Genomic DNA, 144,179 nt, shown 5'->3' with positions numbered 1-144,179 from the left:
TGGCGAGCTTGTTTTCTACCTAATTAAGCCCAAAGTAGAGGGAAAGAGCCGTCTTCCTCCGTCGGCAGTTTTTTGGGGGCCAGTTGTTTTTGGCCAAAATAAATTATTTATGCCAGAATAGATCGACAAGATAAAATGCAAAATATTAGCATTGAATCGAGGGGGCAGAGTTTTTTTGTGTGAATTTTTCCAAAAGCATTACTTTTGTATTGCCTGGACAGAGGAGCTGCAGTTCCAAGCCAAGTCAAAGTGTTCAATCGCACCCTTTAAAGTAAAATGTTATGGGGATATTAAAGTTATGCGTTTTTATGTGTCAAGATAGTCTCAGATTGATCAGTGTAACGTGTAATAGTGATACTTGATAGCTTGCGGATGGAGAGGTTTATCTTCTACGTTTGTGTGTGTGTCTGTGTGCGGCTTCCCAAGGAAGACATGTCTGTTTTCCTTGTTGAGACGGGTTGAACCAAGGTGAGGTGAGGGAGATTTAGTCTTGTTTATGCTGATGAGCACACCAGAGGCAAAGTTTGGAACATGTTAGCCCTCTCTCTCTCCCTTTCACCGTTCTTCCCCTCTGCATGTCTTTCTCTCTTCTTCCTCTCCTCTCCTCTCCTCTCCTCTCCTCTCCTCTCCTCTCCTCTCCTCTCCTCTCCTCTCCTCTCCTCTCCTCTCTTCTACTCTCTGTCACCTTGTAAAGAACTCTTGTAAGAGAAGAGCTGACCAACAGGCCGGGTCTTGTATCCCAGCAGCTCTTTAAACAGAAGAAGACCCGTATTGCTCAAGGTGCGTTCGGACGGAAGGCGCATACCATAACAGCACATAAAAGGCCGGGGGGACGGGGACTCTCTCTGGGTGGCGTGTTGTCGTTGGTACGCAGCGGGTGCCAGGCAGATTTTTGGGAAGTGATGAAAGGGCAGAGTGGGTATCACACAAAAACAGGCACCAGCGTAGCACCTAAGAGACCGGACAAATGGAGGCTTTTCTTCCCTATCAACACACACACACACACATATGCACACACACATCTTTGCCAGGCAGTGTCAGGTCCGTAAACCTGGAGGTGACAGTAGCAGGGTAGCCCAATTGAGCAGAAGGAATCCCAGATCTGGAGTGTGAATGATAGAGGAAATAGACTAAAGGAACACTCAGTCCTGTTGCATCTGGAATACAGTTGGATACTTCAATGGCAGTTGATGATTAACTAGGATGTGTTGTGCTACAGAGCCTATTCATAAGAGGGTTCAAAATGCCATCTGATTTGAGTCGAGTCACAAATAAACCTTGAAAGTGACATTGAATATGTGTGACGAACCGTAGGCGACTTAAATGTTTCTCAATTGGCCACATCTAACCATCTCCTCTCTCTCTCTCTCTCTCTCTCTCTCTCTCTCTCTCTCTCTCTCTCTCTCTCTCTCTTTCTGTCTGTCTCGCTTTCTCTCTCTCTCTCTGTCTGTCTCTGTCTGTCTTCTCTGTCTGTCTCTGTCTGTCTCTGTCTGTCTCTGTCTGTCTCTTTCTCTGTCTGTCTCTGCACTCTGTCTGTCTCTGTCTGTCTCTGTCTGTCTCTGTCTGTCTCTGTCTGTCTCTCTGTCTGTCTGTCACTGTCTGTCTGTCTGTCTGTCTGTCTGTCTGTCTGTCTGTCTGTCTGTCTGTCCCTCGCTCTCACTCCCGCTCTCTCTATCGCTCTCTCTGTCTCTCTCTCTATCGCTCTCTCTGTCTCTCTCTCTGTCTTTGTCTGTCTTTCTCTGTTTCTCTCTCTCTGTCCCTCGCCCTCTCTCTCACTCTCTGTCTCACTCTCTGTCTCTCTCTGTCCCTCTCCCTCTCTCACCTCCTCCCCCTCTCCCTCCCTCCCTCTCTCCAGCCTGTGACTGCCACCCGGTGGGTGCGGCAGGTAAGACGTGTAACCAGACGACGGGCCAGTGCCCATGTAAGGACGGCGTGACGGGCATCACCTGCAACCGCTGTGCAAAGGGCTACCAACAGAGCCGCTCACCTGTGGCCCCCTGCATCAGTAAGTAGATCACAGATACACACACACAGGGCCGCTCAACTCACCCTTGCATCAGTGAGAATAACACACACACACGCACACACACACACACACACACACACACACACACACACACACACACACACACACACACACACACACACACATTGACATGCATTTAACAGAAGCACATATTTACTTGTCACGAGGGGAAGGCAGTGTACTGTTTTTGCTATCAGTAGCCACATCGAGCCTGTGGGAATCGAGCCTGCACACACACATACATATGCACATACACACGCACACACACACACACACACACACACACACACACACACACACACACACACACACACACACACACACACACACACACACACACACACACACACACACACTGTGTGTTGCTGTGGTCCTGGCCAGTAATCTATCCACCAGCACTGACGTCTGTGGGTGCACCAGAGCGTGACCAAGGCAAGGCCTCCTTTGTGCTGAAGGCCCCAGTGGTGGCACACACACACACACTCAACCTCCTTGTCCACCTCAACTCCGGGCTCTGTTTGTATCTGTGTTGTCATTCCCACTCCAAGGACAAGGGGTTGGTTTCATTCCCCCCCCCCCCCCCATCAGGGTTTTACCAGAATGCCCACGCTAGTCTCTGCCACCACATCAAGGCTTTACACTAAACCAACCACACAGGGAAACCATAACATACCCATGTAACATAATGGATACCATTACCATGTAACCTACTGGATACCATTACCATGTAACATAATGGATACCATTACCATGTAACATACTGGATACCATTACCATGTAACATACTGGATACCATTACCATGTAACATACTGGATACCATTGCCATGTAACATACTGGATACCATTGCCATGTAACATACTGGATACCATTACCATGTAACATACTGGATACCATTACCATGTAACATACTGGATACCATTACCATGTTACATACTGGATACCATTACCATGTTACATACTGGATACCATTACCATGTAACATACTGAATACCATTACCATGTAACATACTGGATACCATTACCATGTAACATACTGGATACCATTACCATGTAACATACTGGATACCATTACCATGTTACATACTGGATACCATTACCATGTAACATACTGGATACCATTACCATGTAACATACTGGATACCATTACCATGTAACATAATGGATACCATTACCATGTAACATACTGGATACCATTACCATGTTACATACTGGATACCATTACCATGTTACATAATGGAATACAATTACCATGTTACATAATGGAATACCATTACCATGTAACATACTGGATACCATTACCATGTAACATAATGGATACCATTACCATGTAACATACTGGATACCATTACCATGTAACATAATGGATACCATTACCATGTAACATACTGGATACCATTACCATGTTACATACTGGATACCATTGCATTGTAACATACTGCAATACCATTACCATGTTACATAATGGAATACCATTACCATGTTACATACTGGATACCATTACCATGCTACATAATGGAATACCATTACCATGTAACATACTGGATACCATTACCATGTAACATACTAGATACCATTACCATGTAACATAATGGATACCATTACCATGTAACATACTGGATACCATTACCATGTAACATACTGGATACCATTACCATGCTACATAATGGAATACCATTACCATGTAACATACTGGATACCATTACCATGTAACATACTGGATACCATTACCATGTAACATAATGGATACCATTACCATGTTACATACTGGATACCATTACCATGTAACATACTGGAATACCATTACCATGTTACATACTGGATACCATTGCATTGTAACATACTGCAATACCATTACCATGTTACATAATGGAATACCATTACCATGTTACATACTGGAATACCATTACCATGTAACATAATGGATACCATTACCATGTTACAAACTGGAATACCATTACCATGTTACAAACTGGAATACCATTACCATGTAACCTAATGGATACCATTACCATGTTACATACTGGAATACCATTACCATGTAACCTAATGGATACCATTACCATGTTACAAACTGGAATACCATTACCATGTAACCTAATGGATACCATTACCATGTTACAAACTGGAATACCATTACCATGTAACCTAATGGATACAATTACCATGTAACATACTGGATACCATTACCATGTTACATACTGGATACCATTACCATGTAACATAATGGATACCATTACCATGTAACATACTGGATACCATTACCATGTAACCTAATGGATACGATTACCATGTTACAAACTGGAATAACATTACCGTGTTACATAATGGATAATTACCATGTAACATACTGGATACCATTACCAGAACATACAGGTACCATTACCATGTAACATAATGGATACATCCTGTAACATACTGGATACCATTACCATGTAACATACTGGATACCATTACCATGTAACATAATGGATACCATTACCATGTAACATACTGGATACCATTACCATGTAACATAATACCATTACTGTAACATAATGGATACTATTACCATAACATACTGGATACCATTACCATGTAACATACTGTTCATAACATTACCATGTAACATAATGGATACTATTACCATGTAACATACTGTTACCATTAACATGTAACATACTGTTCATTACCATGTAACCTAATGGATAACATTACACATGTTACATAATGGAATACCATTACCATGTAACATACTGGATACCATTACCGTGTTCATAACACAAACTGTTCATACACGCACTGTTCATAACACACACTGTCCATAACAACATCCTGTTCATATTTCTATTTCTATGGACACAAGCACTGTTCATAACACACACTGTTCATAACACGCACTGTTCATAACACGCACTGTTCATAACACGCACTGTTCATAACACGCACTGTTCATAACTGTTCATAACACACACTGTTCATAACACGCACTGTTCATAACACGCACTGTTCATAACACACACTGTTCATAACACGCACTGTTCATAACACGCACTGTTCATAACACGCACTGTTCATAACACACACTGTTCATAACACGCACTGTTCATAACACGCACTGTTCATAACACACACTGTTCATAACACACACTGTTCATAACACACACTGTTCATAACACGCACTGTTCATAACACGCACTGTTCATAACACGCACTGTTCATAACACGCACTGTTCATAACAAGCACTGTTCATAACACGCACTGTTCATAACACGCACTGTTCATAACACGCACTGTTCATAACACGCACTGTTCATAACACGCACTGTTCATAACAGAAACTGTTCACACCCCTCTTGTTGGCGGAGATACAATTTAGCAGTTTTAGAGCTTATTTCTTGCAATTCTACACATTTCGTCATGGGGTGTAGAGAACATTTTACAGTTTTTAAGCTCCTTTCTGTGCAATTCTATACATTTTGCCATGTCTAATGTGCATTCATGTGATATTTGACTGACTCAAACATTACAACAGAATGTATGGTCTAAAAAACGTTAGCTGACATGGGCTAGTTGATCTGGACATTTCTGACACATTATAGCTCTCTAAGGTATGCAAAGACTGGTTTGACAAGAGGAAAACTGTTGATGCATTACCCAATTTCAAAATTACACCTTGTGCATTCTACTATTACACCTTTCAAGAGTAAGTTGAATGCCGGACTGAGTTCCCCCGCTGCCGACTCCTAGCCCCCACAGTTTGGGAACCACTGCATACGAGAGAAACCAGCTCCAACAAGGGGTTTACAACCACACATGTAACATGGCAGGTACAGCTGCTTCATTCCTGGTCTCATTTCTATAGCCAGGTAATGTTCAGTCATGTTCCCTGGGATGTCACAAGCTAGCTATCCCATTAGTGGGTTTACATTAGTTTGAAAGCTAATTATGATAGATAACTCAGGTACACACTGCAGCACTCGGTTAGCATGAGGTAAGCTAGCCCATTCATAAATCCACCATTGCCTGTGTTCGATTAGAAAGTCTGAGTTTTCAATGCCTTCAGCCGCCATTGTTTAAAAAAAAAAATGAAGAAAAATTAGACAGTAACCCCAGCAACATTTGCTCACGATTTGGGCAGGTTGTAAAAGAGAATATGTTCTCAGGTAACCTGCCCTGGTAAAACAAAAGTAGGGACAGAAGTTCCTAGCTGGCACCAGTCCCGCAGATGAAGGCAGGTCATGGTGGTCTGGTCTGGGGTAGATTAGTGCCACCCTGAGACCCCAGTACCTGATTACCGTTCAGGATTTAGCACCGTCACATGCCAGTACAGTGTGTGTGTGTGTGTGTGTGTGTGCGTGCTCTGTGAGTGTGTGTGTGTATGAATTAGATCACTGGTCCACCGCCTGTGGGCAGGAGGAATAGAGGGCAGCTTGCCATCGTGCTGTGCCATGTGGTTTGGCACAACTCTCTCACACACACACCAGGCTTGTGTAACCCTGAACCAACCACACCAAACTATGGTGTACCACGCCAAGCCATGCCGTACCCTACCCCGCTATGCCACGTCGTGCCACATGGTGCCATGTTGTTGGTCTCACATTGGTGTTACAGAGCAGATGGCGGAGGGCAAAAAGGAGAAAACAATAGCGGTCGCGGCCGACACAACCAATCAGATACTTTCTGAAAGACACCCAGTGATGAGAAAGAGAGTTTCTTGGCCTCAGTGTGTGTGTCAGCGCGTGTGTGTATGCATATGCATGCCATCTGAGGTTTCCCCTGTGAGCCAGAGAGCATCTCTTCCCAAAATGCCCTCCATTTGATTGGTACTATCATTCCTCCCCGGTCAAGCCCTTCTGCCCTCTAACACAGTACGACACAAAGACCAGGCGTGCTAACAGCCAATTAGTATGATAACACTGCCCCTCATCTGAATATCCCTTTATCATCTCAATATCCACTCTCAACCCTCCACCTTCAGAGGAGTGGCCCACAGCTTGGCGTGCCTTTCACCAGCTGCTCTCCTTTCCTCTCGGCCTTTACCAAGCAGTCCAAAGCTCAATGCCCTATTTGTTGTTCTTGGTAGGGGTGTCCATAATTTCGAAGCAAGCCAACTGTCACTTGCCTCTCAAAAACGCTCTTTCCAGGAAGCTCCTTGTCTGTTTGTTTGACTCCAACCCGGTCCTCCTCCCTCTAACTCCCCAGTCGAAAGGCAAATCCCTCTGGGTGCACGCTAACGATGCTAAGCCAGCATCCCAATCATCCTGTTGTTGTTACCATTGAGGCAGTGGATTTGTTGTTAGCATTCAAATTTCATCGCTTTGCATTAGCATTTGTATTGAAAAGGGGGCCTTCGTTGTGGGGGGAATTCTTTAAGAATTTAATTATTTTGGCTTTGGTGGAGACTGGCGAGGGGTTCTGGTTGAGCTAACCAGGCGTATTGAGGGAGTTTGCATCTGTTGGAAGGTGGCTCTCCCCATGTCCCTGTTTGAATGCATTGATCTCTTACACCATGGTGGTGCTGTTTTCAGAGGAAGAGAGTTTGGCTCAGACAAAGTATGCTTCTAGTGTGTGTGTGTGTGTGTGTGTGTGTGTGTGTGTGTGTGTGTGCCAATATCAGTATCTTTATCACTGTGTTTAGGTTGATGTTTCCACCCTACACCCTTCCTCTCATTCTACCTACGTCAAATAACTGTGATTTAATTCAGGCATACTTTATTGGCTTGACCACAGTTGCAAAGAGTAGGCATATGGCCAGCAATTACACCATGTCTACATAAAATGTATAAATTGTTTCCATAAAACTCTAGTTAAAACTCTGTGTGTGTGTGTGTGTTTTCAGAGATCCCAGTGGTGAACCCTACAGCCATGGTCAGCAGCAGCACAGAGGAACCGGCAGGTTAGTCACTCCCCCACCCTACATCCCACACCTGACACCTGTGTAACATTTAAAAAAACACAACCTTTTTTATATTTCTGGCCTCCATTTCTAAACTGGGTTAATAAATATTCATGGAGGGGGTGGGCCTCTCTTTTGATATTCCGTGAAGAAACGACTGCTCTGGATCCAAGTGAGATTTTCCATTGTCTTAAAACCTGCATTCTTGGCACAACGTCTGCCTGCTAGCCTTTAGCGAGTTAGCTTTGCTCCGCTGTGCTTGAAGTCCGACTCCAGCCGAACACAAAGCCAACGGAAAGGCTGCAACAGAAGTGATTAGTTGCAGTTTGCTACCCCGGGGAAACTTCGACGGGGAACTTTCAGGCGTGAAAAGAGTGTTGGCGACCGTCGTTTTGGGGGAGAACGTTTTCCGCCTCTGACTCCTGGCAGTCCTCACTCCATCCAGGCTCTCTCCAGTCAATTATTCCCCTCCCGTTATTTAACGCCTTCGCCTCCCCGGGGGAATTGTGGCCCGGTGTTGATTTGGAAACGGTGATTCATCACAGGCTTTAACTCAACGCCGTGGCGACCACAGACGTACCTCCCACAACGTCAGGACCCCCTCCTTAGCTTTCACAGTTGATTCGGCTGAGACACGGCCCTCTCTGGAAGGCCCAGGCCAGAAGAGATGTTCTGTAAGGCCTGGGACTTCTCACACTGCAGGGGATGCATGCACACTAGCCAAAGGGGGACAAATGAGTTGAGCGGGAGTGCTTGATGTAGAATTTGCTATATATCTAAAGATCTAGGATCAGATCCTATCCCCAATCCTAACCTTAACCATTAGGCGGATGGATTTAAAAAAAAATCCTGTATCAGTACTAAGGAGTAACATGTACCTACTGCAAAGGGAGAGTTTGTGGGAGGAAGGAATTTAGACTGGTGACCTTTGATAGCTAGCCAAAGACCGACTGGGTCTCAACTTGAAGGAATTGCAATATGTCTAGTTCGGATGTGAAAGTTGTGGTGTCACCTTATTAGTTTTTCTAGCGGCTCACACTACCATCAACTGCCAGACCACGGCTAACCTAGCCCACTGATAGGTCTAACAGCTCCGCCTTGCCCTCTGATAGGCTAGGTGGAATTTTCCCCACATTGCTTACACCAACTTAGTCTCTGCTTGGGCTTGTAACCCTCACATACACAGTACACTCCTTTGTGTGTTTCTGCATCCCTGGGAAAGGGCTTTTCCACTGTGAAAAACAAATAAGAGCAGTTCTTTATCGTTAATTCATCCCCACACAAGTGTACAACATACAGGATCATTTTCTCATCCATCTCTCCTTTAACCCACACCACATATACCAACCAACCTCTCCTCCTCCTTAGGGCACTCAGGTACCCAAAAACCTGAAAATGTGTGTGTGTGTGTGCGTGCGTGCGGGCAGGGGGCGGTGGACGCAATTTGTCATTGTCACGGCACTGTGAAAAGGGACGGGGGAACAAGGGTAACCGGAGCCTCAGAGTCGATTGTGTGTGTTTTCAGCCGTGGCTCTTCTGGGTCAATGGGCGATTCATGGGGTCTTTTCCAGGTGAATGCCCATCAGTAAGTGACTCTTCATGGGGAAACACACACCACTGATACCAAGGGCTGCACGGCTTGCCACTGTACCAGGGTACCATGCAGACACACACACACGCAACACACACACACACACACACAGACACATATACATACACACAAATACTGTATATACACACACACATACTAATGTACAAATATATAAACATATAAACATACACACACGTACACTCACACACAAACACATGCATTTATACACACACACACACACACACACACACACACAAACACATGTATATGTACACAATAAAAAACAAACACTTTGGAGCCCAAGATCCTATGGGCAAAAGCTAGGGAGCAGGATTAACTCTCCTTTTCTACTTGACTGTCTGGTTGAACTGCTCTAGCATATCACTCAGTCTGTTTTCTCTTCACTCCTGTAGATGGACATTCAACAGATTTATTCAGCTCTCCCCATGACTGATTCAGTGTGGCCTACTTCATCAATTCATTCATTGCGCCCTCTCCCTAACCCACACACATTCACACACCCACGCACGTACACCAAATCCTCTCTCTCTCTCTCTCTCTCTCTCTCTCTCTCTCTCTCTCTCTCTCTCTCTCTCTCTCTCTCTCTCACCACAGAGAAACATGCACAAACACACACGTTAACCCAGGTATGTTTAACTGAGGTTTATTGAAAGCTGCTGTGAGTGAGAGGTAAAGGAACTAGGCAGCTGCTCTGGCCTCTCTCTCCGCTTGTCGCTAATAAAAGCTCCATCACTCTAATATACGGGCCAAGCCTCCCTGACATTTTTACTGGTTCCTCGGCCCCCTCTCTCTCTTTCTCCTCTTCCTGCCCTCGCCTGCTCCGGCTCTCTCCTCTCTCCTCGCAACACGGCTCCCTCCTCGCATGCGACCGACCCTGAAACCGTTTTTTGGGGGGCCATATTCCTGTGAGCGATCACTTTTATTTTGTTTGTTTTGGAGGACTTCTGAATGACTTTACTTTGAAGGAAACTAGAGAGACTGAGTCCAGGGAGACCGCATATTCCAGGACTCACGTCTTTGTGATTTCACGCTAGCGGCAAATGAAACCCGGTGTCTTCGGGACCTTTGCGCGTGTCCCCTTCAAAAGCCAGAGTAAAATTCAATCGGATACCAGGCTCTCTGGCATGTTAACTAGAAAACAAGACTGGTCAGCAACTCTGTCCCTCAGTGACCTTTTAAACCAGCGCTATATGGAAGTATCCAACCCAAAAAGGTTTTATAAACCCAAAATAAGTACAGTAAAGAAGTGGTTTAATGAACATGTTTGATCCTTTGTCCCATCCTCACAACTCCCACTGCAGTGACATTAAAGCCAATTGGCCATTTTAATAGTGAGTGCCCTGTCATAGCTTAGGGAGAGGTTCTACCACAGAAGCTTACATTGGGTTGTCCCACAGCACCACTGGGTGTTACGTTGTGGTTTGGCTGGCCCACATTATTGACTACTTTGTGTCCAGTCATGTGTGTTTTCTCATGTCCTATATGGATCTGTAAGGGATCAATTCAACCAGACCTGTATTGCGGTATGTACAGTCGGTTGTTTACTGCAAATGTTTTTTTCAACCGCTCTAGTTCACGCACCTATGACCTAACACCCACCAGTCAAAAAAGCACATCGACCACATGGCAGCTTCATCCTCCTCCATACGTACAGCAGTCAGCTGTGTGGTCTCTCTCTGGCCGTAGTCTCGCAGCCATGAGGCTGCTGTGGGCTACTCACAGCCATCCAGCCATGACCACTTCCACTGCGCTCTGTCTTTTCTCAGAGTCCCCCAAAACGCAGGCAGACATGTCAAATGGAACACTTTTCCCCCTCTGTAATATTCCACCCACCCACGACTCCCCCAGCGGTTATTGCAGGGGCTTACGTGTGATTTGTATAAGGTCGTATATTACTCCAGCAAATCCGACCAAACCTAACATTTCCTCTATCCAGCCGCCTGTCTCAGAGTCCTGGCACTCGTGCTGTGTGTGTGTATATATATATATATATATATATATATATATATATATATATATATGTGTGTGTGTGTGTGTGCATACCTGTGTGTTTGCATGTAGGTGTGTGCATGCATGCGTGTGTGTATGCGTGCATGCATGTTTGTGTCTATTTTGTGTGTGTGTGTGTAACACAGTGTGTAAACGTCTCAAGTGTGTAATTATTCCTAGAATGTAACCATGTCATCATGTTCACTTTATCATCTCAAATGTGTAGCTGCTGTGTGCGGTTACGTGTGTAATTCTCCTAAGTGTGGATCTGTCCTGTTATGTGTGTAATTGTCCCAAGTGTGTAATTCCCAGCAAGTTGGACTCCAAATGTAAGACTGCCTAGTGTGCAGGTAGCCAGTGTTTTGGAAAAGGGAAAACCCCGCACACATGTAATTGTGGTGCATCAACTAAAAATGTATCCGGTGTTTAAAATGTGTTTTTCTTTTTCAGCAGATTGTGAATCCTATTGCAAACCAGTAAAAGGGAATCTGAAGATCAACATGAAGAAATACTGCAAGAAAGACTATGGTGAGCGATTGAACAACTGAATGTATCCAATTTATTTATCACGCATGAAAAAAGTAGTACCCGTACTAGAACAGTGAATTATAACAGTAAATTGCCAGCCCATCAGCCCGAAACATGATTGTTAGTAGCTATAAGGTATTATATGTTATTATACTATATGTTACTGGCTTTTTTTGCTAAATAGTATTTTCAGTTAGTTTACAGTTGTGTTAGGACTGTACCTGCATAAATTGTAATGGTTGGTTTGTCTGTGTGCCATATCAGCGGTGCAAGTCAACGTGCTAGACATGGAGACGGTGGGCGACTGGGCCAAGTTCTCGGTCAACGTGGTCTCGGTCTACAAGAGCCGCGGCGAGCCACTCAAACGGGGCGACAACGTGCTATGGATCCATATGAAGGACCTGGCCTGCAAGTGTCCCAAAATCCAGATGAGCAAGCGCTTCCTGGTGATGGGCACCAGCGAGACTGGGCCGGGGGGCCCTGGGGCCGGGGGGCCCGGGGCTGGACCAGGGGCTGCTGGGGCTGCTGCAGGAGCAGAGCGCGTAGGGCTCCTGGCCGATAAGAACAGCCTGGTCATCCAGTGGAGAGACGTTTGGACGCGGCGCCTCCGGAAGTTCCAGCGCAAAGAGAAGAAGGGCAAGTGCAGCAAAGCATGATGGGGGAGAGAGCAGCGCATCCTCAGCCAACCCTCCCATGACCCCACCCCTACTTCTACCTCCCCACGACCCCTTCCTAGCTCTCGGCTAGTTCGCAGGATAGAACACGACCCCCCTAACCCCCTAAAAACCCTGACCCCCCCCAAAAAAAAAAAAACGGGGTACACTGCACATTACAGAGACTGCATGTATACTGCCTGTTTAAGGACCACTTTGTGTATATTGTATAATTATTTCCTTTTTATTTTCTGTTTTAATCATGGGACTGTGACTGTCTTTTTTCTATTGGTCTGCCTTAAAAAGGGACCATTAAAAAGGGTACGAAGTGTAGACGAGCGGATACCATTCCCTTTCTCGACAACGACAGCGAAAATGTCCACACTCCCCCACACCCCTGCCCTCTCCCATTCCCCCTCCCCATTCAGACTGCTTCAGTCCCTCCCTCCTGCCACCATGTTTAGTGTTTTGAAGCTATCAAAGCTCACATTTCCCATTCTATTACCAGGAGTATCCATGGAGCTCAGATAATCAGAGAGAGAAACAGATTTTTTAGTGTTGTAGCAAAGTGCCCCATGCAGGGGAGAAGACAAACTGCACAACCTCAGTTCGTCTGCCTCCTCCACCCACTGTTTCACTGTCTCTAAACCCCCACCTTTCTCTACGCAACTGAGATTACTGGCCTAGAGCGGCCATTTTGTCTTGTACTCCTATTCCGTAGGTAAGATATCTGTAGACATGAACTCTCTGCAGTAGTATCTCTGGACCAGAACCCACAACGGCTGCATCCTCATCCTCAGAGGATCCTTCTAACCACAACAAAGGATGTCCCCACAGGGGCCTTCTCCAATGCAAAACCTCACTTCTACCACCACTGCCATTACAATATATATACAACTTCAGACTGTGGCATCTGCTACTCTAGTCTAGACTATACAGCTGTTGACAGTGACCCCACCGCTCACTCACTGGTTCTACTGCTCCAGTCATAGACAGACCGTGGCACTGTTTGGACACTGGCAAACACTAAACCCGAATAATGTTTCTCTTTTATTCTATGTTCATGTACTTCTGCTCTCAGATTCCTATACTTCTACAGACCCCACTGTCTCACTATCTAAGTGAAGACCCCCCCACACAAGCCTTCTCACCACGAGCAGGAAATGGAATCATGCATTACTATCTGACTCATGTGAAGAAAAAGAATATTGAGCGGGACTCCAGCAGAGTGGACAGTAGCCAGCTTCAGAACAGAACAATGCCCTTGATACTAGGGAAACTTTTGGGGGGATATTTTGCGTCATGTCTTCCACTGTTTGTTGATAGAAGGTCCTGCGGGTGTCATTGTGTGACCGAAATCGTTTGTTGGTTCTATTATTTCTCTTGTCTTTTAAATGTTTGCCACTTTCGACAAAGTGTCCAATGACGGGCTAGTGATCGCTTGCCGAAAGAAGAGCTCAAAATAAAGAGTGCCATTTCACGAAGAACAGACAAAGGTTGGATTAAGCTCTACCTTTTCAACTGTAGTTTATTGACAAACTGAAAGAGTCCGGAACGTTCTAGGCTACATACACACTGCCTGATTGTATTATGATGCGATAGTCTACTTCAATCCTCATGTCTTTGTATGTTTGCATGTTTGTGGTTTGGCTGGTCCGTCCGATGCGAAGCGAAAAATTTACAGTAAGCAGAGCATGGAATTAACAAATGTTAACATCACAAATCCAGAGGAAACCTCCTTAGTCATCTCCCCTCGTTGGCCTTGCCGACATTTCCCTCTCTTCGTTGGCCAATAATGCATCAGCCTGTTTCTAAATTGAATCAAGAAAATGAGAAAATCAGGACAAAAACGAAACCACAAGGGAGCGTATGTTTGCTCTCAAAGTTACTGTTTTGTCTTTGTCCTTAGTTCATTTTAGAAGCGTATTACGATTGATTTCAAAAATAGAACAATGTAAACACATTGTGAAGGGGTAATGCTAGCTAACTGTTAGCATGCTGACAGTAATGTCACGCTAGCGGTTGGTTGGCTGCAGTGCTATGTTTGATTTGTCACATTTCCAAGCCCCTCAGAAGAGTGTCTCTCCCTCTCTTGTCAGGCCCCAGTTCTTTTCTGTTCTGCAACATGTGTGTTTCTGTTCTGCAACATGTGTGTTTCTGTGTATTAGATACACTGCATGTCCAAAAGTATGTGGACACTAATTTGAAGGGGCGACCACATACTTTTGTATATGTAGTGTACGTGACAGTAGTGGGACAAAGGCAGCCAGCCACAGTCCTTCAGTGGTGAAGGTCTTGTTTTCATTTGCTGAAAGAATGTATATAAATGAGAAAATGTCAAATGTAAAAACCGCTTAAAGACACATGGTATGATTGTACTTACTTATGAGATTATGTCGTTAAAGCTGAGAATGTATACCGAGCGTTGTCATTCTAAAAAAAAGAAACGCTGAATGGATTTAGAAGTTGTTCACAATGAAGGTCTGTCTGGTTAGATTGTAGGTTTTATGTGTAACAGTTGTGGGTCCTCCCTCATATGCGTCAATGTTTGCATCATACAGTATTCATTCAACATGTCGCGTAGCACAGTGCTCTGAAAACCAATCCAAAACCAATCCATGACCAAAGTGAACTAGGTTGTTTTCCATACATTTTGGTGTAATATGTAACGTTATTTCTTAGAACAGCAAAGAGGTCAGACGGAACCACTAACATTTCCGAGTAAAAGTAGCGTTTCCTTAGAGGAATTCCCAGAGATGGAATTTCACAAAAATGCAGAACCAAATCGTCTGATTATTTATGTATTTGCGTCCATGACGAGCTGTCAAACAGGTGGTCTTACAGTAGCCACCATTTCTTGGCCTGGTATGTGGGGAAAGCATGGGCAGGTTTGATGGATGTCCAAGTTCCGTGTCCAGAACCAACCCGCTTCCACACAGGGTTATACTGCACTGTCTACAGTGCCGAGTAGCTCAAGTGTGAACCTCAACACTTCATAATACTGTATAGCCTGGTCCCAGATCTGTTTGTGCTGTCTTGGCAACTCCTACAACTCCTATGGTAATTTTCCAGAGGAGTTGGCCAGACACCACAAACAGATCTGGGACCAGGCTATGAATAATATCCAGCAAGACAAAAAAATCACTATAATTTTTCTCCCTTTACCTCAGTCTCTATTTTCTTCCTCTTTTATCTGTGCCACCCTGAATATTGGACTACAGATAACAAGCTTTACTAAACCCTGCAGATGTTATTTAGAAATTTAAACGTACCCCTCGAAAGCATTTTGTAGTCTTCCTAGGGCGAGCCACCCTGTTGCTTTACTTAACAAGCCCCACAGCTTGGCAGTGGAACCAGGATCGTAACTTGCTCTCTTTGTTCCCCTCCTGCAGTATTTATAACGTCCACAGGTGAGAGAGAGAGAGAGAGTGTGAGTGAGAGTGAGAGACAGAGTGAGAGAGAGAGTGAGAGAGAGTGTGAGAGAGAGTGTGAGAGAGAGAGTGAGAGAGAGTGAGAGAGTGAGAGAGAGAGAGAGAGTGAGAGAGAGTGAGAGAGAGTGAGAGAGAGTGAGAGAGAGTGAGAGAGAGAGTGAGAGAGAGAGTGTGAGAGAGAGTGAGAGAGAGTGTGAGAGAGAGTGAGAGAGAGTGAGAGAGAGTGAGAGAGAGAGAGAGAGAGAGAGAGAGAGAGAGAGAGAGAGAGAGAGAGAGAGAATAAACAAACATAATGAGATATACACAAATGGACGGTGAGGAAAAGTGAGCTAAGGTTAAGGGAGTTGAAGGAGAGAGTCTGCCCATTGGGTATAATATGGACTGAAGTGCCAATACTTTTTCTGTCATTGTCTTTGTAAAGCCAGTAAGTAACAAGCCAAGGAGACAAGCTAAATTATTATACGTAGAACATTTTAAATATATCAAAGCCCAAAATGATTGTAACAATGACTGTAGACTTACTGCTGCCAGGTGTTATGAAATCTTGCTCAAGAAAGCATTGAAAGAGCAAAATTCTATGAAATGTCTCCCCATTTGCCAGAAGCCCCCTCCTGTCCTCATGACATTCTGGTCACAGAGTTACACTCCACTCACACACACCACTCACACAGACGATGTCAACCTTTCTTCTGAGGGCCGATGGGGTGTTGCCTTCCGCTCCATGCACCCCCCCCCCCCCTTCCTTCATCACTCATGTTATTATGAAGTCTTCCCTGTATATTTTCCTCTGATGCAATGACCACTGACTTTTTAATCGTAAAATGACAAATAAATTATTAGTTAATGAAATGTGTGTATCGTTTGTCATTTTGAGGATCATGCAGCAGATCTAGATCAACGGCTGCTTATGCTGCCATCGGGGCCCAGACCCAACTGTCCGTGTGTGTGCGTTTCCATGTGTTTGGTGCATGTGCTCTTATACTGATGACTACATGGCTAGTCAAGTGGCCTGTATTGTAACCTTTCTGATTTTGGGGGCTGCACTGGGCTGAGAGTCTGATCCTGCTCTGGTGTTTTTACTCAAACTGAAGACGGGTCAGACTACAGTAGGTGGGGAGAGTAGGAGGGAAGTAGGGCGGGGAGGCTGGGTGGTTCCCCACCCAGGGCAGAGCAGGAGCTGAAGCTCTGAAAATAAACAGTGGGGCAGCACCCGCTCCCCGCCAACCCTCACCTCCATCTCAGTCCCCCCACCTCCACCACACCTCAGAGGAAACCCAACACCATTGCCTGGGACATGGCAGGAAGCTCCTCTCTCCTCCCCCTCCTCTCTCCTCTTCCCCCAGCCTCCTCTCCTCTCTCCACCCTCTAACCAAACAGGCCACAGCCATCCTTGTAGTTAATTACAGGAAAGCAGTAATTTATCATTACTCTCTCTCTCACTGGACCAGAAATAGGGCCAGAGCTGAGATGAAGACAGACTGACGCTGTGACGGTCCGGATGGGACAGACTATTTTTCACGCCATTTCGATACAGCTATGACTGGAAGTGATTTTCGCAGGAGGTTAGGAAACCATTTTCCTAAACTTAACCCAAATGATTTTAACCTGTTACGTTAATACTCCTAACCTGCTGCGTAAGTTCTAACCTGCTACGGAAAAGTGACTTCCAGTCATAGCTGTATCGTAGCGTGGAAAGAGTGGTTCTAGGTCCAGCCACACTGCGGCATGTCTCCATCTGTGACGGATGGTCATCCCACCTTATCCTGCGGCCGCCCCATCAGTCTCCAGCTCCTGTTACTCGCAGAAGGCACGGCCCTCTGGGAAAGGGCTGAGATCAGACAGTCCTTCATGAGGTGAAGAAGGGAGTAGGGAATGCAGGAGGTATTGCTTGGAGGTATATTTGGTCCGCTCTCCTCTCCTGTCTTCTTGTCTATCTTCTCCTTTCCTCCCCTGCTCTCCCCTCTCTTTTCAACTCACCTCCCCTGTGCTTTCCCACTCCAAGACAAGTTGGACTTGTGGTGTTCCAAAAAGAAGTTACCTGTAACTCCTTCTCTTCAAGGGTATAGGATCCCCACTCCCCTCTGTTGCTGCTTTCCCAACGGCTGGTAGACTGGCTAGACTTGGACTCATGCTCAGTCCTTCTCCACCTCCATAGGGGTGACAAATGAAGTGCTGAAACCTCGCTCAGCCATAGGGGAAGTACTTGCCTGACATGACATCTCAGACACGCGCCAGTGGACCCTGGTTGGCCTCTCTGGCTACCAGCGGGCCAGCCGGCCAATCCCCTGACTGAAAACAGAGCCAGAGGCTGGGCTGTAGGCGTGGGCCCAGGGAGCACTGCTCTCACTCTCACAAGGGAGACTGGGGGTCCATCAAAAACATCCCCATAAAGTACAGTAGGATCATGAACAAAAATACAAACTCAACATGTAAAGTGTTGGTCCCATTTTTCATGAGCTGAAATAAAAGATCCCAGAAATGTTTCATATGCATAAAAAGCTTATTTCTCTCAAATGTTTTGCACAAATTTGTTTACATCACTGTTAGTGAGAATTTAACCTTTGCCAAGATAATCCATCCACCTGGACAGGTGTGGCATGTCACGAAGCTGATTTAATCAGCATAATCATTGCACAGGTGCACCTTGTGCTGGGGACAATAAAAGACCACTCTAAACTATGCAGTTTTGTCACACAACACAATGCCACAGATGGCTCAAGTTTTGAGGGAGCGTGCAATTGGCATGCTGACTGCAGGAATGTCCACCAGAGCTTTTGCCAGATAATGTAATGTTAAATTTCTTTACCATAAACTGCCTCCAACATCGTTTTAGAGACTGACAACCGCAGACCAAGTGTAACCACACCTGTCCAGAACCTCCACATCCGGCTTCTTCACCTGCGGGATCATCTAAGGAGGGGGAGGGGTGGCTCTGAGGAGTATTTCGGTCTGTAAAAAGCCCTTTTGTGGGGAGAAACACATGATTGGCTGGGCCTGGCTCCCCAGTGGGTGGGCCTACTGTATGCCATTCCAGGCCCACCTATGGATGCGCACCTGCCCAGTCATTTGAAATCTATAGATTAGGATCCAAGGAATTTATTTCAATTGACTTCCTTCTATGAAGTGTAACTATGAAGTGTAACATTTGAAATGGCTGCATGTTGCGTTTATATTTTTGTTCAGTGTATTGATTGATTTTTTGTTTCTTTCCAGAAACTTTTTTCTATTTAGACATTCAACAGACGCAACCCTTATTAATAGAAATGGTAATATATGCTTAGTCTATGGCTTATTAACTGTTAAGTACTAGTGAATAAGCATTGAATAACAGGTTATCCTATATCCATCACTAATATCATTACAGACTCCAGCCATTTCAATCCTACATCATCTCTCAGCTCTGACATGACTTCTTGAGGCCGGACCTTTGGGATACTTAATCGCAGCCCATGATTGGTCGAGGGCTAAAACCCCCAATAGCCCCCAATAGCTCCCGGAGTCCATAGCCGCTGCCCTCGACAGCGATGTGTTGACAAGACCCCCATCAGGGCCATTCACCTGGCTTACTTTGGCAAACACTCCCGCAACATGATTAAAAATAGGGCCGTTACTCTTTTCCCCTCAATTTAATAATGTTAAGAATAGGGGAGTCATTATGATTTGGGGAGCTCAACCCTGTGTGGGGGTTGGTTAAATGGAGAGTTATGGAGGTGCTAGAAAAACATGGGATTTTTTATTTTCCTTTCCGTTAATGATGTCATGTTGGTTGGGAGAATGTATGTGCGTTCGAACATTTCCCAGGTTTACCTTGGCTGTTTGATTCTGTTCAGAGATTGAACCCAGGGTCATATTCAGTCGGCACGAAAAATTAGAAAGCAGTCCAAAAGCGAGTGAAACTGGGATGTACTATCTGAACTTGTCCAATAATAAATGTTTGTTTTAGTTTTCCATTGCAAAGCATTTTTAAACAGTGTGACATTATGAACACGACCCAGGAAATGTTTGTTTTGTTTTCACTGACAACCTGGCACTAACACTTTGGCTACTACTTCATTGACAGGTAGAACCTTTGCTTGATTCTTCTTAAAATGTATCTTTGGCGATCTTGGGCTGTAAAGCATTTAAAGAGACACCGAACATTGGCACGTGTGTTTTTCTGTTGCTCATTAAAAAACAAGATTTCGGTCTGGAGGTGTGTTTCCCGACCAATTCCGCATTTGGTTACTGTTTGTCCCCCATGAGCACTGTAGACACCTATTTCACTTCCTCAAAATCCCTAGAATGAATCTGATAAATCTGTAATAAATGTTGATGTTCTGGCCGAGGATGTTTTTTTCTTTGTGCAATTTTACATCAAACTAAGGTGTTTGGTGAGGTATTTCTCAAGTATTTTTTTTATAAAGTGTTGTGTTATGTAAACAGTCAAAAACTGTAATATCCTATGTTTCACTGAATCGTGGCTGAATGAAGGCATGGATTTTCAGCTAGCGGGATATACGCTGCACCGGCAGGATAGAACAGCACACTCCGGTAAGACGAGGGGGGGCGGTCTGTGCATATTTGTAAACAACAGCTGGTGCACGAAATCTAAGGAAGTCTCTAGATTTTGCTCGCCTGAAGTATATCGTGATAAACTGCAGGCCACACTACTTGCCTAGATAGTTCTAAGCTATACTTTTCGTGGCTGTTTATTTACCACCACAAACAGATGCTGGCACTAAGACCGCACTCAGTCAGCTGTATAAGGAAATAAGCAAACAGGATACCACTCACCCAGAGGCGGCGCTCCTAGTGGCCGGAGACTTTAATGCAGGAAACTTAAATCAGTTCTTCCAAATCTCTATCAACATGTTAAATGTGCAACCAGAGGGAAAAAAATTCTAGATCACCTGTACTCCACACACAGAGATGCGTACAAAGCTCTCCCTCACCCTCCATTTAGTAAATCCAACCACAACTCTATCCTCTTGATTCCTGCTTACAAGCGAAAATTAAAGCAGGAAGCACCAGTGACTCGGTCTATAAAAAAGTGATCAGATGAAGCAGATGCTAAACTACAGGATTGTTTTGCTAGCACAGACTGGAACATGTTCCGGGATTCTTCCGATGACATTGAGGAATACACAACATCAGTCACTGGCATTATCAATAAGTGCATCGAGGACGTCGTCCCCACAGTGACTGTACGTACATACCCTAACCAGAAGCAATGGATTACAGGCAACATTCGCACTGAGCTAAAGAGTAGAGCTGCCGCTGGTGCGGGACTCTAACCTGGAAGGTTACAAGAAATCCCACTATGCCCTGCGACGAACCATCAAACAGGCAAAGCGTCAATACAGGGCTAAGATTGAATTATACTACACTGGCGCCGACGCTCGTCGGATGTGTCAGGGCTTGCAAACTATTACAGACTACAAAGGGAAGCACAGCCGACTCCAACACCATCATTAAGTTTGCAGACGACACAACAGTGGTAGGCCTGATCACCGACAACGACGAGACAGCCTATAGGGAGGAGGTGAGAGACCTGGCCGGGTGGTGCCAGAATAGCAACCTATCCCTCAAAGTAACCAAGACTAAGGATATTATTGTGGACTACAGGAAAAGGAGCACCGAGCACACCCCTATTCTCATCGACAGGGATGTAGTGGAGCAGGTTGAGAGCTTCAAGTTCCTTGGTGTCCACATCAACAACAAACTAGAATGGTCCAAACACACCAAGACAGTCGTGAAGAGGGCACGACAAAGCCTATTCCCCTTCAGGAAACTAAAAAGATTTGGCATGGGTCCTGACAGCTGCAACATCAAGAGCATCCAGGTTCCGTTTTAGGACCACTATTGTTTTCACTATATATTTTACCTCTTGGGGATGTCATTCGAAAACATAATGTTAACTTTCACTGCTATGCGGATGACACACAGCTGTACATTTCAATGAAACATGGTGAAGCCCCAAAATTGCCCTTGCTAGAAGCATGTGTTTCAGACATAATGAAGTGGGTTGCTGCAAACTTTCTACTTTTAAACTCGGACAAAACAGAGATGCTTGTTCTAGGTCCCAAGAAACAAAGAGACCTTCTGTTGAATCTGACAATTAATCTTAATTGTTGTACAGTCGTCTCAAATAAAACTGTGAAGGACCTCGGCGTTACTCTGGACCCTGATCTCTCTTTTGAAGAACATATCAAGACTGTTTCAAGGACAGCTTTTTTCCATCTACGTAACATTGCAAAAATCTGAAACCTTCTGTCCAAATATGATGCAGAAAAATTAATCCATGCTTTTGTCACTTCTAGGTTAGACTACTGCAATGCTCTACTTTCCGGCTACCCGGATAAAGCACTAAATAAACTTCAGTTAGTGCTAAATACGGCTGCTAGAATCCTGACTAGAACCAAAAATTTGATCATATTACTCCAGTGCTCGCCTCCCTACACTGGCTTCCTGTCAAGGCAAGGGCTGATTTCAAGGTTTTACTGCTAACCTACAAAGCATTACATAGGCTTGCTCCTACCTATCTCTCTGATTTGGTCTTGCCGTACATACCTACATGTACGCTACGGTCACAAGACGCAGGCCTTCTAATTGTCCCTAGAATTTCTAAGCAAACAGCTGGAGGCAGGGCTTTCTCCTATAGAGCTCCATTTTTATGGAATGGTCTGCTTACCCATGTGAGAGACGCAAACTCGGTCTCAACCTTTAAGTCTTTACTGAAGACTCATCTCTTCAGTGGGTCATATGATTGAGTGTAGTCTGGCCCAGGAGTGTGAAAGTGAACGGAAAGGCTCTGGAGCAACAAACCGCCCTTGCTGTCTCTGCCTGGCCGGTTCCCCTCTTTCCACTGGGATTCTCTGCCTCTAACCCTATAACAGAGGCTGAGTCACTGGCTTACTAGGGCTCTTTCATACCGTCCCTAGGAGGGGTGTGTCACTTGAGTGGGTTGAGTCACTGATGTGATCTTCCTGTCTGGGTTGACGCCCCCCCTTGGGTTGTGCCGTGGCGGAGATCTTTGTGGGCTATACTCGGCCTTGTCTCAGGATGGTAAGTTGGTGGTTGAAGATATCCCTCTAGTGGTGGGGCTGTGCTTTGGCAAAGTGGGTGGGGTTATATCCTTCCTGTTTGGCCCTGTCCGGAGGTGTCATCGGATGGGGCCACAGTGTCTCCTGACCCCTCCTGACTCAGCCTCCAGTATTTATGCTGCAGTAGTTTGTGTCGGGGGGCTAGGATCTGGAGTACTTCTCCTGTCCTATCCGGTGTACTGTGTGAATTTAAGTATGCTCTCTCTAATTCTCTATTTCTCTCTTTCTTTCTTTCTCTCGGAGGACCTGAGCCCTAGGACCATGCCCCAGGACTACCTGACATGATGACTCCTTGCTGTCCCCAGTCCACCTGGCCGTGCTGCTGCTCCAGTTTCAAATGTTCTGCCTGTGATTATTATTATTTGACCATGCTGGTCATTTATGAACATTTGAACATCTTGGCCATGTTCTGTTATAATCTCCACCCGGCACAGCCAGAAGAGGACTGGCCACCCCACATAGCCTGGTTCCTCTCTAGGTTTCTTCCTAGGTTTTGGCCTTTCTAGGGAGTTTTTCCTAGCCACCGTGCTTCTACACCTGCATTGCTTGCTGTTTGGGGTTTTAGGCTGGGTTTCTGTACAGCACTTTGAGATATCAGCTGATGTACGAAGGGCTATATAAGTACATTTAATTTGATTTGATTTGATCCTGACTTGTTGCATCACTGCCTGGTACGGCAATTGCCTGGCCTCTGACCGCAAGGCACTACAGAGGGTAGTGCGTACGGCCCAGTACATCACTGGGGCAAAGTTCTCTCTACTACCGCATGGCAAGCGGTACCGGAGTGCCAAGTCTAGGACAAAAAGGCTTCTCAACCGTTCTTACCCCAAGCCATAAGACTCCTGAACAGGTAACCAAATGGCGACCCGGAGTATTTGCATTCTGTGCCCCCCCAACCCCTCTTTTACGCTGCTGTTACTCTCTGTTTATCATATATGCATAGTCACTTTAACTATACATTCATGTCCATACTACCTCAATTGGCCCGACCAACCAGTGCTCCCGCACATTGGCTAACCGGGCTATCTGCATTGTGTCCCGCCACACACCACCCGCCAACCCCTCTTTTTACGCTACTGCTACTCTCTGTTCATCATATATGCATAGTCACTTTAGCCATATCTAAATGCACATACTACCTCAATAAGCCTGACTAACCGGTGTCTGTATATAGCCTTGCTACTGTTATTTTCAAATGTCTTTTTACTGTTGTTTTATTTCTTTACTTACCTACACACACACACACACACATACCTTTTATTTGCACTATTGATTAGAGCCTGTAAGTAAGTATTTCACTGTAAGGTCTACCTACACCTGTTGTAGTCGGCGCACGTGACAAATAAACTTTGATTTGATTTGATTTGAGCTGCTGTCCACTGTCTCTGCTATTGGATAGAGCACGATCACCGCAGTTGTTCACCCCATGTTAATGGGCAAATGGACGTTGTCAAATCAAAACCCCAACCTTCATTTACCTGGTGTGATGCACAGATGTTGCAAACTCTGTTTTAGATGAGAAAAAACTATTCTATTTACACTTTGTAGTCAATTTTGACACTAGAATAACTGTTTCTGTTTCTGTTTCAATGCCACATAGACCGTTTTCAAAGGGATCCGTTGCTTTTTAAAGGCAGTCCCCCTTTAAGTGAGAAACAGTGAACACACTCTTACGCCATGTTGGAAGACCACCTTAGTGTTCCATGTTGAAAGACCACCTTGGTGTTCCATGTTGGAAGACCACCTTGGTGTTCCATGTTGGAAGACCACCTTAGTGTTCCATGTTGGAAGACCACCTTAGTGTTCCATGTTGGAAGACCACCTTAGTGTTTCATGTTGGAAGACCACCTTGGTGTTCTATGTTGGAAGACCACCTTGGTGTTCTGTGTTGGAAGACCACCTTGGTGTTCTATGTTGGAAGACCACCTTAGTGTTCCATGTTGGAAGACCACCTTAGTGTTCCATGTTGGAAGACCACCTTGGTGTTCTATGTTGGAAGACCACCTTAGTGTTCCATGTTGGAAGACCACCTTAGTGTTCCATGTTGGAAGACCACCTTAGTGTTCCATGTTGGAAGACCACCTTAGTGTTTCATGTTGGAAGACCACCTTGGTGTTCTATGTTGGAAGACCACCTTGGTGTTCCATGTTGTAAGACCACCTATCTGTTCGCCAGGTTAGGAGGTGGACTGGAGGAGAGAGGGGTTTCCTGGGAAAAACCCACGTTAAGTGGGTGACTGCATGGTGAGGCCAGACACTCTGGTGAGGGAGAGGGTTGCTGCTTCTTAGAGGGGGGAACGGTGCTAGGCGGATTCATGCCAAATCTCCCCCTGCTCTCTCTCTCTCTCTCTCTCTCACACACACACACACACACACACACACACACACACACACACACACACACACACACACACACACACACACACACACACACACACACACACACACACACTTGGGGGCCATAGAGGGGGGTTAACCGATCACGCTTTCATAACCTGCCAAACCAGCTTCATTGGGCTTAAATGGGACCTCATTACCACTCGGCTTCAAAGCCAAACAATGGTCTTTTTCAGCATGGTGCCTGTGTGTGTTTCACTTATACCTTCACTCTTTTTCAGCATGGTGCCTGTGTGTGTTTCACTTATACCTTCACTCTTTTTCATTCTATTTTTCAGTCTCCCACTTTCTCTTCCCCTTTTCCCCTACCCCCTCGCTCTCTCACCTTTTTTCTTCTCCCTATCTTCCTTCTCCTTCTCTCAGTGTCCTTGGGGTGCGTGTGTGTGTCCAAGTGTGCGTGCGTCCTTGCACTCGTGTATTTGTGTGCGTTATCAGCATACATACATGCATGTATGTATTCAAGTGTATTTGTGGGTCATGTAATATTATAGACCCCTGGAAACCGCAAAAAATGTGGTGAGAAGTCCGTACGGACCCAAGTCATAAATATGCAGTGTCTCCTCCCTCTCTATCACTCTCTCTTTCTCTCTCATGGTCCACATCTATTCCTTTCTTCCCTGAGTAAAAGCAGCTGCTGTCCACTCAAGACACCCTTGTTCTCTCTGCAACTGACAAGATGCATGACGATGACCACACCTCTGTTCACACATCTGTCCTCCTTCAATTTTCCATCTTTCCCATTTCAGAAACCTTGAAAAACATTCTATGCATTTTTTTTCTCTCTCAGAGGCATCCCTACAAACCCTGTCATTCCACCCAGCGAACCAACGCAATCCTCACGGGCCTGCGAGCCATGCTAATAATGCCATCGCTCTTCGACAGTTTTCCCTACACAACCGAACAATGTCTGTCGCATTAAGGTGACTCTGGGTACATAACTCGAGTCTGTGTTCCTTTGTTGGGCCTCTTTTAATAGTGAAACAAATGTTATTGAGCTATTGAGTGAGTGAAAGTGAGGAGAAATGTGAGTAATTTAAAACCGGTGTGGTCCTATGAGGGTTTTGATAAGCGCATTGTATACCAGAGGCCTAATCCTGTCCTCAGCTTTGTGTTTGATTGGGTACTGTTGAAAATGGGGATGAGTCTGCCTCTTCAAAGCCTGTAACATTAGAGGTTTGTGTGTGTGTGTGTGTGTGTGTGTGTGTGTGTGTGTGTGTGTGTGTGTGTGTGTGTGTGTGTGTGTGTGTGTGTGTGTGTGTGTGTCTGTGTGTGTGTGTGTGTGTGTGTGTGTGTGTGTGTGTGTGTGTGTGTGTGTCCGTGTGTCTGTGTGTGTGTGTGTGTGTGTGTGTGTGTGTGTGTGTGTGTGTGTGTGTGTGTCTGTGTGTGTGTGTGTGTGTGTGTGTGTGTCTGTGTGTGTGTGTGTGTGTGTGTGTGTGTGTGTGTGTGTGTGTGTGTGTGTGTGCGTGCGTGCGTGCGTGCCTGTGTGTGTGTGTGTGTGTGTGTGTGTGTGTGTGTGTGTGTGTGTCTGTGTGTGTGTGTGTGTGTGTGTGTGTGTGTGTGTGTGTGTGTGTGTGTGTGTGTGTGTACTTGCATGCCTGTGGTTTTTCAGACTGGTTGACTTGTGATGGTCATGTTTCTATTACTTGACCCATTACAGCCTATCCAGAACTGTGATCCACAAATTGCTCTAGTTAGAGAATTGTCAACTTGGCTTGGAGAAAATGTGCAATTACTGATCTTCCATGTTTGGTACGTGCGGGCACACTTCTACCTCTCCTGATATTAATCCCTCTAACACTTTTGGGTGTTTGCTTTGGCAGAGAGCAGTCATCCAGGGTTGAGAGCTTAAGCGACCATCTTGTTTTGGGTAAAGATTTGGGTCCGGATCAGAGAGTGGACCTGGCTTCGTTTCTACCAGCCTCTGGATAGAGAGAGGCACAAACAAAGCCAAACAGACTGCACTCACTCACACTCTCTAAAAACATAAGGTGGTTTGGACCAGAAGAGAGAAGGAGAGAGAAAAAGAGAAATAATCGATCTGTGACTTTTTCCGCTGTGAAGCTGACCGTCAGATGAGTTGCCAAGGGTTAAAAGTGACTTGGAACTTCAGAAAATGAAATACGGAGGAAACCCAAAAACAAAGGATGGAAAAACCGTCTCGTAACACAGCTTTAGATAATATGTTAGTTTCAACTCCGGAATCCATGTTTTATTCAAATACTTGAAATATCATGAAAGACAAAATGGTGGACTACAAGAATAAACAATACCATTTGGAGGAGGTTCATTTTGTGTTGGATGGATTGGAAGTGTTGCTAGTTGGCCTTCTTTGGGAGCCAGGACATTTAGATGCGTATGTGTAATTTAACGGTGAATATCTAGACGTGGTCATCTCACAGACATTTCTAACTAAATCTGGCTCACTTTAGAACTGATAGTAGGAGTGAATAATTTATTCTCTCATCTGGGGGACGTCTTCTATCTGACCAACATCTTGGCAACATCTAGAGCGATGTTCAAGTGCGTGCGTGTTTCTCTGCTCTTAAGGACAGCATGGTGTTCCATAAAGAAGAGCCAGAGATGAATTGTGTTGACAATATCTCTTTTGCCCGATGACTGCACGGGAAAGGAATCCAACTCTAAAGTGGTGCCTCATCTCATCTTAGATCAGAACCATGCAGTTGAGTTAGGCTAAAAACATTTCTGTCCAATTCCCAACATTGTGCCGAACATCTCCTTCAGTGCTCAAATGCACTATATCTCTGTCATCTAAAGTTTCTAATCAATTCGTCGTGTCTGACTTGACTCTTTGACTCTTTGGGTTCCAAGTCAAACAAAATCACTCTAAGCAACTCACTTTCCATCTCTCTCTCTCTCTGTCTGTCTGTCTGTCTGTCTGTCTGTCTGTCTGTCTGTCTGTCTGTCTGTCTTTCTTTCCCTCTCTCTCTCTCTCTCTCTCTCTCCCCATCTCTCTGTCTGTCTGTCTGTCTGTCTCTCTCTCTCTCTCTCTCTCTCTCTCTCCCCATCCCTCTCTCTGTCTGGCTGTCTTTATTTATCTCTCTCTCTCTCTCTCTCCCCATCCCTCTCTCTGTCTGGCTGTCTCTCTCTCTCTCTCTCTCCCCATCTCTCTCTCTGTTTGGCTGTCTTTCTTTTTCTCTCTCTCTTTCCCCCTCTCTCCCTCTCTCTCTATTTCTGTCTGTCTTTCTTTCTCTCTCTTTCCCCCTCTCTCTGTTTCTCTGTCTTTCTTTCTCTCCCCCCCCTCTCTCTCTCTCTCTCTCTCTCTCTCTCTCTCTCTCTCTCGCTCTCTCTTAAACTATTCACCCCCTACTTATAATAAAAACATTGACTTAAGTGCTTCCTCTGTTTTTATCCCTCCTTGACTGTTCTATGCTATTGTAAAGAACATCACATCGCTTGCTTAGCGAGTACCACTTTCTCCTGATTCAGTTCATATTGAGGCTCGAACCTAGGAACATTTCATGCTGAGGAATGAGTGACCCAGATTTCCAACCGCTACATTCAACCCCCCCCCCCCAGATCTGGGTCAGGGCACCATTGATAAGGACATCACACGACTTCCTACTAATTCAGCTCATACAGAGGTTCAAACCCACAACCTCTGCCTCACAAACACACATGATCGCAGCTGCTGAAGCATCTTACCCAGTCGCGCCCCTGAAAAGCTAGCTATTCAGCAGCGCAAGTGTAGACACTTCAGGCTGAGGAGTGAGTTTCACAGATCTCCATCTGCTACACTATGCTATGCTATTCTATGCTATGCTTTGCTATGCTGGTCCATGCATCAGGCCCATCTGTTGGCGTTTACCGGCAGCTCTCCCGCCCCCGAACTGATCTCCGGTCCACATTAACCAGGCTAATTTGTCTGCCAAAGCCCACTCTGATTGCTACCATGTGATGTCCTGTGAAAGGTGAGGGATGCCTACATATCTGTAGAGTGAAAGAGGGCTAGAAAGAAAGGTGGAGAGAATAAGAAAAAAGACAGATGACATGAAAGAAAAAGGAGAAAGAGATAGAGGCAGAGAGAGACAGAGACTCATAAAAGAGAGTAGAACATGACCTGTGCCGTTTCAGGTTCCTTGTTTAAGGGACTGAGCTTAATCTCCCAGATACAGCTGAGACAGAGAGATGAGAGCAGACTGATATCTCATCTGGCGCTCCTCTGAGACCATCTCGGTCACGTGTCTGTCTGTCTGAGAGTCTAGAAGCAGGCTGGGATCATGGACGACCACACAGATGGGAACAATACACTATCTCTGACTCTGAGATACCCAAATCCCCAGACTCCCAGTCCCTCTATCCTTTAACGAGTCAAAGACCAGGAGACTCTCCCATACAGTGCGCACCACAGGGGAGGATCCGGATGATGAGCTTTGTCCATGCGACATGCGGGCGGGGGGAGGGGGGGGGGGGGGCCCGCATGGATAAAGAAGCTCAGGGGGGTAGTTCCTTCTTCGTGGAGGAGTCCTATGGTGTGTGCTGCACTCTACTCAGTAGAGCCTCTCTTCCTGTGAAACACTGTACAGACTCGCCCAGAAAACAAAACAGGAAGATGCGGAAGATACCCTTAGGCACACAGACCTAGGATCAGCTTACCCTCCCTAAATCTTAACCTAAACCATTAGGGTTAGAAAATGGCTGAACTGTCCTGAGATCAGTGGCTTAAGGGCAACTTCTCTCGTCCTTTCACCACCATAGGAAGACCACTGCATTCAGTCAGAGCTCCACGTCCAAGCAGTGAGACCCTTCTCAGCTAACCCACCCCAACCCAAACCGCTTGGGGCTGAACAGCAGACATGGCTTGGGGGCTGTTGCTCCAGGCCTGTCCGTTTATCCAGCCCTATACCACTATAGTATACCCAGGGTCCCATCATTACTAATGAGAGCTGCCGCCCCATTACTCGTCCACCGATGCCAAGATCGGACATGGGACTGTGGTACACAAATATGCCGATGTACTGTTTAAAACAGCCAGTTCGCATGTCCAGGTAGTGAGAATACTGTAAGTCAACCGAAAGTGAGTCAAAACAGAAGTACTAGGGAAGAGGAAGTCAAAATCGACATCAAATATATCTCGCACTGACAGTGACAACAAACACATTCAGTCCTGGATTTATAAATGCAATAATTAATCCAAATAATCAATGGTGGACCAGATGCAGGCCTGATGAGAGTGAGAGAGGAACATTTTTAAAGGGAATAATTCCCTGGGGGACCAGAAGCATGCCCCCTTTCAACAGAGGAAGTCCTGGACAACTGTGGGCCTTGTGTGTGCCAGGGAAAGCAGGAGTCAGGCTCTAGGTTCAACAACATGGGCACCTGTGAAAATACAGACGGCGCACCAACGTATCAAACCAAATAAACCCACCTTGGCGCGGAGCGAGGGGGCGCACTTTGATGACAGATGCCACTCGCTGGTCGCGCCCGAGGCCAGTAAACCAGGATATACAGCGCTGGCAGGATGGGAGGTGGCGAGTGCTAGCAATGCTAATGCTAGTTTTTTTTCACACTGTAGCGTCCGAGCATTCCGTCTCTCCACACACAGATGCTAAATTTAGGCTAATGCTAGTTGTAGCTTAGCTGATTCACGTGTCACCATTAACAAAGCTCTTCTCACACCGCTAACACGACCGTTCAGTCATTCGTCATTTAACCACAACTTAGTGTGAATGATAGCATTGATTTAAGCTAACATTGACTTCATGACATAATAGCTCATTTGTTTAAGGGTGGTTTGCAGACTGTTGTAACTTGTGTACAGTATGTAATTTCCAGCAGCTGGAGCATGGTGGACACACTGTCCGACACGCTGCAGTGGAATAGCGGAAAGCCTGTTTCCTCCTCCTCCCCTTCCCTTTTCCTCCCTGTTTGGCTTGTGTCTCCTTCAGGCCAGGCCACATTAAGGGCCGCGGCTTTAGATTCTACAACCCTTAGGCCCAGAGCACGGAGGAAGGAAGGCCTCAGGTTTAGCTTGGCACCCCAAGCCTCCAACCGCCACACCAAGACGTCGCCAGCTGTGCCAGCTGCGACCGCCAGCTGCTCGAAACCAGAGACCAAGCCAGACTGGCAGCCTGAACGTCCTTGGCGCGGCCCGTGCCCTTTTCCCTCTCTCCCATTGAGTGGCCATAATGAGAAATTCCTGCAGGCTAAAAGGTTGATGAGTTTTGGACCGGTGTGCTGTGCCGGTAAATCGTTACTTTTGAGGACCTAAAGCGCAGGGAAAACAGGTACCTCATTGTGAAAACACGCGCGACTGGTCGAACGATCAATACCCAGAGACCTCGGCGCGGCCAGCCCTCGTAACCAGACTTTTAAAGCTTTTCCTCTTTTTAATGCTGAGGTTTGGGCCCAGTGCTCGGGAAGTTTGATCCTACTTTGTTCCACACCAGCACATTGTTTCCATAATAACTTAATGAATCTGCTAAGGTTTCTTTTGCACGTCGGAAGCAAAGCTCGACTTAGGCAATGAATGGGGGTTGTTTGAGTTTTGTTACGGCGTACTGGGGATCGATGACACTAGCTTCACTAATCATTGCTAGTTATTCTCATTACACGAAGCGATTAGCTAGATTGGGGTGCTTTCATTCGGCTTGGGTTCTGTTGGAGTCTGCTGAGCCGGTGAACAAGAGGGCAGTTCCCCCGAGTCACTTACGACCGCAATGGATTCTTCAGCCTAAACTATTTGCTTTGATGTGTCTGGCCAGATGACCCGTGGACTTCACACATTGGAGGAAAGAAAACCCAGAAATGATAAAAATGCAGGCACAAAAAAAAAAAATCCACACAATACAACACAAATAATATTCCTATCTGAGCCATGGGACTGTCAGTAAGAAGCAATCAAGTGAATCTGTGAATGGCCGCCCCAGCAGAGCACAGCACACCTGTACCGGCTATTCCAGGCTCAGGGATGGGGTGGGGGGTGGGGGCTCTTCTCGCCCAGGTGCCTGAGGGAGAGGGTGTGAGGAGAAGTCTTTGTATCATCAAAGAGGGAAAAAGAGAGAGAGAAGGACAGAAATCAGGAAAGAAAAAAGAAAGAAAGAAAGACAGAAAGAGAGAAAGAAAGAGAGAAAGAAAGAGAGAGAGAGAGAGAGAGAGAGAGAGAGAGAGAGAGAGAGAGAGAAAGAAAGAAAGAAAGTAAGAAAGACAAAGAGAGAAAGAAAGAAAGAGAGAAGGACAGAAATAGAGAAAGAAAGAGAGAGAGAGAGAGAGAGAGAGAGAGAAAGAAAGAAAGAAAGAAAGCACAACAGATTATTCTTCAGAATAAGGAGAATTTGATGGCTTGGGAGTGTTTACATGTGCTACTTCAGAATGCCAGCAGGGTTATGGGCTGGTACCTTAAGGTGCTCGGTGACACTTGCCTTGAGGTTAGGACACCTACTTCATGGTAACATACTCATACCCCGTCGCAGATGTTTTTAATATCCCATTGACGCAAGAAAGTCACTTGTCACAGAGATGAGGCAGTCTTATAGGTCATCAAAATCACTCCAACCTTCACCGGTATACTATACCAATATGAAGAAACACTTAACTTTGCCATTCAATCTCTATCCAGCCGCCATCTTGCCAAAAGACCTCTACAAATGATGGTTACCTTAGGAGGTCAATCTCCCAATCACCCCCAGCCCTCCTGGCCTGGCTCAGGCATTAGGAATGTGTGCCATGGTGCCGTGAAGAAGTTATGTTTATTGTTTCAGGAGAGAGGTGAAGAGAGGGAGTGTGTGTGCCTGTGTGTGTGTGTGTGTGTGTGTGTGTGTGTGTGTGTGTGTGTGTGTGTGTGTGTGTGTGTGTGTGTGTGTGTGTGTGTGTGTGTGTGTGTGTGTGTGTGTGTGTGTGTGTGTGTGTGTGTGTGTGTGTGTGTGTGTGTGTAATAACAACCAGGTGAGAAGAGCTTCGTAAGCCCCGTGGAATGTGACCGATTCTTAAAAACAAGGGTTTAGAAAGGTGGAAAAGAGAGAGAGAGAGGAGAAAGAGATTGAAATGCATTGTTGTTTACTCGCTTTTTTTAAAGGTCACAACTGTACTTCACCTCTTGAGAATGATCGTTGCACGCAAAAACAGATCTACTGAACCGAGGGCCGTGCTCAGGTTCGCTCTCAGCCTATCAGATCTGTCCTCTGCCTCTGTGAACAGACTGTAGTTTCTCTGGCCTTTCATCTAAATGAGGACCTCTTCTACCCTCCTTATCTGTCTTGCACAGGGGTCAGGTGAGTCTGCCGAACTAAAATCAGGGAAAGGACACATTTCAGACTTCCCCAAAGACCTATTAGTTTGCGGTGCGGACACAGGAGTATACAGTAGTATTACACTGGGGGGGGGGGGTAGCACAGGCCAATGGTAAGGGGAAGGTGTTGAGCTACAACGCAGCTAACGCCAGGGCTACAATAACCCCGGTGGTTAGCACCTTTCATCAGTTGCTAGGAAAACCTACATCGTGTCGGGTGGGAGGCGGAGGCACGTGGGATTTAATTCAATAATTATTTAGCAACAGCATTTGAATAGACTTCTGATTCAACTGCTATGATTACCTAGCAGCCTTGTATTTCGCATTCAAAAAATTGTGTTTTTATCTCAAATTCTGCTGCTTCTTGTATTGTAAATTTGCAGTTCTCAAAGAATGAACGGTATGACTATTACATGCAGGCATTTATCATTCACAGTAGGCCCTTTGGCTACATTATTAGTAAGCAGTCGTTTATCTCTTACCTTATCTACTAGCAATGAGTGTGCATTTATTGCAAATCAAGAAAAGAATCACTTTCCTCCACCCTTATTCCTGTCTTTTAATGACCCGTTATTATTTTACTCCATTACATCCCGTTGCCAATAACACAAATCAGTGTGACATCTCAGGGGCCCAAAACAAACGTGGATTCCGACCATTTCCCCATCAACTGTTCCTGCTAGTGTATACTCTTGCCATTATAGATGTGTACTGCTAATGTCTCGAAAACAAGAGATTAGCCAAGTATAATCACATGCCTTTGTCGGCAGACTATTTTTGACATTTCTTCTCGGCGTAATGCATGCGTTCTCTCATTTTTCTCATCGTCTTTAACTGCCGACACATGCTTTCAATTACGGGGCCATCTGGTTCTCCGCCGACGGACCCAAAAAGATGGAAAGTTACAAGAGCGTGCACACCCACGGTTTTATACCTGAGAGGTAACCTCTCCCTGAGGAGGACAGACATTTGATGGAGCCTGGGACTCCAGAGTGAGAGCGCGAGAGACCTGAAGGGAAGGAGAGAGAGAGACAGAGAGAGAGAGGTGGAGAGAAGGAGTGGGAGAGAAATAGAGGGATAGTGAGAGAGAGATGGAAAGTGATTCGCTTGGAGTGATTTTGTTTGACTTGGAACGGTTAGACACCATTACGAAACTTTAGATGACAGAGACGATGAATTTGAGTACTAAAAAAGTTATATGTTCAGAACAGGAACTTACTTCTTGTGCCTCATGCAACAGAAACAGTTTCGTAAAAAAAGCATCACCTCAAATGTAACATTACCATTGATTACAGTATTATTGGTCTGTGATATCTTCAATCAATTAACGTTTGAGTTGGACACCTAACGACGCCATTATAAATCCTCAGTACCTAGCTCAACAACCTTCTCACCTCACCCTTTGTACAGTCCCTTCCCGGCTAACAATAAACATTCCCACATCTTTAGAGAACGCTCCCTTAAGTCTCCTTAGGTCATTGCCTAATGTCTTCATAGGAATGTTCTAGAGATGTGGAAGGACTGTTTCCAAGAGACCATTCCCTTAATGTCGAACAAACTTACCCAGAACGTGGTTAACACGTTCTCAGAATATTCAATGTTAATGTTCTAGGCACATTTCATTGGAACGTAGCAAGAATGTTCAGGTGTCCCTTTTTTCTGAGGGTGAGTAGTATATTTCATCGACGTCACCGACTCACACCAAACACACATGGTTGCCATTTTCTAAACGTATACAGTAAGATATTAACTTTATAGACCCATTTCATGGGACTTTGCAAGAATGTTCATGTGTCCAGTTTACTGAGGGTTAGGAGAATTCTTGCCATCAACGTTACGCCAAACACACACAGAACATGGTTGCCTTGTTCTCAGAATATAAAATATGGAATGTTAACCTTTTTGCTGCAGTGGGCTAAATTATGGTCACACAGAGGGTTTTTTTCGGTCGCCTTTAACAAATCTACTTTGAAACAAAAGCATCTCACACACATCTTTATGGGCTTATAAAACAGAAGACAGCTGTGAAAGAAGACACTTTGCATCCCAATATGACACTCTATATACATCACAGAAGACGGACAAATAACAAAGCTGTTTGACAATAGAAACACAGGATTTTATCCATTTTTTTTTGCACCAATGTGGCCACTAGGTAATTTGACTGCAGGAAAAGGCTACTAGGTATAAGACTTTAAGATCGCTAAAAAGTTTATCATATATGTCAGATGTCAATACTGGCTGATGTCAAAACACAGTAAGTTGTCTTCTCTCGAATGAGTCTTTTTTCTTTTTTTTTACCCAATTTTGTGGTATCCAATTATTAGTAGTTACTGTCTTGTCTCATCGCTACAATTCCCGTACGGGCTCGGGAGAGACAAAGTTTGAGAGCCATGCGTCCTCCGAAACACAACACAACCAAGCCGCACTGCTTCTTAACACAGCGCGCATCCAACCCAGAAGCCAGCCGCACCAATGTGTCGGAGGAAACACCGTACACCTAACAACCTGGTCAGCGTGCACTGCGCCCAGCCCGCCACAGGAGTCGCTAGTACGCAATGAGAAAGGATATCCCTACTAACCAAACCCTCCCTAACCCGGACAACACTAGGCCAATTGTGCATCGCCCCGTGGACCGCTTAGACCACTGCTCCACCCGGGAGGTTCTCGAATGAGTCTTTGATCATATTTTTGCGATATTCCTCCCTCAATAAGTTTTTCATTTAACATAGGGTCTAACACATTTCTCCTATTTGTCTGACTCTTCAGTCCAGGGTGCATTGCATGGTGCCATTGAGAATGTCATACTCCGCTCTGCGAGGCACATCGATCTGCAGGTTGAACATGGTGAGATTGTAGACTCCTAAATTGATTGTGCAGTTTGTTTAGGCGATTGTACAGCTAACTAGCCACTTCAAGTGCTGATATTGACCTTGGTGTTATTGTGAGTAGCTAGCTACCTAGCTACAGTTGTTAGGAAGACAGCCAGCCCATATGGGGAGCATTGCATTGTGGGGTTTGTAGTCAACTTGAGCTGCAAGAGATTTCCACAATTTTCACATTTTGCTACCAACCTTATTATAATGACAAAATTGGACATTTTTTCCAAAAACATATTGTTCTCACACACTAGTGTTATGTAACACTGTAAATAATAGGAATGAGTGGTTTTGGGTGGATTTTTCCTTTAACGGAATGTTCAACAAAACATTCTAACATACACTACATAATCAAAAGTATGTGGACACCTGCTCGTCGAACATCTCATTCCAAAATCATGGGAATTAATATGGAGTTGATACCCTTGTGCTGCTATAACAGCCTCCACTCTTCTGGAAAGGCTTTCCACTAGATGTTGGAACATTGCTGAGGGGACTTGCTTCAGTCAGCCAAAAGAGCATTAGTGAGGTCGGCAAGTGATGTCAGGCGATTAGGCCTGACTCGCAGTCAGCGTTCCAATACAACCCAAGGTTGTTTGATTGGGTTGAGGTCAGGGCTCTGTGCAGGTCATTCAAGTTCTTCCCCCCCGATTTTGACAAACCATTTCTGTATGGACCTCGCTTTGTGCATGGGTACATTGTCATGCTGAAACATGAAAGGACCTTCCCCAAACTGTTGCCACAAAGTTGGAAGCACAGAATTGTCTAGAATGTCATTGTATGCTGTAGCGCTAAGATTTTCCTTCACTGGAACTAAGGGGCCTAACCCAAACCATGAAAAACAGCCACAGACCATTATTCCTCCTCCACCAAACTTTACAGCTGGCACTATGCATTGGAGCAGGAAGCGTTCTCCCGGCATCCGCCAAACCCAGATTCATCCGTTGGACTGCCAGATGGTGAAGTGTGATTCATCACTCAAGAGAACATGTTTCCACTGCTCCAGAGTCCAATGGTGGTGAGCTTTACATCACTCCAGCCGATGCTTGGCAATGCGTATGGTGATCTTAGGCTGCTCGGCCATGGAAACCCATTTCATGAAACAACTTCGCGGCTGAGCCGTTGTTGCTTTTAGACGTTTCCACTTCACAATAACAGCACCAGTGGACCAGGGCAGCTCTAGCAGGGCAGAGATTTGCCAAACTGACTTGTTGGAAATTCTACGACGGTGCCATGTTGTAAGTCACTGAGCTCTTCAGTAAAGGCCATTCTCCTGCCAATGTTTGTCTATGGAGGTTGCATGGCTGTGTGCTCAATTTTATACACCTGTCAGCAACAGGTGTGACTGCAATAGCTGAAGCCACTCATTTGAATTGGTGTCCACATACTTTTGTATATATAGTGTACATACAATGTTTCCCTCACTAACAGAAAACTGGACGCTCAAACACCCGGGGAACATTATGGGTAACATTACCTCTCCCTATAATTGTTAGATGGGTTCCGTCTTGCCCCCGTTTATTTGTCTGTAATATCATGTACCACAAGGGTTGCTGCTGTCTCTGTCTCAGAACCTTTCTCCCACGATAGTGGGAGGGGGATATCAGCCCCACAGCCGCACACATACCTGTGGGCTACCTAGCACCGGGATCACAAATACAGAGATAGAGACTACATTCCTTCTTCTCCTGCTGCTGTTGCCACCACCACCTGCCTGCCTTTCCTCACCCGTCGAATGCAGGAACGCGATCGCGGAACACAACGCTACCACAACGTTGCACCAGCCCCCGGACAGCTGCAGCCCAGGTGGCAACTCAGAGAGGCAGTGAAAGTCACCCAGGGTCCCTCACCCACTGCTCTATACTCTATGACATTCCCAGATGGTCTACACACATGCATGAGCTCACACAACCTCCCCATTCATCCCTATACTTCCCACTAGTAACAGATGAATATGAATCAAATTGATATCTCCATTTGGACAATCTTCTCTAAGTATATATTCAGATGAAAGTCCTGGGTAAATTGGCCACAGTAGCATGATAATATTATATTCATTACTTTATTAAACAGGAAGGCAGAAGATTTCTCATCCATGTAGTAAGTCAATGACTTGTGGAGCTATGCTCTGTTTAGTACAGAGGCAATGACCACATCTAGTGAAGGAGACAGTTTAACATCTGTCGTTTACTTTCCTGTTGATCTTTAGATATTTCTGGCCCTTCTTGCAATGATACTGCTCTCTTTATCTCCCAGAACTTCTACCTCCCCACCTCCTCACCCCCAAATGGAGGGAGGGAGGGGGGGGGCAGCCGGACTCATTTAATGCATCTTCAGGCCTGTAAAGACCCTTAAGAGAGGCACACCTGAGCCGGTTCGTAAAAAACCCCGGTTGGAAAGGGCTCGTGCAGCTGCCTTTCTGTCTGCAGCCGCTTCAGTCCTTATTACAGGCTGGCTTTTCTCCTTCCTCTCCTAGTTACCCTCCTGCCCCTCCAAGATCCCCCCCCCACCTCACTCCCCATCTTCCCAAGTCCACCTCAATTTCTCTCACTGTCTCTCTCTCTATCTATGACCCCGTGTCTATGACCCTGTGTCTATGACCCTGTGCCTATGACACTGTGTCTGTCATGTACATACATCCTACTATCCACCGCGCCACTCCGTTATGTGTCCCCCCCTTCGTGACCTTTGACTTTGGTTGTCTGTCGGTCACCCGCCCCCTTCCCAAACCATACACACACCACTCTGTCTCTCTCTCTTCCCAACCCTTCATTATCTACTCCTTCCCCTTTCCCTGAATTTCTGTCTAAATATTCCTCTCTGCCCACCTAAATGTATATAAACAATCACACACACACACACACACACACACACACACACACACACACACACACACACACACACACACACACACACACACACACACACACACACACACACACACACACACAAACAAGCATAACCATAACCCTTAACCTAACCTTTACCCTAAACCTAACTGTAACCCCAAACCACTAACCCTAACCCTAATTCTAACCCTAACCCTAATTCTAACCCTAACTCTAAATCTAACCCTTAAACTTGTATAGTGCACTAGCCCTATGGGCCCTGGACAAATGTAGTACACTATAAAGGGAGTAGGGTGCCACGTGGGACATAGCCTGTGTTAGTCAGTGGTAATGAACTCTGGGTGGTTGGTGGGAGGTGAGCCTGTCCTTTGGGAACCCCTCCAGTTTTCTTTTAATTATTCCTACCTGAGACCACCAGGCCAATCTCCCACTATCACAATTAAGCTCTCTTTTTCAGCGTATTCAGGAGGAAGCGGCATTCCAGGGAATTAGAGTCGATTTCACTTGGCCTCCAGTACTTTTTGGGAATACTTGGACAGAAAATGTACTCTCCTATCTATCGGAATCTACTTTCCCCCCAACATGGAACCAGTCTAGCATTCAGTTATTTCCCCAACATTTTTAGATCCTTTTCAACTCAATTAAATACAACTTTATTGGTCCCCTCAGGGCAATTCAGATGACATGGTCAGAGCACTTAAGATTAGATACCAGGCCTGTATTCATAAAGCATCTCAGAGGCTATGTTTAGACAGGCAGACCAATTCAGATATTTTTTTCAATAAATGCTCTTTTGACCAATCCGATCAGCTCTGAAAAATGTGACTGGTCAAAAGACCAATTAGTGGAAAGAATATCAGAATTGGGCTGCCTGTCAGAGTAGGAGTGCTAGTCTAGAATCAGATCTCCCCTCTTATTCATCATCACTTGAAAGGCAAACATCCTTGATCACTCCTACTCTCAGACACTGTGAATAAGGGTGTGGTATGACTGTGATTTTGGGTGGCGAGAGAAATGTCCACAGATAGTAATATACCCAACCACATCCCAGTACCTAAAACGTGTGTTACGTTAGAATCGTGGTTTTATGAAAGATGATCCCAGTTGTTCCAACCGCAGGGACAATCGTACACCACTGTCCTCAGTAAATCATCTCTGAGATACAGGGCTGAGCCTGTCTGGTGTGAGAGCACATTCACCAGCTTGTCAACACTACACACATTCACCACACACACACTATATATGTCTCTCTCTCTTTCACACACATACACACACATACACATAACATAACCTTGTGGACACAAACAATTCAGTCCCATTCAAAATCCTATTTTTCCTAAACCGGAAGCCTAACCCGTACAATTACCCTAATCCCAACCCTAAACTTAACCCTAAACCTAACCCTATCTCCAAACCCTAACCTAAAACTAAGCCTAAACCTAATTCTAACCCTAAAACTAATTCTAACCTTAACCCTAAACGCCCTAGAAATAGCATTTGACCTTGTGGGGATCAACTTTTTGTTTGTTTACTGGTCCCCACAAGAATAGTTAAACACGTCCACACACACACACACACACACACACACACACACACACACACACACACACACACACACACACACACACACACACACACACACACACACACACACACACACACACACACACACACACACACACACACACACACACACACACACAGCTGCCCTACATAAAGTCTCACAACTCATACCTCCTTGCTTGACACCTGCCACAAGTGTCACAGCCAACCCAGACCCTTACCATGTGTGACACACCGTGACCCCCTCTTCAGCTACAGATGTTTCCCCCTCTGCCCACACACCAACCCCCCTGTAAATGGCTTGTGCACCGGAAACCCCTCACACCAGCCTGTGTACCATAGCTACATACCTCAATACCTGTACCCATTGTCCCAGCCCCCTCAGTCCTATACCCCTCCTCTGCACCTGTGCATATGGAATTACAATTCACCCTCTATAGTTTCTAGGGAGTGGGGGATGTGTTTGTGTTTGTGTTTGTGTGGGTGTGTGTGTGTGTGTGTGTGTGTGTGTGTGTGTGTGTGTGTGTGTGTGTGTGTGTGTGTGTGTGTGTGTGTGTGTGTGTGTGTGTGTGTGTGTGTGTGTGTGTGTGTGTGTGGTTGTATTGTCACAGGAGGCTGATGGCACCTTAATTGAGGACGGGCTCAAAGCAATGGATGGAAATGGTATAAATTGCATGGTTTCAAACACATCACATGTTTGAATCCATTCCATTCACTCCATTCCAGCCATCATTATAAGTCGTCCTTCCCTCACCAGCCTCCTGTGTTGTGTGTGTGTGTGTGTGTGTGTGTGTGTGTATGCGTGCGTGCGCGTGTTGTGCATGCGTTTGTGTGTGTGTATGCGTGCGTGTGTTGTGCATGCGTTCGTGTGTGTGTGTGTGTGTGTGTGTGTGTGTGTGTGTGTAAGATGGGGGGTGTTTCCTCTCCTATTATGTTACTGTGTGGTATGGTGGGGAACTTCCCTTTCTCACCACAACTGAGAAATGCACGGTGTGTTGATCACAAAGGAGGAGTGGGCCTGACCATATAAACATGTCTAGTCTGAAAAGTACAGGGAGAAACACTATTAATGGCAAAATGAGTGAAACCACCAACTGGAGGGACATTAGCATAAAATCAAATCATAGACTGGCGTAACACGCAGGATACGTACTCTGGTCTCCCAGTGGAGCATCTAGCGTCTTAGGCCATTAGGAAATTCCCTATTGGGCAGATGGCTCGGGACGGGTGTTGACGTTTGCAGGCAGGGCTACTTCATCACGTGACCATGAGCAACTCAAATCCGCTACATTCACCCCCCCCTTTGACCTCCTCCCCCCATTAGAGACCACCCCACGTTGGGCGCCATTGTAACACACCAGATACGAACCTGGGTCTCGCACGGGAGCAACCAATGTCTTAGGCCATTAGGAAATTCCCTATTGGCCCGATGGCAGACGCTGGTTTTAAGGTTCTCAGGCGGGTCTACCTCGTCACGTGACCATGACCGACTCAAGTCAGCTACGCTGGGATTGAAAACATCAACCCGAAAAAACCAAACCATCAACTAAAAATGCTAAATCTATCCTTTGAGGAGGTAGGCTAGATGATAAATCAGTCAAACATGAGCATTTTAACATTTGAACTTTAATCTGAATGTGGGCTCAGTCTCTACTTAGCTAGCCTGTTAGCTAGCTCTAGCATGCATTAGCTAGACATAAGATGTGTTAGCCAGCCATAGCAAGAGTCAGCTAGCCATATCGTAGCGTGTTAGCTTATCTCTCCCAGCGGGGAGGGTAAATGCACCTTTCTTTGGCACAAGCACTTACCCACCTATTGCGGGAAAATGCATTGAAATTAGAAGGAGCATTACTTTAATCAGCATGAATGGCTGTCAGCGTTTACCCACCTATTTTCTTTTACCGCTACATCACTGCTCTCGCCAATTAGCATTTCACCGTGCGTCCTTTGAGGAGGGGCGAGGCTGGGTTTAGGGTCCTCCCCCTCAGTCTGAGTCTCTGTACCCAGCACCCCACCTGTAATTACCTAGGGATTACCCTTTTATATGAGCAGCCTTTATAGCATCCACAGGGACTTCCTGCTTCCCCTCAAAAACCCTCCAATAAAAAGCCCTCTCTGCAGGATCGCAGCAGGGCACCGGCCAATCAAACCCATTCCCTTGCTCTCACGGAATCCCAAAGCCAACAATGTGACCATATGGAATTGGGAGCACCATTCAATATGTATGTGGTGTCCTTTTATATCTAGAAGATGAATAGATGGATGTACCAGCAGTGAGTTCCTAATGATCGTTACAGTGAAATGGTTGGTGAGGGATGAGAGGGGACTTGACAGACTGATCCATACCCCTCTGTTCTTTAAAACATCCACACTCTCTTGCCATCTGCTGTTTACCTAAAGTTTGGGTGGCTTTCTGTTTATACGCCTTTTTCGATGATATACGCTAAGTATGGGGGTATTACAGGATTTCCATTAGTCCTTGTGCTAAATGTACTTCAAAGAAATGGACCGATTCTGATAGAATGACTGGCGTGCGGCATCCATATTAGGAAGTCATGCTGGGCCAGGGTTCTTCTTGTTGTGCTTTCCAGATCAGTATCAGCCAGTCATAACGGAGTAGGGGCGCATTCCACTTTTCAGCCCAGATCCCAAATATCCTTACCCCCCCTCCTTATCCAAATTCTGTTGAGGAACGCCGAGAGAAGGAAAGAACTGTAAAATCAGGCAGGAATTCTGTTTATAGGCCGTCAGGACAAAGCTGCTGCTGGAGCCATATCGCCAACAGCAACGTTGAAGCTGCTGGGTAAAGTGGCACTGCCAGATGGTGAAGTGCTTTAAGCCACATTAAAGTATACACACAATCAGTCACACACACGCAAACGCACAACCACTAACATAAAATAACCCACACACACACGCATGCATGCACAATCTCACACACCAACGCGCACGCACACACACACACACACACACACACGCACACGCACACGCACACACGCACACACGCACGCACGCACACACACACACACACACACACACACACACACACACACACACACACACACTAACATTGAAAGACAGACACGCTCACACACACACTCTAACATGCAATGACACACACGGAGCCAGCCATGTAATTGCTATTGGACTGCTTCGTAGCCTGTAGCACCATGGTCGCACGCAATGTTTCGATCGGGAGCTCCCCAAGTCACAGAGAAAGAGAGGACGCCAACAAAGGGGGGGGAGAAAGGGAATGAGGGATAGAAAGAGAGTGGTGGTGAGTGGGAAAAGCCCAACATAAAAGGTTCTGGCTCTGTCAAGCAAGGTCACACCCAACCCAATGGAGCATAGGATCAACACCTGCCATCAATGGTCCTATGATAGATTTGTGTTGAAAACAAACCAAGGAACCAATTTCAGGACCAAGTTGAAGTCCTAATTTAACCTTTAACTTTATTGCCATCATTGGTCAGTTAGAAATAAGAATATGGACATTTGGCAGATACTTCTATACTAAATAAATACGAGTAATATGAACACTCATATTGATGTGATTCGCATCATGCTCAAACTTAACGATCCATTTGGCACCACAATAATACCATCAGCTGAATAATATATTGAACAAAGTCAGACTGGAACAAAAAGCACTAGGCACAGGTGGTACAGTACCCAGGACCACATTTTTACAAGCCACAAAAACGGCAAAGTGTACGCTACACCCCATCCTGGCTTGTATAAAGTACCACATTCTTACACTATATAAATAGGCATAGATTGAAAAATAATGACGAGGGCAGCAAGTGTTCTCAAAGAGCTCTCGACCAGGCTCTCTCCAAAAAGAGACCCCTGGAAACATGTGGTCTCTCCTCAATACCTCGTGGGAACCATTTTGGGCTTTCCTCTTTATTTCTGCCTTCTTTACAGAGTGATGTGGTGTGTGTGTGTGTGTGTGTGTGTGTGTGTGTGTGTGTGTGTGTGTGTGTGTGTGTGTGTGTGTGTGTCTGTCTGTCTGTCTGTCTGTCTGTCTGTCTGTCTGTCTGTCTGTCTGTCTGTCTGTCTGTCTGTCTGTCTGTCTGTCTGTCTGTCTGTCTGTCTGTCTGTCTGTCTGTCTGTCTGCCTGCCTGCCTGCCTGCCTGCCTGCCTGTCTGTCTGTCTGTCTGTCTGTCTGTCTGTCTGTGTCTGTCTTTGGGAGCAGTCTGAGATACGCTCATCAGTGTGAATAAAAAACATTTGACTACATTTTTGTCCATGAGAGTACTATGAATCAATATTACAACTGACCCATTGACAACAATATGCCAAGCAAACATTCCACTCTTCAAACACACATCCATCTTTATGAATGCTGTTATCAGTTTGAAACGTTGGGTTGTAAATCTAACACGGTTAAAGGGTTTTATGGACATTACTTGGGATTTGTTTTTGGGAGAATAAAACTTCCAGGCTGCCAATAATACTCCTCGAGCTTCACAGTAAAATGCCATTTATTTGCTCCATATGTTTGTTACAATGTGCAAAATCATCATGCATGGCACTGAAAGATGTTAAATGCTCTGTTTATAGTATTAGATCACAACACTGGGGAATGGGAATCAAACAACCTACTCGTATGAGTAGAATATCACTATGCACACTTGAGTAGGAGGGGGATGTTGATTGAAAAAGTCAGCATTACTATGTACCGGGTGTGAGTTTTACGTTTGGGAAGTTTTGTTTTGTAATATATGTCCTGTCCTTTACTGCCTGTAGTGTGTTTTCGTTGTATGAACAACTACACACAAGACGTTACCTCTCGAGACAAAAAAAACATTTGATTTGGAATGTAAAGTTTTTGGGGATTTGAAACTCCATCTCTCCTTGGCCACATAACCACCGTTATGACATCACCAGCATGGTTCTAGTGCGTCACAAGGAAATCAGCTTGGTTTGCCATGGAATCCATCTATGCCATTGTACAACCCAACATTCTACAGACATATTCAAGAGTCTCCTCATAAACAACCACGCCTTCTGAGAAGACACGTTGTTTTGAGACACTGAATAACTTTGCATTGCTAAAATGTCACGTCACTAAGACTTTGGCTACGAGTCTGACTCTCAGTCAAGGAAGAGTCTGACTCCATCTCTGACTTGGTCGACTATGAATATGTGTCTGAAAGTGACTTAGAGTCAGATGAGCAGTCAGAAGTTTTCCGGAGAGGTGATGTAACGGCTTTCTTCCTGGGAAGGAGAAGACCAAAGCACAGCGTGGTAAGTGTCCATGGTTCTTTAATGACCGAAACTCAACATGAACACACTACAAAACAATAAGCGTGGCAAAAACCCGAAAACAGTCCTATCTGATGCAGAGAACAGAGACAGGAAACAATCACCCACAAATCCCAACACTGGGTGGGCATCTGTCCACGGTGGCGGCTCTGGCGCTGGACGTGGACCCCACTCCATCATTGTCTTAGACCACCTCCTTAGCTTCCTTTGAGTGGCGACCCTCGCCGCCGACCTGGGCCTAGGAACCCTAACAAAGGACTCCACTGGACTGAGGGGCAGCTCCGGACTAAGGGGCAGCTCGGGACTGAGGTAGCTCAGGACTGAGGGGTAGCTCAGGACTGAGGGGTAGCTCAGGACCGAGGGGTAGCTCAGGACTGAGGGATAGCTCAGGACTGAGAGGTAGCTCAGGACTGAAGGGTAGCTTAGGACTGAAGAGTAGCTCAGGACTGAGGGGTAGCTCAGGACTGAGGGATTGCTCAGGACCGAGAGGTAGCTCAGGACCGAGAGGTAGCTCAGGACCGAGGAGTAGCTCAGGACCGAGGAGTAGCTCAGGACTGAGGGGTAGCTCAGGCCTGAGGGGTAGCTTAGGACTGAGAGGTAGCTCAGGACTGAGGAGTAGCTCAGGACTGAGGAGTAGCTCAGGACCGAGGGGTAGCTCAGGCTGGTTGACGGCTCTGGCAGCTTCTGGCTGACAAGGCTCTGGCAGCTCCTGGCTGACCGACGGCTCTGGCAGACCCTGGCTGACTGGCGGCTCTGGCAGATCCTGGCTGACTGGCGGCTCTGGCGGATCCTGGCTGACTGGCGGCTCTGGCGGCTCCACGCTGACTGCCGGCTCTGGCGGCTCCACGCTGACTGGCGGCTCTGTCGGCTCTATGCTGACTGGCGGCTCTACGCTAACTGGCGGCTCTGGTGGCTCCACACTGACTGGCGGCTCTGGCGGATCCTGGCTGAATGGCGGCTCTGGCGACTCCATGCTGACTGGCGGCTCTGGCGGCTCCATGCTGACTGGCGGAACTGGCGGCTCATGACAGACTGGCGGCTCTGGCGGCTCATGACAGACGGGAGACTCTAGCAGCTCTGGACAGACGGGAGACTCTAGCAGCTCAGGACAGACCCTGATGGCGCTGGGCAGATGGGCAGCTCAGGCGGCGCTGGCAGATAGGCAGCTCAGGTGGCGCTGGGAAGACAGGCAGCTCAGGCGGCGCTGGGCAGACGGCAAGCTCAGGCGGCGCTGGGCAGACTGGAGACTCCGGCAGCGCTGGAGAGGAGGAAGGCTCTGGCAGTGCAGGAGAGGAGGAAGGCTCTGGCCGCGCTGGACAGAGGAGCTCTGGCACCTCTGGACTGAGGGGCTCTGGCGCCTCTGGACTGAGGGGCGGAAGCTCTGGTAGTGCCGGACAGGCGGGAGCACCCGTATTTATGGGATGGAGAGACAGCCTGGTGCGGGGTGCCGGCACTGGTGTTACCGGGCTGGGGGCACGCACCTCAGGGCGAATGCCTTGCATACTATGCCAAATCAACTGCTCTCTCTCTTCACTCTCCCCCAATTCTATTAACACCTCCTCGAGTGTCTCCTCATCTCCCATCCGTTCACTCTCCTCCATTCTGTCCAATAACTCCTCGATCCTCTCAGACTCAGCCCTCAGCTTCGCCGACAGCTCCAATTCCATCCATGGCTCCTTACGGTAAACAGGGGGAGTTGGCTCAGGTCTGACTCCTGACTCTGCCACACTCTCTCTGTGCCTCCCCAATAAATGTTTGGGGCTGTCTCTCGGGCTTCCAGCCGCTCTGCGTGCCAGCTCCTCATAATGCCGCCTCTCTGCTTTCGCTGCCTCCAGCTCTGCTTTGGGGCGGCAATATTCCCCTGGCTCTGCCCAGGGTCCTTTCCCGTTTAGGATCTCCTCCCAGGTCCATTTTTCCAAATAGTGCTGCCTCTCCCACTGCTTCTGCTGCTGCTGCTGCTGCTTCTTCTGCTCTCCTGCTGCACTTTTGCTGCTGCTGCTGTTGCTCCTGCATCAGTACTGAAAAGACTGAGTACTATCAGTCTGAAAAGGAAGACAATGATTCTAACTTTGACTCGGACTACAAGTGTGGCTTCGTCTCTGACTGTAACGTTGAGTCAGAAGACAAGTCAGAGGAGTCCAGAGAGGTGAGCCTCGTCATAGAACCCACGTCCTCCCAGCCATCCTCGCCAAAGACCCAGGGCCGTGGAGCCCCAGTGACAAGGAATGATGTCCTGAACTGGGCTGAGCTGGAACAGCCAGTGGACCAGACTATGGCCCATGTGGGCCTGAAGGTCATGGGGGTCATGGTGAGCAAGCACCATGTGGAGCCCCAGAACTCCAGCCATGAGCACCAGAGGGCCTGTGCCTGTGTTGGTGCCATCATGGGTTGCCTGGATAAGAAGCAGGAAAGCATTGACTTGCGGTTTCCAGCCAGAGGACAGAACATTCAAGTGAGAGGTCGGCTGAAGATGCCACAATGGTGTGGAGAGTTTCCCATGAGAGGGCCAGAGAATAAGCCTTGTCTAGTTGTCCAGGAGACTTTCAGCCAGAGGGCCAGAGAATAAGCCTTGTCTAGTTGTCCAGGAGACTTTCAGCCAGAGGGCCAGAGAATCAGCCTCGTCTAGTTGTCCAGGTGACATTCAGCCAGAGGGCCAGAGAATCAGCCTTGTCTAGTTGTCCAGAAGACTTTCAGCCAGAGGGCCAAAGAATCAGCCTTGTCTAGTTGTCCAGAAGACTTTCAGCCAGAGGGCCAAAGAATCAGCCTTGTCTAGTTGTCCAGGAGACTTTCATCCAGAAGACCAGAGAATCAGCCTTGTCTAGTTGTCCAGGAGACTTTCAGCCAGAGGACCAGAGAATCAGTCTCTTCTAGTTGTCGAGGAGACTTTCAGCCAGAGGACCAGAGATCTAGTTGTCCGGATTTCAGCCTTGTCTAGTTGTCCAGGAGACTTTCAGCCAGAGGACAGTCTCTTCTAGTTGTCGAGGAGACTTTCAGCCAGAGGACCAGAGAATCAGTCTCTTCTAGTTGTCGAGGAGACTTTCAGCCAGAGGACCAGCGAATCAGTCTCTTCTAGATGTCCAGGAGACTTTCAGCCAGAGGACCAGGCCTCCAAGAGGAAGAGGACTCAAACAGTTTCTTTAGCATAGTGGTGCCACCATGGGTCCCCCGCCAGATGAAATAAGGAGTGTGACCCTAGCAGCACATCCTGGTTGAAAGGGAAGAGGTATTCTGTCTTTTGCCTTGTTTTTTTTGTTGTTGTTTTTTTTACCCCCTTTTCTCCCCAATTTCATGGTATCCAATTGTTATTGGTTACTATCTTGTCTCATCGCTACAACTCCTGTACGGACTCGGGAGAGACGAATGTCGAAAGCCATGCATCCTCTGAAACAGAACCCAACCAAGCCGCCCTGCTTCTTAACACAGCGCGCATCCAACCTGGAAGCCAGCCACACCAATGTGTCGGCGGAAACACCGTGCACCTGGCGCCCTGGTTAGCGTGCACTGTTCCCGGCCCGCCACAGGAGTCGCTAGTGAGCAATGAGACAAGGATATCCCTACCAGCCAAGCCCTCCCTAACCCGAACGACGCTAGGCCAATTGTGCGTTGCCCCAAGGACCTCCCAGTCACGGCTAGCTGCGACGGAGCCTGGCTGCGAACCCAGAGTCTCTGGTGGCACTGCGATGCATTTTTTTTTTTTTGCTTTGTGCTTTTATGTTTTCCTTGGAAGACTTGAAAATCATTGAAAATTACATATATTCTAATTACCAGGTCACACAGGAGAGGACAAGGTAATCAGCCCTTGACCCAGGAAGTTCCCTCAGACTCTGAGGGAACCAATGGGAAGAGAGGGAGTTCCGTCTGCTGAGGATAGCAACTCGACTCAACCAATCTTAAATAAAGTTTCATGTGCTGTAAGTGGACGAGCACCATTTCATTGCATGTTGTTATTTATTAATATATATATTGTTATTTTTTCTGACTGCATGAAACTCCATTTACTAAATATGTTAATATCATTTTTGTAGGCTATATTATTATATTGATTTAATATTGTCTCATTGTCCTTGTGTTCTTTAATGGTTACCCTTACTTGTGATTGAGTTTGAATACAGCTCAATAAAAGTGCATCTGACTGACTTACTAAGTTAAGATTGTTTTAAATCTTCTTCATCATCTACAAAAATAAGATATACTTCAAACAGGATTTGAATCTCCATCTCTTCTGGGTCATATAACCACCATTATGTCATCACCTGCATGGATCTAGTGCATCAGGGGAAAAAAGTACATTTCTATTCTACATGACTGGGAATACAGATGTGCATGCAGGGGCGTAGGGACGTGGATCAGAAAACCAGTCAGTATCTGCTTCATGCAGCGCGACATCTCCTTCGCATAGAGTTGGTCAGGCTGTTGATTGTGGCCTGTGGAATATTGTCCCACTCCTCTTCAATGGCTGTGTTGAAGTTGCTGGATATTGGCGGGAACTGGAACACGCCGTCGTAAATGTCGATCCAGAGCATCCCAAACATGCTCAACGGGTGACATGTCTGGTGAGTGTGAAGGACATGAAAGAACTAGGACAATTGTGTACAGATCCTTGCGACATGGGGTCGTGCATTATCATGCTGAAACATGAGGTGATGGCAGTGGATGAATGGCACGACAACGGGCCTCAAGATCTCATCACAGTATCTCTGGGCATTCAAATTTCCATCGATAAAAGGCTATTGTGCTTGTTGTCTGTAGCTTATGCCTGCCCATACCATAACCCTACCGCCACCATGGGGCACTCTGTTCACAACATTGACATCATCAAATCGCTCACCAACAAAACACCACACTGCCCAGTACAGTTGAAATCGGGATTCATCCGTGAAGAGCACACATCCCCAGCGCTGGCGTGGTTACACATGGTCTGCGGTTGTGAGGCCGGTTGGACGTCCTGCCAAATTCTCTAAAACGACGTTGGAGGCGGCTTATGGTAGGGCAATTAACATTAAATTCTCTGGCAGCAGCTCTGGAGGACATTCCTGCGGTCAGCATGCCAATTGCACGCTCCTTCAAAACTTGAGACATCTGTGGTATTGTGTTGTGTGACAAAACTGCACATTTTAGAGAGGTATTTTATTGTCCCCAGCACAAGGTGCACCTGTGTAATGATCATGCTGTTTAATCAGCTTTTTGATATGCCACGCCTATCAATTGGATGGATTTTCTTGGCTTAAGGTGAAATGCTCACTAACAGGGATGTAAACAAGTTTGGGCACACAATTTGAGCGAAATAAGCTTTTTGTACGTATGGAACATTTCTGGAATCTTTTATTTCATCTCATGAAACATGGAACCAACACTTTACATACTGTGTTTATATTTTCGTTCAGTGTACATGTGTGTATCTATTAAGCAGGGAGAAAAGGTGTGAAGAGGTACTGGTCCACTTGTTCCCATCATGGCATGGGCTTCTGTTAGCACTGAGGGAAACCATGGCGAGAGATCAGCATGCGTCTCTCTCTCCAGCCTTGGCAAGGTGCTACACGCCACAACCACATCCAGATGCAGGGAGTGGTTCAGAGGGGGTCAGTCTCTTATTAAAGAGGCTTTATTAAAAAGAGTAGGGGGTAGCAAATCATACTCCATCTTTCTTTTTGTTTCACTGGCAGCCAATGGACCCTTAGCAGGTGCTGACACCATCACAGTCTATCTCTCTCTCTCTCTCTCTCTCTCTCTCTCTCTCTCTCTCTCTTCTCTCTCTCTTCTCTCTCTCTCTCTCTCTCTCTCTCTCTTCCTCTCTCTCTCTTTCTCTCTCATTCTCTCTCTCCAACTCTCTCTCTCTCTCTCTCTTCCTCTCTCTCTTTTGCTCAACATTTTCATTTTCTTCTTACCTCCTTTGTTTCTTTCTCTCTCTTTCTCTCTCACTCTCTCATTCTTCCTCTTCCTTATTGTTCTGTTTTAATTGCTGGTGTAACAAAAAAAAAGTGGCTGATTGCTGCATGAGCTTTGATGGGAGAGAGACATTCCTGGCATCTCTCAGATGTCTGAGCTTCTTTGGAGTAACCCTACGCCGGTTGAAAGCATTTTCGTGGGAAAAGAAAGGCGGCTCAGAATCACAGGGGGAACGAGGACACCTGCAGCAACGGTGATTACGGATGAACGCTGGATGTGACTCAACACCCTCAGACACACACACACGCACGCACGCACGCACACACACACACACACACACACACACACACACACACACACACACACACACACACACACACACACACACACACACACACTCTCTCTCTCTTCCTCTCTAACGTACAATGACCTGCACACACATGCACACACTCTGACATACTATGACACACTCACACACACATATCCCACATATCCCCCCCCCCCCACACACACACACACACACACACACATATCTCCATACTCTGACAGTGGCATCTTGTCTGATGAGGATCAATGAGATCAAAATGAGGACAGCTGCTAATATAAACCGAGTCATCAATTTGTTCAAGTCATTAAAATTGTCTGTAATTGTCCGAACTGCGGCCAATCATGCAAGCCAATGGTGCAGAAAAGTATAGGGTATCTCTTTCCAAGGAGAGTCCATGTCGGGCTTAAAGCACTCTGCGCTGCTTTCATATAATGACTGCTAAGTATGATCTAAACCTAATCCTAACCACAAATTACTTATTTGATCAAATCAGCATGAGTAATGGCCTAATGGCAGACAGGTTGAAGCAGTAAGCCAGGGGACATATGCAGCTTTTCTCTAAGGGTCACTTTGTCTGCTGAAATATAATCTGAATCTATTTCTATGGTCTGCTACCTCTCATCCTGGTCCTCTTAATCCATTGCTCATCAGTAAACCAGGTGTGTGGACTTCTAGCCAATTAAACTGGTAAGATTAAACTGGCAAATCAGTGGTCATCGAAACATCCCGCACAGTCTCTTTAATTAAGGCAGTTGAATAGCAGCGGTGGGACTTATGAGGAACAATCAAAACCAGAGGACCACAAAATAAATAAGTTACAAAACCTTTTTTTGTCATCCTCAATTATTTTAAATGCAATGTATCCACTTGCGTGTAATCCATCTAATTACATCGAGTTGAATAGCGCTGTGGCAAAACTCATACAGTATTTTAGTGCTTCAGGGAGGTACAGGCCACATCCACACTACAATTCAGTGGAACAATATTCTTGCGGAGGGGATGTTTGCTGTCATTCACAGTGGTGGGTTGATTGACTCCACGAATGTCTAAAAAAATCAAAACCCACATCTCTTATGTACACAGACCCTGGGCATCAACTGCTACAAGATTTTGATGGACAGCACTGATGGACAGCCGGGCATGCTGGGAGACTGGGTGGTGCTGTGTGGATTGGAGGGGCGGTGGTGTTGGAGGGTCGTGGGGGGAGGTATCAAGGGTCGGTGGGGCAGATGGCTGTGCTGGGAGGAATTTGTATTAAATTCGTTGTTCCAAATCGTTTCCAGCCCCCGGCCATCAAAACCACTGCTGTCAAATCCCCTACTCTCTCTCCCTTTCCCCCTTTCTCGCTCGCTCTCTCTCTTTCTCTCTCCACTTTATGTCTGAGCTTAAATAAACAGTGGGACGAAGAGGAAGAAAGAGGGGGGGGATCTGGGCAGTCGGGGCAGCAGGGCTCTGATGTCTCGGCGCAACTGCAGCCTCCAGGCTTGTTATTGCTCCCCCAGATACAGGCCAGGGAGACAGCGCTCTCGCCTGCATGGCTGCAACACAAAATATATTGTGATTTCACGCACGCTTGGGAGCGCTAATCAACGGTTTTAAAGTGGCAGCGTATCTCCTTCGGAAACCAAATAAATAAATGAAAAACAAAGCCGCTGATGCAGAGCTTTGATTGAAGATTTGTTTTGTAGTTTCCCCAATGATTCCAAATATTTTCCTCATTTAATGTAATCTTGTTTTCACAATTATTGACTGTCTGCACGCAACACAATGGTGACACTCTGAACTCTGATGGTGTCTCACGTTGCTTCTATCACCGAAATGTACCTTTCAAAGGGCTAAACCCTAACATCAGATGCGCACGCTTAAAAAAAGCCAAAAATGATTCCGGATGTGGGGCAGATAAGCCGAGTGCTGGTGTAGGTTTGTGGGAGATTTGTGTGAATTGTCATGTCCTCACTCCAGACACAGAGGAGTGTTCTGGCACAGACACTGAACACGAGTAAAAGCACGTTCGCTGAGAGGGAGATGTCTTCTTCCACCCGTCTGCCTTAAGAAACTTATGTGTTCGCGGGCTATTTCCACAACTCGTCAAGGCGCCACAGCGTGTGGTATCCAGCAGAATACCCCTTTGTTTGGAAGAATGGTTTGGATTAATGAGGAGAGGGAGGCAAATACAGTACAGCTGAGACACGGACACTCCCATCTTCATTCCCCCTGGGGGGGTGGGCGGAGGCCGAGTTTGGGTTTGACTCTGACAGAAAATCAACAATAGGACACTATATTAGGGCATAGGGTGCAGGCTGACAAAATAATCAAGGGGATGTGAGGAGTGGAACATGTTTCCCTCAATAGATCATAACAAGTATGCTGTGTACATTGAAATCCTCCGCACCCCAGTGTCCCACTGTCATAGCATCTCTACATCTCAGGTCTCACATTGGTGGATACACACTAGTCCCCTGTTCTCTCCACATTGGCTGTGCTCCCCTTTTGACCCCCAGTACACAGTACCTCTGACCCAGCAGCGAAGGGGAGAGGTTGTTATTGTGGACCAAATGAAGCCAATCATCAAACCCCTCACAGCTGGGACACAGAACTATGGCTGGGAACTAGAATCTGACAAGCTCCTCTTCTGCTCGCCGCTCCACTTCAGAAGGAATAGGACTGGGAGTGTGGCAGCGGATGTGATATTGTACCCTGTTTGGCCCAAATCCTAATCTAAGATCCAGACGCTTGATTTATTTTTTGTTTTTACATTTAACTATGTAACATTTATTTAGACAGTCGAAAATGTGCATCTAAGATCTATAGGATTGGATAGACAGCTTTAAAAGTGATGGACATGGGATTTGATTCCACGCATTCCAACTGCGTGGTCCGGATTCAGCTCTGTTTGTGACAAAGCGTTGAACCAACGTGGAATAGACGTTGAATTGATGTCTGTGCCCAGCGGTTGCTCAGAAAGGGTTGAGGAATCATTATGGAAAATGTCACTCCTGAATTAGATATGTTTTTGGCAAGGGGTTCTCAAAGTGGTGGGATGGCGGACCATGTTACTAAATACATCCTATATTGACAGCACACACATTTATGACGGTCTTGTGAAGAGAGAGCATTTCAGAGCTATTCTGGTTGCCGTCTCTGGTCAGCTATTACGTTCCACTCCTGTCATTTGCCAAAGAGACTGGCCTTTTTGGCAATCTTCAAATATCAACATTGCATCTGTAACGTAATATGCCGGGAGTCGGGAAGGAGGTGCAGAAGGTGAGTTTAATAATGAAACGATGCAGATGAACAAACCTGAGAAGCGTACAGAAACGTGAGAGAAAACAGTACTACCTAATGACGAATGTTAACTAAGGGCTTAATAAAGGATGTCCGACACCGAGACCCAATAGCGCCCCTCAGGACCGTACCCCTCCCAGTCCACCAGGTACTGGAACCGACCCCCACGACGTTGGGAGTCCAGGAGGATCTTAACAGCATAGGCGGGGGTCTCTTCGATGTCCAAGGGAAGAGGAGGGGTGTCACGCAGGATGGCATCATCCAGGGGGCCAGGAACCACCAGCTTGAGGAGGGAAACATGAAAGGCGGGTGAGATCTGGTCGTTGGTGGGGAGTTTTATACGATAGGTTACCTCATTGACCCTCCGGAGTACCTTGAAGGGCTCCACAAACCGGGGGCTCAGTTTCCGGCAAGGCAGGTAGAGCGGGAGGTTCCTGGTAGAGAGCCAGATGCGATCACCATGATGGAAGACGAGAACCTCACTGTGGTGGCGTTCCACACCTCCTCTGCTCACCGGAACCACTCATCCACTGCAGGAGCCTTGGTCTGGCTCGGAGGGCTGGCTGATATCCCAGGACGCACTGAAAGGGATTCAGCCCGGTCCTGGCAGTGACTCATTAGGAACCTCCCCAGCTCCTGGTTGGTCCTCTCCACCTGCCCATTAGACTGAGGTACTCGGATGTGAGGCTGAACGTGGCCCCCAGCTTTTCCATAAAGGCTTTCCAGACCCGCAACATGAATTGGGAACCACGGTTGGAAACGATGTCCGCTGAAAGACCTGCTGGAATAGTGCCTTAGTGAACAGGAGAGTGGTAGGTAGACCAGAGAGAAGGATAAAATGGCAGGATTTAGAGAACCTGTCTAAAACAACCCAACTAGTGGTAAATCCATCAGAAAGGGGGAGATCAGTTACAAAGTCCATGGACCAAGGCCACTGAGGCATGGGAAGGTGAAGTAGTTTCCCTGCTGGAACGTGCCGGGGAGATTTGGATTGGGTACATACGGAACATGAGTTGACAATGTCCTGCGCAAAGGTGGGCCACCAGTACTTATCGGAGAGGGATTAGATGGTGTGGATGATACCTGGGCGTCCAGCGGCGTGGGATGTGTGTGCCCAGATCAACAGCCGATCTCTCACCCCTGTGGGGACGTAGATGCGCTCTGGGGGAAAGGTAGCAGGAGCCTGGCGATGTCCAAATCTACATCCGTAAACACAGGGCCAACGATACGGGAGGACAGATTGATGGGCTGGAGGAACACTCACAGGACCCTCCACTGACATGGAACCACAGGGTGCGGGACAGCAGGTCCTCCGGCATCCGGTGATTCTCATCCTCAACCAGGAGGTGGTGGTGTTATGAAGTTGGAGCCACGGGAGGCTGAGGACGACCTTGTGTACGGTGATGATGAGAAAGGGAAGGCTTTCCTGGTGCATGGGTCCCACGGTGAGTGGTTCTCTGATGTGTGTAATTGTGCCAGATCCCAATGGTCGCGTATCCAGGACTTGGACAAGAAAGGAGACGAGAGCAGGTAGGAAGTTATGTTCAAGGAGGAGGCGAGGGCCTGGTTGATGAAATTCCCTGCGGCACCGGAGTCCACTAAAGCTGTAGAGACAACACCCGAGGGACAGCCGGCCAGTGAAATGGGAACCAGAAAGGGTTTGGCTGAAAACGATGATGGATACTCACACCTACCCTGGGAGACAGAAGATTGCCCCTCTGCTCTAGTGGACCCAGGTTGGGACGCACCAGACACTGCTGAAGCTGGTGCCCCTCCTGGCCACTATAGCGACAGAGCCCCAGCTGTCTCCGGCGACGCCGCTCTGCCGTGAAGAGGTGTGTGGCCCCTACCTCCATGGGTTCATGCTCTGCCTCAGGACAGCAAAAGGTGGGAGGCGAGTGGCGAGGTGGGCACCAGCGGTCCTGAAGAAGGTTATCTGGGAGGATGGCGTCCAAGGATAGGTTGTCACCTCGACATGCCAACTCTGTCTGGACCTCCTCATGTAGCCCTCTCTTAAATAGAGTGCGAAGCGCCGGCTCATTCCATCCATTGGAGGTTGCCACAGTCCGAAAGGTGAGGACGCACTTCTCAGCGGTTTGGGCACCCTGCTGGAGTTGGAAAAGTCGTTCACCTCCCTCTCTGCCCTCTGGGGGGAGGGTCAAAGACCGCCCTGAACAGAGCCATGAAGCTCTCATAGGAATCCAGCTCCTCCACTCCTCTCTCCCAGACGGCCGTAGCCCAATCCAACGCCTGCCTGGCCAGCAGGGAAATGACCGTGGCAGCCTTGGACCTCTCCGAGATGGGGGTCTCCCATCTAATAGGCGAAATAGAGGGAGCACTGAAGTAGGAAGCCACGGCATTTCGATGGAGTACCGCCATACTTCTCCGGAAGGGACAGACGGGCATTGCTGACATGGGCGGACGGCTGGGTAGGCTGGGGGACTGGGTCACTGTGATGACCTTTGATAGGAGGCCCTCTGTTAGGGGTATGGAGAGCCTCGCTGGTGGTGTCAAGGCGGTGGAGAACGCGAAGGACCTCATCCATGGCCGTACTCAGTTGTGTCAGCTTGTCGTGGTGTTGGTGGAGTAGATGACCCTGTTCCTTGAACATCTGGAGATGCTGTTTCCATTTTTCTGATGTGGTATTCTGTAAGGTAATACGCCTGGAGTCAGGAAGCAAGTGCGGAAGATGAGTTCAATAATGAATCAATACAGACAGACAATACTACCTAATGACTGATGTCAACTGAGGGCTAAATGAAGGGGGCGTAATCAAGGTGATGATGAAGTCCAGGTTTGCAAAATTATGGAGGGCAGGTGTGCGTAATCATAGTTGCCAGGACCGGTGGTTCATGGACCAGCGATGTTGAGCGCTGGAGGGATGGAGTATTGCTTGTCCATATATTTATATATTCTTAATTCCATTATATACATAGACTTGGAATTACTTGTCAATTTAATAATGTTTACATACTGCTTTACTCATTTCATATGTATATACTGTATTCTATTCTACTGTATCTTTAGTCTATGCTGCTCTGACATTGCTCGTCCCTATATTTTTATATTCTTAATTCCATTCCTTTACCTAGATTTGTGTGTATTGGGTATATGTTGTGAAATGGTTAGATATTACATGTTAGATATTACTGCACTGTTGGAGCTAGAAACACAAGCATTTCGCTACACCCGCAATAACATCTGCAAAACACGTGTACGTGACCAATAAAATGTGATGATTTTGAGTAGGCGTGACAGTATCATTAGTGAGCTTGAGGAGATCAGAGGGTTTGATCCTGATTCAATAACCCTCACAGATATCATCCAATCACAATGTTTATGCAAATTAGACTGATTAGAAAAAAGTCTTACTTAATTCATAAATTTGATTGACGTAATACATTTCATTGTAAACGTAAACATTGGGCGCGAGGAGAACAGACAATTCATTTTTTTACCACCATCCAATGTTTATTTTTAATTTTTATAATTTTTATTGCAGAATAACCAGTATGCGTACATACAAGAAGTATACAAACAGGCAATGATAACATATGCTAGGGGTTACAATAAATCACAGATTATACAAAAACCTTAAAGAAACACACACACTGATTGTTTTAACAGCTTTCTTATTAAAAGAATGTTGATTGGTCTTAACGTACTGCTCGAATTCCTTATAGAAAACACAGAAGAATGTTTTTTTTATTAGTGAATTTACATTTATGAATATTCAATTTTGCCATTAGCACAATTAGATTTCTGAGTTTTAAAAAAATGTAAGGAAACCAAGCAGCACATTCTCCCATAACAAAAACAAAAGTAATCAAGAATATTGACAATTATAAAACTATTAATATCTATCCATAATTTCTTTACATGCAGACAATGCTAAAATAAATGCAAAACTGTTTCTGGATGCTCACCACAAAAAGTACAGTTAATGTCTTTGTTGAGTTTCTTCAGGTAATGATTCGCTTGGTAATACTTATGGATCATTCTGAAAGAGACCTCTTTGACCTTGTTAACAAGCAGGTATTTTGTGTAGCAATAACCAGACTTGTTTCCAACAGATATTATTGACAAACATATTCCAGTAAATTGTGACATAAGGAACGGATACAATATCCCTTTGAAATACAACACGTATAGATCTGTTGTTCTGAGGGAGCAAGGAGAAATACACTTTTACTATTGGTGAGTCAACTGGATTAAGGAGGGTAGGTCAAGAAGGTGAGGTCTGTTTACACCTCTAAACAACATGAGAGTTCCAGATGGAATAGCATCAAAGATTATGGCGAACTCTCTAGGTGTAACAGGGATATTGTACCCAGATAAAAGCTCTCATAATTGAGTAACAATCCTTCTGCATTAGAAAGTTGACTCACCAGCAGGAAATGATTATTGAACCAGTTCTTAAAAAAGAAAGACTTGTTTCTATACAAAATATCCTTATTGTTCCAAATGAAATACCTATGCAGGATAAAATTATGTTTTTATACTCAAATCAATTTAAATTAAACTTTGTCACATGCTCCGAATACAACAAGTGTAGACTTTACCGTAAAATGCTTACTTACAAGCCCGTAACCAGCAGTGCAGTTCAAGAAGAGTTAAGAAAAAAGTAACACAATAAGAATAACAATAACGAGGCCATGTACAGGGGGCACCGGTACCGAGTCAGTGTGCGGGGGTACAGGTTAGTTGAGGTCATTTGTACATGTAGGTGGGGGCGAAGTGACTATGCATAGATAATAAACTGCAAGCAGCAGCAGTGTACAAAAGGGAGGGGGGGTCAATGTAATTTGTCCAGTGGTGATATTATTAATTGTTCAGCAGTCTTATGGCTTGGGGGTAGAAGCTGTTGAGGAGCCTTTTGGTCCTAGACTTGGCGCTCCAGTACTGCTTGCCGTGTGGTAGCAGATAAAAATTTACATTTAAGTCTATAACTTACAAATTGGTGAATTCACCTTCTGACATCAGTGGAACAGCCACTTTACAATAGTGACTGGAGTCTGACAATTTTATGGGCTTTCCTCTGACACCGTCTATTATTTAGGTCCTGGATGGCAGGAAGCTTGGCCCCAGTGATGTACTGGGCCATTCGCACTACCCTCTGTAGCGCATTACGGTCAGATGCCGAGCAATTGCCATACCAGGCGGTGATGCATAAGGTCAGGATGCTCTCGATGGTACAGCTGTAGAACCTTTTGAGGATCTGAGGACCCATGCAAATCTTTTCAGTCTCCTGAGGGGGAAAGGGTTTTGTCATGCCCCTTCACGACAGTCTTGGTATGTTTGGACCATGATAGTTCGTTGGTGATGTGGACACCAAGGAACTTGAAACTCTCAACCCGCTCCACTACAGCCCCGTCAACGTTAATGGGGCCTGTTTGGCCCGCCTTTTCCTGTAGTCCACAATCAGCTCCTTTGTCTTGCTCACATTGAGGGAGAGGTTGTTTTCCTGGCACCACACTGCCAGTTCTCTGACCTCCTTCCTATAGGCCGTCTCATTGTTGTCAGTGATCAGGCCTCCCACTGTTGTGTCATTAGCAAACATAATGATGGTGTTGGAGTCGTGTTTGGCCACGCAATCATAGGGAACAGGGAACACAGGAGGGGACTAAATACACACCCCAGAGAGGCCCCAGTGTTGAGATTATGATTATTAGAAAGCAAATTACGGACTCCTCTTTAAATCTGCGTATTCCTTCAAAGCTCAGTTGTCCTGAGTCTGCACAACTCTGCCAGGACCTAGGATCAAGAGAGACGCTAAAGTGTTTTAGTACTATATCTCTTGACACAATGATGAAAATAATCATGGCCTCTAAACCTTCAAGCTGCATACTGGACCCTATTCCAACTAAACTACTGAAAGAGCTGCTTCCTGTGCTTGGCCCTCCTATGTTGAACATAATAAACTGCTCTCTATCCACCGGATGTGTACCAAACTCACTAAAAGTGGCAGTAATAAAGCCTCTCTTGAAAAAAGCCAAACCTTGACCCAGAAAATATATAAAACTATCGGCCTATATCGAATCTTCCATTCCTCTCGAAAAATTTAGAAAAGGCTGTTGCGCAGCAACTCACTGCCTTCCTGAAGACAAACAATGTATACGAAATGCTTCAGTCTGGTTTTAGACCCCATCATAGCACTGAGACGGCACTTGTGAAGGTGGTAAATGACCTTTTAATGGCATCAGACCGAGTCTCTGCATCTGTCCTCGTGCTCCTAGACCTTAGTGCTGCTTTTGATACCATCGATCACCACATTCTTTTGGAGAGATTGGAAACCCAAATCGGTCTACACGGACAAGTTCTGGCCTGGTTTAGATCTTATCTGTCGGAAAGATATCAGTTTGTCTCTGTGAATGGTTTGTCCTCTGACTGACTAATCTGACTAATCAACTGTAAATTTCGGTGTGCCTCAAGGTTCCGTTTTAGGACCATTATTGTTTTCACTATATATTTTACCTCTTGGGGATGTCATTCGAAAACATAATGTTAACTTTCACTGCTATGCGGATGACACACAGCTGTACATTTCAATGAAACATGGTGAAGCCCCAAAATTGCCCTTGCGAGAAGCATGTGTTTCAGACATAAAGAAGTGGATGGCTGCAAACTTTCTACTTTTAAACTCGGACAAAACAGAGATGCTTGTTCTAGGTCCCAAGAAACAAAGAGATATTCTGTTGAATCTGACAATTAATCTTAATGGTTGTACAGTCGTCTCAAATAAAACTGTAAAGGACCTCTGCGTTACTCTGGACCCTGATCTCTCTTTTGAAGAACATATCAAGACCATTTCAAGGACATATTTTTTCCATCTACGTAAACATTGCAAAAATCAGAAACTTTCTGTCCAAAAATGATGCAGAAAAATTAATCCATGCTTTTGTCACTTCTAGGTTAGACTACTGCAATGCTCTACTTTCCGGCTACCCGGATAAAGCACTAAATAAACTTCAGTTAGTGCTAAATACGGCTGCTAGAATCCTGACTAGAACCAAATTTTTTATCATATTACTCCAGTGCTAGCCTCTCTATACTGGCTTCCTGTCAAAGCAAGGGCTGATTTCAAGGTTTTACTGCTAACCTACAAAGCATTGCATGGGCTTGCTCCTACCTATCTCTCTGATTTGGTCCTGCCGTACATACCTACACGTACGCTACGGTCACAAGACGCAGGCCTCCTAATTGTCCCTAGAATTTCTAAGCAAACAGCTGGAGGCAGGGCTTTCTCCTATGGAGCTCAATTTTTATGGAACAGTCTGCCTACCCATGTCAGAGACGCAAACTCGGTCTCAACCTTTAAGTCTTTACTGAAGACTCATCTCTTCAGTGGGTCATATGATTGAGTGTAGTCTGGCCCAGGAGTGGGAAGGTGATCGGAAAGGCTCTGGAGCAACAAACCGCCCTTGCTGTCTCTGCCTGGCCGGTTCCCCTCTTTCCACTGGGATTCTCTGCCTCTAACCCTATTACAGGGGCTGAGTCACTGGCTTACTGGGTCTCTCTCATGCCGTCCCTGGAAGGGGTGCGTCACCTGAGTGGGTTGATTCACTGATGTGGTCATCCTGTCTGGGTTGGCCGCTCCCCCTTGGGTTGTGCCGTGGCAGAGAACTTTGTGGGCTATACTCAGCCTTGTCTCAGGATGGTAAGTTGGTGGTTGAAGATATCCCTCTAGTGGTGTGGGGGCTGTGCTTTGGTAAAGTGGGTGGGGTTATATCCTTCCTGTTTGGCCCTGTCTGGGGGTGTCCTCGGATGGGGCACAGTTTCTCCTGACCCCTCCTGTCTCAGCCTCCAGTATTTATGCTGCAGTAGTTTATGTGTCGGGGGGCTAGGGTCAGTTTGTTATATCTGGAGTACTTCTCCTGTCCTATTCGGTGTCCTGTGTGAATCTAAGTGTGCGTTCTCTAATTCTCTCTTTCTTTCTCTCTCTCTCTGAGGACCTGAGCCCTTGGACCATGTCCCAGGACTACCTGACATGATGACTCCTTGCTGTCCCCAGTCCACCTGACCGTGATGCTGCTCCAGTTTCAACTGTTCTGCCTGATTATTACACGACCATGCTGGTCATTTGAACATCTTGGCCATGTTCTGTTACCCGGCACAGCCAGATGAGGACTGGCCACCCCACATAGCCTGGTTCCTCTCTAGGTTTCTTCCTAGGTTTTGGCCTTTCTAGGGAGTTTTTCCTAGCCACCGTGCTTCTACACCTGCATTGCTTGCTGTTTGGGGTTTTAGGCTGGGTTTCTGTACAGCACTTTGAGATATCAGCTGATGTACGAAGGGCTATATAAATACATTTGATTTGATTTGATTTGATGTGCTGTGTGGTCCTTCCATTACGACTCGGGGAAAGCATTTAGTTTATTAGGCTACAGATGAAATAACGTACGATGAACTTCACAGGGTGGTGAATGTGCAAGGTGATGAGCTTGATGCTTCTTTCCAATAAATACAGAGGGTTTTATTCTGGTGACATGATGATCAACTCTTGGCTGCCGTTTGACAAATGCAAATGATACCGTTCTTATCCATAGTAATCTATGTAGAGAACTACCCGCACTGTATCTGCAAGCTGTCGGTTAGAGCGCATGTACCAAGACCGGAGTAGGCACATTTGCTATATAACTCAACAGTTTTAGTGGCAAAAACATCAGTAGAGTTGAACATGCGATGGAAACACCATTTAACTTGTATTTTTCATATAGTACATGGGAATTTAACCGGAAATGTATTTTTCATATAGTACATGGGAATTTAACCGGAAAATGCATTTTTATGTGCAGTATGTCATGACACACAGCCTTTAATCCGCAAAAAGTCAGTTTGATGGAAACACATCTCTGGTGGGAAAATGGCATATTGTTTAATGCAGATTTTAGAATTATTGCATGAAAATCTGTCATAAATTGGAGTGAATGTCCATAGGAAGAGCAGCAGGGGGGGAAGTGAGAAGGTAATGAAACATGAATAAAAAAAATAATACATATTTACAGTTGTAACAATGATAAATGTCCATTGGGGGTGGGGGCAGGGTAACGTTCGTTGGGGTGTAGAATATTCATAGGGTATCAGCAAGGGGGGGAAGACAGGGGGGCAGAAGGAGGACAGGGGGAGCAGGTAGCTTGCTGACTAGTTGCTATGCAACAGCCTGATGGTCTGGGGGTCGAAGCTATTGGCCATTCTTACAGTTTTTGCAATGATGCTCCTATACCGCCCGGGTCTGAGTGTTGGAAGCAGAGAGAACAGGCTGTGGCTTGGGGAGCGAGGTACTTGATGATCTTCATGGCCTTCCTCCGACACCTGGTGTTGTAGATGTCCTGGGGGGTAGGAAGTGAGCACCCAATGGTGCGTTGGGTTGAGCGTATCGCCCTCTGTAGAGCCTTGCGGTCAGCGGCGGTGGAGTTGCAGTACCAGGCCATAATGCCTGGTCCGGCAGCCTTAACACGCTCTCCTCCGTGGAGACCGTAAGCACGTAGCCCTCGTTGACCTGTGGGGCTCTCCTCGGCAGCTTTTGAGTCGTCAAAGCAGGAGAAAAAGGTGTTTTGCTGGTGACTGGCTTTCGTTTTGTAATCCGTGAATCTCGTTATAAGCCTCGTGTCCGACCCGCTGAATTGCTCTTCCACTTTGTCCCTATGCTTGTGTCTCGCCGTCTTGATCTCCTTGTCATGTTTATAAGCAGCATCTCTCTCCTTCAGTTTCCCGGCAAGGCTGCCAACAATCCCAGTTTGTGATTTGGGTATGTTTTGAAAGACCATCTGTGTCACGTCATCTATGCATTGTTTTATGAATCCCCTCACTGAGTCGGCTTATTCATTGATGTTATCCCCAGAGGCAACTCGAAACATATTCCAGTTCATGTGATCAAAATATGGATTCTGATTGGTCAGACCAGTATTGTACAGACCTTACCACCGGAACTTCCCTCTTGAGTCTTTGTTTGTAGGCGGGGATGAGCAACAAGAAAAGATATGAGCCATGGGGAAAGGCGGAGAGAGAGAGGGAGAGAGAAAGAGAGAGAGAAAGAGTGTTGGAGGGAGAAGAGATGATGTGGTGATGGGCCAATGAGAGAGAGTGTTGGGAAAGAGACAGAAGAGGTGTAGGAGAAGAAAAAAAGAGGATTGATTGGATGAAGGTAAGGGGGGTAGTATTACTATAATAGGGGGATAATGAGAAGGGGAGAGAAATTGAGGGAAGAAAGAAAGAGAGCGAGAAAGCGAGAGAAGGAATCTGGCGAACGGGCAATTGGAACCACGTGTCCGCCCGAGGCGAGGACACGGCGGAATAAAGCTCACACACGCAAGGAACGAATTCCATCACTTACACACACCAGGGGCCCCCACATATTCATTCTCATTACTTGTTTCTTTGCACCGACTTATCACAGGTCGCAACACTTTGTGTGATCTCGGCTGTGTTCGCCCTCTCTCCCGGAGCTATGACCAACCCCTTCGTTCCTTTCCAACTCTTTTTTTCAAGGGTCGTTGTCCCTCACCTGTCTCACAGCCTAGGGGTTAGAGCATTGGACTAGTAACTGAAAGGTTGCAAGTTTGAATCCCCAAGCTGACAAGGTAAAAGAAAAATGTCATTCTGCCACTGAATAAGGCAGTTAACCCACTGTTCCTAGGCTGTCATTGAAAATAAGAGTTTGTTCTTAATTGACTTGCCTAGTTAAATAAAAACAGAAGGTTGATTTGGAAGACTGGAAGGTGTTGCCATGACAAGGGGCTCCCTATGTGTTCAGTGAAGTCATGGGAAGAGGTTGGAGGGAAACCTGATCCTCTGGACACACCAGAGAGCCCAGTCACTGTCATGGAGTTACGATTATATCGGCATAAAAATAAAAGGGCGCTTGAGTTTCAGTTTATTATGACACTAAACAGACACAGATACTTTGTGACTGTTCTGTCCAAATAAAAATAGGAATCTCTGAAGTGTTTGCGCAATATCATTTTTAAGGTAAATTCCAATTGAGCCGACAAATGCAACTTTTACCGTGAATGCAGTCTCTGCCAACACGGGAACGTGGATTATTTATTTTTCTAACCTTTATTTAACCAGGGGAACCTATTGAGACCAGGGTCTCATTTCCAATGGTGCCCTGAGAATAATAGTTCAAGCATCGTGAGCAACAATTTAAGAATGATCACTACAAAATTACAGTTGTAACATTTCAAATAAATTATGTTAGTGCTACAGGGCAATAGTCATTTAGATAAGTTACCTTGGTGTTCTTGGGCAAAGGGACTATGTTGGTCTGCTTGAAACATGTAAGTATTACAGACTGGGTCAGGGAGAGGTTGAAAATGTCAGTAAAGACACTTTACAACTGGTTAGCGTATGCTCGGAGTAAGCGCCCTGGTAATACATCTGGCCCTGCGGAATTGTGAATGTTAACCTGTTTAAAGGTCTTACTCACATCGGCTACGGAGATTGTGATCACACAGTCGTCCGGAACAGCGGGTGCTCTCATGTATGGTTCAGTGTTGCTTGCCTTGAAGCAAGCATAGAAGGTATTTAACTCGTCTGGTAGGCTTGCGTCACTGAGCAGATCGCGTTGGATTTCCTTGGGTTTCCCTTTGTAATCCATGATAGTTTGCAAGTCCTGCTATTTGAATAATAATAATGTTGGGCTCTTCTGGTAGTCAGAAAATCCAAGCCAACAGAACTATATAAGAGACGCCATGTACGGAAATGATCACCAGTGATAAAACGCAAGGCTAAGTGGTAGACTGAATCTAGAGGTTTTAACACAGAAGCTGGAAACCAGGAAACCAATCTTTACTGGCAACGTTTAGGTCAGCTCATCAATGTATGCTTTATCATATAATGGGGGACTAGCCCAATTTGGGTTCCTCTCAAGGTACAGATACGCAGATCTTTAGGATACATTTTACGAGACCTGGAGAAAAACATGAACTTGGTTAAATCGACATTTAGCACTAATTTAAGATCTGTGAACAATTCTTGAATTGAATCAAAGCCAAGCTGAAGGTCATGAATGGCTTGCTGCACTCAGGGGGCACGGGAATAAATAACTGTGTCATCCACATAAAGATGTAAGTTAAGGGACAAACCAACATTATTAATGTAAATAGTGAACAGTAAATGACCTAGTATTGAGCCTTCTGGCACTCCTTTGATTATGTTAAGAAAATTAGACAGAACTCCATCAACACATATACATTGATTTGTTTCAATTTAAATTGGGCTTTAGCGCTGACCTTCTGCCATATGGCGGAAGATTTATTAAGCACCAACTGTCAGAGCAGCTCACAGATTACTGCACCTGTACATAGCCCACCTATAATTTAGCCCAAACAACTACCTCTGTCCCTACTGTATTTCATTTATTTATTTATTTATTTTGCTCCTTTGCACCCCATTATTTTTATTTCTACTTTGCACATTCTTCCACTGCAAATCTACCATTCCAGTGTTTTACTTGCTATATTGTATTTACTTTGCCACCATGGCCTTTTTTGCCTTTACCTCCCTTATCTCACCTCATTTGCTCACATCGTATATAGACTTGTTTCTACTGTATTATTGACTGCATGTTTGTTTTACTCCATGTGTAACTCTGTGCCGTTGTATGTGTCGAACTGCTTTGCTTTATCTTGGCCAGGTCACAATTGTAAATGAGAACTTGTTCTCAACTTGCCTACCTGGTTAAATAAAGGTGAAATAAAATTAAAATAAATAAATATGGATTGTGTTATGACACCACACAGGTAACATGATATGTATCATTATGAGCTCATACACCAGCGCCCCACCTGATACTTGAAAGTCTGAGTTCTCACAATGTTTAGGTTTGTTTCCATAGCGTTCTCCCCGGAATAACTTATTAAGGACGGGCAGAGGAGTGAGAGAAAAGGGGTAGGTTGGAGAAAGGGGCGAGACAGCCATGCTATGGGAAAGTGTTTTGGGCTAACCAAATTAGTGAAAGAAAGGCAGGACACAAAGGCCTTTGAGAGAGGCAGACAGTTCTCTTGACATGTGCCTTAAAAGAGATGCTGCCACAGATGCCAAAAAGGGGGCCGAAAGAGAGTGAGCAAGAGGAGGGACGAAGGGAGAAAAGATGGAACGAAAGTGAGAGGGAGAAGGGAGAGCCATCGACTGAGGACAAAACACGAAAGAGGAGAGGGAGCGAGAGAGAGAGAGAGAGAGAGAGAGAGAGAGAGAGAGAGAGAGAGAGAGAGAGAGAGAGAGAGAGAGAGAGGGAAGGAAGGAAGGAAGGAAGGAAGGAAGGAAGGAAGGAGGGGAAGGAAGGAAGAAGGAAGGAAGGAAGGAAGGAAGGAAGGAAGGAAGGAAGGAAGGAAGGAAGGAAGGAAGGAAGGAAGGAAGGAAGGAGCGGAAGAGAGTGGTTGACCACAAGATGGATGGTAATGCGTGTGAATAAAGGAAACAATGAGATAGGTCTGAATATGGAGGAGACCAAACACACTCAAGATACTCTTAAAGGTTGTTAGTGTGTGTGTGAGTGTGCGTGCGTGAGCGTGCGTGAGCGTGCGTAAGCGTGTGTGTGGCAGAGAGAGAGTGCAGGTTGGTGGGTGTGGGTGTGCAAATGGGGTGAGCACTAAGAGGGGGAGTAGCCACACATGCAAATTGATGCTAAATAGTAAGACCTGCCACAAGATTTCTCTATGGAATTCCTCTTCATCACATTATAATGTGTGATTATTGGCTGATCGAAGTGAGCTTTAACCTTCTCGTTTGCTCGTCTTCACTCTCTGTTGCATAGGAAAAATCATGTAATGTTATCAATGAGATGGAATCATTTCTCTCATTCACCTGCTATTTTCACACCTCCACTTCAACTATTTACCAATTGGAAAATAAATGCATACATTTACTTCAGTCCTAGCCTATTTGTGGCCCAGAAAGACACTGGGCCACAATCAGGATCCTCCTGAATTGACATGGTAAACAACGAACAGCGACATGCTGTGAAAATACCCGCTTTTTGTCGTTTTCCTTGCTGCTAATGATGTCGAGACAGAAAAACAACATGGTTGAAGAGTGGTCTCTTGTTTTCACATGCAGATTGCAGACTCTTTGATACCATACCCGCCCCTCTCTCAACCTCTGCCATTGTGAAGCCCTCAAAACCTGCACGCACGCATACACACACACACACACACACACACACACACACACACACACACACACACACACACACACACACACACACACACACACACGTACACACGTACACACACACACACACACACACATATACACACTCGCTCATAGACACACACACACAGGCACACACTCACACACACTAACTATTCCTACCTCGGGGTCTGTCTGACTCGGGCCATGAAATTGATTTTTTTGCCCCCTCCCTCCTCCCCTCGGCTCCTATTTTCTTTTGCCATGAAGCGAGACCGATGTTGTGCCAGGCTAGGAAGAATACCCCCCATCCCTGTCCCAGAATCCTTCAGTGCCCTAGCAGCACCCAGCCACCCACAATTCCCCTCTTCTGTCTCCCTCTTTTTCCTCCTCCTTCCTTCCCTCCCACCCTCCCTCCCTCCCACAGAGTCAGAAACATCACATCATAAACTTGCCAATGTCAAAGTCAAGGTTCCTGTAGTATCAATGTATTTTACTTTTGTGGCAATAATTTTAAAGATTTTTGGGTTGCTTCATTGGTCAGCTCCAACGTGGATCCACCATTGCCAAGAGGATTTGAATAATAAAGAGTCTACTCTCCCTCCTCCCTCTCCTCCTGCTAACTCAGACACTCAGACCACACACGGAGACACTGTGATGCCACTGGTCTGAGCAGGCTTTCTTCTCTTGACTCAATATACTGCTGCTACCAGTGAACGTTTCTATTAAATCCCCTGTTGGACGCTGAACGGCAGGATCCTTCAACCAAACTTCAGTTTGATCACTGAAATCCCGACACCAAACAAAAAAGCCTCATAGAAGCTAAACGCTAACATGTTAAAACAGCATCAAAAACACACAAGGCCTTGCGATAGACAAAGGATTGAGAGGGAGAATCATCAACAGGCAGAAGTGACAAAAAGAGACTGAGGAAAAAGAAAAGATGAGACTGGCTTCTATCACTTCTATCACTTGTATTTCTTTAGACGCATGCCACTCCTTCCTATAATCCAGCCTGACAGGGTTTTCATCATCCAGGGAGTGGTGGAGTGGAGGAGGGTGGAGGTGGTGGAGGGGACCTTCCTCCCCACCCTCCCCAGCGGTACTGCATGCTGCCTGGGCTCGACTGGTCACCAAGGCCCCTTTGTGCCGGTTATCACCTGGTGGTGAGTGATGGGCGCTGTGGCCTCCCGCTCTCAGAGGAGCGAGGGGGAGGAAGGGGGGAGAGGGAGGGAGCGGGGGGAGACAGGCGGAGGAGGGGAAAAGGGGAGGAACGTAGGGAGCACCCAGGAGAAGGTGCAGGAGAGGAGTGGGCCGGAATGTTCCAAGCCAGGATGGAGATAGTGTGAGAGAGAGAGAGAAAGAGAGGTATAATTTGAAGCACTGGAGAAGGAGTCGTTTCCTCAGTTTCTCTCTCTCTCTCTCTCTCTCTCTCTCTCTCTCTCTCTCTCTCTCTCTCTCTCTCTCTCACACAGGTGCACAGAAGGAGGAATGTGCTTTGTTGTCATGACTCAATAGGACTCAAATCATCAATGAAATGAAGAGCGACAGCATCAAATGATGCCGTTTAGATTTATTTTATCACCATCATACGTTATATATGGACTTACATGTACACAGTTACATTGTAACCTAGAGTAGTAAATAAGTGATAATATCACATGGATCCATTGTGAGTCATAGTGCAGGTGGATTCCAGAGGCTGGTGAGATGACACAAGGTCAAAGGTCTCCATCCTGGTCTTCTCCCACGCTCTCCTCTCCTCCATCATTCACACACCTGTCTCTTCTCTCACGCCCTCGTCTCCTTTCCCTCCTATCTCTCTTTCTCTTTATCTCTCTGTCACACGCACGCACGCACACACACACACACACACACACACACACACACACACACACACACACACACACACACACACACACACACACACACACACACACACACACACACACACACACTCAGTATCTCAGTCACAGACACACACACCCTCACACCCTCACACACACATTCCTTGGCTTCCCAGCTGCCTGTGCACCTGGGCAGGGAGCTGTCATCACCATGGTAACCGGCATACAGCTGGGTGTGTCACTATCACCTGGCTCATCTGCCTCTCAGAGAGAGAGAGAGAGAGAGAGAGAAAAAGAAAGAGACAGGAGAGAGAGACATAAGGAAATAATCTCAAAAGAGAAAAATGTCCTCCTGTGTGCTACCTATACCTCTCCACTAGAATTCCCATACTTTAGTGAAGACAGCTTCTCCATCCTGGAGGGAGCGATCAATCATTTCCAGACCCAGGGACATGTAGTAGTCTGTGGCGAAATGGGGATAAACACCTACCTGGAGGTAACAGCATTCTCTCCCCAACATGCCCCCCTAGACACAATTAAGACAAAACAACCAACAAAAACAGGTCATAACTCCTGCAGCTCTGTTGCATGCTGGGTCTTTGCATAGTCAATGGTCGACTTTGAGGGGACTCCTACGGTAGGTACACCTACAGCTCATCTCTTGGCAGCAGTACTGTAGACTATTTTATCCCCAACCTCAACCCAGAGTCTCTCAGAGCATTCACAGTCAGCCCACTGACACCCCTATCAGATCACAGCAAAATCACAGCCTACTTGAACAGAGCAATACTGAATCATGAGGCATCAAAGGCAAAGGTCATGTAGAAATCTACCAGAAAACAATTAGCCGACAAGAAATTAAATCCCTTTTAGACCAGTTCCTGGACAAAACGTTTCACTGCAATAGCGAAGGTGTAAACTTGGCAGTAGAAAGCCAAAATAGTACATTTGACCTCTGAGCGCATTTCAACCTAAGAAAATGAACAAGGACAAATGCTTTGATGAAGACAGCAAAAACCTAAGAAAGAATTTGCTGAAACTATCCAACCAAAAACACAGAGACCCAGAAAACCTGACATTTCCTGAAACAGTACAGAAATACACAAAGAAAAAAGAAAGAACCGCACATCAGAAATCAGCTCAATGTGATGGAAGAATCAATAGAATCTAACCACTTCTGAGAAAATTGGAACACACAAAACAAACAACAACATGAAGAGCTATCTATCCAAAATGGAGATAAATGGATAAACCATTTCTCCAATCTTTTTGGCCTTATAACAAAGGACAAACAGCAAAAAAACGTATACCCGATCAATAAGAAATCTTAGTCAGCTGTTAAAGAATACCAGAACCCACTGGATTCTCCAATTACATCAAATGAACTACAATACAAAATACAAACCCTTCGACACAAAAAGGCCTTTGGTGTATCCAAAATGAAATTATAAAGCATACAGTCCACAAATTTATATTGGCTTCATGTAAACTCTTCAACATCATCCTCAGCTCTGGCATCTTCCCCAGTACTTGAAACCAAGAACTGATCACCCCAATCCACAAAAGTGGAGACAAATTCAACCCCAATAACTATCGAGGCAATAGCAACATTGGGAAAATCCTCTGCATTATCATTAACGGCAGACTCCTACATTTCCTCAGTGAAAACAGTGTCCTGAGCAAATGTCAAATTGGCTTTTTACCAAATTGCCATGACAGACCATATATTCACCTTGCACACCCTTGTTGAAAAACAAACAAAACAAAACAAACGCAAAGTCTTCTCATGGTTTATTGATTTAAAAAAGCTTTTGACTCACTTCGGCATGAGGGTCTGCTATATAAATTGATGGAAAGCGGTGTTGGGGGGAAAACATATGACATTATAAAATCCATGCAAACAAACAACAAGTGTGAGGTTAAAATTGTCAAAAAACACACTGATTTCTTTCCTCAGGGCCGGGGGGTGAGACAGAGATGCAGCTTGAGCCCCGCCCTCATCATATATATCAATGAATTGGCGAGGGCACTAGAACAGTCTGCAGCACCCGGCCTCACCCTACTGGACTCTGAAGTCAAATGTCTACTGTTTGCATATCATCTGGAGCTTCTGTCCCCAACCAAGGAAGGCACCTAGAGCACCTAGATCTTCTGCACAGATTCTGTCAGACAGTTCATCTCAGTAATACACAAATAATTGTGTTCCAAAAAAGGTCCAGATGCCAGGACCATAAATACAACATTCCACGTAGACACTGTTGCCCTAGAGCCCACAAAAAAACTATACCTACCTTGGCCAGACATCCACAAAGCTGTGAACGATCTGAGAGACAAGGCAAGAATGGCCTTCTAAGCCATTAAAAAGAACATACAAAAACGGGTTAAAAATACATGAATCAGTTATAGAACGCATTGCTCCCTGTGATTGTGAGGTCTGGAGTCCACTCACCAACTAAGATTTCACAAAATGGGACAAACATCAAATTGGGAAAATGCATGCAGAATTCTGTAAAAACATCCTCTGTGTCCAACATAAAAAACAAATAATGCATGCAGGGCAGATTAGGATGAGTCACGCTAATGATCAAAATCCAGAAAAGAGTCATTCAATTCTACAACCACCTATAAAAAGCGATTCTCAAACCTTCCATAACAAAGCCCTCACCTACAGAGAGGTGAACCTGGAGAAAAGTCCCCTCAGCCAGCTGGTATGGGTACTCTGTTCACAAACACAAACAGATCCCACAGAGCCCCGGGACAGCAACACAATTAGACTCAGCATGAGAAAACAAAAAGAGAATTACTTGAAACACTGGAAAGCATCAACAAAAAAACGACGCAAACTGGAAAGTTATTTGGCGCTAAACAGAGAGTACACAGTAGCAGAATACCTGACTACCGTGACTGACTCAAAATTAAGGAAAGCTTTGACTATGTACAGACGCAGTGAGCATAGCCTTGCTATTGAGAGAGGCCACCATCAGCAGACCTGGCTCTCAAGGCAAGACGGGCTATGTGCCAACTTCCTACAAAATGAGGTGGAAACCGAGTTGCACTTCCTAACCTCCTGCCAAATGTATGACCATATTAGAGACACATATTTCCCTCAGATTACACACACCCACAGCAGCAGCAACATGTGTGACCTGTTGGCACAAGAAAAGGGCTACCAGTGGAGCACAAACACCACTGTAAATACAACCTATATTCATCTCTCTATTTATTTTTCCTTTCATACTTCAACTACATATTTGCACATTGTTACAACACTGTACATAGCCAATAATATAACATTTGAAATGTCTACATTCTTTTAAAAATGTAGGTGTGTTGTATGTTTCATGTTAATTTCTGATTGTTTATTTCCCTTGTTTATTTCCCTTTTTGTTTATTGTCTATTCCCCTTGCTTTGGCAATGTAAACACGTTTCCCACGTCAATAAAGCCCTTTGAATTGAAAGAGAGGGAGAGGAAGAAAGGGACAGGAGAGGGGAGATAGAGAGAGGGAGGTGAGAGAAAGAGAGCGATAGGGGGGCACACTTCCCACGAAATGAGGTGGAAATCGAGCTGCACTTCCTAACCTCCTGCCAAATGTACGACCACATTAGAGACACATATTTCCCTCAGATTACACACACCCACAAATAATTCAAAAACAAATCCAATTTTGATAAACTCCCATACCAGTGTGCCATCACAGCAGCAAGATTTGTGACCTTGTGGCATGTTTAGTGAGAGAGAGAGAGAGAGAGAGAGAGAGAGAGAGAGAGAGAGAGAGGAGTGTGGGCCATGTATATGAATGAGAGGGCAAAGAAAGCATAGCTCTGTCCATGAGAATTTCTCCGTCCAGTATTTGTGCACTCATTTCTATAATGCGTGTATGAATGCAATTGATGACATCTCAATCTCTGGAGATACACTCTCAAAGTACATTTGAATCTACGCAGAAACTATTCTGCCCCCCAAAAGGGGCTTCTTACCATTATGGAACCAAAGGTCTTTCCAAAGGTCAGGATCAGGGGTTGCGACATAAACGGCACCCCCTCTTCCATTACACATAGTATTTTAATTACAGCCAGAGTATAGAGGAAGTGGGACAGCCTAACTGGAACCCGTCTCAACTCGAAGTTATTACTTTGCATGATTCTGAACGAAAGCAGAAACAAAGCTCAATATCTTTTAATGTGCCTGGATCGATTTGCACGCAAGGCAAGCACAGAGGACCTAGTATGCGTGGTGTATGGGCAACCTCGCCTGTGTTCCTTACTAAGCAGAGGGGACATCAAAAGGAGGGTTTTATTTCCCCCTCCACTATAAATCCCCCAAAAGGAGCCATTTATGGGACAATAAGAGGCCATTTATGAGCCCCAAGAAAATGAAGGAAACTCGGAGGTGTGGGATGAAAGATGACAAGGCTTCTCTGGCACTAGCAGACGTTAGCTAGCTGCTTTCTGTGTTCCTTTTCTCTGGCACTAGCAGACGTTAGCTAGCTGCTTTCTGTGTTCCTTTTCTCTGGCACTAGCAGACGTTAGCTAGCTGCTTTCTGTGTTCCTTTTCTCTGGCACTCGCAGACGTTAGCTAGCTGCTTTCTGTGTTCCTTTTCTCTGGCACTCGCAGACGTTAGCTAGCTGCTTTCTGTGTTCCTTTTCTCTGGCACTCGCAGACATTAGCTAGCTGCTTTCTGTCTTTTCTTCTCTGGTGCTAGCAGACATTACCAACAGAAGTTAGTCAGCAGAAGTTTGCTTCTTTATGACGTTCTCTCCTCTCTGTCTTATATGATGAGAGAACCGTGCTCTGGGACATAGGATAGGGCAGGGGGACTCTGGAACCAGAGTTTATAAATCTGACTACTCGGTGCAAAAAAACAACACATTTCACTGCACCTATCCGGTGTATGTGACAATAAAGCATAAATACTTTTTTAATATACGAGCATCAACTAAATATTTAATTGCAATGTGGAATCCCATGTCTTTTTTTAAGTAGACATTAATTGAATCCTAAAAATGTTGATTCCACATTGCAATTAAATCATTTTTTTGAGGCTGTTTGTTACTGTGGTATAGTTTGTTGCAGTGAGTAGTAAGATTTGTCAACTCTGGTCTATTCCAGACTCCCCCTGCCCTATTGGTAGTGAAATATTTTGGCACTGACCTCCTTGCCTCCAATATGGATTTACGTTCAAGATGAATAAATGCATAGAAACAAAGGGTTGAGGAGTGATCTGAACATACACACTCTCCTGGGAGAATTGTCAGCCTCTGGGTTACTCAGGTGTAGCCAGCAGGCATCTCTGGAACACTGACGCAGGACAACTGGGAAAAACTGGGAATTTCCTTGGCTCATTCCAAGCACTCAAGCATATACACAATATATGGGGCCTGTGTGTTTTGTGGAGGGAAGTGACAGCGCATCACGTAAAATACTTGTCTTCTGTTTCATTTATATTTTTGTTTCAGCACCAGTCTGACAGAATGCACAGCCATACTTATCACCACCGCAGAGCACACACACACACACACACACACACACACACACACACACACACACACACACACACACACACACACACACACACACACACACACACACACACACACACACACACACACACCTAAAACCCTAAAACACAGCATGGTAGGACCTTTTTGATGGAACACACACACACACACACACATACATACAGTTTCAGTGTATGGGAAAAGAACTTCAGCACCAGCTTGATAGAACACACATCTGTAAACAGTTGCATACAAGCACTATTGTTATAGAACACACACACAGAGAGACAAAGCACACAATCACACAGTTGCACCATAACACAAGGTAATGATTGAGAATGAACAAAATTATACTTTCTTTGACTGTAATTGATATGATGAGTAGTGATGAATTAAAACTTGAATGGCTCTTCAGAAAATAAGTGTTCCTGGTTGCAAATGTTATTTCCAAAGCTTGGAAGACTCAACAAGATAAGTTGTTTAACTGAAAGGTTTTGTTTTGTGTACGTAGGCTATTTACGTATATATAAGTGTGATCATTTCATTTGGAAACAATAAGATGCATGACCCTATAATAAAATCAATCAGTATCATCATCATCGGTAGCCACACTCTCGCACACAACACAACAAACAATATACCGTTGTCTCGAGGTTACCCCGCAATGACTCACTATCTTTGTCTGGAAGCAACAACTTTCAAACAAATCATTGTTTGCCTCTCTGTTTTCTTCATTTCACTTAATCTTCCGTAATGGTTACCAAATATCATTAGGGCCAACCTCTGTGGCTTTTCTTGCAGCGTTGTAGGCAAGCCAAGTGTTTGTTGTCAGAATTTTATTTGGCCGAGGAGGGGGGCTGTTGTTTAGTGTAGGCCTAATCTTGGCACGCCAATAACAGGTTTCAATAAAAGCAGCTGCTTTGTTATGGTAGTAAAGATTTTCTTCCTTCCCCCCTCTTTTTGCAGAGTGTAGGGAATAGGCTCAGAGCGCTAAACTGGAAGCATCATCCACATATGCCCCACTGTTTTCCTCTCCAGGCAGGTGGTGAAGAGATTTTTTGCTGGAATACCGAGTGTTTTGTGCGATGCCTTACTTTGTAGAGAGAGAGAGAGAGAGAGAGAGAGAGAGAGAGAGAGAGAGAGAGAGAGAGAGAGAGAGAGAGAGAGAGAGAGAGCGAGAGATGGTTAGCAAGTCCGGTTAGCAAGACCACACTGCCCCCTATGGGGTTAACTGTGTGAGTGCAGGATCAGAAACAAAAGATCGAGAGACAGAGGTATGCTAGAGAAAGGAAAGAAAGTGTAGACTTTGGAAAGGTCAGAGAGAGAGAGCGAGAGAGAGAGAGCGAGAGAGAGAGAGCGAGAGAGAGCGAGAGAGAGAGAGAGAGAGAGAGAGAGAGAGAGAGAGAGAGAGAGAGAGAGAGAGAGAAAAAAAACAGTGAGTTGGTATGAGAGAGCAGAGTAAAGGGAGAGAAAGAAAATAAATCAGAAATAGTGACATGCCCTTAGTCTGTGACAGAAAATGTATTTTGACTGGTTGCAACATAAACAGTGTGATTGAGGGAACATCAGAATCTAAACACCCTAAACGCAATAACTATACACACTGGTAGTCCCACCTCATGACTCTAGCCTCAACTATCATTCTAAGATATTTCCAGAGAGAGGGAGTGAGAGAGGGGGAGGAAAAGACAGACAGAGAGAAAGAGTGTGTGTGAGAGCGAGAGAGAGAGAGAGCGAGAGAGGAACTAATCAGCATAATGTGTTCAGTAAGTTGAATATTTTGCCAATAGGGACATTATACCAATTCCTATATTATTACATGCTGGTTTAAACACACAATGTCATTTGCATCTCTGTGCTTAGAGCTCTAATTACACTGAACAAAAATATAAACGCAACATGTAAAGTGTTGGTCCCATGTTTCGTGTTCCATACGCACAACATTTTTATTTCTCTCATATTTTGTGCACAAATTTCTTTACATTCCTGTTAGTGACCATTTCTCCTTTGCCAAGATAATCCATCCACCTGACAGGTGTGGCATCTCAAGAAGCTGATTAAACAAAGAGGCACTGAGTCTAAAGTTAGGCCTTGAAATACATCCACAGGTACACCTCCAATTGACTCAAATGATGTCAATTAGCCTATCAGAAGCTTCTAAAGCCATGACATAATTTTCTGGAATTTTCCAAGCTGTTTAAGCACAGTCAACATAGTGTATGTAAACTTCTGTCCCACTCGAATTGTGATATTGTGAATTACAACTGAAATAATCTGTCTGTAAACAATTGTTGGAAAAATGACTTGTGTCATGCACAAAGTAGATGTCCTAACCGACTTGCCAAGACTATAGTTTGTTAACAAGAAATTTGTGGAGTGGTTGAAAAACGAGTTTTAATGACTCCAACCTAAGTGTATGTAAACTTCCGACATCAACTGTAATTGTTTAACATGAAAGATGTTATGAAGTTGTATATTGGGCATACAATAAACCCTCTTATAACCGTTATTGACCAACCTGAGTCGACTTGAATCTAGGTCTGTGTTACTGTAATAAGACTATTAGCCCGCTGAGCTAAAGCCTAGTTATATTGGTGCAATCCTAACATCTTATGATGACACAACTCATTTAGTCTACATGACCTAGTATAGGGTAAAAAAGTAACTTCACAAGTTTTTGGCTTTAACTCTCAGTCCCTCATCTCTCCAATAAGTATTCATACTCATGGTAAAACAATAATAATAATGTAAAATTAAAAAGTGCAAATATAATATCTGCTTGTACTTGATGTACTTGAGTCCATGATACCATGTATCCTAATAAGTGGTCCAGGACCTTTGAAATAAAAACAGCCCCATAACATCAAAAATTCACCACCATACTTCACAGTGGGGATGATGTACTTTTTTGCATGGCTATCTTTCTGTCTATGCCAAACACACCTCTGGTGTTTGTTTCCAAAAAGCTCTATTTTGGTCTCATCTGACCATAGATCCCGGTCCCATTGAAAGATCCAGTAACGTTTGGCAAACTGTAGGCGCTTGAGTTTGTTGTTTGATGACAGCAAAGGCTTTTTTATGGCAACCCTCCCAAACAACTTGTGGTTATGTAGGCGGCATCTGATCGTAGTTTTGGAGATTTTCTGACCCCATGACCCAACTAACGTCTACAATTATCCAGCTGTGATCCTTGGAGATTGTTTGGCAACTCGAACCATCCTCACTGTGCGTGGGGTCAATATAGACACATGTCCTTTTCCAGGCCGATTGTTAACATCTCTAGTTGCTTTAAATTTCTTAATTATTGCCCTGATAGTGGAAATTGGCATTTTCAACCTTTAAGCTATTTTCTTATAGCCATTTCCTGATTTGTGCAGCTCAACATCCTTTTGTCACACATCATTACTGTATGGGTTTTTCCCATAATGAAGGATGACTATGGGAACTTGGCCTGTGTGTCACCTCATATTTATACCCCAGTAAAACAGGAAGTCATGGCTTACCACTTAAGTGTTCCTAATTACTCAGGTGAACTTAAAAACATAAAATATGAATGGGAATAGACTTCAGCTAGATTTTTCTCATAAGAACATCTAGGGGTACCAATAATTGTGGCACAGAGAAAAATATGTAATTTATTTCACATACATTTTTTTCAATCATTTTATTTCAATTTAAAGGTTCGATATTTGTGAATATTTTGAATGAATGACCAAGAGGATAAACAGTAAATAAAAAAATGTCACAGCCCGATTTGCTCATATTTACCAAGGGTGCCAATATTAGTGGAGGGCACTGTATAGTTTACAGATGCCACCCTAGAATTGGGACATTTTGTTTGACGTTTGTGGGCTTTTGAGATCTAGCAGTGTGTGTAGCTTTTGGTAGCACCTAAAGTATGCCAGTCACACTCCAATAATGTCAATATTAAAGAGTTTTAAAAATACTTTATTATATTGTATTATATTTTACAATCTTATTTTATCTTAACCCTTCTATAACCTTACATTATCAGCTCGTCAAGTGTTATGCGAGAACCTTTAAACAAAACAGTGAGTGTGAGTCACAAAATTACACAATATTTCCCAATGAACTTATTTCTCATTGTATAATTCCTTTGGGTCAAGTACAATTTTATTTTCCGTAACTGACGAACAGTGCCTTGAAACAAAACACAAGTCCACTCACTCTTATCATCTTTGGAACGTATGTCAAGTCACATTCAAGTCTCACTTGACAGGGCCAGCTGAATTTGCTAAACATTCTGCTTATGTCAGTTCCACTGTTGTTTTTAGACAGACGTTTTACAGTCACTGAGCTGTCCGTCATCCTGTCGACCAAATCTGTCACAGCCCTGAGTGGTCCCGTCCAATTCCTGAGCTGTGCTGTGTTTGGGTTACGCAGAGTGCATTGGGACAGTCACAGTAATCACATGTGTCTGTTCTGAGAAACCCTCTTTCAGTTTTCTAGTTTTAGGTGAAGGAGCCCATAGACAGTCCAAGGACTTGGCCTGAAGCTAGGCTAGCAGCTGCACTGTGTAAGCCCCCACCCGATCACTTCTAACAGATAAGAGCCCTCAGTTTAGTGCTATTCATTTACGTCTGTTTCGGTCTCTCACTTCTTCCCTCACTCCTATATGTAGAGAAAGGGGTGATGGAAGAAGCCAGGCGAGACGAAGACAGGATTCCCAACCTCCACACTAGGTTTTGTGACCCATCACCCCTCACTTCATTTGGCTCGGGTCTGTTTGTTAGTTCAATTCAACGTTCGCTCCTGAGCAGGATATTGTCCTTCAAAATCGTCCTCCCTACAAGTTCAGCCAGATCACTATAGCCAGATCACTATATACAAGTTCAGCCAGATCACTAAGGCAATAGGGCAATAACACTATTAATATTCTGTCATATAAACAAATATCTTATACAGTACACATAGTATATAGTACAGCATTTTGAGTGTGTTTATTTGGAGGGAATAATCGTGGTCTTTTTGCCTTGCCCTCTCAAAAACATTCAGTGCTGATTACCCATGATTCACTCTGATAATGGCCCCCATCAGAGCCATGTATTTAGAGAGTTGGGCCAATATTATTTCTGTATTATGATGCATTTACATGACACTTCAACATTCTATGGCAGCCATTTTAGCTCCCCATTAACATTACATGGGGAATACTTAATACTATGTAACTGAATGTCTATAATTAGAACAATATTCAAAATTCTAAAAGTTGGCCTAACTCTAAATACATGGTTCTGGCCCCCATTATTTACACTGTCACAAATCCGAGGAGGACTGAGGTAATATTCAGGGCCGGCGATGCAACACGAGTGGCCACTGTACATGGCTAGTAATCCCACACTCCCCAGTCCACCACTGCTATGGAAGTCTGTTCAAGAGAACGTTACGATAGAAATGTATTGTGTAGATCAGGTATGGCTGTTTGTCATTTAGAACTGTGGGTCATGTCAGCACTACACATCACATTTCCACCTGCAACATTGTGTTTTACCTCATTAAATACACCCCACATCAATGAGTGATGGCCCTCTGTTGAAGCTATTACTTGAATGTGATGTGATGGACTCTCTGGTTGTAAAACTGCTCAGAGGCCTGACTCAGTTTGTCATAGAGTGACCTCTGGTATGAAAGGTTGTGGTCACTTTACAGGCCACATAGACGAAGGCAGAGAGAGATCAGATATACTGGGAAGGAAAGGCCACAACACTGATTTATCCTCTGTGAGGCCAAGTAATGTCAGGCCTATATGGAGAGACAGAAAACGTATTTTGCCTATGTTACTCCTATTCCTTTGTGCAACTGAGGAGACATGACGGATCAGGGCTCTATATCTTCTTGCTTCCTGAGTGATATCAGATAAACCGGGAACGTGACATCCATTTCCTGTGAGTGTAGAGCCTAGGGTTGTGTTCATCAGGGCACACTGTAACAAAACATTTTGCAATAGAAAACGAAAAAAAAGCTTTTCCTATTGGACAAGTTCAGATAGCACCTCTCCATTTCAGTTGGTTTTCTTTTGTTTCGTGCCTAGCGAACATGACCCCAGACATAGGATGCATTTCAACCTTACATTTCCTCTTTTATCTCCAATGAGAATCCTGAGAGTCTGCCCCTTAGAGGCAGTCAGGACACAGCGCCACCTGTCCCGCCCGGTGGGCCCTGCAGGGACAGAGTCTGCGGTGGACAGGGTCGGACCCAGCGCAGCTGAACAGGAGACGCTCCCGCTGCAGGCCGCAGCGACGACCCCACGGGCTGTAGGCAGGAAATAGATGGTTGTCCACTTCCTGGTCCATGCTGGAGCAGGACAGGCCCAGTCTGCCAGAGGGAAAAGCAGTTGGGATCAATCAGTATGGTCTCAACAGAATCTGTTTGAAATTGTGACATTTACCTATTGTAGTTATATGTCACCTAAGCTGACATACTAGTTATATGTCACAGTTCCGGATCAACACCCCAAGTCCTGGTAGAACTACAGGGGGTGCAGGCTTTTGTTCCTGCCCAGCACTAACATACTCAATTCAACTAGCGAAGGCCTTGATGATTAACCCGGAAGCCAGCCGCACCAATGTGTCAGAGGAAACACCATTCACCTGACGACGAGGTTAGCCTGCAGGCGCCCGGCCCGCCACAAGGAGTTGTTAGAGCGCAATGAGCCAAGTAAAGCCCCCAGGCCAAACCCATCCCTATCCTGGATGATGCTGGGCCAATTGTGCACCGCCTTATGGGACTCCCGATCACGGCCGATTGTGAAACAGCCCACGATCGAACCCGGGTCTGTAGTGACGCCTCTAGCACTGTGATGCAGTGCCTTAGGCCGCTGCACCACTCGGATTTAAAACATGGGTTTTAGCGCTAGGCTGGAACAAAAACCATTACACACTGTAATTGGGGAATTTTGCTATTGTCAGCAATGTGATACAGCAGGGTATTAATGGGAATTTGTTATAGACTATCACAATATTGTGTGAAAACATTTAACAGGGATTGTATTGGCCTACCTGGTCTGGAGAATGACAGCAGATGCTAAAGTGTACATGTAGCGCACGAGTACTAATAGACACCTGAGATTATTGCACGGTGTTTGAGATCTACACACATGCATCCAGCCTAAACCATGGCACAATATAATACCACTGTGTGTGTTATGTGTATGTATTGGCCAGTCCTCTTGCACCTGTGTACATGTAGGTATTGGATAGCTGTGCCCTCGCACCTGTGTATGCAGTGCATTTGGAAAGCATTCAAACCCCTTCACTTTTCACCACATGTTAAGTTACAGCCTTATTCTAAAATTGATTGTCACTTCTCTTCCTCATCTTTCTACACACAATACTCCATGATGAAAAAGCAGGTTTTTAGAAATGTTCACAAATGTATTACAAATGAAAAACAGAAATAGCTTATTTATATAAATACTCAGACCCTTTGCTATGAGACACAACATTAAGCTCAGGTGCATCCTGTTTCCATTGATTATCCTTGAGATGTTTCTACAACTTGATTGGAATCCACCTGAGGGAAATTCAATTGATTGGACATGATTTGGAAAGGCACACACCTGTCTATATAAGGTAGAAGAACATTCCAGAAGGACAACCATCTCTGCAGCACTCCACCAATCAGCACTTTATGGTAGAGTGGCCAGACGGAAGCCACTCCTCGGTAAGAGGCACATGACAGCCCACTTAAGAGTTTGGTAAAAAGGCACCTAAAGGACTCTCAGACCATGAGAAACAAGATTAAACTCTTTGGCCTGAATGCCAAACTTCACGTCGAGGAAACCAGACACCACTCATCACCTGGCCAATACCATCCCTACTCTGAAGCATGGTGGTGGTAGCATCATGCTGTGGGATGTTTATCAGCGGCAGCAACTGGAAGACTAGTCAGGATCAAGGGAAAGATTAACTGAGCAAAGTACAGAGAGATCATTGATGAAAACCTGCTCTAGAGCGCTCAGGACCTCAGACTGGTGCCGAGATTCACCTTCCAACAGGACAACGACCCTAAGCACACAGCCAAGACAACACAGGAGTGGCTTCAGGACAAGTCTCTGAATGTCCTTGAGTGGACCAGCCAGAGCCTGGACTTGAAACCAATCGAACATCTCTGGAGAGAAAAGAAAACAGCTGTGCAGCGACACTCTCCATCCAAGCTGACAGAGCTTGAGAGGATCTGCAGAGAAGAATGGGAGAAAATACACAAATACAGGTGTGCCAAGCTTGTAACGTCATACCCAAGAAGACACGAGGCTGTAATTGCTGCCAAAGGTGCTTCAACATAGTACTGAGTAAAGGGTCTGAATACTTATGTAAATGTGTTATTTCAAAAATCTATTTTTGCTTTATCATTATGGCATTATTGTGTGTAGATTGAGGGGAAAATAACTATTTTAATACATTTTAGAATAAGGCTGTAACGTAACAAAATGTTGAAAAAGTGAAGGGGTCTGAATACTTTCTGAATGCACTATATGTAGCTATTGGATAGCTGTGCCCTTGTACCTTTTGCAGTATATTTGTTCTGTCTGCCTGCCTGTATGTCTGTCTCTCACCTGGTGAACGCTGCAGGGTTGTTGAGGTGGTGGAACAGTGCCGGCTCACACACCAGGGAGGCACGCCGACAAACACTCACACACGACAGGCCCAGGGGGCCCAGGTGTATTCTCAGAGCGCTCTCAGGTGGCCAGGTAGGGAAGGACACGCTGCAGAAGTCCTGGGGTCAACAAGAAGACAGGAACAACAGTTATATTATTTTGCAATGGTGGCAACCAACCACCAACAGTATAAAACAAGGTTGTTCAACTCCGTTTAGGGTCCTCACTATCTGGCCACGCTAGGAGGTACAGACTTTTCAAACGTCAAAGTGACCACCCACTATCCTTGACCTAAATTAGTAACACAAATGTGCCATACTTGCCAATCTGTTCTGACAATATTGCCACCATTGTTCTTTCTAGCATGACCAGCTAATGACTACCATTTCTATACATATAACACCAAGACTGCTCTTTGTTCCAATGCCCCCTAATATAAGACATAAGACACACATATTGTAATATAAACCATAGACTGTATAAAACAGATAGAAACCTATCCCTTTAAAGAAGTTTTCAAGTGTTTCTGGAGACTATTGTTGTGTTGTGCACCTGATGAGTGATGTAAGCATGGACCCTTTCCAGCATCCCTTCACTGGTGAACTCTCGAGGGGTGAAGGGCTTGACCTTTAAAACAGACATAGGAGCTAAATACAGCTTCATATCAGGGTTATGCTAATCATATGAGCCTTCATAAGCATTCATATCACAGCCATACCAATGGATAAGAAGTTTCACCTGTAAAACAGACTAATTCTATCTTCCATAGATCTCGAGATCCATTATAACCTCATATAATATTTGTGCTAATCATGTGAACCTTCATAAGTGTTAGTAGTTGATGTTAATCTTCATTAACACAAAAAAAATAGATATTTATTCAAAGAGAATAAATCATAGTTGTTATGCTGGAAAGTAGATGGTCATTCTTCCCTGTACTCAGTGTTTTCTCCACTGAACAAAGAGACAGGATGTATTTTATACCCCAAGCCTAGCCTGTGGTTGACCAATTAGAATTTCTTGCAGTAAAATTGGGCCAATGGTCAAATAACAAGTATCCCATTTCAGGCTCAATGTATAGACCATTTGGACCAATGAGAACTTGCCACATGTAGCTATGAGTCTTGGACTGAAATTCCTCCCATGTCCCTGACCCATTAAGCTTCAGTTCCCCATTACAGAAAAACAACTATTTCCATTGATCTTTAATTCCCTCTTGGCCTTTAGTCCTCTGCGTTGTGTATTTATCTTAGAATATTCTTACATAAGAATTAATTTAACATTCATAACAGTAGAATCAAGGTTATGGAAACTGACCTCTGTGCGTAGAATAGCCCTGACCGCCTCTTGAACGTCAGTAGTGTTGGTCATGTCTATGGTCCAAACGTAGGGTTTACCGATGAACTCCTCAGCATAGGGGTGCTGGGAGGAGACCTGACAGACACACACATGTATGCATGCACACACACCAACACGTGCGCACACACACACAAAGTCTTTAGGTACATTGTTTTGTTCATTTTACATTTTTCTATTTAATTTGATTCATTTCTCAATACATTTTTGGATGAGTTCATATCTAGTACCTGTCGTGTTGTGGGCTTCCCTTTATAGAAGTCACTGTTTTCAGAGGAGCGAGGGGGCTGGAAGCGCGGTTGGAGGAAGACACACCCTAAAGCTATGGCCTCCAAAGGAGCTGGACCCTCATAGGGAAATCCAAGACCCACAAACACCTGGAGGGGGAGGGCAATGCAGCTATGCATTTAGAATCCCTATCACTGCATGGCTTACAGAGATATTGTAGAAAGTGTCTGAATCCTAACATATCAAGCTATATATTAGATCCAGGTCTGAACCCATGCATAGATGTCCACGGAAGTTTGCACAATAAATCAAGATAGTAATTGTCCTCATGGGTCCTGAGACACTGTGGCATGGGTTCATGTTCGGTTGTTACCTTGGCTCTTCTGAGGAGCTGTAAGAACTGATCCTGGGTCAGCAGGCCGTGGTTGATGATGTTACTGGGCAGCTGAGGGGAGTGGCCTGGAGGCTGGTACACTGTGCCGTGGGTCTCCAGCTCCCGACTGATCAGCTCCAGATAACGCTCCTTGCCCTGGAATAGAAAATAAAAGAATGGAGTAGAGTAGAGTAGAGAGAAGAGTAGAAGTTCATTTATAGTGTAGAGTAGAGTTGAGGGAGCATGTCGCATGTTGGCCGTTCCAAAAACAACCTGTCTAGTAAGGACATTACTGGATGGCACTGTCGTAGGTCACTGCACCCTTTAACTCTTTCCGCCTCCTTACCTGCCACATGTAGTCCTGTTTCCCGTAGACCACAGCCGTGTTGTCCTTCCTGTAAGGCCCTGGCTCCACTTCCTCCTCCCTCTCTTCCTGCTCCACCATCGCCTCCTCACTCACAAACCCCAGGAACGAGTTGTCAGGGGTATGAGCTACACAGGAGACAAAGATGCAACAGGTCAGAATGCAATGTTGGATTATATCGTTAGGAAAGTGTTGTGTTGATTGTTTGAAGTCACATTATAACCACAGACCAACGTCTTAGCCATCAAACAACCCGATAAGTTCTCACATGAAGTATATTGTCTAGTGGTCAAGAACTACAGCAAATCATTATTTCATTAGAAAGATACAAGTATAAATCCTCTATCAGTTAGACCTCAAAGGAATAAAACCTGTTTCATCCCAAAGGCTTCTATCAGAACAAACAAGAGAGAAGGATAAGACAAAACAATGTGTCTAATATGTCTAATAAGTCTGTGTCTAATAAGTGTAAAATCTCTAATAAGTATAATTTGTCTAATATGGCTATGTCTAATATGCCCAATAAGTCTAATAAGTCAAATGTGTCTAATAAATATAAAATGCATAATGTGTCTAATGTAATGAATATTTCATGCCTAATATGCCGAACTTGTCAATATGTCTAATACTGTATGTCTGATATGTCTAATGTGTCTAATACTGTATGTCTGATATGTCTAATGTGTCTAACAAGTCTAATATGTCTAATGTGTCTAATACTGTATGTCTGATATGTCTAATGTGTCTAATACTGTATGTCTAATATGTCTAATGTGTCTAATAAGTCTAATATGCCTAATGTGTCTAACAAGTCTAATATGCCCAATGTGTCTAACAAGTCTAATATGCCCAATGTGTCTAACAAGTCTAATATGCCCAATGTGTCTAACAAGTCTAATATGCCTAATGTGTCTAATACTGTATGTCTGATGTGTCTAATGTGTCTAACAAGTCTAATATGCCCAATGTGTCTAACAAGTCTAATATGCCTAATGTGTCTAATACGGTATGTCTGATGTGTCTAATGTGTCTAACAAGTCTAATATGCCTAATGTGTCTAACAAGTCTAATATGCCTAATGTGTCTAACAAGTCTAATATGCCTAATGTGTCTAACAAGTCTAATATGCCCAATGTGTCTAACAAGTCTAATATGCCCAATGTGTCTAACAAGTCTAATATGCCCAATGTGTCTAACAAGTCTAATATGCCTAATGTGTCTAATACGGTATGTCTGATGTGTCTAATGTGTCTAACAAGTCTAATATGCCTAATGTGTCTAACAAGTCTAATATGCCTAATGTGTCTAATACTGTATGTCTGATGTGTCTAATGTGTCTAACAAGTCTAATATGCCTAATGTGTCTAACAAGTCTAATATGCCTAATGTGTCTAACAAGTCTAATATGCCCAATGTGTCTAACAAGTCTAATATGCCCAATGTGTCTAACAAGTCTAATATGCCTAATGTGTCTAACAAGTCTAATATGTCTAATGTGTCTAACAAGTCTAATATGCCTAATGTGTCTAACAAGTCTAATATGCCTAATGTGTCTAATACTGTATGTCTGATGTGTCTAATGTGTCTAACAAGTCTAATATGCCTAATGTGTCTAACAAGTCTAATATGCCTAATGTGTCTAACAAGTCTAATATGTCCAATGTGTCTAACAAGTCTAATATGCCTAATGTGTCTAACAAGTCTAATATGCCCAATGTGTCTAACAAGTCTAATATGCCCAATGTGTCTAACAAGTCTAATATGTCCTAATGTGTCTAACAAGTCTAATATGCCCAATGTGTCTAACAAGTCTAATATGCCTAATGTGTCTAACAAGTCTAATATGCCTAATGTGTCTAACAAGTCTAATATGCCTAATGTGTCTAACAAGTCTAATATGCCCAATGTGTCTAACAAGTCTAATATGCCCAATGTGTCTAACAAGTCTAATATGTCCAATGTGTCTAACAAGTCTAATATGCCTAATGTGTCTAACAAGTCTAATATGCCCAATGTGTCTAACAAGTCTAATATGTCCAATGTGTCTAACAAGTCTAATATGCCTAATGTGTCTAACAAGTCTAATATGCCTAATGTGTCTAACAAGTCTAATATGCCTAATGTGTCTAACAAGTCTAATATGCCCAATGTGTCTAACAAGTCTAATATGCCTAATGTGTCTAACAAGTCTAATATGCCTAATGTGTCTAACAAGTCTAATATGCCTAATGTGTCTAACAAGTCTAATATGCCTAATGTGTCTAACAAGTCTAATATGCCTAATGTGTCTAACAAGTCTAATATGCCCAATGTGTCTAATACTGTATGTCTGATGTGTCTAATGTGTCTAACAAGTCTAATATGCCCAATGTGTCTAACAAGTCTAATATGCCCAATGTGTCTAACAAGTCTAATATGCCTAATGTGTCTAATACTGTATGTCTGATGTGTCTAATGTGTCTAACAAGTCTAATATGCCTAATGTGTCTAACAAGTCTAATATGTCCAATGTGTCTAACAAGTCTAATATGCCTAATGTGTCTAACAAGTCTAATATGCCCAATGTGTCTAACAAGTCTAATATGCCCAATGTGTCTAACAAGTCTAATATGCCTAATGTGTCTAATACTGTATGTCTGATGTGTCTAATGTGTCTAACAAGTCTAATATGCCTAATGTGTCTAATACTGTATGTCTGATGTGTCTAATGTGTCTAACAAGTCTAATATGCCTAATGTGTCTAACAAGTCTAATATGCCCAATGTGTCTAACAAGTCTAATATGCCTAATGTGTCTAACAAGTCTAATATGCCTAATGTGTCTAACAAGTCTAATATGCCTAATGTGTCTAACAAGTCTAATATGCCCAATGTGTCTAACAAGTCTAATATGTCCAATGTGTCTAACAAGTCTAATATGCCTAATGTGTCTAACAAGTCTAATATGCCCAATGTGTCTAACAAGTCTAATATGCCTAATGTGTCTAACAAATCTAATATGCCCAATGTGTCTAACAAGTCTAATATGCCCAATGTGTCTAACAAGTCTAATATGCCTAATGTGTCTAACAAGTCTAATATGCCTAATGTGTCTAATACTGTATGTCTGATGTGTCCAATGTGTCTAACAAGTCTAATATGCCTAATGTGTCTAATACTGTATGTCTAATGTCTAACAAGTCTAATATGCCTAATGTGTCTAACAAGTCTAATATGCCTAATGTGTCTAACAAGTCTAATACGCCCAATGTGTCTAACAAGTCTAATATGCCTAATGTGTCTAATACTGTATGTCTGATGTGTCTAACAAGTCTAATATGCCTAATGTGTCTAATACTGTATGTCTAATGTGTCCAATGTGTCTAACAAGTCTAATATGCCTAATGTGTCTAATACTAATATGTCTAATGTGTCTAACAAGTCTAATATGCCTAATGTGTCTAACAAGTCTAATATGCCCAATGTGTCTAACAAGTCTAATATGCCCAATGTGTCTAACAAGTCTAATATGCCTAATGTGTCTAACAAGTCTAATATGCCCAATGTGTCTAACAAGTCTAATATGCCTAATGTGTCTAACAAGTCTAATATGCCTAATGTGTCTAACAAGTCTAATATGCCTAATGTGTCTAACAAGTCTAATATGCCCAATGTGTCTAATGTCCAGTCTAATATCTAATATGCCTAATGTGTCTAACAAGTCTAATATGCCTAATGTGTCTAACAAGTCTAATATGCCTAATGTGTCTAACAAGTCTAATATGCCCAATGTGTCTAACAAGTCTAATATGCCTAATGTGTCTAACAAGTCTAATATGCCTAATGTGTCTAACAAGTCTAATATGCCTAATGTCTAACATATGCCTAATGTGTCTAACAAGTCTAATATGCCTAATGTGTCTAACAAGTCTAATATGCCTAATGTGCCTAACAAGTCTAATATGCCTAATGTGTCTAACAAGTCTAATATGCCTAATGTGTCTAACAAGTCTAATATGCCCAATGTGTCTAACAAGTCTAATATGCCTAATGTGTCTAACAAGTCTAATATGTCTAATGTGTCTAACAAGTCTAATATGCCTAATGTGTCTAACAAGTCTAATATGCCTAATGTGTCTAACAAGTCTAATATGCCTAATGTGTCTAACAAGTCTAATATGCCTAATGTGTCTAACAAGTCTAATATGCCTAATGTGTCTAATACTGTATGTCTGATGTGTCTAATGTGTCTAACAAGTCTAATATGCCTAATGTGTCTAACAAGTCTAATATGCCCAATGTGTCTAACAAGTCTAATATGCCCAATGTGTCTAACAAGTCTAATATGCCCAATGTGTCTAACAAGTCTAATATGCCTAATGTGTCTAACAAGTCTAATATGCCCAATGTGTCTAACAAGTCTAATCTGCCCAATGTGTCTAACAATGTCTAATGTGTCTAATGTGTCTAACAAGTCTAATATGCCTAATGTGTCTAATACTGTATGTCTGATGTGTCTAATGTGTCTAACAAGTCTAATATGCCTAATGTGTCTAACAAGTCTAATATGCCTAATGTGTCTAACAAGTCTAATATGCCCAATGTGTCTAACAAGTCTAATATGTCCAATGTGTCTAACAAGTCTAATATGCCTAATGTGTCTAATACTGTATGTCTGATGTGTCTAATGTGTCTAACAAGTCTAATATGCCCAATGTGTCTAACAAGTCTAATATGTCCAATGTGTCTAACAAGTCTAATATGCCTAATGTGTCTAACAAGTCTAATATGCCTAATGTGTCTAACAAGTCTAATATGCCTAATGTGCCTAACAAGTCTAATATGCCTAATGTGTCTAAAACTGTAATGTCTGATGTGTCTAATGTGTCTAACAAGTCTAATATGCCCAATGTGTCTAACACGTCTAATATGTATGTCTGAATATGTCTAATGTGTCTAACAAGTCTAATATGCCTAATGTGTCTAACAAGTCTAATATGCCCAATGTGTCTAACAAGTCTAATATGTCCAATGTGTCTAACAAGTCTAATATGCCTAATGTGTCTAACAAGTCTAATATGCCCAATGTGTCTAACAAGTCTAATATGCCTAATGTGTCTAACAAGTCTAATATGCCCAATGTGTCTAACAAGTCTAATATGCCCAATGTGTCTAACAAGTCTAATATGCCTAATGTGTCTAACAAGTCTAATATGCCTAATGTGTCTAATACTGTATGTCTGATGTGTCTAATGTGTCTAACAAGTCTAATATGCCTAATGTGTCTAATACTGTATGTCTAATGTCTAACAAGTCTAATATGCCTAATGTGTCTAACAAGTCTAATATGCCTAATGTGTCTAACAAGTCTAATATGCACAATGTGTCTAACAAGTCTAATATGCCTAATGTGTCTAATACGGTATGTCTGATGTGTCTAACAAGTCTAATATGCCTAATGTGTCTAATACTGTATGTCTAATATGTCCAATGTGTCTAACAAGTCTAATATGCCTAATGTGTCTAACATGTCTGATGTGTCTAACAAGTCTAATATGCCTAATGTGTCTAACAAGTCTAATATGCCCAATGTGTCTAACAAGTCTAATATGCCCAATGTGTCTAACAAGTCTAATATGCCCAATGTGTCTAACAAGTCTAATATGCCTAATGTGTCTAACAAGTCTAATATGCCTAATGTGTCTAACAAGTCTAATATGCCTAATGTGTCTAACAAGTCTAATATGCCCAATGTGTCTAACAAGTCTAATATGCCTAATGTGTCTAACAAGTCTAATATGCCTAATGTGTCTAACAAGTCTAATATGCCTAATGTGTCTAACAAGTCTAATATGCCCAATGTGTCTAACAAGTCTAATATGCCTAATGTGTCTAACAAGTCTAATATGCCTAATGTGTCTAACATATGTCTAATATGTCTAATGTGTCTAACAAGTCTAATATGCCTAATGTGTCTAACAAGTCTAATATGCCTAATGTGTCTAACAAGTCTAATATGCCTAATGTGTCTAACAAGTCTAATATGCCTAATGTGTCTAACAAGTCTAATATGCCCAATGTGTCTAACAAGTCTAATATGCCTAATGTGTCTAACAAGTCTAATATGCCCAATGTGTCTAACAAGTCTAATATGCCTAATGTGTCTAACAAGTCTAATATGCCTAATGTGTCTAACAAGTCTAATATGCCTAATGTGTCTAACAAGTCTAATATGCCCAATGTGTCTAATACAAGTCTAATATGTCTAATGTGTCTAACAAGTCTAATATGCATAATGTGTCTAACAAGTCTAATATGCCCAATGTGTCTAACAAGTCTAATATGCCTAATGTGTCTAATACTGTATGTCTGATGTGTCTAATGTGTCTAACAAGTCTAATATGCCTAATGTGTCTAACAAGTCTAATATGTCCAATGTGTCTAACAAGTCTAATATGCCTAATGTGTCTAACAAGTCTAATATGCCCAATGTGTCTAACAAGTCTAATATGTCCAATGTGTCTAACAAGTCTAATATGCCTAATGTGTCTAATAATGTCTGATGTGTCTAATGTGTCTAACAAGTCTAATATGCCTAATGTGTCTAATACTGTATGTCTGATGTGTCTAATGTGTCTAACAAGTCTAATATGCCTAATGTGTCTAACAAGTCTAATATGCCCAATGTGTCTAACAAGTCTAATATGCCTAATGTGTCTAACAAGTCTAATATGCCTAATGTGTCTAACAAGTCTAATATGCCTAATGTGTCTAACAAGTCTAATATGCCCAATGTGTCTAACAAGTCTAATATGCCCAATGTGTCTAACAAGTCTAATATGCCTAATGTGTCTAACAAGTCTAATATGCCCAATGTGTCTAACAAGTCTAATATGCCTAATGTGTCTAACAAGTCTAATATGCCCAATGTGTCTAACAAGTCTAATATGCCCAATGTGTCTAACAAGTCTAATATGCCTAATGTGTCTAACAAGTCTAATATGCCTAATGTGTCTAATACTGTATGTCTGATGTGTCCAATGTGTCTAACAAGTCTAATATGCCTAATGTGTCTAACAAGTCTAATATGTCTAATGTGTCTAACAAGTCTAATATGCCTAATGTGTCTAACAAGTCTAATATGCCTAATGTGTCTAACAAGTCTAATATGCCTAATGTGTCTAACAAGTCTAATATGCCTAATGTGTCTAACAAGTCTAATATGTCTGATGTGTCTAACAAGTCTAATATGCCTAATGTGTCTAATACTGTATGTCTAATGTGTCCAATGTGTCTAACAAGTCTAATATGCCTAATGTGTCTAATACTGTATGTCTGATGTGTCTAACAAGTCTAATATGCCTAATGTGTCTAACAAGTCTAATATGCCCAATGTGTCTAACAAGTCTAATATGCCCAATGTGTCTAACAAGTCTAATATGCCTAATGTGTCTAACAAGTCTAATATGCCCAATGTGTCTAACAAGTCTAATATGCCTAATGTGTCTAACAAGTCTAATATGCCTAATGTGTCTAACAAGTCTAATATGCCTAATGTGTCTAACAAGTCTAATATGCCCAATGTGTCTAACAAGTCTAATATGCCTAATGTGTCTAACAAGTCTAATATGCCTAATGTGTCTAACAAGTCTAATATGCCTAATGTGTCTAACAAGTCTAATATGCCCAATGTGTCTAACAAGTCTAATATGCCTAATGTGTCTAACAAGTCTAATATGCCTAATGTGTCTAACAAGTCTAATATGCCTAATGTGTCTAACAAGTCTAATATGCCTAATGTGTCTAACAAGTCTAATATGCCTAATGTGTCTAACAAGTCTAATATGCCTAATGTGTCTAACAAGTCTAATATGCCTAATGTGTCTAACAAGTCTAATATGCCCAATGTGTCTAACAAGTCTAATATGCCTAATGTGTCTAACAAGTCTAATATGCCCAATGTGTCTAACAAGTCTAATATGCCTAATGTGTCTAACAAGTCTAATATGTCTAATGTGTCTAACAAGTCTAATATGCCTAATGTGTCTAACAAGTCTAATATGCCTAATGTGTCTAACAAGTCTAATATGCCTAATGTGTCTAACAAGTCTAATATGCCTAATGTGTCTAACAAGTCTAATATGCCTAATGTGTCTAATACTGTATGTCTGATGTGTCTAATGTGTCTAACAAGTCTAATATGCCTAATGTGTCTAACAAGTCTAATATGCCCAATGTGTCTAACAAGTCTAATATGCCCAATGTGTCTAACAAGTCTAATATGCCCAATGTGTCTAACAAGTCTAATATGCCTAATGTGTCTAACAAGTCTAATATGCCCAATGTGTCTAACAAGTCTAATATGCCCAATGTGTCTAATACGGTATGTCTGATGTGTCTAATGTGTCTAACAAGTCTAATATGCCTAATGTGTCTAATACGGTATGTCTGATGTGTCTAATGTGTCTAACAAGTCTAATATGCCTAACGTGTCTAACAAGTCTAATATGCCTAATGTGTCTAACAAGTCTAATATGCCCAATGTGTCTAACAAGTCTAATATGTCCAATGTGTCTAACAAGTCTAATATGCCTAATGTGTCTAATACTGTATGTCTGATGTGTCTAATGTGTCTAACAAGTCTAATATGCCCAATGTGTCTAACAAGTCTAATATGTCCAATGTGTCTAACAAGTCTAATATGCCTAATGTGTCTAACAAGTCTAATATGCCTAATGTGTCTAACAAGTCTAATATGCCCAATGTGTCTAACAAGTCTAATATGCCTAATGTGTCTAATACTGTATGTCTGATGTGTCTAATGTGTCTAACAAGTCTAATATGCCCAATGTGTCTAACAAGTCTAATATGCCCAATGTGTCTAATACGGTATGTCTGATGTGTCTAATGTGTCTAACAAGTCTAATATGCCTAATGTGTCTAATACGGTATGTCTGATGTGTCTAATGTGTCTAACAAGTCTAATATGCCTAATGTGTCTAACAAGTCTAATATGCCCAATGTGTCTAACAAGTCTAATATGTCCAATGTGTCTAACAAGTCTAATATGCCTAATGTGTCTAACAAGTCTAATATGCCCAATGTGTCTAACAAGTCTAATATGCCTAATGTGTCTAACAAATCTAATATGCCCAATGTGTCTAACAAGTCTAATATGCCCAATGTGTCGAACAAGTCTAATATGCCTAATGTGTCTAACAAGTCTAATATGCCTAATGTGTCTAATACTGTATGTCTGATGTGTCCAATGTGTCTAACAAGTCTAATATGCCTAATGTGTCTAATACTGTATGTCTAATGTCTAACAAGTCTAATATGCCTAATGTGTCTAACAAGTCTAATATGCCTAATGTGTCTAACAAGTCTAATACGCCCAATGTGTCTAACAAGTCTAATATGCCTAATGTGTCTAATACTGTATGTCTGATGTGTCTAACAAGTCTAATATGCCTAATGTGTCTAATACTGTATGTCTAATGTGTCCAATGTGTCTAACAAGTCTAATATGCCTAATGTGTCTAATACTGTATGTCTGATGTGTCTAACAAGTCTAATATGCCTAATGTGTCTAACAAGTCTAATATGCCCAATGTGTCTAACAAGTCTAATATGCCCAATGTGTCTAACAAGTCTAATATGCCCAATGTGTCTAACAAGTCTAATATGCCTAATGTGTCTAACAAGTCTAATTTGCCTAATGTGTCTAACAAGTCTAATTTGCCTAATGTGTCTAACAAGTCTAATATGCCCAATGTGTCTAACAAGTCTAATATGCCTAATGTGTCTAACAAGTCTAATATGCCTAATGTGTCTAACAAGTCTAATATGCCTAATGTGTCTAACAAGTCTAATATGCCTAATGTGTCTAACAAGTCTAATATGCCTAATGTGTCTAACAAGTCTAATATGCCTAATGTGTCTAACAAGTATATGCCTAATGTGTCTAACAAGTCTAATATGCCTAATGTGCCTAACAAGTCTAATATGCCTAATGTGTCTAACAAGTCTAATATGCCTAATGTGTCTAACAAGTCTAATATGCCCAATGTGTCTAACAAGTCTAATATGCCTAATGTGTCTAACAAGTCTAATATGCCTAATGTGTCTAACAAGTCTAATATGCCTAATGTGTCTAACAAGTCTAATATGTCTAATGTGTCTAACAAGTCTAATATGCCTAATGTGTCTAACAAGTCTAATATGCCTAATGTGTCTAACAAGTCTAATATGCATAATGTGTCTAACAAGTCTAATATGCCTAATGTGTCTAACAAGTCTAATATGCCTAATGTGTCTAATACTGTATGTCTGATGTGTCTAATGTGTCTAACAAGTCTAATATGCCTAATGTGTCTAACAAGTCTAATATGCCCAATGTGTCTAACAAGTCTAATATGCCCAATGTGTCTAACAAGTCTAATATGCCTAATGTGTCTAACAAGTCTAATATGCCCAATGTGTCTAACAAGTCTAATATGCCCAATGTGTCTAACAAGTCTAATATGCCCAATGTGTCTAACACTAATATGTCTGATGTGTCTAATGTGTCTAACAAGTCTAATATGCCTAACGTGTCTAACAAGTCTAATATGCCTAATGTGTCTAACAAGTCTAATATGCCCAATGTGTCTAACAAGTCTAATATGTCCAATGTGTCTAACAAGTCTAATATGCCTAATGTGTCTAATACTGTATGTCTGATGTGTCTAATGTGTCTAACAAGTCTAATATGCCCAATGTGTCTAACAAGTCTAATATGTCCAATGTGTCTAACAAGTCTAATATGCCTAATGTGTCTAACAAGTCTAATATGCCTAATGTGTCTAACAAGTCTAATATGCCCAATGTGTCTAATAAGTCTAATATGCCCAATGTGTCTAATACGGTATGTCTGATGTGTCTAATGTGTCTAACAAGTCTAATATGCCTAATGTGTCTAATACTGTATGTCTGATGTGTCTAATGTGTCTAACAAGTCTAATATGCCCAATGTGTCTAACAAGTCTAATATGCCTAATGTGTCTAATACTGTATGTCTGATGTGTCTAATGTGTCTAACAAGTCTAATATGCCTAATGTGTCTAATACGGTATGTCTGATGTGTCTAATGTGTCTAACAAGTCTAATATGCCTAACGTGTCTAACAAGTCTAATATGCCTAATGTGTCTAACAAGTCTAATATGCCCAATGTGTCTAACAAGTCTAATATGCCCAATGTGTCTAACAAGTCTAATATGCCTAATGTGTCTAATACTGTATGTCTGATGTGTCTAATGTGTCTAACAAGTCTAATATGCCTAATGTGTCTAACAAGTCTAATATGCCTAATGTGTCTAACAAGTCTAATATGCCCAATGTGTCTAACAAGTCTAATATGCCCAATGTGTCTAACAAGTCTAATATGCCTAATGTGTCTAATACTGTATGTCTGATGTGTCTAATGTGTCTAACAAGTCTAATATGCCTAATGTGTCTAACAAGTCTAATATGCCTAATGTGTCTAACAAGTCTAATATGCCCAATGTGTCTAACAAGTCTAATATGCCCAATGTGTCTAACAAGTCTAATATGTCCAATGTGTCTAACAAGTCTAATATGCCTAATGTGTCTAACAAGTCTAATATGCCCAATGTGTCTAACAAGTCTAATATGCCTAATGTGTCTAATACGGTATGTCTGATGTGTCTAATGTGTCTAACAAGTCTAATATGTCCAATGTGTCTAACAAGTCTAATATGCCTAATGTGTCTAATACTGTATGTCTGATGTGTCTAATGTGTCTAACAAGTCTAATATGCCTAATGTGTCTAACAAGTCTAATATGTCTAATGTGTCTAACAAGTCTAATATGCCCAATGTGTCTAACAAGTCTAATATGCCTAATGTGTCTAACACTAATATGTCTAATGTGTCTAATGTGTCTAACAAGTCTAATATGCCCAATGTGTCTAACAAGTCTAATATGCCTAATGTGTCTAATACTGTATGTCTGATGTGTCTAATGTGTCTAACAAGTCTAATATGCCTAATGTGTCTAACAAGTCTAATATGCCTAATGTGTCTAACAAGTCTAATATGCCCAATGTGTCTAACAAGTCTAATATGCCCAATGTGTCTAACAAGTCTAATATGCCCAATGTGTCTAACAAGTCTAATATGCCTAATGTGTCTAACAAGTCTAATATGCCCAATGTGTCTAACAAGTCTAATATGCCCAATGTGTCTAACAAGTCTAATATGCCCAATGTGTCTAACAAGTCTAATATGCCCAATGTGTCTAACAAGTCTAATATGCCCAATGTGTCTAACAAGTCTAATATGCCTAATGTGTCTAATACTGTAATGTCTGAATATGCCTAATGTGTCTAACAAGTCTAATATGCCCAATGTGTCTAACAAGTCTAATATGCCCAATGTGTCTAATAATGTCTGATGTGTCTAATGTGTCTAACAAGTCTAATATGCCTAACGTGTCTAACAAGTCTAATATGCCTAATGTGTCTAACAAGTCTAATATGCCCAATGTGTCTAACAAGTCTAATATGCCCAATGTGTCTAACAAGTCTAATATGCCTAATGTGTCTAACACGTCTAATATGCCTATGTCTGATGTGTCTAATGTGTCTAACAAGTCTAATATGCCTAATGTGTCTAACAAGTCTAATATGCCTAATGTGTCTAATACTGTACTGTATGTCTGATGTGTCTAATGTGTCTAACAAGTCTAATATGCCAAATGTGTCTAACAAGTCTAATATGCCTAATGTGTCTAACAAGTCTAATATGCCCAATGTGTCTAACAAGTCTAATATGCCCAATGTGTCTAACAAGTCTAATATGCCCAATGTGTCTAATAAGTCTAATATGTCCAATGTGTCTAACAAGTCTAATATGCCTAATGTGTCTAACAAGTCTAATATGCCCAATGTGTCTAACAAGTCTAATATGCCTAATGTGTCTAACAAGTCTAATATGCCTAATGTGTCTAACAAGTCTAATATGCCTAATGTGTCTAACAAGTCTAATATGCCCAATGTGTCTAACAAGTCTAATATGCCTAATGTGTCTAATACTGTATGTCTGATGTGTCTAATGTGTCTAACAAGTCTAATATGCCTAATGTGTCTAACAAGTCTAATATGCCCAATGTGTCTAACAAGTCTAATATGCCCAATGTGTCTAACAAGTCTAATATGCCCAATGTGTCTAACAAGTCTAATATGCCCAATGTGTCTAACAAGTCTAATATGCCTAATGTGTCTAATACTGTATGTCTGATGTGTCTAATGTGTCTAACAAGTCTAATATGCCTAATGTGTCTAATACTGTATGTCTGATGTGTCTAATGTGTCTAACAAGTCTAATATGCCCAATGTGTCTAACAAGTCTAATATGCCTAATGTGTCTAACAAGTCTAATATGCCTAATGTGTCTAACAAGTCTAATATGCCTAATGTGTCTAACAAGTCTAATATGCCCAATGTGTCTAACAAGTCTAATATGCCTAATGTGTCTAACAAATCTAATATGCCCAATGTGTCTAACAAGTCTAATATGCCCAATGTGTCTAACAAGTCTAATATGCCTAATGTGTCTAACAAGTCTAATATGCCTAATGTGTCTAATACTGTATGTCTGATGTGTCCAATGTGTCTAACAAGTCTAATATGCCTAATGTGTCTAATACTGTATGTCTAATGTCTAACAAGTCTAATATGCCTAATGTGTCTAACAAGTCTAATATGTCCAATGTGTCTAACAAGTCTAATATGCCCAATGTGTCTAACAAGTCTAATATGCCCAATGTGTCTAACAAGTCTAATATGTCCAATGTGTCTAACAAGTCTAATATGCCCAATGTGTCTAACAAGTCTAATATGCCCAATGTGTCTAACAAGTCTAATATGCCTAATGTGTCTAACAAGTCTAATACGCCCAATGTGTCTAATACTGTATGTCTGATGTGTCTAACAAGTCTAATATGCCTAATGTGTCTAATACTGTATGTCTGATGTGTCTAACAAGTCTAATATGCCTAATGTGTCTAACAAGTCTAATATGCCCAATGTGTCTAACAAGTCTAATATGCCCAATGTGTCTAACAAGTCTAATATGCCTAATGTGTCTAACAAGTCTAATATGCCCAATGTGTCTAACAAGTCTAATATGCCTAATGTGTCTAATACTGTATGTCTGATGTGTCTAACAAGTCTAATATGCCTAATGTGTCTAACAAGTCTAATATGCCCAATGTGTCTAACAAGTCTAATATGCCCAATGTGTCTAACAAGTCTAATATGCCTAATGTGTCTAACAAGTCTAATATGCCCAATGTGTCTAACAAGTCTAATATGCCTAATGTGTCTAACAAGTCTAATTTGCCTAATGTGTCTAACAAGTCTAATTTGCCTAATGTGTCTAACAAGTCTAATATGCCCAATGTGTCTAACAAGTCTAATATGCCTAATGTGTCTAACAAGTCTAATATGCCCAATGTGTCTAACAAGTCTAATATGCCTAATGTGTCTAACAAGTCTAATATGCCCAATGTGTCTAACAAGTCTAATATGCCTAATGTGTCTAACAAGTCTAATATGCCTAATGTGTCTAACAAGTCTAATATGCCTAATGTGTCTAACATATGCCTAATGTGTCTAACAAGTCTAATATGCCTAATGTGTCTAACAAGTCTAATATGCCTAATGTGTCTAACAAGTCTAATATGCCTAATGTGTCTAACAAGTCTAATATGCCCAATGTGTCTAACAAGTCTAATATGCCTAATGTGTCTAACAAGTCTAATATGCCCAATGTGTCTAACAAGTCTAATATGCCTAATGTGTCTAACAAGTCTAATATGTCTAATGTGTCTAACAAGTCTAATATGCCTAATGTGTCTAACAAGTCTAATATGCCTAATGTGTCTAACAAGTCTAATATGCCCAATGTGTCTAACAAGTCTAATATGCCCAATGTGTCTAACAAGTCTAATATGCCCAATGTGTCTAACAAGTCTAATATGCCCAATGTGTCTAACAAGTCTAATATGCCCAATGTGTCTAACAAGTCTAATATGTCCAATGTGTCTAACAAGTCTAATATGCCCAATGTGTCTAACAAGTCTAATATGCCTAATGTGTCTAACAAGTCTAATATGCCTAATGTGTCTAACAAGTCTAATATGCCTAATGTGTCTAACAAGTCTAATATGCCCAATGTGTCTAACAAGTCTAATATGCCCAATGTGTCTAACAAGTCTAATATGCCCAATGTGTCTAACAAGTCTAATATGCCCAATGTGTCTAACAAGTCTAATATGTCCAATGTGTCTAACAAGTCTAATATGCCTAATGTGTCTAACAAGTCAACTTCCGGCGCCGACAGAGATGGCCGCCTAATATGCAATGTGTCTAAAACTATGCAGTTTGTTTTTTTTATGTGTTATTTCTTACATTAGTACCCCAGGTCATCTTAGGTTTCATTACATACAGCCGAGAAGAACTACTGTATATAAGATCAGCGTCAACTCACCATCAGTACGACCAAGAATATGTTTTTCGCGAATCCTGTGTTCTGCCTTACAAACAGGACAACGGAATGGATCGCATGCAGCGACCCCAAAAAGACTAAAATGGGAAACGTGTCTTCTGGTCAGACTATGGAGACGGGCACATCGTGCCCCACTTCCTAGCATTCTTCTTGCCAATGTCCAGTCTCTTGACAACAAGGTTGATGAAATCCGAGCAAGGGTAGCATTCCAGAGGGACATCAGAGACTGTAACGTTCTGTGCTTCACGGAAACATGGCTCACTGGAGAGATGCTATCCGATTCGGTGCAGCCAACGGGTTTATCCACGCATGCCCAAGAAACAAACACCTTTCTGGTAAGAAGAGGGGTCTAATATGCCTTATGGCTAACAATGGTGCTAAAGAAACATGCAGGAACTCAAATCCTTCTGTTCACCTGATTTAGAATTCTCACAATCAAATGTAATGTTACCTACCAAGAGAATTCTAACATTATAATCACAGCCTTATATATCCCCCCCAACAAGACACATCGATGGCTCTGAACAAACTTTATTTAACTCTTTGCAAACTGGAAACCATTTATCCGGAGGCTGCATTCATCGTTGTTAATTTTAACAAGGCTAATGGCTGAAAACAAGACTCCTAAATTTTATCAGCATATCGATTGCGCAACCAGGGGCGGAAAATTGGATAATTGTTACTCTAACTTCCGCAACGCATATAAGGCCCTGCCCCGCCCCCTTTCGGAAAAGTCTGACCATGCTCCATTTTGCTGATACCTGCCTACAGACAAAAGCTAAAAAAAGCCCCACGCTGAGGTCTGTCCAACGCTGGTCCGACCAAGCTGACTCCACACTCCAAGACTGCTTCCATCAAGTGGACTGGGATATGTTTCAATGTGTCTAACAACATTGACTAATATGATTCAATGTGTTCATTAGAAGTCTAAGATGTCGTTCCCATAGCAACGTTAAAACATTCCCTAACCAGAAACCTTGGATTGATGGCAGCATTCGTGTGAAACTGAAAGCGCGAACCACTGCTTTCAATCAGGGCAAGGTGTCTGGTAACATGACTGAATACAAACAATGCAGCTATTCCCTCCGTAAGGCTATCAAACAAGCTAAGCGTCAGTACAGAGACAAAGTAGAATCCCAATTCAACGGCTCAGACACAAGAGGCATGTGGCAGGGTCTACAGTCAATCACGGACTACAGGAAGAAATCCAGCCCAGTCACGGACCAGGATGTCTTGCTCCCAGGCAGACTAAATAACTTTTTTGCCCGCTTTGAGGACAATACAGTGCCACTGACACTGCCTGCAAAGGAAAAATGCGGTCTCTCCTTCACTGCAGCCGATGTGAGTAAAACATTTAAACGTGTTAACCCTCGCAAGGCTGCAGGCCCAATGTGCATCCCCAGCCGCGCCCTCAGAGCATGCGCAGACCAGCTGGCTGGTGTAATTACGGACATATTCAATCAATCCCTATACCAGTCTGCTGTTCCCACATGCTTCAAGAGGGCCACCATCTAATCCTGTTCCCAAGAAAGCTAAGGTAACTGAGCTAAACGACTACCGCCCCGTAACTCACTTCCGTCATCATGAAGTGCTTTGAGAGACTAGTCAAGGACCATATCACCTCCACCCTACCTGACACCCTAGACCCACTCCAATTTGCTTACCGCTCCAATAGGTCCACAGACGATGCAGTCTCAACCAACTGCATACTGCCCTAACCCATCTGGACAAGAGGAATATGTCCTATGTGAGAATGCTGTTCATCGACTACAGCTCGGCATTCAACACCATAATATGCTCCAAGCTGTCATCAAGTCGAGACCCTGGGTCTAACCCCGTCCTGTGCAACTGGGTACTGGACTTCCTGATATGCCGCCCCAGGTGGTGAGGGTAGGTAACAACATCTCCTATGCCCAATGCTGATCCTCAACACTGGGGCCCCAAAGTGTGCAAGTTCTGAGCCCTCTCCTGTACTCCCTGTCCACCCACGACTGCGTGGCCAACGCACGCCTCCAACTCAATCATCAAGTTTGCGGACGACACAACAGTGGTAGGCTTGATTACCAACAACGACGAGACGGCCTAGAGGGAGGAGGTGAGGGCCCTCGGAGTGTGGTGTCAGGAAAATAACCTCACACTCAACGTCAACAAAACTGAGGAGATGATTGTGGACTTCAGGAAACAGCAGAGGGAACACCCCCTATCCACATCGATGGAACAGTAGTGGAGAGAGTAGCAAGTTTAAGTTCCTCGGCATACACATCACAGACAAACTGAATTGGTCCACTCACACAGACAGCATCGTGAAGAAGGCGCAGCAATGCCTCTTCAACCTCAGGAGTCTGAAGAAATTCCTTGTCACCAAAAGCACTCACAAACTTCTACAGATGCACAATCGAGAGCATCCTGGCGGGCTGTATCACCGCCTGGTACGGCAACTGTCCGCCCTCAACCGTAAGGCTCTCCAGAGGGTAGTGAGGTCTGCACAACGTGTCATAACTACCTCTCCAGGACACCTACACCACCTGATGTTACAGGAAGGCCATAAAGATCATCAAGGACATCTACCACCCGTGTCTAGCCACTGCCTGTTCACCCCGCTATCATCCAGAAGGCGAGGTCAGTACAGGTGCATCAAATGGGACCGAATGACTAAAAAGTCTATCTCAAGGCCATCAACTGTTAAACAGCCACCACTAACATTGAGTGGCTGCTGCCTATGCACTGACACTGACTCAACTCCAGCCACTTTAATAATGGGAATTGATGGGAAATTATGTAAATATATCACTAGCCACTTTAAACAATGCTACCTTATATAATGTTACTAACCCTACATTATTCATCTCATATGCATACGTATATACTGTACTCTATATCATCGACTGCATCCTTATGTAATACATGTATCACTAGCCACTTTAACTATGCCACTTTGTTTACATACTCATCTCACATGTATATACTGTACTCGATACCATCTACTGTATCTTGCCTATGCTGCTCTGTACCATCACTCATTCATATATCCTTATGCACATATTCTTTATCCCCTTACACTGTGTATAAGACAGTAGATTAATATGTCCTAATTGTTAGTTAGATTACTTGTTGGTATTACTGCATTGTCGGAACTAGAAGCACAAGCATTTCGCTACACTCGCATTAACATCTGCTAACCATGTGTATGTGACAAATAAAATTTGATTTGATTTAATTTGATATGCCTAATGTGTCTAACAAGTCTAATATGCCCAATGTGTCTAACAAGTCTAATATGCCCAATGTGTCTAACAAGTCTAATATGCCCAATGTGTCTAACAAGTCTAATATGCCTAATGTGTCTAACAAGTCTAATATGTCCAATGTGTCTAACAAGTCTAATATGTCCAATGTGTCTAACAAGTCTAATATGTCCAATGTGTCTAACAAGTCTAATATGTCCAATGTGTCTAACAAGTCTAATATGTCCAATGTGTCTAACAAGTCTAATACATCCAATGTGTCTAACAAGTCTAATACGCCCAATGTGTCTAACAAGTCTAATATGCCCAATGTGTCTAACAAGTCTAATATGCCCAATGTGTCTAACAAGTCTAATATGCCTAATGTGTCTAACAAGTCTAATATGCCTAATGTGTCTAACAAGTCTAATATGTCCAATGTGTCTAACAAGTCTAATATGCCCAATGTGTCTAACAAGTCTAATATGCCTAACAAGTCTAATATGCCTAACAAGTCTAATATGCCCAATGTGTCTAACAAGTCTAATATGTCCAATGTGTCTAACAAGTCTAATATGCCCAATGTGTCTAACAAGTCTAATATGCCTAACAAGTCTAATATGCCTAACAAGTCTAATATGCCTAATGTGTCTAATAAGTCTAATATGCCTTATGTGTATAATAAGTCTAATATGTATAATTAGTCTAATGTGTATAATAAGTCTAATATGTATAATATGCCTAATGTGTCTAATATGCCTAATGTGTATAATATGCCTAATGTGTCTAATTAGTCTAATATGCCTAATGTGCATAATAAGTATAATATGTCTAATTAGTCTAATATTTCTAATGTGTCTAATAAGTATAATTAACCTAATGTGTCTAATAAGTATAATGTGTCTAATACTGTATGTCTAATATGTCAAATGTGTCTAATATTTTATGTCTAACATGCCTAATACTATAATATGTAATATGCCTAATGTGCCTAATAAGTCTAATGTGTCTAATACTGTATGTCTAAAATGCCTAAGTGTCTAATACTGTATGTCTAATATGCCTATTGTGTCTAATACTGTATGTCTAATATGCCTAATGTGTCTAATACTGTATGTCTAATATGCCTAATGTGTCTAATATGCCTAATATGTCTAATATGCCTAATGTGTCTAATATGTCTAACACTGAATGTCTAATATGTCTAACACTGAATGTCTAATATGCCTAATACTGTATGTCTAATATGTCTAACACTGTATGTCTAATATGTCTAACACTGAATGTCTAATATGCCTAATACTGTATGTCTAATATGCCTAATGTGTCTAATACTGTATGTCAAATATGCCTAATGTGTCTAATATGCCTAATGCGTCTAATATGCCTAATATGTCTAACACTGAATGTCTAATATGCCTAATACTGTATGTCTAATATGCCTAATGTGTCTAATATGTCAAACACTGAATGTCTAATATGCCTTATTAGTTTAATATATCTAATATGCCTAATATGTCTAGTATCTCTAATAAGTATAATGCGTCTAATATGCCTAATATGTCTAACACTGAATGTCTAATATGCCTAATACTGTATGTCTAATATGCCTAATGTGTCTAATATGTCAAACACTGAATGTCTAATATGCCTTATTAGTTTAATATATCTAATATGCCTAATATGTCTAGTATCTCTAATATGCCTAATGTGTCTAATAAATCTAATGTGTCTAATAAGTCTAATGTGTCTAATATGCCTAATGTGTCTAATATGCCTAATGTGTCTAATGCTCTATGTCTAATATGCCTAATGTGTCTAATGCTCTATGTCTAATATGCCTAATGTGTCTAATATGCTCTATGTCTAATATGCCTAATGTGTCTAATATGCCTAATGTGTCTAATATGCCTAATGTGTCTAATGCTCTATGTCTAATATGCCTAATGTGTCTAATATGTCTGTGTCTAATATCACTAACACTGTATGTCTAATATGTCTAATAAGTCTAATGTGTCTAATAAATCTAATAAATGTCTAATAGTGTCTAATATGTTTAATGTGTCTAATACTGTATGTATAATATGTCTATGGCTATACTAAATGTCTAATATGTCAAATGTGTCTAACACTGTGTCTGTCATGCCTAATGTGTCTGTGTCTAACATGTCTAATATGCCTAATACTGTATGTCTAATATGTTTAATGTGTCTAATACTGTATGTATAATATGTCTATGGCTATACTAAATGTCTAATATGTCAAATGTGTCTGATATTTTATGTCTAATGTGTCTCATACTGTGTGTCTGATATGCCTATAGTGTCTAATACTGTATGTCAAATATGCCTAATGTGTCTAATAAGTCTAATGTGTTTAATATTGTATGTCTAATATGCCTAACTTGTCAATATGTCTAATGTGTCTAAAACTGTGTCTGTTATGCCTAATGTGTCTAAAACTGTGTTATGCCTAATGTGTCTAATACTGTCTAATAAGTCTGTGTCTAATAAGTGTAATATCTCTAATAAGTATAATTTGTCTAATATGGCTATGTCTAATATGCCCAATAAGTCTAATAAGTCGAATGTGTCTAATAAATATAAAATGCCTAATGTGTCTAATGTAAAGAATATTTCATGCCTAATATGCCGAACTTGTCAATATGTCTAATGTGTCTAATACTGTATGTCTGATATACCTAATGTGTCTAATATGTCTAATATGCCTAATATGCCTAATGGTGTCTAATATGCCTAATGGTGTCTAATATGCCTAATGTGTCTAATGTGTCTAATACTGTATGTCTGATATGTCTAATGTGTCTAATACTGTATGTCTGATATGCCTAATATGTCTAATACTGTATGTCTGATATGCCTAATATGTCTAATACTGTATGTCTGATATGTCTAATGTGTCTAATCTAATGTGTCTAATACTGTATGTCTGATATGTCTAATGTGTCTAACAAGTCTAATATGCCTAATGTGTCTAATACTGTATGTCTGATATGCCTAATGTGTCTAATACTGTATGTCTAATATGCCTAATACTGTATGTCTAATATGCCTAATATACCTAATATGTCTAATATGCCTAATATACCTAATGGTGTCTAATATGCCTAATATGCCTAATGTCTAATATACCTAATGTGTCTGATATGCCTAATGTGTCTAACACGTCTAATGTGTCTAATACTGTATGTCTAATATGCCTAATGTGTCTAATACTGTATGTCTAATATGCCTAATGTGTCTAATACTGTATGTCTAATATGCCTATGTGTCTATGTGCAGCTGTAGATGCCAATAGCTGTCAGGACAGACTATAACAGGGAGACTATAAGGGAGACTATAACAAAGACTATAACAAACAGCATTAGTACAGGAGAACGACAGAAAGATGTGGGGAAAAAGGTTGTTTTGAACCGGCGATGTCGACATCAGGGACCAAGAATGCGGGTAGTGACAGTTGAGTAATAACATTGGGAGCGTCTCGATGGGCCGACGTGAAAGGAGAGAAACAGACATAAATCACATGATGATGGAAATAAAAACTATTCTTAGGGGTTAGTGTCAGTGTGTTTGGATAGGCCATACACTTTGACTTCACACAGCTTCTCAGATTCATCCTAACAGAACAGAGAGAGGGAGGTGTGAGAGATGGGATATTTATTTTAAGAAATACAAGAATGTGTCTGTGAATGTGTGTGTGTGTGTGTGTGTCTGCGTATTAGTCCACATGTGTCAGTCCGTCTGTCCCCCCAACAGTTGTTTAAAAGGCCCTGCCAAATAACTCTCTCCTGTCTCCTAACTCTTCCTCACAACTGTGAAGAAGGACCTCTCTGGGTGAATAACAGACTAATTTATCCTAGCTTGTCTCCAACACTCCTCCACAAGCACACCAGATGCGTAGCACCTCCATTCATCATCTTAGTGGGCTCACACCAACACAGCAACATGAATCATGATCAATATGGAAAATGGTGCAAATAGGGGAGCGATGGTTAGATAGAACCATTGCTTTCGACAGACAGACAGACAGACACACACACAGACACACACAATAACCAATGCCTTCCCAAAGGCCCTGACACTCAACAGATCCTTTCTAGCACTTCAAAGCCCCATCGACACCACCTCTAATCCCCTTTTCCCTCCGTCTCTTCCTCTCTCTTGAGCTGCCATCGCCGCGGGCAACATCCCTCTTGCCGCACGAGCAGCACAAATAAACACAGCGTTCTTGCCTGTGGGAGTGGTCCGGACTGTTCGGCGCTCTCCAGCTTGTCTCAGTCTAGTCAGAGTGGGAGAGATGACTAGGAAGTGTTTGAGAAGATTTTGGGAAGGGCAGGGGCTCATGTTTATTTAACCTGTTCTTAATCCTCTAAGTCTGCAGACATATGAAGTCTCCTTTGTGGAACATACATCAGCACTGCCATAGTTAATAACACTCCCACAGTGTGTCACCACTGTTGGTCTCTAAATGGTAAAGCCCAACACTAAATACAGACGCATACACACACGTGTGTGCACGCATGAACACATACACAAACAAACACAAAAAACCCAGACTTACATATACAGTACCGGTCAAAAGTTTGGACACACCTACTAAGGGTTTTTCTTTATTTTGACTATTTTCTACATTGTAGAACAATAGTGAAGACATCAAAACCATGAAATAACACATATGGAATCATGTAGTAACCAAAAAAGTGTTAAACAAATCCAAAAATATAGTAGCTTTTCCAACAGTCTTGAAGGAGTTCCCACATATGCTGAGCACTTGTTGGCTGCTTTTCCTTCACTCTGTGGTCCAACTCATCCCAAACCATCTCAATTGGGTTGAGGTCAGGTGATTGTGGAGGCCTGGTCATCTGATGCAGCACTCCATCACTCTCCTTCTTGTTCAAATAGCCCTTACACAGCCTGGAGGTGTGTCAGGTCATTGTCCTGTTGAAAAACAAATGATAGTCCTAAGCCCAAACCAGATGGGATGTCGTATCGCTGCAGAATGCTGTGGTAGCCATGCTGGTTAAGTGTGCCTTGAATTCTAAATAAATCACTGACCGTGTCACCATGCTTCACGTTGGGAACCACACATGTGGAGATCATTCATTCACCTACTCCGCGTCTCACAAAGACATGGCGGTTGGAACCAAAAATCTCAAATTTTACTCATCACACCAAAGGACATATTTTTACCAATCTAATGTCCATTGCTCGTGTTTTTTGGCCCGAGCAAGTCTCCTCTTATTATGGTGGCCTTTAGTAGTGGTTTCTTTGCAGCAATTGAACCATGAAGGCCTGATTTACGCAGTCTCCTCTGAACAGTTGATGTTGAGATGTGTCTGTTACTTGAACTCCATGAAGCATTTATTTGGGCTGCAATCTGAGATGCACTTAACCCTAACTTGTCTTCTGCAGCAGAGGTAACTCTGGGTCTTTCTTTCCTTTCCTGTGGCGGTCCTCATGAGAGTCAGTTTCATCATAGCTCTTGATAGTTTTTACGACTACACTTGAAGAAACTTTCAAAGTTCTTGACATCTTCCAGATTGACTGACCTTCATGTCTTAAAGTACTGATGGACTGTCATTTCTCTTTGCTTATTTAAGCTGTTCTTGCCATAATATGGACTTGGTCTTTTACCAAATAGGGCTATCTTCTGTATACCACCCATACCTTGTCACAACACAACTGATTGGCTGAAACGCAATAAGAAAGAAAGAAATTCCACAAATTAACTTTTAATTGCTTCTGAATGTGCATTGCTTGCTGTTTGGGGTTTTAGGCTGGGTTTCTGTATAGTACTTTATGACTTCGGCTGATGAAAAAAGGGCTTTATAAATACATTTGATTGATTGAACAATCAATTGAAATGCATTCCAGGTGACTAACTCATGAAGCTGGTTGTGAGAATGCTAAGAGTGTGCAAAGCTGTCATCAAGGCAAATTGTGGCTACTTTGAAGAATCTCAAATATAAAATATATGTTGATTTGTTTAACACCTTCTTGGTTACTACATGATTCCATAGAGTGCTTTTTCATAGTTTCGATGTCTTCACTATTATTCTACAATGTAAAAAATAGTAACAATAAAAAAAAAACTGTAATGAGTAGGTGTGTCCAAACTTTTGACTGGTACTGTATAACAGGGTAAATTTTGTTTCCACTTGCCACTGCAGAGATATGTATTTGATGTTTATGTATTCCTATTGGTTGGTTGAATTGACATATTAGTCAGGTGTTATGTTATTGGCTACGCTTGCAGATAGGGGGAGATTGTGAAATTTGGCCTTGTGTTTGATGTTATTGTCCTGCTGAAAGGTGAATTGAACTCCCAGTGTCTGGTGGAAAGCAGACTGAACCAGGTTTTGTAATGGATTTCCACAAAACATAACACTTTGCATTCAGGACAAAAAGTGCATTATTGGCAGTATTAATTTAGTGCCTTGTTACAAACAGGATGCATATTTTTGAAAAAATGTATTCTGTACAAAAAATACAAATTCTTTGAAAATTCCACCTGACACTGGGAGATGAATTCACCTGAAGACTCTGTCAATTAGGTTAGTATTATGGAGTAACTACAATTTTGTTGATCCATCCTCAGTTTTCTCCTATCACATTGGCGGTTTCCTTCCTCTCTGGCAACTGAGTTAGTAAGGACACCTGTGTCTTTGTAGTGACTGGGTGTATTGATCCACAGTGTAATTAATAACTTCACCATGCTCAAAGGGATATTCAATGTCTGATAAAAAAATGTTTTTTACCCATCTACCAATAGGTACCATTCTTTGAGAGGCATTGGAAAACCTCCTTGGTCTTTGTGGTTGAATCTGTGTTTGAAATTCACAGCTCAACTAAGGGACCTTACCGATAATTGTATGTGTGGAGATGAGAGATGAGGTAATCATTCAATAATCATGTTAAACACTATTACTGCACACAGAGTGAGCCCATGTGACTTGTTACGCACATTTTTACTCCTGAACTTATTTAGGCTTGCCATAAGGGGTTGAATACTTGTTGATTCAAGACATTTCAACTTTTAATTTGTAAACATAATTTCACTTTGACATTATGGGTACTGTGTGTAGGCCAGTGACCAAAAATCTCAATTTAATACATTTTAAATTCAGGCTGTAAGACAACAAAATGTGGAAAAAGGGGTGTGAATACTTTCTGAAGGCACTGTATATATACAGTATATATATATATATATATGTGTGTGTGTGTGTGTGTGTGTGTGTGTGTGTGTGTGTGTGTGTGTGTGTGTGTGTGTGGTACGTGTTAGATATTTCTGGCTACCTTGGATGTGTTTTGTATGTTATTGCTGTAAGAGCGAGCTAGCAAGCATGCTCTAATTGTAACGGCCGCATTAGCTCCCTGCTAATTCACAGTTATTCCCATGCTAACAGACAAATCTGCAGCCATCAACATACTGGTGTCCTGTACATCTAATGTGCTTCCTTGTGTCTATTGTCAGAATAAACACCAATCAACTGGGATCTCTGGCTGAGCATTCCTTTCTTTAAAAACACAACGCAAGAGAGTTAGTTACACATCTGTTACACGTACGATCACATCTGTTAACCCACCCATACACATAGAGTATACTCACGGAACATGGTCATGTACTGCAGTGGCTGTAGACGCCAGCTTCCCCATAACGTGTTGTAACCATGGCTACGGGCATACGTCCCTAGGTTGAAAGCCGGTTCCGTACCAAAAGAGTCAAGGATTCGGAAGCGGCATCTGGAGAGAGGAAGAAATGTATCATCATAGGCATATTTCATGGTGTTGAACTGTATCTTATGTGACTTGAAATGATGTGGAAAAACTGTTGAATCTAGTACTTACGAGTTTGCTTCATGGGAATTACATGGTAATGATATATATTGTTACAGTACCTTGGAATAAGGCTCATTTAATCCAACATGTTAACAAAAGTAACCAAAGTGTCATTACTGGTAGTGTTGGAAGGCCAGCCCCATGGCTCCCTGGAGATGGGCTAGGCCGTGGTAGTCTGTATAGATGAGGTCAAAGGGCAGGGGCATCTGGATGGGGCAGCTTCCTTTGCCCGGGGCTGCACCTATCACACTGCTCCACCAAACACAAACAAACACTCTGTGATGGTGAGATAGAACTCAAAGTGACAATGCATTGTGAGAGCTTTAAGTTGTCAAAGGATGATGATTATTCATGATTAGATCAGTCTTCAATAAATGTCAATGGATATGCAAAGCCATGATGTTGCTGGATATCAAGGTACTAGACGTACTTTATTAAAAGGTGTGTAAAGCACACCTTGAATCCTGTACCTTCTGGCTTGCCTTCCTGGTTATGGGTTCACTTAATATGGCCGCTGACCCATCCATCACAGAACATTGACTTGAATGGGGATTCCCATTATAGTAATTCTATTTCTATGGTGTGTTACCTGTGCAGGTGGTTCTGGGAGGTGATAAAGGTCAGATTGTGACCCAGGATGAAGAGAGAGGCACTGAGGTCAGCCCACTGCACCAGCTCTCCCAGAGGCCCCCCTTGGTCCACCATGGCCCCAAACCGCTGGCCCGCACCCCCAGACAGGACCCCTGGGTAGAGCAGGACCTAGAGAGGGGGAGAACATGGAGGTGGAGGAAGATGATGACTCATGATTAGATCAGTCTTCATTACATTGAAATGGATACGTGAAGCCACGATGATGTTGGATATCAAGGTATTAGAAATATTTCTAGCACCTGGGGGCACATGCAGAAATAACTTTTAAAACACAGCCTTATTTGAGTATTTAGAGGTTTTATCACTTCAATATTACACATTCAACAATCATCCCACCAGCATATCAGTGCAAGCATTATGACTAACCTAAGGAATAGTAACTACAAATAATTAAAGACATACAGTTGAAGTCGGAAGTTTACATACACATAGATTGGAGTCTTTAAAACTAGTTTTTCAACCACTCCACAAATTTATGGTAAACAAACTATAGTTTTGGCAAGTCGGTTAGGACATCTACTTTAAGTCATTTTTCCAACAATTGTTTACAGACAGATTATTTCACTTATAATTCACTGTAACACAATTCCAGTGGGTCAGAAGTTTACATACACTAAGTTGACTGTGCCTTTAAACAGCTTGGAAAACTTCAGAAAATTATGTCATGGCTTTAGAAGCTTCTGATAGGCTAATTGACATATTTGCGTCAATTGGAGGTGTACCTGTGGATGTATTTCAACGCCTACCTTCAAACTCAGTGCCTCTTTGCTTGACATCATGGGAAAATCAAAAGAAATCAGCCAAGACCTCAGAAAAATAATTGTAGACCTCCACCAGTCTAGTTCATCCTTGGGAGCAATTTCCAAATGCCTGAAGGTACCAGGTTCATCTGTACAAACAATAGTACGCAAGTATAAACACCATGGGTCCACGCAGCCGTCATAGCACTCAGGAAGGAAACGCGTTCTGTCTCCTAGAGATGAACGTACTTTGGTGCCAAAAATGCAAATCAATCCCAGAATAACAGCAAAGGACCTTGTGAAGATGCTGGAGGAAACAGGTACAAAGTATCTATATCCACAGTAAAACGAGTCCTATATCAACATAACCTGAAAGGCCGCTCAGCAAGGAAGAAGCAACTGCTCCAAAACCGCCATAAAAAAGCCTGACTACGGTTTGCAACTGCACATGGGGACAAAGATCGCACTTTTTGGAAAAATGTCCTCTGGTCTGATGAAACACAAATAGAACTATTTGGCCATAATGACCATTGTTGTGTTTGGAGGAAAAAGTGGGAGGCTTGCAAGCCGAAGAACAACATCCCAACCGTGAAGCACGGGGTGGCAGCATCATGTTGTGGGGGTGCTTTGCTGCAGGGAATTTTTACTAGGATTAAATGTCAGGAATTATGAAAAACTGAGTTTAAATGTATTTGGCTAAGGTGTATGTAAACTTCCAATTTCAAGTGTATGAAAATATTACAGCAGGGGATTATAAATATAGATGCAGTATGTAGGATTTTGAAATCGAATGAACTTCAAAGTATGTTAACCCCATAGAATGGCATATTAGAAGTTCATTTAATAGGATCTCTGTGGTTAACCCACCCTCTTCTGCAGTGAAGTCGTCTTAGTGGTGTTCTCTCGTATCCTGTGTCCCGCCTTTATCCAGCATGTAGACAGCCTCTCCACCCTGGACCTGATGAACCTTCCTGCAGGACCCTGAATTCCACTAAACACCTCATACAATGGCCTCAGAGTCGTCCGGACCTCTGCCTGTGTGAAATAAAAAGGGATTATTGAACAACAATATTAAATCAGTACAAAAGTAGTGTATGCAAGTTAGAATAAAATAAAATAATTTGATTGAGGTATGGCTTGCATCCAAATTTGAAAGGGGAAAAAGTTATCTTGGCTAACATTAAGGTGGCTCTTATAAATCATTGACTCAAAAACATCCCTGCTCAAGAAACTCATCCCATTCCCACTATTTCACCTTCATGATATTTGGGTGAATGACATGAGCCCGGACATTTTGGTTCTCACAGAGACTTGGACAAATGGTTCGACCCCGGATAAGGACATTGCTGATTACCACATCTTCAGGTGTCACAGACTGAAAGAAGGGGAGGGTGGCTATATAAGTGAAATCAACTTTTGTGGCATCAAGTTCTCTAAATATCACCCCCCAAAAAATTGCTTTTGGTTTTTGATATGTCCATAAGCCAAAATACACAACTATCTGTTGATGGCATTTACCCCCTTCTTCAAGCCCTCACAAATTGGTTGTTGATCATTGCTCGACAACAATCAGGTCTCGAAATAGATTTTCAAGCAGATTTAATTCAAATCTGTAACTTGGCCACTCAGGAATATTCACTGTTTTCTTGGTAAGCAACACCAGTGTAGATTTGGCCATGTGTTTTAGATTACTGTCCTGCTGAAAGGTGAATTCATCACCCAGTATCTGGTGGAAAGCAGACTGAACCAGGTATTCCTCTAGGATTTTGCCTGTCCTTAGCTCCATTCCGTTTCTTTTTTATCCTGAAAAACTACCCAGTCCTTAACGATTACAAGCATACCCATAACATGATGCAGCCACCACTTTGCTTGAAAATATGGAGTTCTCAGTACTCAGTAATAGGTTGTATTGGATTTGCCCCAAACATAAATGTCACACCCTGATCTGTTTCACCAGTCTTTGTGCTCATCTCCACCTCCCTCCAGGTGTCGCCCATCTGCCCCATTATCCCCTGTGCAATAATACCTGTGTTCTCTGTTTGTCTGTTGCCAGTTTTTTTTTACCCCTTTTTCTCCCCAATTTCGTGGTATCCAATAGTTGTAGTAGCTACTGTCTTGTCTCATCGCTACAACTCCCGTACGGGCTCGGGAGAGACAAAGGTTGAAAGTCATGCGTCCTCCGATACACATCCCAACCAGCCGCACTGCTTCTTAACACAGCGCACATCCAACCCGGAAGCCAGCCGCACCAATGTGCCGGAGGAAACACCGTGTACCTGGCAACCTTGGTTAGCGTGCACGGCGCCCGTCCCGCCACAGGAGTCGCTGGTGCGCGATGAGACAAGGACATCCCTAACGACTAAGCCCTCCCTAACCCAGACGACGCTAGGCCAATTGTGCGTCGCCCCATGGACTTCCCGGTCGCGGCCGGTTACGACAGAGCCTGGGCGCGGACCCAGAGTCTCTGATGGCACAGCTGGCGCTGCAGTACAACGCCCTTAACCACTGCGCCACCCGGGAGGCCCTTATGTTGCCAGTTCATCTTGTCTTGTCAGGTTTTACCAGCGTGCTTTCCCGTCTTTCTGTTTCTCAAGTTCTGTTTCCTAGTTTTTCCTAGAACCTCTGCCAGCCCTGACCCTGAGCCTGCCTGCCATCCTGTACCTACCTGACTCTGACCTGATCAAGAACCTCTGCCTGTCCTCTACCTGCCCTTTGCCTGCCCCGTGTTTATAATAAACTGCACTATCCACCTCCTGTGTCTGCATCTGGGTCATATCCTGAGTCGTGATAGTATGAACTGGCCATGACTGACGCAGCAGACTTGGACCAGCTCCACAACGCCGTCTCCTCCCAGGGAGCCACCATTGGAAGACACGAGGAGTTACTTCAAGGTCTATGGAAGGATTCCAGACCTTGGCGGAACACCAGGACATGCCTTCAACACATAGCTGGAGCAATTCCTGCCCCGGGATGTCTTCCTGCGGGCTTGGGAAAAGTACCAGGAACCTCCGGGAGGTTTTCAGCAAGGCCCATGCCACCTCGCTTCCTCTGCATCGGTCCTATGACTAAGTCATTGACCTTCTCCCGGGCACTACACCACCTCGGGGGGCGGCTTTATTCCCTGTCAGGGCCGGAGACCAAGGCGATGGAGACGTATATTGAGGATTCCCTGGCTGCAGGGGGTATCCGTCCTTCTGCTTCCCCGCCGGTACCTTCTGCCTTCCCCACCGGGGCCTGAATGACCTCACGGTTAAAAATCGTTACCCGCTTCCACTCCTCGCCTCGGCTTTCGAGCCTCTCCAGGGGGCTACCATCTTCTCCAATTTGGACCTCCAGAACGCCTACCATCTGGTACAGATATGGGAAGGGGATGAGTGGAAGACTGCCTTTAACATGGCTAGCGAGCACTACGAATACTTGGTGATGCCATTCGTACAGACCAACGCTCCTGCGGTGTTCCAGGCCCTGGTAAAAGATGTTCCCCGGGACATATTGAATAGGTTTGTGTTCGTCTACCTTGATGACACCTCGTGTTTTCCCACTCGGCTCAAGAACATGTCCTCCATGTCAGACAAGTTCTCCAGCGTCTTCTGGAGAACCAGTGTTTCGTCAAAGCAGTAAAATGCTAAATTATATTGCTGCACCATCTCCTTCCTTGGGTACATCATAGCTGCAGGCAACATACAGACGGATCCTGAAAAGGTGAGAGCGGTGGTGGATTGGCTGCAACCCACCTCCAGAGTGCAGCTGCAACGCTTCCTGGGATTTGCCAATTTCTACCGCCGGTTCATCTGGGGTTACAGCACCCGGGCTTCCCCACTGTCAGTGCTCACCTCTCCCAAGGTCCTGTTTACGTGGTCTCCCGGTGCAGACCAGGCGTTCTTGGACCTCAAGCACCAATTCACTACCATCCCCATCCTAATCCATCCAGATCTGTCCCAGCAGGTCGTGGTGGAGGTTGATGCCTCAGACGTCAGAGTGGGGGCTGTCCCAAGACCAAAAGCTGCATCCCTGCGCTTTCCTCTCCCATCGTCTTAACCCCATCGAAAGGAATACGAGTGGGTAACCCGGAACTACTTGTGGTGAAGATGGCATTGGAGGAGTGGAGGCAATGGTTAGAGGGGGCAGAACACCCATTCATAGTATGGACAGATCACAAGAACCTGGAATATCTCCGCACCGCCAAGCTCCTCAACTCCAGGCAAGCTCGATGGGCCATGCTGTTCATCCGATTCAACTTCACCATCTCCATCTCCTACCTCGCAGCTGCACTCATCTGAGGTATAGAGAACCAGGTCCGTGGAGTGCAGGGGGCCCGGCTAACCGGATGTTTGTCCCGGACTCTGCCTGTTCCTCGGTTCTGGAATGGGCTCATTCCTCTTGGCTGGCCTGCCATCCTCGCTCCCGTTGGACCCTGGCCTTTGTATGACAACGTTTTTGGTGGCCCATCTTGGTTCCTGATTTCTCAGCCTTCATCGCCGCCTGCACCGTACGTGCCCAGAATAAGACTCCTCGGCAGGCCTCCTTCAACCACTTCCCGTCCCTCACCATCCCTGGTCACATATATCCCTGGACTTTGTCACTGGTCTCCCCCCGTCTGATGGCAACACAGTTATCCTTAACGTGGTGGACCGGTTTTCCAAAGCCATCCATTTTATTCCTCTCCCCCAAGCTACCCTTAGCCAAGGAGATGGCACAGCTCATGGATCCATGGACTTCCGATGGACATGGTCTCTGACCGGGGTCCTCAGTTCTCATCCTAGTTCTGGAAGGTGTTCGGCATGCTGATTGGGTCACTGACCAGCCTGTCCTCCGGGTTCCTCCCCCAGTCTAACAGCCAGTCGGAGCGAGCCAATCAGGCTCTTTGCTGCCTCGTGTCCGCCAATCCTCCCACCTAGAGCCAGCAGCTTGTGTGGGTAGAGTACGCCTGCAACCTCCTCCCTTGCTCAACTTCTCGCATTTTGAGTGCTCCATGGGATATCAGCCCCCGCTCTTCCAAGAGCAAGAGGAAGAGGTCAACATACCCCTCGGCCCAGATGTTTGTCCGCCGCTGTCACGTACCTGGAAGAGAGCCCGGTTGGCTCTTCTCAAGACCACCCCCAGGTATCGACGACAGGCAGAACACCACCGGACCCCGGCTCCCCGTTATAGTCTCGGGCAGTGAGTATGGCTGTCCACTCAGGATCTGCCCCTCCGGGTAGAGTCCCGCAAACTGTCCCCACGATTCTTAGCCCCTCTGCTGTTCGTCTTCTGTTGCCCTGTATCCTCTGCATACATCCCACTTTTCATGTGTCTAGGATTAAACCTATATCTCACAGCCCTTTGTCTCCTATTTTCCGGTTCTGACCATTCTGCCTGCCCTAACCCTGAGCCTGCTTACCATCTTGTACCTGCCTGACTCTGACCTGATCACAAACCTCTGCCTGTCCTCTACCTGCCCTTTGCCTGCCCAGGATTTATAATCAATTATCTGAGAACTATACTATCCACCTCCTATGTCTGCATCTAGGTCATATCCTGAGTGGTAATAATACAACTTTTTTATTCAGGGCAAAAAGTGAATTGCTTTGCCACATTTATTGTACATTGTTGTAAACAGGATGCATGTTTTTAATATTATTATTCTGTACAGGCTTTCCTCGTTTCACTCTGTCAATTAGGTTAGTATTGTGGAGTAACTACAATGTTGTTGATCCATCCTCAGTTTTCTCCTATCATAGCCATTAAACAATGTTTTAAATTCAACATTGGCCTCATGCTGAAATCCCTGATCAGTTTTCTTCCTCTCCGGCAACTGAGTTAGAAAGAATGCATGGGCCTCCCGAGTGGCGTAGTGGTCCAAGGCACTGCAGTGCTAGCTGTGCCACTAGAGATCCTGGTTAGGGGAGGGTTTGGCCGGCAGGGATGCTCTTGTCCCTTCGCGCTCTAGTGACTCCTGTGGCAGGCCGGGAACAATGCACACTGACACGGTCGCCAGGTGTACGGTGTTTCCTCCGACACATTGGTGCGACTGGCTTCCGTGCATCAAGAAGCAGTGCAGCATAGCTAAGTTGTTTTTCGGAGGACGCACGGCTCTCGACCTTCGCCTCTCACAAGTCCGTATGGGAGTTGCAGCGATGAGACAAGACTGTAACTACCAAATGGATACCGCGAAAAAGGGGTAAAAGTTTTAAAAAGGAAGGACGCCTGTATCTTTGTAGTTTCTGGGTATATTGATACACCATCCAAAGTGTCATTAATAACGTCACCATGCTCAAAGGAATATTCAGTGTCTGCTTTTTCTATTTTTACCTATCTACCAATAGGTGCCCTTCTTTGTGAGGCATTGGTAAACCTCCCTGGCCTTTGTGGTTGAATCTGTGTTTGAAATTCACTGCTCGATGGAGGGACCTTACAGATACAGTAATTGTATGTGTGAGCTACAGAGATAAGGTAGTCATTCAAAATTAATGTTAAACACTATTATTACACAGAGTTAGTCCACGCAACTTACTATGTGATTTGTTAAGCACATTTTTACTCATTAATTATTTAAGCTTGCCATAACAAAGTTGTGGAATACTAATTGATTCAAGACATTTCAACTTCAAATGTTTTATTAGTTTGTAGAAATGTTGAAAAACATTCTGTGTGTGTAGGTAAGTCAGTGACAAAAAAAATCTAAATTTAATCAATTTAAATTCGGACTGTAACACAACAAAATGTGGAAAAAGTCAAGAGGTGTGAATACTTTCTGAAGTCACTGTAGATTTGTATTTTTTTCCCCCACAAGCTTTTCTTCATGATATGTGTTACTCTGACATCTCTATTAGCTGCATGCCTGATCCTGAATTAGCTCTAGAATTGTTCTCATTAATTTTTATCTCGCTGGCAGAAAAACAGTCCCTGTAAATGCCTTAGAGTAAGAAATAGAACAAATTCTTGGTTCTCTATAGAACTTTCAGATCAAGTTATGCTGACAAATCGAGAAATGCTGACTCCGTAGCCGATTGGCAGCTTTTTCGGCAATTGAGAAATAGATGCACTTCCTCAATAAAGAAAGCTTGTGGTGAAATTTCAGAAAACAGTTAATGCACTGTAGCGTGGAAATTCCTCTCCTTCCCTAACTAAGCATGTTGTCTCATTACTGAGATAGATGAGATAAATAGTGCTTCTAAATCAGCATTTTATCTCGGCAGGCTTTATAATTTGAAAGAAATTGTGGTTGAATTGACCCTGGTCAGACAGTCGACTGCCTGCCCTTTTCCCAGCCTCTAGTTGGCTCGATGGAAGTCCCGTCAACTTCTGCTGAATCTGTTTTCATTCCAACAACTTTCTACTTGTAATGTGCCAGACGCCTTGCACAGTATTGATAAAAAACACTGGGGCTGATTTGCTTGACCCTTTCGTGCTGCAGCTTTCGGCTCCTCTGATTGCAGAATCTTAAACACACATTTTTAACCTTATAATTATTTCTGGTACCATCCCCAGGGTCTGGAAGGCGGCCCATATACTCCCCCTACAATGGTGGTGACCTGTGCGACCAACATAATTATTGTCTGGTGTAAAGGAGTCAGGTTTGTTGGCCTCCTTACTCGCACAAGCTTTTTCAGTTCTGCCCACACATTTTCTATGGGATTGAGGTCAGGGCTTTGTGATGGCCACTCCAATACCTAGACTTTGTTGTCCTTAAGCCATTTTGCCACAGCTTTGGAAGTATGCTTGGGGTCATTGTCCATTTGGAAGACCCATTTGCAAACAAGCTTTAACTTCCTGACTGATGTCTTGAGATGTTGCTTCAATATATCCACACAATTTTCCTACCTCATTATGCCATCTATTTTGTGAAGTGCACCAGTCCCTCCTGCAGCAAAGCACCCCCACAACATGATGCTGCCACCCCAGTGCTTCACAGTTGGGATGGTGTTCTTCGGCTTGAAAGCCTCCCACTTTTTCCTCCAAACATAACAATTGTAATTATGGCCAAACAGTTCTATTTTTGTTTCATCAGCCCAGAGGACATTTCTCCAAAAAGTACAATCTTTGTCCCCATGTGCAGTTGTAAACCGTAGTCTGGCTTTTTATGGCGGTTTTGGAGCAGTGGCTTCTTCCTTGCTGAGTGGCCTTTCAGGTTATGTCAATATATGACTTGTTTTACTGTGGATATAGATACTTTGTACCTGTTTCCTCCAGTATCTTCACAAGGTCCTTTGCTGTTGTTCTGGGATTGATTTGCACTTTTCGCATCAAAGTACGTTCATCTCTAGGAGACAGAACGTGTCTCCTTCCTGAGCGATATGAGAGCAGCGTGGTCCCATGGTGTTTATACTTGCGTACGATTGTTTGTACAGATGAACATGGTACCTTCAGGCATTTGGAAATTGCTCCCAAGGATAAGCCAGACGTGTGGAGGTCTACAATTTTTTTCTGAGGTCTTGGCAGATTTCTTTTGATTTTCCCATAATGTCAAGCAATGAGGCACAGAGTCTGAAGGTAAGCGTTGAAATACATCCACAGGTACACCTCCAATTGACTCAAATGATGTCAATTAGCTTATCAGAAGCTTCTAAAGCCATGACATAATTTCCCAAGCTGTTTAAAGGCACAGTCAACTTAGTGTATGTAAACTTCTGACCCACTCGAATTGTGATACGTGAAATAATCTGTCTGTAAACAATTGTTGGAAAAATTACTTGTCATGCACAAAGTAGATGTCCTAACCAACTTGCCAAAACTGTAGTTTGTTAACAAGAAATTTGTGGCGTGGTTAAAAAACAAGTTTTATTGACTCCAACCTAAGTGTATGTAAACGTCCGACTTCAACTGTATATGTAGTGTCATTGTCGTTGTTTGATGTGCTCAAGCTGCAACAAACACTCAAACTGGACAATTTTATCTCAATCTCTTCATTCAAAGACTCAATCATGGACACTCTTACTGACAGTTGTAGCTGCTTTGCGTGATGTATTGTTGTCTCTACCTTCTTGCCTTTGGGCTGTTGTCTGTGCATGTACCATGTTTTGTGCTGCTACTGTACCATGTTGTGCTACGGCCATGTTGTGTTGCTACCATGATGTTGTCATGTTGTGTTGTCATGTGTTGCTGCCTTGCTCTCTTAGGTCTCTCTTTATGTAGTGTTGTCTCTTTTGTCATGATGTGTGTTTTGTCCTTTATTTTTATTATCCCCCGTCCCCCAAGGAGGCCTTTTGCCGTCATTGTAAATAAGAATTTGTTCTTAACTGACTTGCCTAGTTAAATAAAGTTGAAATAAATAAATGCAGGGCTCATCTGCAAAAGAGACAGTGGTCTCAGCATGACTCTGTGCTTAAAATAAAGGTTAAATAAAAAATAATAAAAGAATTTCATTTCTCGACAAAAAGGCTACTAAAACTTTCAGCATATGTTCAGTGAAGTCCATAAACATTGTTTTTCCATGACAGATTTTGATAGTCGTAATAACTATGCCAAGTGACATTCAACCTGTTCTAAAGCTACCTTCTCTTTGTGGGTGCGTGGTTGCTGGTGCCATGGTGGTGCTGAATGGTTTCTTCCAGGGTGTGGGGGACAGAAGTCTTCTCTCTCACTCAGGTAGGTCAGGATGGAGCAGGTGGTACCATCCACCCCGTAGAAAGCATAGCAGAGGTCTGAGTCCCAACGGGCTTGCAGGAACTGGGAATGTAACGCCAAAGTGTTTTTGATCGAAAAGAAAGAGATAGAGACAGAAAAATAGGTTTGGAACAACAGCAACAGGAGAAATGTTGACTTCATGGGCCCAACAACAAAAACAGATTTAGCATTTACAAGATTAACTGTCAACTAATTGTGTTGTGACTCACCTCAACTTTCTCAGCACAGTGGGGATACACAGGGTCCTCGGGCACCTCACAAACCTCACGGAGACCTGACAAAAGAGATTGTGATACTATATATAATTATACTTTATTTTACCAACAACCTCTGTGCTGCTCAGAGTACTCAGTGGGTAATAAACTTGAATCAGCACTCGATTCCTACACTGTAAAAATTAAATGTTGATTCAACATGCATATTGTAAGGCAACCAGATGCAATTGGATTGTGAGTTTGGCATATCGTTGAACTAACATACATTCTCAAGTTGAGTGAACGTACAATTCAACTTGAAAACTAAATCTACCTTATTTGCACATTTCCCAGATAAATTTAAATCTATGACAATACATTACATACAGTTGAAGTCGGAAGTTCACATACACTTAGGTTGGAGTCATGAAAACTTGTTTTTCAACCACTCCAAAAATGTCTTGTTAACAAACTACAGTTTTGGCAAGTCGGTAAGGACATCTACTTTGTGCATGAGACAGGTCATTTTTCCAATAATTGTTTACTGACAGAGTATTTCACTTATAATTCACTGTATCACAATTCCAGTGGGTCAGAAGTTTACATACACTAAGTTGACCTTTAAACAGCTTGGAAAATTCCAGCAAATTATGTCATGGCTTTAGAAGCTTCTGATAGGCTAATTGACATCATTTGAGTCAATTGGAGGTGTGTACCTGTGGATGTATTTCAAGGCCTACCTTCAAACTCAGTGCCTCATTTGCTTGACATCATGGGAAAATCAAAAGAAATCAGCCAAGACCTCAGAAAGAAAATTCTAGACTACAAGTCTGGTTCGTCCTTGGGAGCAATTTCCAAACACCTGAAGGTACCACGTTCATCTGTACAAACAATAGTACGCAAGTATAAACATCATGGGACCACGCAGCTGTCATACCACTCAGGAAGGAGTCTCCTAGATATGAACATACTTTGGTGCGAAAAGTGCCAATCAATCCCAGAACAACAGCAACAACCTTGTGAAGATGCTGGAGGAAACAGGTACAAAAGTATCTCTACCCACAGTAAAACAAGTCCCATATAGACATAAGCTGAAAGGCCACTCAGCAAGGAAGAAGCCACTGTTTCAAAAACGCCATAAAAAAGCCAGACTACGGTTTGCAACTGCTCATGGGGACAAAGATCATACTTTTTGGAGAAATGTCCTCTGGTCTGGTCTGATGAAACAAAAATATAACTGTTTGGCCATAATGACCATTATGGCCAAACGGAAAAAGTGGGAGGCTTGCAAGCCGAAGAATACCATCCCAACCGTGAAGCACGGGGGTGACAGCATCATGTTGTGGGGGTGCTTTGCTGCAGGAGGGACTGGTGCACTTCACAAAATAGATGGCATAATGAGGTAGGAAAATTGTGTGGATATATTGAAGCAACATCTCAAGACATCAGTCAGGAAGTTAAAGCTTGGTCGCAAATGGGTCTTCCAAATGGACAATGACCCCAAGCATACTTCCAAAGTTGTGGCAAAATGGCTATTGTCTGTAAGTCAAGGTATTGGAGTGGCCATCACAAAGTCCTGACCTCAATCCCATAGAACATTTGTGGGCAGAACTGAAAAAGCATGTGCGAACAAGGAGCCCTACAAACCTGACTCAGTTACACCAGCTCTGTCAGGAGGAATGGACCAAAATTCACTCTACTTATTGTGGGAAGCTTGTGGAAGGCTACCCGAAACGTTTGACCCAAGTTAAACAATTGAAAGGCAATGCTACCAAATACTAATTGAGTGTATGTAAACTTCTGATCCACTGAGAATGTGATGAAAGAAATAAAATATGAAATCAATCAATCATTCTCTTTACTATTATTCTGACATGTCACATTATTAAAATAAAGTGGTTATCCTAACTGACCTAAGACAGGGAATATTTACTAGGATTAAATGTCAGAAATTGTGAAAAACTGAGTTGAAATGTATTTGGCTAAGGTGTATGTAAACTTCTGACTTCAACTGTATATCATAAGGCCTTTCTTTGAGGGCCTAGTTACAACCTAATGCACTGGTCTGAAACTCCTGGTTTACAGGCCACATCAAGCCTGCAAGTCACATGCTGGCTTGCAAAGTGATGTGTAATTCCTATTGGAATCCAGCCAGAGTAAGGATATCTTTTAATTGCCTGCAACCTGCATTGACATCCAGGTAGGGAAGATTGATTATTGAGTCTACCTAAAGTTTATAAACTGGATCAGCCATCTCAGTAAGGGAAAAAGTTAAACTACTAACAGATTGGATTTATTTAGAAAAAAAATTGGTATTATGTTCGTGTGGTAAGGATGTAAAGATTCACAGATATGCATCGGTCCCCGGTTCAAATGTTTAAGATACAAATGCATTGGTAAAAGTGCTTCGACAAAGTACTGAGTAAAGGGTCTGAATACTTACGTAAATAAAGTATATGTTTTTATTTTTAATACATTTGCAAAAAATTCAAAACATCTGTTTTGACTGCATTATGTGTGTAGATTGATGTGTGTAAATTAACTTTAATAATGGAACACTAGTCACATGAATAATGTTTACATACTGCTTTACTCATTTCATATGTATATACTATATTATATTCTACTGTATTTTAGTCAATGCCACTCCGACATTGCTCGTCCTAATATCTCTATATTTCTTAATTCCGTTCTTTTACTTTTAGATGTCTGTAATGTTGTGAATTGATAGATATTTCTGCACTGTTGGAGCTAGAAACACAAGCATTTTGCTACACCCCCAATAACATCTGCTAAATATGAGTGTGTGACCAATACATTTTATTTGAAGTGAGCTAAATTTTAATAAGCTTGTTGAGTAAAATTACGAATGTATGTTTGCTCAAAACCATGCCCACCCCTTTCAAGAACAATTGGATATGTATTTAGATACAAGGGCCCGATGCAGGAACGACACGTTTTAATTTCAAACGATTCGGTGCGATTCGGTTTGATTAGAGGAACGAATCAAAGCGATTTGATTAAAAAAGTGTTTGGGCTAGTAATGTATCAATATTTATCTTTAAAAATTATCTATAGGGCCTCCCGGGTGGCGCAGTGGTTAAGGGCACTGTACTGCAGCGCCAGCTGTGCCATCAGAGACTCTGGGTTTGCGCCCAGGCTCTGTCGTAACCGGCCGCGACCGGGAGGTCCGAGGGGCGACGCACAATTGGCCTAGCGTCGTCCGGGTTAGGGAGGGCTTGGCCGGTAGGGATATCCTTGTCTCATCGCGCACCAGCGACTCCTGTGGTGGGCTGGGCGCAGTGCGCACTAACCAAGGTTGCCAGGTACACAGTGTTTCCTCCGACACATTGGTTCGGCTGGCTTCCGGGTTGGATGCGCGCTGTGTTAAGAAGCAGTGCGGCTTGGTTGGGTTGTGTATCGGAGGACGCATGACTTTCAACCTTCGTCTCTCCCGAGCCCTTACGGGAGTTGTAGCGATTAGACAAGATAGTAGCTACAAAAAATGATTGGATACCATGAAATTGGGGAGAAACACGGGGTAAAATTCAACAAAAAAAAATGATCTATGACATAGCCAATTGGATATAGCACAACTTTTGGATTTCCCCCCATCTCATAAGGAAATGGTTCAGACCAACTCAGAGTGAGCTTCTCTTCTTCTCCCGCTATGACCATGCAGTGCAGGGAGCAAAAGTGATTGCTGTCCTCATTATTAAATTTGCAACTTTACCCTATACAATGCCTTGCGAAAGTATTCGGCCCCCTTGAACTTTGCGACCTTTTGCCACATTTCAGGCTTCAAACATAAAGATATAAAACTGTATTTTCTTGTGAAGAATCAACAACAAGTGGGACACAATCATGAAGTGGAACGACATTTATTGGATATTTCAAACTTTTTTAACATATCAAAAACTGAAAAATTGGGGGTGCAAAATTATTCAGCCCCTTTACTTTCAGTGCAGCAAACTCTCTCCAGAAGTTCAGTGAGGATCTCTGAATGATCCAATGTTGACCTAAATGACTAATGATGATAAATACAATCCACCTGTGTGTAATCAAGTCTCCGTATAAATGCACCTGCACTGTGATAGTCTCAGAGGTCCGTTAAAAGCGCAGAGAGCATCATAAAGAACAAGGAACACACCAGGCAGGTCCGAGATACTGTTGTGAAGAAGTTTAAAGCCGGATTTGGATACAAAAAGATTTCCCAAGCTTTAAACATCCCAAGGAGCACTGTGCAAGCGATAATATTGAAATGGAAGGAGTATCAGACCACTGCAAATCTACCAAGACCTGGCCGTCCCTCTAAACTTTCAGCTCATACAAGGAGAAGACTGATCAGAGATGCAGCCAAGAGGCCCATGATCACTCTGGATGAACTGCAGAGATCTACAGCTGAGGTGGGAGACTCTGTCCATAGGACAACAATCAGTCGTATATTGCACAAATCTGGCCTTTATGGAAGAGTGGCAAGAAGAAAGCCATTTCTTAAAGATATCCATAAAAAGTGTTGTTTAAAGTTTGCCACAAGCCACCTGGGAGACACACCAAACATGTGGAAGAAGGTGCTCTGGTCAGATGAAACCAAAATTGAACTTTTTGGCAACAATGCAAAACGTTATGTTTGGCGTAAAAGCAACACAGCACATCACCCTGAACACACCATACCCACTGTCAAACATGGTGGTGGCAGCATCATGGTTTGGGCCTGATTTTCTTCAGCAGGGACAGGGAAGATGGTTAAAATTGATGGGAAGATGGATGGAGCCAAATACAGGACCATTCTGTAAGAAAACCTGATGGAGTCTGCAAAAGACCTGAGACTGGGACGGACATTTGTCTTCCAACAAGACAATGATCCAAAACATAAAGCAAAATCTACAATGGAATGGTTCAAAAATAAACATATCCAGGTGTTAGAATGGCCAAGTCAAAGTCCAGACCTGAATCCAATCGAGAATCTGTGGAAAGAACTGAAAACTGCTGTTCACAAATGCTCTCCATCCAACCTCACTGAGCTCAATCTGTTTTGCAAGGACAAATGGGAAAAAATTTCAGTCTCTCGATGTGCAAAACTGATAGAGACATACCCCAAGCAACTTACAGCTGTAATCGCAGCAAAAGGTGGCGCTACAAAGTATTAACTTAAGGGGGCTGAATAATTTTGCACGCCCAATTTTACAGTTTTTGATTTGTTAAAAAAGTTTGAAATATCCAATAAATGTCGTTCCACTTCATGATTGTGTCCCACTTGTTGTTGATTCTTCACAAAAAAATACAGTTTTATATCTTTATGTTTGAAGCCTGAAATGTGGCAAAAGGTCGCAAAGTTCAAGGGGGCCGAATACTTTCGCAAGGCACTGTATATGTAAAAATGACCATATACAGTGCATTTGGAAAGTATTCAGACCCCTTGACTTTTTCCACATTTTGGTATGTCACAACCTTATTCTAAAATGGATTAATTTAGCAGATGTTATTGGGGGTGTAGCAAAATGCTTGTGTACCTAGCTCCAACAGTGCAGTAGTATTTAACAATTCACAACAACACACACATATCTAAAAGTAAAATAATGTAATTCAGAAATATATAACTATTAGGACAAGCATTGTAGTGGCATTGACTAAAATACAGTAAAAGAGTATACAGTATATACATATGAAATTAGTAAAGCAGTATGTAAACATTATTAAAGTGACCAGTGAGTCCATGTCTATGTATATGTGGCAGCAGCCTCTAAGGTGCAGGGTTGAGTAACCGGGTGGAAGCCGGGCTAGTGATGGCTATTTAACAGTCTGATGGCCTTGAGATAGAAGCTGTTTTTCAGTCTCTCAGTCCCAGCTTTGATGCAGCAGTTTGTTGATCCAACGTACAACTGTACGGCAACAGCTGCAATAGGATTATGAATTTCCTCAACATTTGGGCATATAGCTGAACCAACATACAGTGTTGCCTTCCAAAGGCAAACATGAGTTAGTAATTCGACTCAACCAGTTTTTATACTCACTATGAGAAAAGTTTGTTGAGTGAAACTTTTTTTGAACACGCATTAGCTGAATTTGGTGTCCTTCAAAGTCTACCCAACTCAGAATAACGCTGATTGAGCAATTGGTTAAATTGGCTTTTTTTACAGTGTAGCATTCTATAGCATGAGAAGAAACCCACTGTGTTCCCAAAGAGGCCCCTTCCCGTAAGCACTCCACCTTCTTCCCCCTAGTGTCAATCACACACACACACACACACACACACACACACACACACACACACACACACACACACACACACACACACACACACACACACACACACACACACACACACACACACACACACACATAAATGTCAAACATACACACCTAACCCACCTGCCTACCCCACCCCAAACATTCTCCTTTACAATGCAGACCGTGCCAAAACACACAGACCGTAGCTGTGTAAAACAACCTTGTAAAACGGGCAGAAAATAAAATAAAATCCCAGTCACAGCCAAGGTGCGAAGCCCGAAAAAGCTGATGAGAAGATGAAAAAAAAATCAGCATCTGAAAAAACACACGTACGAGTCAACAGGCCATTGAAAGGACTCCTGGGTAATTTGATCGCTCTTTATGGGGTCTGAGGTAATGTGAGGGGAAGAGAGGCGGGTCGGGAAGGAGGGTGGGCTGCTCGTGGTGAGAAGTGTGTGTGTGTGTGTGGGGGGGGGGGAGCTGGGAGGGGGGTTGTGTGGCCTGCGTTGTATGAATCACCTTATTCAGGGTTTGTGAACATTCACTTTCTCTCTTTGCTCTACCTCTCCCTCCTCCTCTCTCTTTCATTCGCTCTCTCTCTCCCTCCATCCCTCTCGCTCTATCCCTTTCTGCCTCCCTCCCCAGCTCCCTCCATCCGTCCTCACGTGGCAGGGTCGGCCAGTAACCCGACTCCCACCTGACACCTCTCCGCACAATCACACACACACACTCCGCCAGCATAGCTAGCTCTCTGGGACTTGTTAAACCCCTTATTCATCGGCCTTAAGGACTCCCTCCATCATATTCACCTGTAGTCTCTCACCTTTGACCCCTACTGGCCAACGACCATCCCTTCTAGAATCCCAGGCTATTAACTTCACTATGTTGTTAATCTTTGAACTTGAACTATTGCACAGCCCTGAACTGTGGCCTCGAGTAACAATATCAGAGTCCCTCCAGCCAATCTCTAAAGCACTATAGTCAAACAATAGTTTTATTGTGGTGTAATGGGGAGACTGGCTGCATTGGCTTAATCAGGTGCCAACTCCATCAAAAGCATGTAGTCATTGCATCTTCACCAATGTGCTATGATATGATACATTATATGCTATGTTACTGGTATGACGTTCTATGATAATATATATACACTGAGTGTACAAAACATTAGGAACACCTTCCAATTACATTTTTGGCCATCAAGGAAAACGCTATGTCTGGCGCAAACCCAACACCTCTCATCATCCCGAGAACACAATCCCATCATAGTGAAGCATGGTAGTGGCAGCATCATGCTGTGGGGATGTTTTTCATCAGCAGGGACAAGGAAACTGGTCAAAATTGAAGGAATGATGGATGGCGCTAAATTTCTATTTTATTTTTATTTAACCAGGTAGGCTGGTTAAATAAAGTTCCAATTTACAACTGCGACCTGGCCAAGATAAAGCAAAGCAGTGCGACACGAACAACAACACAGAGTTACACATGGAATAAACAAGCGTACAGTCAATAACACAATAGAAAAAAAAGAAAGTCTATATACAGTGTGTGCAAATGGCGTGAGGAGGTAGGCAATAAATAGGCCATAGTAGCAAAGTAATTACAATTTAGCAGATTAACAATGGAGTGATAAATGAGCAGATGATGATGTGTAAATAGAGATACTGGTGTGCAAAAGAGCAGAAAAGTAAATAAAAACATATGGGGATGAGGTAGGCAATACAGTTGGACTATGTACAGCTGCAGCGATCGGTTAGCTGCTCAGATAGCCGATGTTTAAAGTTAGTGAGGGAAATATAAGTCTCCAGCTTCAGCGATTTTTGCATTTCATTCCAGTCACTGGCCGCAGAGAACTGGAAGGAAAGGCGGCCAAAGGAGGTGTTGGCTTTGGGGATGACCAGTGAGATATACCTGCTGGAGCGCGTGCTAAGGGTTGGTGTTGTTATTGTGACCAGTGAGCTGAGATAAGGCAGAGCTTTACCTAGCATAGACTTATAGATGACCTGGAGCCAGTGGGTCTGGCGACAAATATGCAGCGAGGGCCAGCCAGCTACAGCATTCAGGTCGCAGTGGTGGGTGGTATAAGGGGCTTTGGTAACAAAATGGATGGCACTGTGATAGAATACAGGGAAATTCTTTAAGGAAACCTGTTTCAGTCTTTCAGACATTTGAGACTGGGACTGAGGTTCCCATTCCAGCAGGACAATGACCCTAAGCATACTGCTAAAGCAACACTCGAGTGGTTTAAGGGGAAACATTTAAATGTCTTGGAATGGCCTAGTCAAAGCCCAGACCTCAATCCAATTGAGAATCTGTGGTATGACTCAAAGATTGATGTACACCAGCGGAAACCATCCAACTTGAAGGAGCTGGAGCAGTTTTGCCTTGAAGAATGGTCAAAAATCCCAGTAGCTCGATGTGCCAAGCTTATAGAGACTGTAATTGCTGCAAAAGGTGGCTCTACGAAGTAATGACTTTGTCTTATTTCTTGTTTGTTTCACAAAAATATATATTTTGCATCTTCAAAGTGGTAGGCATGTTGTGTAAATCAAATGATACAACCCCCCCCCAAAAAAATATATATTTTAATTCCAGGTTGGAAGGCAACAAAATAGGAAAAATGCCAAGAGGGGTGAATACTTTCACATGCCACTGTAATGTTTGGTATAATAATATATGCCATTTAGCAGACGGTTTTATCCAGAGCAACTTACAGTCATGCATGCAGACATTTTACATGCGGGTGGCCCCAGTGGAATCAAACCCACGACGCTTGGTGTTACAAGCGCCATGATCTACCATCTGAGCAACACAGGATCCAACTGTAATTATAGGTCTCTGTTATGGTAAGCTTCTCTAGCTAATGTTATATGATGTAGTTCCAATGTGGTTCCAAGTTTGGGGTTTGATTCCTGCTTGGCCCCTCTGTACTGTAAGTTGCTTTTGATAATAAATGTATGCCTACTAAAGAACCATATTGTATTATTACTAGTTAGAGAAAGGCTATGACCAGGGCTGGTTGTGGTCCTACCTGTCTGCGGTCTGTGGTCGTCTTGTGGTCGTGGTGTGTGGGGCTGATGACCGAGGCTTTCCAGCTTCTGGGCCATTCTCTGTAGCTCTCGCTCCACGGACCGCACCAAGCCCTCCTGGTCCTGCCGGAGACTGGGTGACCACACAATTACGCACATACACACCCACATGAGACTCACCAGAAAAATGTAGTTTCAGTGCTGTGAATATCCAATAACATGATTTTAACTACTTTGTCTGAGTATGGAGGAGTGTAGATGTACCTTTGCAGAAGGTTAGTAAGTTCTTCTTTAGCAGGCTGGGGAGTGTCTCTCTCCCTCGCTAGCCGCTGCACCTGAGAGCTCAGAGCCTCTAAGCGTAGAGCCAGTCTTCGCACACTGTTACCATGGTGACCTGGGGGATGATTGACAGCACAGAAAGTTGATATTATACACTGAGTGTACAAAGCATTAGGAACACCTGCTCTTTCCTTGACATTGACTGACCAGGTGAATGCTATGATCCCTTATTGATGTCAGTTGTTAAATCCACTTAAATAAGCGTAGATGAAGGGGAGGAGACAGGTTAAATGTTTTTTAAGCCTTGAGACAATGGAGACATGGATTGTGTATGTGTGCCATGCAGAGGGTGAATGGATAAGACAACATATTTAAGTGCCTTTGAAGGAGGTATGGTAGTAGGTGCCAGGCGCGCCGGTTTGAGTGTGTCAACAACTGCAACACTGCTAGGATTTTCATACACAACAGTTTCCCGCGTATCTCAAGAATGGTCCACCACCCTAAGGACACCCAGCCAACTTGACACATTTGTGGGAAGCACTGGAGTCAACATGGGCCAGCATCACTGTGGAATACTTTCGACTCCTTATAAAGTCCATGCCCCAATGAATTGAGAAGGTTCTGAGGGGAAAAGGGTGTGCAATTCAATATTAGGGAGGTGTTCCTAATGTTTTGTACACTGAGTATATGTACACTGCTCAAAAAAATAAAGGGAACACTAAATTAACACATCCTAGATCTGAATGAATTAAATATTCTTATTAAATACTTTTTTCTTTACATAGTTGAATGTGCTGACAACAAAATCACAAAAAAATGATCAATGGAAATCCAATTTAGCAACCTATGGAGGTCTGGATTTGGAGTCACACTCAAAATTAAAGTGGAAAACCACACTACAGGCTGATCTAACTTTGATGTAATGTCCTTAAAACAAGTCAAAATGAGGATCAGTAGTGTGTGTGGCCTCCACGTGCCTGTATGACCTCCCTACAATGCCTGGGCATGCTCCTGATGAGGAGGCGGATGGTCTCCTGAGGGATTTCCTCCCAGACCTGGACTAAAGCATCCGCCAACTCCTGGACAGTCTGTGGTGCAACGTGGCGTTGGTGGATGGAGCGAGACATGATGTCCCAGATGTGCTCAATTGGATTCAGGTCTGGGAAACAGGTGGGCCAGTCCATAGCATCAATGCCTTCCTCTTGCAGGAACTGCTGACACACTCCAGCCACATGAGGTCTAGCATTGTCTTGCATTAGGAGGAACCCAGGGCCAACCGCACCAGCATATGGTCTCACAAGGGGTCTGAGGATCTCATCTCGGTACCTAATGGCAGTCAGGCTACCTCTGGCGAACACATGGAGGGCTGTGCGGCCCGCAAAGAAATGCCACCCCACACCATGACTGACCCACCGCCAAACCGGTCATGCTGGAGGATGTTGCAGGCAGCAGAACGTTCTCCATGGCGTCTCCAGACTCTGTCACGTCTGTCACATGTGCTCAGTGTGAACCTGCTTTCTTCTGTGAAGAGCACAGGGCGCCAGTAGTGGATTTGCCAATCTTGGTGTTCTCTGGCAAATGCCAAACGTCCTGCACGGTGTTGGGCTGTAAGCACAACCCCCACCTGTGGATGTCGGGCCCTCATACCACCCTCATGGAGTCTGTTTCTGACCGTTTGAGCATACACATGCACATTTGTGGCCTGCTGGAGGTCATTTTGCAGGGCTCTGGCAGTGCTCCTCCTGCTCCTCCTTGCACAAAGGCAGAGGTAGCGGTCCTGCTGCTGGGTTGTTGCCCTCCTACGGCATCCTCCACGTCTCCTGATGTACTGGCCTGTCTCCTGGTAGCGCCTCCATGCTCTGGACACTACGCTGACAGACACAGCAAACCTTGCCACAGCTCGCATTGATGTGCCATCCTGGATGAGCTGCACTACCTGAGCCACTTGTGTGGGTTGTAGACTCCGTCTCATGCTACCACTAGAGTGAAAGCACTGACAGCATTCAAAAGTGACCAAAACATCAGCCAGGAAGCATAGGAACTGAGAAGTGGTCTGTGGTCACCACCTGCAGAACCACTCCTTTATTGGGGGTGTCTTGCTAATTGCCAATAATTTCCACCTGGTGTCTATTCCATTTGCACAACAGCATGTGACATGTATTGTCAATCAGTATTGCTTCCTAAGTGGACAGTTTGATTTCACAGAAGTGTGATTGACTTGGAGTTACATTGTGTTGTTTAAGTGTTCCCTTTATTTTTTTGAGCAGTGTATATAGTCAGGATCTATTCCGTTACCATGTGACCAGAGTCTCTCTTTCTTTGGTCAGGTCACATGGTCAGGGGAAATCCTGGCCCTGATCTGGTAACATACTGTATTGCATAGTAAAAGAGCATAGCCATGGAATATAATATTCACATCCTTTTTCACAGTCCATGTTATAATGGCACAGTGAGAAATACACTGAATTCTGAGACATGGACAAATAATGGCATTAATCAAACATTCCAAATGGAAACCCCTGTATGGACCACCTGTACACACATCATATTGTAAATGTCAAAGCCAATCAGGCCCTGTCCTAAAATAAAATATCAGATTGCATCATTACCATCAACAGATTACGTAACGCCATCTATTTTTGTTGAATTGAGTGATTATGGTCGTTCATTTTCCATATTACATGCACCTAGTGCAAGGATTTTAATTTATTTTTTACAGTGAGACTGAAATGTTCAATATGCCTATTTTAGGACAGATGGCAAAGAGTCATAATTCCTGGCATGAAAATATTGTTGGAGTGGTAACTGGAGCTCTTCACATAATTACGCTATTCTCACGTGGCTTTGTGGTTTCAGAACCCCCCCCCCACACACACACACACACACACACACACGCAGGAACGACACCCGAGCATACACACACACACACATGGGCACACACACCCACACACATAGACACACTCCTAGACATAAGTGAATGTTTACACAGACGCCATAACGGGTAACGCTGGCCCTTGACTCAACTTGATGACATCAACCGCAGTTCTAAAGTCATATTGAGGTCAGGTTGATTTCAACATTCTCGCCCTAACACTGCCATTTCATATCAGTCAGAGATGCAACTTTTACTGTAAGACATTGCCCATCATCATGTGTAGTGCTCTTTGTACACTATGCTCTAGTGTATACCAAAACACATTGCAACATGAGTGGTCTCAATATTGATGCCTTGTATGAAACTAGGCCATTTGAATTCTCTGCTGGATCCCCTCCAAAATGTGGATGACCTATGCTCCCAACAGAAGGTAAAAAGAGTTTACTGTGAGAGAAAGTACTTATTATGACACAAAAAAAAGAGGCGATTTAGAAAGGACACCCATGATATATTATACTGAATCTACCATAACTACATCCTTTTACAAGCATTTTTTTGTTTTCAGGCTACACGCCTACATGTTCCAAAAGTGTTCTTAAGCTATTCCCATAGGATAACCATTTTTGGTCCCACGTAGAACCCTTTTTTTGTTCCAGGTATAAAGGCAACATGTAAAGTGTTGGTCCCATGTTTCATGAGCTGAAATAAAAGATCCCAGAAATGTTCTATATGCACAAAATGCTTATTTCTCTCAAATTTTGTGCGTAACTTTATTGACATCCCTGTTAGTAAACATTTCTCCTTTGCCAAGATAACCCATCCACCTGACAGGTGTGGCATATCAAGAAGCTGATTAAACACCATGATCATTACACAGGTGCACCTTGTGATGGGGACAATAAAGGCCACTCTAAAATGTGCAGTTTTGTCACAGATATCTCAAGTTCTGAGGGAGCGTGCAATTGGCATGCTGACTGCAGGAATGTCCACCAGAGCTGTTACCAGAGATTTGAATGTTAATTTCTCTACCATAAGCTGCCTCCAACGTAGTTTTAGGGAATTAGGCAGTGCGTCCTACCGGCCTCACAACCGCAGACCACATGTAACCACACCAGTCCAGGACCTCCACATCCGGCTTCTTCACCTGCGGGATCGTCTAAGACCAGCCACCCAGACAGCTGATGAAACTGTGGGTTTACACAACCAAAGAATTTCTGCACAAACTGTCAGAAACCGTCTCAGGGAAGCTCATCTGCGTGCTTGTTGTCCTCAGCAGGGTCTTGACCAGACTGCAGTTTGGCATCTTAAACGACTTCAGTCGGAAAATGCTCATCTTCAATGGCCACTGGCACGCTGGAGAAGTGTGCTCTTCACAGATGAATCCCGGTTTCAACTGTACCGGACAGATGGCAGACAGCGTGTATGGCATTATGTTGGCGAGCGGTTTGCTGATGTCAAAGTTGTGGACAAAGTGCCCCATGGTGGCGGTGGGGTTATGGTATGGGTAGGCATAAGCTACGGGCAACCAACACAATTGCATTTTATCGATGGCAAATTGAATGCACAGAGATACAGTGACGAGGTCCTGAGGCTCATTGTCCTGCCATTCATCCACCACCATCACCTCATGTTTCCGCATGATAATGCAAGGCCCCATGTTGCAAGGATCTGTACACAATTCCTGGAAGCTGAAAATGTCCCAGTTCTTCCATGGCCTGCATATTCACCAGACATGTCACCCATTGAGCATGTTTTGGATGCTCTGGATCGACGTGTACGACAGCGCGTTCTAGTTCCCGGCCAATATCCAGCACCTTCACACAACCATTGAAGAGGAGTGGGACAACATTCCACAGGCCACAATCAACAGCCTGATCAACTCTATGTGAGGGAGATGTGTTGCGTTGTATGAGGCAAAGGGCGGTCACACTAAATAATGACTGGTTTTCTGATCCACAACCCTTACCTTTATTTTTAAGGTATCTGTGACCAACAGAAACATATCTGTATTTCCAGTCATGTGAAATCCCTATATTAAGGCCTAATGAATATATTTCAATTGAGGATTTTCTTATATTCATTTTTGCATGTTGTATATTTTTGTTCAGTGTAGAACCCTCTGTGGAAAGGGTTCTACATGGAACCCAAAAGAGTTCTACCTGGAACCAAAAAGGGTTCAGAAATGTGTCTTGTCACCAAAAATACTCACAAACTTTTACAGATGCACAATCGAGAGTATCCGGTCAGGCTGTATCACCGCCTGGTACGGCAACTGCTCCACCCACAACCGTAAGGCTCTCCAGAGGGTAGTGAGGTCTGCACAACGTATCACCAGGGACACACTACCTGCCCTCCAGGACACCTACACCACCCGATGTCACAGGAAGGCCAAAAAGATCATCAAGGAAAACAACCACCCAAGCCACTGCCTGCTCACCCCGCTATCATCCAGAAGGCGAGGTCAGTACAGGTGCATCAACGCTGGGACCGAGAGACTGAAAAACAGCTTCTATCTCAAGGCCATCAGACTGTTAAACAGCCATCACTAACATTGAGTAGCTGCTGCCAACATACTGACTCAAATCTCTAGCCACTTTAATAATGAAAAATTGGATGTAATAAATGTATCACAAGTCACTTTAAACAATGCCACTTTATATAATAATTATATACCCTAGATTACTCATCTCATATGTATATACTGTACACTATACCATCTACTGCATCTTGCCTATGCCGTTCGGCAATCGCTCATCCATATACTTATATATACATATTCTTATTCATCCCTTTACACTTGTGTGTGTATAAGGTAGTTGTTGTGAAATTGTTAGATTACTTGTTCGATATTACTGCACGGTCGGAACTACAAGCACAAGCATTTCGTTACACATCTGCTAACCATGTGTACGTGACCAATTAAATTTGATTTGGTTCTTCAAAAGGTTATCCTATGGGGACAGCCGAGGAACCCTTTTAGGTTCTAGATAGCGCCTTGTTTTTAAGAGTGTAGACATAGACCGCCCACTATAACGGTCGCTAGCCAAACATATAGTAAAACAAACATCACATAATGTCGTTTGTTCCACTTCCACTCAATGCCTCTGGCTGACCTAAAGCAGTAGTCCTTTTCCTTGTTTGACGAACCCCATGGTATACATAAGAAGCGTACAGCAACCTAACCAGCCAGACTGCAGCAGACGGCCAGAAAAACAAGTCAACCAGGGGCGTAGTAAAAAGTAAATGTGTGTTTAAGAGGCCTGTCAGTTGGCCTTTAAGGGGCTATTTGGGAGGGCCGATCAAGGACTTCCTGATTGAGACATTAGCATTTGCACAAATGTAGAGTGGTCTATAAAATGTTGGGCTGGCCTGGCACTGAATGGCTAGTATTGAGCAAACGTGGAAATCAGACAATAAAATAGTACTGTAATATTTTGGGCTAGGGTGTCGGTGGTGTGGGGTTACCGGTGTGTGTGTGTGTGTGTGTATACACTGGTTATGGACCCACAGGGAGGTTGTAGATGTGGGGTCTGAGGATAGGGGTTAAACAGAGACCCCTTTGGGATTGGCTATCTACCCAATGACACATACAGGAAGGAACCCTATGATGGTGATGTCACCCCCTATCCACCCCCTGCCTGTTTACTCAGCTGACAATTACTGCATCACTCCTCACCAACCATAGCATCACTCCTCACCAACCATAGGACTACAGGAAGTAGTGGCAAAGAGAGAGAGGAGTCAACACTAGAAAATATCTTAACACAGGTGTCAGCATAGTTTTCAGTCATGTAAACCATTTCACTATCTAATCTATTCCTCGAAAGTGTAGGACCATAGAAATACAGTATAATGAATGTAGATTATATTTCTATGATTGGGACACTTACCCTGTTCCTCAGGGGACCTCCCTGCACCTGCCGGCTCCTCTCTGGTCATCTCTGGAGGCACCCAGAGGCTCTGCAGCAGCAGGGTGAGCAGAGAGACAGAAAGACACAGCACCAAGCAGCCACTGGAGACAGACAGGAGGACAGACGGACATGGGTTAGCGTTGGGATTAGCAGAAATCATCACTACACTAAACTAACTACCTCTACTAGTAATGTAATTGCAATGAACTTATATTTAGCTTCGACACATGGTATCATATTGTGTATCATGTAGTGCCACGTAGAGGGGTACCAAGTTTGCCCTAAAGTCCTGTAACTTGTTGTGGTGATCTCCGTGTAGTCTCAGTTTGTCCTGAACTGAGCACATAGAGAAGAAGAGGGAATTAACTTGTTCCATGGACAGGCTTCAAATAAGAGCGGTTCTCTTAGTCATAACAAACAGCTGGAGAGTGACGTGCTGTCATGGCGTGAGAGCGACTTGAGCAAGCGACTCCTTTGGGGTTTGGGTTTTTACTGGGGCAGAATAGGACTGGGCTTTTCGTCGGAGCAAATCGGCTACGAAGAGTGTGTTCCAGAAGTGAAACGCCCTCGGGCCAAGCCAAACACACGGCCAAACTCAGCACTCAAGACGGTTCAATTCAATTGAATTCAATTGTATTAGTAAAGCTCTCCATATAGAGAAATCTGTCAAAGAGATCTCAGCGACTGGCCCGGGTATTTGCGAAAACAACATCCACTATAGGGCTACCAGCGACAAAGAAAAAACTCCAAAATAAGAGTTACGGGATGATACCAGCTAGTTCAACACTTAGTAAGCCCATTGTTTGTGGGTCCAACAATCAGTCAAGTCTACATTATAGTCCATTTACCGTACGTTCAGTCAACTCCTGATAAGTGCGATGTAACTGGCATGACAAACATGCAATATACACATGCCGATATCCAGAGATCTGAACCATATTCCTACACAGTAGATCTGGTCTTAATCAATTGATAGGCTTTTGGGATGAGCCCTTACCTCCGGGGTCGCAGTGTAAAACGCATGATCCAGAGTCAAGATGTGGGCCTGACTGTCAAAACAGAAAATCATACATTAGAATAAACAAGTGTTATTATCAGTCAATAGTGCAATAACTTGGAAAAAGAAACTCAAAGAGATGCTGCCTCTAATTTTTTTCTTCTGTTTTTCCCACTGTTTCTCTGTTTTTCCCACTTTCTCAAAAGTGAAGATAAGGCAGATCACCATTAAGGCAAGATCACCATTCAGTCCAAAACACCACATCACACCACATCACATCATAGTTTCCATTTACACTGATGGGAATATATTAATTCCCTTCCATATTCAGTCATAGTTTTGACGAGGCGTAAAAGTGGCTCAACGTGTGCCTTTGTGTTTCCTATTGAAAGTTAATGATACACTGATACATGTCACAAACTGTGCCAATACTCCAGTCCCTCTCTCTCCATCCTTCAGTCCCTTTGTTTTGTTACTCTGTGTGGTCTATAAGCCAGAGTTATAAAGACATTGGAACAGCCAGGCGTACTTACCGATTCAGCGCGGACACACACACAAACACACACACAGACCACACAAACACTCTAAGGCTCCGTCACGACCGGGCGGCAACCTCCTCCATCGCTCCCTCTTTCAAAAAAAGACCCGATAAAAAAAAAAGCTGGAGAAAACGCGGGGCTGGAAAGTCTCATTTGTTTTTGTCTCTTTTTCCCTCCTTCTC

General features: G+C 43.6%; 2 protein-coding genes across 3 annotated transcripts in view; one reads left to right on the top strand and one right to left on the bottom strand.

Annotated features, from left to right (window-relative positions):
- Positions 1-14,819, top strand: part of ntn2 (netrin 2) — a 57,068-nt gene extending 42,249 nt beyond the window's left edge. Inside the window, exons 4-7 of one of the 2 annotated variants that reach the window (XM_064923815.1) lie at positions 1,856-2,005; positions 7,848-7,904; positions 11,959-12,033; positions 12,298-14,819. In XM_064923815.1, the coding sequence (XP_064779887.1) occupies positions 1,856-2,005; positions 7,848-7,904; positions 11,959-12,033; positions 12,298-12,689 (674 nt within the window). In that variant the 3' untranslated portion in view covers positions 12,690-14,819. Of the gene's footprint in view, positions 1-1,855; positions 2,006-7,847; positions 7,905-11,955; positions 12,034-12,297 lie in introns of both variants that reach the window. The other variant, XM_064923814.1, reaches the window with a different exon arrangement.
- Positions 14,820-81,310: 66,491 nt separating this feature from the next.
- Positions 81,311-143,513, bottom strand: LOC135504888 (alpha-1,6-mannosylglycoprotein 6-beta-N-acetylglucosaminyltransferase B-like). Its single transcript, XM_064923812.1, has 17 exons — positions 143,459-143,513; positions 142,441-142,562; positions 135,661-135,790; positions 135,399-135,529; positions 126,155-126,219; positions 125,814-125,987; positions 117,207-117,374; positions 115,538-115,707; positions 115,066-115,197; positions 114,719-114,852; positions 88,299-88,444; positions 87,953-88,108; positions 87,582-87,728; positions 87,313-87,429; positions 86,548-86,622; positions 85,954-86,114; positions 81,311-83,714 (listed from the first exon to the last, which is right to left on the bottom strand). The coding sequence occupies exons 1-17, from the start codon at positions 143,482-143,484 to the stop codon at positions 83,513-83,515; spliced, it is 2,256 nt and encodes a 751-aa protein (XP_064779884.1). The 5' UTR covers positions 143,485-143,513; the 3' UTR covers positions 81,311-83,512.
- Positions 143,514-144,179: the final 666 nt, after the last annotated feature.

The sequence above is a fragment of the Oncorhynchus masou genome, chromosome 18 (assembly GCF_036934945.1).
Source record: "Oncorhynchus masou masou isolate Uvic2021 chromosome 18, UVic_Omas_1.1, whole genome shotgun sequence".
In the NCBI taxonomy this organism is placed as follows: domain Eukaryota; kingdom Metazoa; phylum Chordata; class Actinopteri; order Salmoniformes; family Salmonidae; genus Oncorhynchus; species Oncorhynchus masou.
Note: the sequence above shows the minus strand (reverse complement) of the source record. Positions and strands in the feature narration are given on the sequence as shown.

What these genes read in the sequence shown, in the direction of transcription:
- LOC135504888 (XM_064923812.1), bottom strand. Translation starts at nt 143,484, where the DNA reads ATGCGTTTTACACTGCGACCCCGGAG. An exon ending in GCAGTACATGACCATGTTCC is followed by an intron (nt 88,445 to 114,718) that starts GTGAGTATACTC and finishes TCTCCTGTGTAG; the next exon opens with CTCATACCCCTGACAACTCG. An exon ending in AACCCTGCAGCGTTCACCAG is followed by an intron (nt 83,715 to 85,953) that starts GTGAGAGACAGA and finishes TCCCTCTGGCAG; the next exon opens with ACTGGGCCTGTCCTGCTCCA.